This window comes from Chlorocebus sabaeus, chromosome 17 (genome assembly GCF_047675955.1).
Source record: "Chlorocebus sabaeus isolate Y175 chromosome 17, mChlSab1.0.hap1, whole genome shotgun sequence".
Taxonomy (NCBI): Eukaryota; Metazoa; Chordata; class Mammalia; order Primates; family Cercopithecidae; genus Chlorocebus; species Chlorocebus sabaeus.
The window spans coordinates 34,596,197-34,737,380 of NC_132920.1; the positions used below are offsets into that span (position 1 = coordinate 34,596,197).

The 141,184-nt window shown below is 51.8% G+C and overlaps 3 protein-coding genes and 1 pseudogene across 6 annotated transcripts in view; 1 reads left to right on the forward strand and 3 right to left on the reverse strand.

Annotated features, from left to right (window-relative positions):
* The first annotated feature begins 438 nt into the window (after positions 1-438).
* Positions 439-68,321, forward strand: PACSIN1 (protein kinase C and casein kinase substrate in neurons 1). Of its 3 annotated transcripts, XM_073005927.1 has the most exons (11): positions 439-633; positions 21,534-21,605; positions 59,312-59,437; positions 60,393-60,549; positions 61,680-61,915; positions 62,432-62,587; positions 62,740-62,915; positions 63,318-63,438; positions 63,517-63,644; positions 64,624-64,811; positions 65,401-68,321. In XM_073005927.1, exons 3-11 carry the CDS (start codon positions 59,375-59,377, stop codon positions 65,508-65,510), a joined length of 1,335 nt encoding a protein of 444 aa, XP_072862028.1. In that variant the 5' UTR covers positions 439-633; positions 21,534-21,605; positions 59,312-59,374; the 3' UTR covers positions 65,511-68,321. The 3 variants fall into 3 exon arrangements, with proteins under 3 accessions (XP_072862028.1, XP_007971080.1, XP_007971079.1); XM_007972889.3 differs by lacking the exon at positions 21,534-21,605; XM_007972888.3 differs by lacking the exons at positions 439-633; positions 21,534-21,605 and adding an exon at positions 47,874-48,084.
* A 137-nt stretch (positions 68,322-68,458) lies between these two features.
* Positions 68,459-79,962, reverse strand: SPDEF (SAM pointed domain containing ETS transcription factor). The gene is made up of 5 exons (XM_007972881.3): positions 77,169-79,962; positions 74,117-74,314; positions 72,634-72,681; positions 72,369-72,515; positions 68,459-71,565 (listed from the first exon to the last, which is right to left on the reverse strand). Exons 1-5 carry the CDS (start codon positions 77,602-77,604, stop codon positions 71,387-71,389), a joined length of 1,008 nt encoding a protein of 335 aa, XP_007971072.1. The 5' UTR covers positions 77,605-79,962; the 3' UTR covers positions 68,459-71,386.
* A 23,480-nt stretch (positions 79,963-103,442) lies between these two features.
* Positions 103,443-107,647, reverse strand: LOC103222327 (interferon-induced transmembrane protein 3 pseudogene; annotated as a pseudogene).
* An 11,834-nt stretch (positions 107,648-119,481) lies between these two features.
* ILRUN (inflammation and lipid regulator with UBA-like and NBR1-like domains) overlaps positions 119,482-141,184 on the reverse strand; it is a 114,348-nt gene continuing 92,645 nt past the window's right edge. For both annotated transcript variants that reach the window (XM_007972885.3, XM_007972883.3), the window contains 2 exons: positions 139,402-139,751; positions 119,482-121,179 (listed from right to left, as the gene is read on the reverse strand). In XM_007972885.3, the coding sequence (XP_007971076.1) occupies positions 121,144-121,179; positions 139,402-139,751 (386 nt within the window). In that variant the 3' untranslated portion in view covers positions 119,482-121,143. The remainder of the gene's footprint in view (positions 121,180-139,401; positions 139,752-141,184) is intronic.

The following is a 141,184-nucleotide window of genomic DNA, read 5'->3' on the forward strand; positions in this document are numbered from 1 at the left end:
GTGGGGCAGTGGCGCAGCCACCAGCAGGCACCCGCACGCACCAAGGGACGCCGAGGCTCGGGAGAGGAGGAAAGGCCAGGGCGGTGGGGAGATGGGGAAAGAGGCGGGGAGCAACACCCCGCGCTCCGAGCGCCCCAGCTGGGAGGGCTAGGGAGGAGGGCGCGCGGGAGGAATCGCAGCACGCGCAGGGCCGCGGGCAGCCCCCGGAGGAGGGAACCAAGCAAGACCGCTGGGGCAGGGGTCCGCTGAAGCGGCGGGGAGCCGGACCCCACTCGCCAACCGCCACCCGCCACCCCCGGCGCCTGCCAAACTGGTTGCTGCCTCCCAGGCAGCAGCCGCGCGTCCACCTGCGCAGCCACCGCGCCGCCCTGCCGCGCTGCCATTGGCTCGCTAAAAATGCCTCTCTAATCTGCGCTGCTCTGTGCACGCCTCCTCCTCATCCTTCCCCCCTCTCCGCCTCGGCTCTGACCTTCCTCCTTCCCGCAGCCCCGGCGATATCCCAGAGAGACGCGGTGGCGGCGGCAGCGCCAGCCCCCTCCTCCCCCGGGAAGTCGACCGGGCTTGAGGCCGAGCCCCAGACGTCCCGCGTAGCCCCGAGGTGCCGCCGATGGTGCCCGGCTCTCCTGCCCCCAGGTAGGGGGTCTGGCCCTTGAATAGAGGGCGGGGGGGTTGTGTGTGTGGGTGTCCAGTTAGGGAGTGCGTGTTGGAAGTGGGCGCCGGGACTGACATCTGCCTGGGCCAGAGCCCGGGAAGGGTTGGGCAGTTGCCTGGAGAGAAGTGGGTGCGCGTCCGGGGATGCTTTCAGGAGACAGAGTTCTCGGGCATCACCCAGGCAGTGTCACGATGCCCCTGCGCTGGGTCCCTTGGGGGAGCGAGCTGGCAACGGAGGCCCTTACCCCAGGAAAAGCGCCGGAAATAGGTTCCTTGGGAAGCTGGGGCCTGGGCCCGGGCGGTCCGGGTCTCTGGACTGCTACCAGAAGGGGTGGGTGGGCTGGTGTCAGCTTGGTGCGTAGGCTATTTATGGATCAGAGTGGGCTGGGGAGAAACACAGCAGATGATGCCTGTCTGGCTTATGGTTAAAGGTATTTCCTTCTGTCCCCTACCCCTTCCCCCACAGCTGGGATGGGAGCGGGGAGGGAGGAGGAGGCAAGAAGGAGGTGATGATGCTAAAAGGCCCGCAGATACAGAAGCCATGGGCTGCTGGGCACTGCCCTCCCCTGCAAGCCCCAGGTCACTTGCTGCCTGTTGGAGCTGTCTCTGCCCCTTATTTTCACCTTACAAGAGGCCGTGAAAAGGTTAAAGGGTCATCAGGGTGTAGGGGACATGGTGGCAAACCCAGGAGCTTGGCCAGACCCAGCTTCAAGCCCCAGCTGCCCCTACCCACAACAGCCCAGCTCTGCACCACATAGGCAGTGACACATATGGCCGCTTATTTCTAGGCACAACCATAAATAACCCACATTGCCCCAGCCCCTGGCACAGCTGGGGTGCAAACACGACTGTCTGTCAGCGATTTAGCTTCCATCCTCCATCCTGGCCTTTCTATCACATGTCCAAATCACCACTCTCAAGCCACCGCCTCCAGCAGCTTCCCTGATACCGCAGGTGAGATCCTTGCCCCCTGCCCTATGTTCTTGGACTGCCTTGTGTCTGCGTTATTCGTTTTGTTCACCTCCTTCTAGACTGGAAGTACCTTCAGACTGGGAATCTGTCTGATTCATCTCTGTCATTGCCCCTGCACCAAAGCAGGGTTTGGCACCAAGTAAATAATTTGTGGAATGAATGACTTATTGAATGAGTGAGTGTGAACTCTGGGAAATAGCTGGCAACTTGAGGGAGGGGGTCGAGCCCCTTCTTGGGCTTTCTCTCTATTCCCCAGGACCAAAGAGCCACTCAAACCAGGTGGTTCTCTTTAGGCCCTTCCTTTTTTTTTGCAAGAGAGAGTTTCGCTCTTGTTGCTCAGGCTGGAGTGCAATGGCGCGATCTCAGCTCACCGCAACCTCTGCCTCCCAGGTTCAAGCGATTATCCTGCCTCAGCCTCCCAAGTAGCTGGAATTGCAGGCATGCACCACCACACCTGGCTAATTTTGTATTTTTGGTAGAGACAGGGTTTATTCGTGTTGGTCAGGCTGGTCTTGAACTCCTGAACTCAGGTGATCTGCCCGCCTCGGCCTCCCAAAGTGCTAGGATTACAGGCCTGAGCCACCACACCTGGCTAGGCCCTTCCTAAGCCTGGAGTTGATGGGCAGCTATGGCTTTTGGAGATAGTCTTGCAACCTGCTGGCTCCAGAGAGTCTTATGGGCCCCTGGTTTGAGTGTCCAGGCCTGCTCCTGGCTTGGGGGAAGGCCTGATGTGAAGGTCTGGCTCTCCTCAGGCTGCTGGGTTGGCACTTTCTTCCTGGGGTGCCAACCTTAGACCAGGGTCTCTGCCTCTGTCCCAGTCCTTGGGAAAATCCAGGTCAACATCAGGGAAGCTGGGAAGGCCCAAGCCAGGCCGTCCTCAGCCTCTGGGGTCTTCATAGCAAGCTCTCAGGGGTCTCATGACCCTAGTGTGTGGAGGAGCAAACCCACTTCAGAGGAAGAGGCTGCCACCAAGGGTTCTGGCCTAGCCACAGGCCTGTGTCTGTGAAGGACATCAACATTTCTAGGCTTAGGAAGGGCCTAAAGAGAACTGTCTGGTTTGGGTGGCTCTTTGGTCCTGGGGAATAGAGGGAAAGCCCAAGAGGGGACTCAATCCTCTCCTTTAGGTTGCCAGCTATTTCCCAGAGTTCACATTCAGTCACTCAATCATTCATTCATTCCACAATGGCCCGCGTTACTATTTGACAGCCATGCAGTCTCCCTAGCGTGGCTCTGCCACCGTTCCCACAGCCAGGCCGTTTCTCCCTTCTCGCCCTCCCTCTCTCCCCTGGCTGCCCTGAGCTGCTTTCAGTTCCTCAGGCAAGCGGGGCTTCTGTCACCTGCAGGCCTTTGCACAGGCTGTTCCTGTCTCCTCCTCTCCCTTTTCCTTCCCACCCAAATCTCTCACCCTCGGGAGCCCACTGAGGCTCCTTTTCCCTCCAGAGGCTTCCCCAGTGGGCTGGGAGCCCCACCCATGAATCCCCTCCCCACAGCCTGGCTGCCTCCCCTGGGAACCCTCCCATCACACAGTGTCCTCTCGGGCTTCTGATGGCCTCTCCCTGCTGGGCTGTGGGGTCTGTGGAGGCAGAGTCTGTGTGCTGTTTCCGGTGGCCCCGTGGCCTGGCACAGAGTAAACCCAGCTCTGGCTTGTGGACTGAGTGAGTGACTGTTGGTCCTATCATCTACTTTCTCTCCTCACCAATATCAGGACATATTTTGCACTCTTCTCCCATTAGGAGATGAGGAACCCATTCGGAAGTTTGCAGGTATCCCCACAGCAAGAACGAGTTGGTGGTAGAAAGCCGTCCCTGGAGAAGTGAAACTGGCTACAGGTCTGGAAGGACAGAAGGGACAGGAGAGGACATTAGGGGTGTGGGCATTCACTGATTTGGGGGGCCCTCCCTGGGGAACCAGGTGGAGGAGTTGGGGGAGGAGTGGGTATACCAGATAAGAAGGACGCTGCTTGGTTTGGTTTTACATTTTTCTCAAAGAAAAGTAGCTTTTATTATTTTTTCTTATTACCAAAATAATATGGATTTGCTGTGGGCAATTTAGAATATACTGGAAAGCTGAATGAAGGAAACCCATTAGCCACATCAGACCCACCCACCATGGGCACTTCGTAGCTGGTTTCCAGCCAGGGGCAGGGTGGACTGGAGGGGAGGGCTGGGCTGTGGACCTGGGGGCAGGTTAGGGTCCCAGGAAGTAGCCGTGAGGATTGGCAGGCAGGTAGGGGAGGAGTCCTAGAGCTTCACTGTGGAAAGCAGGGAAGGAAGTGGGACTGGATGAAGCGGAAGTGGACTCTGATGCAGTCCCAACAGGCAACAGGGTGCCCTGGGGCTAGAGTAGCCTTTCAGGTCATGCCCATTTGCTTGGGAGAGTCAGGCCCTAGACCCCAGCATCCTGTGCCCATCAGGCATTGGGTTTGGGCATGCCTTCTGGCAGGTGACTCTGTAGCAGCAGCAGTCTCTGAAGCATCTGACCACTGAGGTCGCCTGCTGACAGCACCCACCCCATGGGGCAACAGATAGTGTTCACCACCAGGAAAGATGGGTTGGGAGGAACCCAGAGGTGGGCTGAAGGGACAAGATCAACTGGAGCCTGGCCTCAACTGGCTCTGGGGAGACAGGATGTCTAATGCCAGGGAAGTTGCTGGTGCCATTTCCAGAAAGGGAGCATGTCTGTGGGGAGCAATTTAGAAAGCCAAATGAAGAAAACCCATTAGCCACTTCAGACCCACCTGCTGTGGACACTTTGTGGCTGGTTTCCAGCCAGGGGCAGGGTGGCCTGGAGGGGAGGGCTGGGCTGGGGACTGGAGTGGGGGCTCCCCTCCACCCTCCCCTGGGTGCTGCCTCTGAAGACCTCAACCTTGAGTGTGAGGGGCTGCAGGATACCTGAAAACTGGGAGGGCAGAGGAGGCCTTGGCTATTATTATTATTATTATTATTATTATTAATTTTGAGACGGAGTCTCACTGTGTTGCCCAGGTTGGAGTGCAGTGGCGCCATCTTGGCTCACTGCAACCTCCGTCTCCTGGGTTCAAGCAATTCTCTGCCTCAGCCTCCTGAGTAGCTGGAATTACAAGTGCCCACCAGCACACCCGGCTAATTTTTGTATTTTTAGTAGAGACAGGGTTTCACCATCTTGGCCAGGCTGGTCTCGAACTCCTGACATTGTGATCTACCTGCCTCAACCTCCCAAAGTGCTGGGATTACAGGCGTGAGCCACTGCGCCCGGCCTACCTTGGCTATTATTTTAAAATCACTCCATATTGTTGTTATTATTTTATTTTTAGAGGCAGAGTCTTGCTCTGTCACCCAGGCTGGAGTGAGTGACACCATCATAGCTCACTGTAGCCTCGACCTCCTGGGCCCAAGGGATCCTCTCACCTTAGCCTCCTGAGTAGCTGGGACTACAGGTGGTGTACTACCATGCCCGGCTAATTTTTCAATTTTATTGTAGAGCTGGGGTCTTACTACATTGTCCAGGCTAAAAATCACTTGATATTAAAATGCTGGGTAGGGGCCAGGGTAGTCTTTCTGTATAAAATGCAGGATACTCAGGGAATTTTAAATTTCAGAAAAACGACAGATGTGTTTTTGTTATTTTTTAGTCTAAGTATGTCCCAAACATTCCACAGGACATATTTTTAATAAAAAAAAAAAAAAACTATATTCGTCATTTATCTGAAATTCAGATTTAACTAGGTGTCCTGAATTTTTATTTTATTTTTATTTATTTATTTATTTATTTTTGAGACGCAGTTTTGCTCTTGTTGCCCAGGCTGGAGTGCAATGCCACGATCTCAACTCACTGCAACTTCCACCTCCCCGGTTCAAGCTATTCTCCTGCCTCAGCCTCCTAAGTAACTAGGATTACAGGTGGCTGCCACCACGCCCACACCCAGCTAATTTTTGTATTTTCAGTAGAGATGGGGTTTCGCCATGTTGGCCAGGCTGGTCTTAAACTCCTGACCTCAAGTGATCTGCCCGCCTCAGCCTCCAAAAGTGCTGGGATTATAGGCATGAGCCACCGTCCCTGGCCCTGAATTTTTATTGACTAAATGTGGCCAGTGTAGGCTGGGATAAGGAGGAGTGGAGAGAGAGGGTGAGAATTTTCTCTTCTTGAGTGTGGGGGAAGAATCAATAGATACTTGTTTGAAGTTGACAGTTTTAAAACATTAACACATCCATTTTTAGAAACAGGTGAAATGTTCCAAATTTCCCATCTGTTAACTTTCTATACTGGCTAGAGAGTAGCCCCTTATTTGTGGATTTTGGCTCCTTACTGATGCTGAGAAATAATAAAACAGTAGTTTTTTCATTTATGCAGGTGGGACAAAGGGAGATGTGGTGATCAAGGGTGGAATCGCTAAATAGGGTTAATCCATTTAAGAAATAAAAGTCCTCATCCTAAGAAAGCTCTTATCTGGCAGAGGGCGTGGGAAACTGGAACTCTCACGTCAGTCGGGGAGCATACGTTAGCACTGTGTTTTTGGCAACAGTGGTCACAGTTTTGACTTGGCAATTCCACTTTTTGGGACTTATCCCACAGGTACACTCTGAGCGGGGTGCAAAGATTAGCTGAGCAGAGACAGTCAGTGTAGCGAAACTAGATGTCTGTCAGGGGGACCAGTGACAAAGTCAAGACCTCTTTGTATGCTGTGATTTCAGGCAGTTGTTCGTCCTGGGATTTAGTCAACGGATCTCTCTGGATGTCTGCTCCCTGCCAGACACCACTTTAGGTGCTTGGGGACACTGAGATAAGACAGGGCGGAGCTTATTACCAGTGTGGAAAGATGGTCACAACGTACTGATAAGTTAAAGCAAGTGGCTTTGTAGAACAATGTGTGTAGTATGATCCAATGTTTAAAGTACATGTACATGTGTTCCTCTCTGTTCATATTTACATAACAATGCATAGAAGGCTGCATACCTGATTGTGATTAGAGCTTACCTGCGGGGGAGGCCTGTCGCGGGGATGGAGGGAGAATGCATCCACTTTCTTTCAGCCATTCTGTGCTGTCTACATTTTATAAACAAATATCATTACTCATGAGGAAACAAATTAAAACTGCACTTGATGATACTGGGAATTTTTTTCTTAGAAAGCGAAAAAAATGAGCATGTAAACTGCATTCCCCTTAATCTGATGGCATTTGAGTCACATACTGCCACGTATGTCTGGAGAGTTTTTATTTGTGACTGGTTCTTAGCTGGTCCCCTCATGGGCTTGTTTCCCCTCTCCCTCCTCCCAGACCTGTGGTGCCTGAAACCTGGCGGGATGGGAACGGGGGTAAGGTGAGGTAACATCTGGGTATCAGGAGGGTTGCAGAAGGAGTATGGTGGAAGTGGGGTATCTGGCAAAGTGGTGGTTGCGTACCACTGGGGAGTCCTGTAGGGACACAAAGGAGGGGCCAGGGATCCCTGACATGTGCCAGGCACTCTTTTGTTTATCCGTATTTATTAACTCATTTAGTACTCTTAGTAACCTCATGCGGTTATCCCCATTTTACAGATGGGGCAACTAAGGTTAAGTGACTTGCCTGAGGTCACACAGTGAGTTGGTGGCTGAGCCAGATTCACAGCCATGCAGTCTGACTCCAGAAGCTGTGCTTGTGAGACTCTGTGTCTCAGCACCTGTCGTCAAGGAGTGGGGATAATCTCTTGTCTCAGACTGGAGGCAGGTGTGTTCTGGAAGACTGAAGGAGGGTTGTCTTCTGCAGAAGGCAGACCTGGAAGGAAAGGATGGTCAGATCCAGAGATGGGGGGAGTGCGGGGTACATTCCAGGCAGAGCGACAGCAGGGAAAAAGATGCAAAGGTGGAATGTGAGTGGTGGGCTGAGGGGCTGGGGAGGAAATCAGCACAGGAACACGAGAGCAGACATGGGCGGTGAGGCTGGTGGGACAGCCAGCCTGGATTGCTGCTGCAGGGCATTTTAAATGATCCACCTCATGGGACCTTTTGGGACAGGTGGCCCAGGGCCTGCTTCTCCTTGCAGGGCCTGGCAAAGACCCTGCATCCCTCAGCCCCACTCTGCCCAATCTGGGCCTTCCCTGAGGTCACATGTTTCATCCCTGGGTTCCCGGGGCCTAGCCTTGAAAAGCCACTGAGGACAAGAGGGGCAGCCGAGGCAGGGCTGGAGGGCTGGGAGTTGGGGGTCTAGGCTGAGGTCCTGGCCCTGACAGTGACTCACTGAGGGGCCTAGGGCCACTCAACCCCCTCCCTTGGATTCTGTTTCCTCTTCTTTTATTTGCAAACTTTTTATTGTGAAACATTATAAGCATTTACGGAAGTAGAGAAAATGTTATGTAACAGTCATATACTCATGGCTTAGCATCAACAGATACCAACACATGTCCAGTCTCATCTCAATCAAGATATTTCTCTAAAAGTTAAGGACTTTTTCTAATGTAATTACAATACCATTATTATACCCAATAAGTATTAATTCCTTTTTATAGTCAAATATTCACTTAGTATTCACATTCCCTGTTGTCTGAGATATGTCTTCTTGTTTTTTAAATAGTTTGTTTAAATCAAGTTCCAGGTAAGGTTCACACATTGTGATCGATTGATATGTCTTAGTCTCTTTCAATCCACAGTTCTCCTCTCCATCTTTTCTTATTCTTTTGCAGTTTATCTATGGGAGAAAGCAAGTGGTTTGTCCTGCTGTGTTTCCTGCAGACTGGATTTTGTTGATTGCATCCCTTTGGTGTTGTTTAGCATGTTCTTCTGTCCTCTCTGGAAATTGGGAGTTGCATTTGTCTGTCTCTGACACCTTATCTTGTCATCAGTAAGTCCTTCAATTCTACATTCAAAACACCCAGAATCCACCCACTTCTTGTCACCTCCCTTGCTGCCTTCCCTTCTCAGCCTCCACTATCCTCTCCTAGATGTTTGCAGCAGTCTTTACCTGGTCTTCCTGCCCTGTCCTTGCCTCACCAGCCAAAGGTCCTTTAAAACTTAAATCAGATCACATCCTTCCTCTGCTAAAGCTCTTCAATGACTCCTCTGCCATTCAGAATAAAGCCCAAAGTCCTATAACAGGCCAGACGCGGTGGCTCATGCCTGTAATCCCAGCACTTTGGGAGGCCGAAGTGGGTGGATCACCTGAGGTCAGGAGTTCGAGACCAGCCTGGCCAACATGGTGAACCCTCATCTGTACTAAAATTACAAAAATTAGCCGGGCATGGTGGCACACAGCTGTAGTCCCAGCTACTCGGGAGCCTGAGGCAGGAGAATCCCTCAAACCTGGGAGGTGGAGGTTGCAGTGAGCTGAGATCGTACCAGTGCACTCTGGCCTGGGTGACAGAGCAAGACTCTGTCTCAGGAAAAAAAAAAAAAAAAAAGTCCTATAATTACCTACAAGGCCCTATGTGATCCGTCTGCCCAGTACCTCAGACCTCCTCTTGTACATCCTAGCCTCACTGATCCCCAGGTCATTTCTTGGGCCCCTCAAACACCCTACCCCAGGGCCTTTGCACTCCTATTCCCTATGCCTGGAATTCTCTTCCCCAAAGGCCTGCATGGCTCATGATGTTCACATCTTCACCCACATCACCCCGTCAGGGAGGCCTCCCAGACCGTCTCATCAAAAATAGCCCTCGTTGTCCACCATCCCCTGATCCTACTTTATCATCTTCATAGCTCTTATCCCTGACATTATGCTCTTGTTGGTTTCTTATCTGTCTCCCTTACCTGCCCAAGCGTTCCATGAAGGCAGGGTTTGGGTGGGGGCAGAGCAGCATGACTGGCCTTCCCCTGCCCCTCACCCCTGCCCACAGAGCTGACCGCCTCCTCCTCTCACATTGCTAACTCCTCTACTTTCAATGTTTCCTAAAATTAAAAAAAAAAAATTTAAAAACACATATTTGTGCCTAGTATGTCATTGTTTACAAAATACTTCCTGTCTCAGGTCTGGTCTTCTGGAAGCAGAGCTGAGACAGGAATTCCCGGGCAAATGACTTATTGCAGGCATGCTCATATTAGAGCAGGAAAAGATGTGCTTACAGCTAGGATCCCACGGAGAGCTCTAGATTATGAACAGCCAGTCTCACAGGGTTACCTTCCTCCAGACAAGGGGCCAGACCTTTGTAGCCCCTTAACAGGTGGTCGTTGTCTGCAAGCTGCTCCCAGGGAAGGGCCTAGCCTCCCCCTGCATCTCCAGATGAGGCAGCTTCTGTAAGCTGAGGGCAGCTCTCAGGGGAAGGGGGCAGCTGTGAGCTGTTGGCAGCCAGCACCCACAGCTGCTGAGAGATGGGTACCCCACCTGATAGAATGACACTGGCAGTACCTCCTCTATTTCCATATCCATTTCTGCTTTGAGCCTTGCCACAAGCCTGTGGGGATGGTATGTCTTAATGATCATTATTCCCATTTCCTAGAGGAGGAAGCCGAGGTTCTCAGGGCTGAAATGACTTGCTTGAGGTTGCACAGCCAGGAAGCGGTTAGATTTAAGCTCAGATTCTTACTCTGGATCCTCTGATTAGCTGACAAACCGTCTTAGTGGCTGCTGGTTTGTAGTTTTACTCTCACGTGTTCATCCTTTCGAATGTTAAATGAATATGTATTGTGTGTGGTGTGCTGTGTGCTGAACTAGGCATCGGGCCATTCAGCAGTGAATGACATACACCGTGTCCTTGTCCCTGTAGTTGCCAGTCAGTGGATCTGTCCAGTATTTAGCTGCCACCACCGTGGTTACCCCTACTGAGCCCTCAGCAGTCCCAGCTTCCATAATGACAACACGATGTCTATTGAGCATGAACTATGTGCTAGCACTGTGCCAGGCTCCCCTTCGCCTTCATAGCACTCCATCTTCAGATGTGTAAGCTGAGGCTACAGAGGGACTTGCAGCTCCCAGCCGATGTCTCCCGGTGAGCGTGTGATAGAGCTGGGATTCGAAAGCACGGGGATGAATTTGGCTCTCCCGCTTCCTGCAGCCCCTTCCCCAGCCCTCCTCACGCTCCCCCGCCACCACCAACAGGATATCTGGTGTCACCTCTATCATCAGCTTCATCCGACACTGGGCTGCCACTGCTGCCTGCTCCCCAGGTGTTGGATGACTGGCCGCCATCTCACCTGCCCCACTTGGCCCTGCCCCAGATGGGGCACCTCTGATAGGAGGCCTCCCCTACCCTACAGAGCCCAGGATCCCTGCCTCTGTCCCCTTGCCAGCCCCTTGTCATTGGCCCTGACAGCTGGGTGGACCTTTCTGCCAGCCCCAGCATGGCCTGGGTGTTGATGGCCCCTCCCCCTTGCACCAGCTGTCCTGGTAAGCTGCAAAGCTGGCTTGGCTCAGCTTGGGGGCCCCTGGACAGGGCCGGGGGCGGGTGGCAAATCACAGGGGACTTCCTTCTTTCCTGCCAAACAGGGCAAAGACAATTTGGACAGGGAGCAACCAAATCACAAAATTGCCACCTGAGGAATGTAAGGGTGGAGAGGGCACCCCCCAGGACTACCTTGGTAATGGGCGTCTATGAGGCAGTAGCTCGAGGATGGGCACTCCAGGCCTGTGTCAGCTCGGGATTTCCCTTCTCTCCCGAGGACCCCTTTGTCCCCTGGCCCTCGGGCCTCTCTGACCGTTGCTCATTTGGGCTGTGGCAGAGGAGGCCAGCACTCTGTTCCAAACGTCAGCCCTGTGGGCTTCCTCCAGGGGCTGCCCCGAGGGACTGTGCCTCTCTTGGCAGAACTTCAGGAATATTTGTGTGAATTTTGGACATGAAATAGTATGTGAAACATAGGCAAATGAGCATGTCCAGGCCGGGCGTGGTGGCTCATGCCTGTAATTCCAGCACTTTGGGAGGCCAAAGCAGGAGGATTGCTTGAGCCCAGGAGTTCAAGACCAACCTGGGCAACATAGGGAGATGCTGTCTCTATTAAGAAAAGAGAAGAGAAGAGAAGGGAAGAAAGAGAAGAGAAGAGAAGAGAAGAGAAAAGAGAAAAGAAAAGAAAGAAGAGAAAGAAAGAAAGGAAAGAAAGAAAGAAAGAAAGAAAGAAAGAAAGAAAAGAAAGAAAGAAAGAAAGAGAGAGAGAAAGAAAGAGAAGAAAGAGAATTATGTGCATCTCACTGTGGGTGTGGCCTGCTGGGGTATTGTGGTCTGCAGGGAACAGGCACTCCCTGCAACAGCTGGGGGACCAGGGGCACAGAAAGATGAGGACCCCTGAGGGCTCAAATCCTCAGGGGTCCTTTACTGCAAGCTCAAATCCGATTTCCATCACACTTTCTCCTCTCCAGATGGTTACTTTTTTTCTAATTTGATCATTTTGTTTGTATTTATGAGCTAGACTTCTACAAAGAACTATTCCTCTTCACCTATTTTGTTATTCTGAAACATGGTGCATACTGGAGGATAAAGGCTCCATTCCTTCCCTTCATCCTTTTTTTTGTTTGCTTTTTGAGACAGGGTCTCACTCTGTTGCCCAGGCTGGAGAGCAGTGGCATGATCTTGGCTTACCATAGCCTCAACCTCCTGGGCTTCAGTGATCCTCACAACTCAGCCTTCCCAGTAGCTGGGACTACAGCTCTGTGCCACCAAGCCTGGCTATTTTTTTTTTTTTTTTTTTTTTTTTTGTAGAGACAGGGTCTCCCCATGTTGCCTAGGCTGGTCTTGAACTCCTGGGCCCAAGTAATCCTCCCACCTCAGCCTCCCAAAGTGCTAGGATTGCAGGCATGAGCCACCAAGCCCGGCCCCTTTATCTTTTTTTTTTTGAGACAAAGTCTCGCTCTGTCACCCAGGTTGGAGTGCAGTGGTGTGATCTTGGCTCATTGCAACCTCTGGTTCCCGGGTTCCAGTGATTCTCCTACCTCAGCCTCCCGAGTAGCTGGGACTACAGGTGCGTGCCACTGTGCCTGGATAATTTTTTGTGTTTTTTTTTTTTTTTTTTTTTTTTTTTTTGAGACGGAGTCTTGCTCTGTGCCCCAGGCTGGAGTGCAGTGGCGCTATCTCGGCTCACTGCAAGCTCCGCCCCCCGGGTTCACGCTATTCTCCTGCCTCAGCCTCCCGAGTAGCCGGGACTACAGGCGCCGCCACCTCGCCCGGCTGGTTTTTCGTATTTTTTAGTAGAGACGGGGTTTCACGGTGTTAGCCAGGATGGTCTCGATCTCCTGACCTTGTGATCCGCCCGCCTCGGCCTCCCAAAGTGCTGGGATTACAGGCTTGAGCCACCGCGCCCGGCCAATTTTTTGTGTTTTTAGTAGAGACGGGGTTTCACTATGTTGGCCACAATGGTCTTGAACTCTTGACCTTGTGATCCACCTACCTCAGCCTCCCAAAGTGCTGGGATTACAGGCGTGAGCCACCACACTGAGCCTATTTATCTTTTTTTTTTTTTTTTTTGAGATGGAGTCTCGCTCTGTCACCCAGGCTGGAGTGCAGTGGCACCATCTCAGCTCACTGCAACATCCACCTCCCGGGTTCAAGTGATTCTCCTGCCTCAGGCTCCTGAGTAGCTGATTGCAGGCACGCGCCACCACTCCTGGCTAATTTTTGTGTGTTTAGTAAAGATGGAGTTTCACTATGTTGGTCAGGCTGGTCTCGAACTCCTGACCTTGTGATTGGCCTTCCCCTTGGCCTCCCAAAGTGCTGGAATTACAGGTGTCAGTCACTGCACTCAGCCTATTTATCCATTTTTAAAGAAATGAGTTGGTGCTATAGCAACCTCCAATGGTGACCAATGAATATTTTTTCCTTTTTTAAAATATAAACATATATAAAATAGGTTGTACATTTGTCTTAGTCTTTTTTGTGTTGCTATAAAGAATACCTGAGCCTGGGTAATTTAAAAGGACAAGGAGCTTATTTGGCTCACAATTCTGGAGGCTGAGAAGTCCAAGCAGCATGGCGTCGGGTCTGCATGGCTTCTGGTGAGGACCACCTGGCTGCATTCTAATATGACAGGAGCAGGTGCCAGAGCGACAGTGGGCGAATGCAAAAGAGACACAGACGAGAGGCTAGGCTCACTTTATAACAGCGTGCTCTCATGGGAACTAATCCGTTCCCACAGCGCTCCCGCAAGGTTGGCATTAATCTAGTCCTGAGGGCAGTGCCCTGTAATCCAAACACCTCTCACTAGGCCCTGCCTCCCAACACAGCCACACTGGGAATCAAATTTCAACATGTGTTTTGGAGGGGACACACTCAAACCACAGCAACATTTTAACAAATTTAATATAAAGCCAGTGTCTCCATCATGTAGGTAAAACAAATCCGAACATTGCCACAGCACCAAAGGACCCCCTCAGACCCTTTCCCATCACAAGCCCCTGCCTCCCCAATTGGAACCCGCCATTCTAGATCGTTAGGGTTATTCACTGCTTTGTTTTTGGTTTTATCACCTAAGTATGCATCCAAAACCAAAGAGTTCTGTTTCTTTTTGAATTTTCTGATTTTTCTTTCTTTCTTTCTTTTTTGGAACAGAGTCTTGCTCAGGCTGGAGCACAGTAGCGTGATCTTGGCCCATTTAGGCTCAAGCTCCTGGGCTCAAGCAATCCTCCCACCTCAGCCTTCTGAGAAGCTGGTGCCACAGGAGTGCACTGCCATGCCCAGCTGTCTTTTTAATTTATTTTCATTTATTTTTTTTTTAGAGAAATGGGGATTCCCTCTGTTGCCCAGGCTGGCCTTGAACTCCTGGGCTCAAGTGATCGTCCTGCTTCAGCCTCTCAAAGTGCTAGGATTACAGGCATGAGCCACCACACTTGGTCTTTTTAAATTTTAAGTAATGAATTATGTATTTCGTTAAAGTCTGTTCTTTTTTATTTTATTTTTAATTTTATTATTATTATTATTACTTTTTGAGACAGAGTCTTGCTCTGTCACCTAGGCTGGAGTGCAGTGGCACAATCTCAGCTCACTGAAACATTCGCCTCCTGGGCCCAAGTGATTCTCTTGCCTCAGCCTCTATAGTAGCTGGGACCACAGGCACATGCCACCACGCCCAGCTAATTTTTATATTTTTAATGGAGATGCGGTTTCACCATGTTGGCCAGGCTGGTCTCGAACTCCTGACTTCAGGTGATCCACCCACCTCGGCCTCCCAAAGTGCTGGGATTACAGGCATGAGCCTCCACTCCTGGAATCTAAAGTTTGTTCTTTTTTTAAACTAACATTTTCTTTTTATCAGGCATCTGGGTTGTTATTTGTAGCATCAGTCCTTTCATTTTCTTTTCTTTTCTTTTCTTTTTTTTTTTTTTTTTTTTTTGAGAAAGGATCTCACTCTGTCACCCAGGCTGGAGTGTAGTGGTGCCATCACGGCTCAGTGTAACCTCTGCCTCCCGGGCTCAAAACCTCTGCCACCTCAGCCTCTCAAGTGGCTGGGACCACAAGTGTGCACCACCACACCCATGTAATTTTAAACTTTTTTTGTAGAGATGGGACTCTCCCTATGTTGCCCAGGCTAGTCTTCAACTCCTGGGCTCAAGCAATCTGCCCACCTCGGCCTCCCAAAGTGCTGGGATTACAGGCATGAGCCACTGTACCTGGCATCTCATTTTTCCTTATATATAATAGTTTCTAATATGTGAATAAACCATGACATACTTGTCTAGTCTGTTTACAGACATCAGGGTTTTTTTCTGATTTCTGTCTACTAGGAAAAGTTCTGCTGACTTCCATGAAGGGATAAAATAAAAAGTACTTAAAAAAAATTTTCTGCTCTATGCATATCCCCAGGTAAACATATGCATGCAGTTCTCCAGGGTTTATGCAAAGGAATGGAATCACTAGGTCATGGGGTATGCGATCTTCAACCTTATAGATAATGTGAAACTGTTGGGGCCGGGCGCGGTGGCTCACGCCTGTAATCCCAGCACTTTGGGAGGCCGAGGCGGGCGGATCACAAGGTCAGGAGATCGAGACCACGGTGAAACCCCGTCTCTACTAAAAAATAGAAAAAAAAATTAGCCGGGCGCAGTGGCGGGCGCCTGTAGTCCCAGCTACTCGGGAGGCTGAGGTAGGAGAATGGCGTGAACCCAGGAGGCGGAGTTTGCAGTGAGCCGAGATTGCGCCACTGCACTCCAGCCTGGGTGACAGAGCGAGACTCCGTCTCAAAAAAAAAAAAAAAAAAAAAAAAAAAAGAAACTGTTTTCCAGAGTGCTTATACCAAATCGCACCTACACAGAGCAGTGTGTGCAGAATCCAGTGGCCCACATTCTTGCAGATATGTGGTTACTAGCAGACTTTTTTTCTTTTTTTTAGCATTTGGTTTTCATTATCATTATGGATTTTTATAAATTTGATGTATTTTAGCACTTGCAGTCATTATTCTCAGTAATGCTCAAATTGTCTCATCTTTGGCCAGTGGGAACTTCTTCAAGTGGACTCTGACATCATTTTCTTTCTTTCTTTTGTTTTTAGACAAGTTCTCACTCTGTTGCCCAGGCTGGAGTGCAGTGGTGTAATCTCGGCTCACTGCAACCTCCACCTCCCTGGGTTCAAGTGATTCTTCTGCCTCAGCCCCCCGAGTAGCTGGGGCTGCAGGTGTGCGTCACCATGCCTGGCTAATTTTTGTATCTTCAGTATCTTTAGATGGGATTTCACCATGTTGGCCAGGGTGGTCTCAAACTCCTGATCTCAAATGATCCAGCCACCTTGGCTTCCCAAAGTGCTGGGATTACATGCGCAAGCCACCGCGCCTGGCTTCTGACATCCTTTTCATACGTTAACACCAGTCTTTGAAAATGCCCGTGCTTTCTGGTGTGAAGATGTTCCATGTTCCTCAGAGATGGACTCAGCCAACTCTCCAAGGAGCTGTGGATCTTTTATATAAACATATTTTATTGAAATATGATTCATATACCATAATATTTACCCTTTTCAAATGTACACTTCAGTGGCTTTTAGTATATTTACAAAGTTGGGTAACCACTATCTAATTCCAGAATGTACCATAACTCCAAAAAGAAACTCCATATCCATTAACAGCTACTTCCTAATTCCCCCTCCCTCAGCTCTGGAAACCACCAAACAACTTTCTGTGTCTATAAATTTGCTTATTCTGGAAGATTCACATAAATTGAATCATACGAGCCTTTTGTCACTGGCTTCTTTTTTTGTTTGTTTGTTTGTTTTGAGACGGAATTTCGCTCTTGTTGCCTAGGCTCGAGTGCAATGGTGTGATCTCGGCTCACCGCAAACTCTGCTTCCTGGATTCAAGCGATTCTCCTGCCTCAGCCTCCTGAGTAACTGGGATTACAGGCATGCACCACCACACCTGGCCAATTTTGTATTTTTAGTAGAGATGGGGTTTCTCCAGGTCGGTCAGGATGGTCTTGAACTCCTGACCTCAGGTGATCTGCCCACCTTGGCCTCCCAAAATGCTGGGGTTACAGGCGTGAGCCACCATGCCTGGCCTATGTTTTTGTGTTTTTGAGAAGGAGTCTTGCTCTGTTGCCCAGGCTGGAGTGCAGTGGCATAATCTCAGCTCACTGCCATCTCTCCACCTCCCGGGTTCAAGAGATTCTCCTGCCTCAGCCTCCCAAGTAGCTGGGATTACAGGCACGTGCCACCCTGCCTGGCTAATTTTTGTATTTTTAGTAGACATGGGTTTCACCATGTTGGGCAGGCTAGTCTTAAACTCCTGACCTCAGCTGATCTGCCTGCCTCGGCCTCCCAAAGTGCTGGGATTGCAGGCGTGAGCCACCGTGCCCGGCCTTGGTTTCTTTCACTTAGTATAATGTTTCTAAGGGTCATCCCTCTTTGTAGCGTGCAACTACTGTGTTCCTTTTCATGGTTGATTCATATTGCCTTGTGTGAATATACTATGTTTTGTTTATCCGTTCATCCATTGATGGACATTTGAGTTGTTTCCACTTTTTGGTTTTTATGAATAATGCATCTAAGAGCATTTATATGCGTGTTTTTCTGTGAACATGTGTTTTCATTTCTCTTGGATATATACCTAGGAGTAGAATTGCTGGGTCGTATGGTAACTTTTTTGGTTTTTTTGTTTGAGATGGAGTCTCACTCTGTTGCCCAGGCTGGAGTGCAATGTCATGATATCGGCTCACTGCAACCTTCTCTTGCTTCCCGGGTTCAATTAATTCTCCTTACCTCAGCCTCCTGAGTAGCTGGGATTACATGTGCCTGCCACCACGCCCGGCTAATTTTTGTATTTTTTAGTAGATACACGGTTTCACCATGTTGGCCAGGCTGGTCTTGAACTCCTGACCTCAGGTGGTCTGCCCACTTTGGCCTCCCACTCCCACAGTGCTGGGATTACAGTTGTGAGCCACAGTGCCCGGCCAACTCCATGTTTAACCTTTTTTTTTTTTTTTTTTGAGACAGGGTCTCACTCTTGTTGCCCAGGCTGGAGTGCAGTGGCACGATCATGGCTCACTGCAGCCTCGACTTCCTGGGTTCAAGTGATCCTCCCACCTCAGCCTCCCAAGTAGCTGGGACTACAGGTGTAAGCAACCACGCCTGGCTAATGTTTTGCATTTTCAGTAGATACGGAGTTTTGCCATATTATCCAGGCTGATCTCGAACTCCTGGGCTCAAGTGATCTGCCCACCTTGGCCTCCCAAAGTGCTGGGATTACAGGTGTGAGCAACCACGCCCGACCCAGCTTTTGAATTCTAGAAGTCAACCTAAGGTCCCATCCAAGAGCCTCTGAAGCTCTGCACAAAGGGCCCTGGCTGTAGGACCAACCTTGCCCAGCCCCTTCATCTTACAGTAACGCTGCAGGACAGAGGAGGGAAGTGGCTTGCGCAGGGCCACGTAGCCTGTGGCCACCAGAGTTGGGTGGCAGTTTAGTTCCTACTGCTCCTCTAGGGGTCCTCACCCCAGCTGGGCACATGTGCTCCAAACCTCCAAATTCCATCGCTCCCTTTACATGGGTTCTGGCGCCCTGCTCTGTGGCTCTTAGTCACAGTCTTTCTCCTTCAAGGACTTTTTTTCTTTTTTTTTTTTGAGACAGAGCTTTACTCCTGTTGCCCAGTCTGGAGTGCAATGGTGCGATCTCGGCTCACTGCAACCTCCGCCTCCCGGGTTCAAGCGATTCTCCTGCCTCAGCCTCCCGAGTAGCTGAGATTACAGGCATGTGCCACCATGCCAGGCTAATTTTGTATTTTTAGTAGAGACGGGGTTTCTCCATTTTGGTCAAGCTGGTCTCGAACTCTCAACCTCAGGTGATCCACCTGCCTCGGCCTCCCAAAGTGTTGGGATTACAGGTGTGAGCCATCACGCTCAGCCCCTTCAAGGATTTTATGGGCTGCCCCAGCTGAGAGAGGGGACTTGTCATCCTAGTGTGAGCTCCTGTGGTACCCAGGAGGTGGGAGGTAGCACCTGGACAGATTGTCCGTGGTCAAATTTAGGAAATTTACTTTTAGGTTCAACCCAAGTAAAGGGTGCTTTTCAGTGTAGGCCTCATCAGGGCCTTTTTTTTTTTTTTTTTTTTTTTTTTTGAGATGAAGTCTTGCTCTGTCGCCCAGGTTAGAGTGCAGTGGCACATTCTCGCCTCACTGCAAGCTCTGCCTCCCTGGTTCAAGCGATTCTCCTGCTTCAGCCTCCTGAGTAGCTGGGATAATAGGCACCTGCCACCGTGCCTGGCTAATTTTTGTATTTTTAGTAGAGATAGGGTTTCACCATCTTGGTCTGGCTGGCCTCGAACTCCTGACCTCGTGATCCACCCGCCTCAGCCTCTCAAAGTGTTGGGATTACAGGCGTGAGCCACCGTGCCCGGCCTATCAGGGCCTTTATCATGCTGCTGTGTCCTGTGAATGTCAAGACATTTCATTGCCAACATTTAGAAGCAATCAAGATGTCCTTCAGTAGGCGAATGGTTATATAAACTGTGGCACATCCTGGCAATGGAATATTATTCAGTGTTCAAAATAAATGAGCTATCAAGCCATGAAAAGACAAGGAGGAACCTTAAATGCATTTTACTAAGTGAAAGAAGCCAACCTGAAAAGGCCACATACTGTGTGATTCCAACTAGGTGACATTCTGGAAAAGGAAAAACTATGGAGAGAGTAAAAAGATCAGTGGTTATCAGAGATTGGGGTGGGGCAGGGAGAGATAAATAGGTAGAAAGCACAGAAGATTTTTAGGGCAGGGCAACTTTTCTGTATGATACTACAATGGTAGTTACCTGTCATCAACCTATAGTCAAACCTATAGAATACACACCACCAAGAGTGAACCCTAATGTAAACTATGGACTCTGGGTGATAATGACGTGTCAATGTAGGTTCATCAGTCCTAACAAATGTACCACATAGATGCATGGTATGGACAGTAAGGGTGGCTACTGTGTGGGTGGGAGGGGGTGTATGGGAACTCTCTGTACTTTCTAGTCAATTTTTCTGTGAGCCTAGAACTGCTCTAAAAAATAAAATCTATTAATTAAAAAAATATATATATCCACCTACACACACAAATATATTAGGAAATGACAAGTGTTACAAAGGAAAAATAAAGCAGGGTGAGGGTTTAAGTAAGGGGTGTGGGGCATGGGCTGGCTGTTCTGGATGGGGCAAAAGTGGGGGTCAGGATCATGAATCAGAGACTTAACGCAAGGAAATGTGCCCTGCAGATATCAAGGGAGGAGGATCTCGGGACAGGAAGCCGCAGGTGCTAGCTCCGAGGCAGGGAAGAGGAAGCACAGGGGGTCTGGGGTGGAGTGAGGCATGGAGAGTGGTCGGGGAGTGGGGGAGGATGAGTCAACAGGTTGGGGCCTGGAGGCACAGCCAACCTGTTCTCAGATTGGTGAGTCATTCACTGGAGGGTTTCGGCAGGGGTGTGATGTGTCAAAATTATATTTGTGTTTTTATTTTTCAATTTTAAAAAAAGCCAGTCAAATTTAGCAGTGGGGGGTTGTGTATCAACTTTAGTGACATTATTTATGTTTTAAAAAGATGACTGCAGCTGCCGTCTGGCAGATAGACAGTAGGGGGCGAGGGTGGAAGCAGGGGGGCTCATTAGAAGGCCACACAGCCTCCGCATGGGAGGGGGGCTGGGGCAGACCCTGGCATCTGTGGCCGACAGGTGAGAGGTGGCTGGATTCTGCGTATATTTTGAAGGGAGAGTCAGCGGGGTGTAGGGTGAGGGAGATTCCTAAGTTCTTGGGTGAACAGTGGTGTTGTGTCCTGAGATGGCAAAGGCCAGCGTTGGAGCAGGCTGGGGGCTGTCAGATGGGGACATGGTAAGTTGGCCTGTGCCTACATCCAAGTGGGGCCGTTGAGGAGGTGGGTGGATGTGTGAGGCTGGAGTTCAGGGAGATCTAAGGCCACTGCTCTGATGAGATCCCAGAGGGAGTAGACATGAGTGGAGAAGAGAAGAGGCCCCAGGCCTGAGTCCTGGCCCTGTGAGGGCCCACCCAGGGAGACGGAGGTGTGACACAGAGTGGGAGTGTGGTGTCTGAGGAGCCCGGAGGCACGGGTGCCAGGGCGGACAGCGTGCTGCCAAGGAGGACTGGAGACTGGCCATGGGGGTCAGCAGTGGCTGGTGAGGGCCAGAGGCCGACTGGAAAGGCTTCGGAGGGAGTGGAGATGGAGAGGATGGGCGGGCCTTTCCAGGACTCTCCTCTGCCACCGGAGGGAGGAGACACATGGGCCCACAACATGGGGGCACTGGGCGGTCTAGGGGGCCCTTTTGACTTTCTCTTAAATGAGAGAAACAACAGCATGATTCTCTCTGGATGGGATTCTATGTGAGGGAAAACCAATCATTCGGGAGAAGGGAGAGCACATCCCAGCCCGGCAGCAGGAGTGCCCAGCCTAAGGCGTAAGGAGTGGAGGGACAGGGGGCCTGGGAACCCAGGGGGAGGGCGGCAGGGCCTAGGGGTGGGGTGAGGTGGGTGTGGGGCCGCAGTGTCTCTAGGTGCCTCCCTTTTTCTCAGAGAAATAAGCAGCACAGCTGTCAGCTGAGAGGGAGGGAGGAGGAGGTGTTGTAAAATATTTGTCTCCAATGCAGTTCTCACAGCCACTGGGTGAAGTAGGCGCCATCACCCCCGCTCTGCAGATGAGAAAACAGGAAGGGGGCCAGGTAAGTTGCCAGCTAGGGCAGGACTGAGGTCTGAACGGGGCCTGGAGGGCATGGGGTATGGAACTGGGATTCGACTACACCCTGTCCCTCCCGCCTCCCATTCCAGTCCAGTGCTGCACCAGCAGGGAGGACACTGGGGTCCAGACAGGGAAAGCGATGTCTCAAGGCCAGACAGCGAGAAGGTGACGTTGTCATTGCTGGTCCTCTTCCTCCCTCCCTTAAGCTCTATGGACACAACACACCTGGGCCACTCTGTTCCCACCGCTACCCTGTCAGCCGTGTAAGGCTGCCTTCCGGGGCCCTGCTCCGTGGGCCCCTCTCTCCTCCTGCCTTGGAGCCTTGGTACAGCCGCTCTGCTTGTCGGGACAGCGCCTCTCTCCGCTGCAGCAGACCCCAGCCTAGGGTCTTCTGGACCCTGGTCGCACATTAGAATTTTCTGATTTAACTGGGCGGGGGCCTGGGCATTGGCGTTTTTTTAAATTGAGATATAGCTGGGTGTGGTGGCTCACGCCTATAATCCCAGCACCTTGGGAGACTGAGGCAGGCAAATTACTTGAACTCAGGAGTTTGAGACCAGTGTGGGCAACATGGCACTGGTCTCTACCCCCCCAAAAAAAAAAAAATTAGCTGGGTGCGTGCGCCTGTAATCCCAGCTGCTTAGGAGGCTGAGGTGGGAGGATCAGCTAAGTCCAGGGAGGTTGAGGCTGCAGTGAGCTATGATTGCACCACTGTACTCCAGCCTGGGCAATGGAGTGAGACCCTGTCTCGATCAATCAATCAGTTAATCAATTAATTAAAGTACAAAGTGCATGTCAGTGAACATGAGCCACTACACAGAACAGGATCCCGCATCCCGGAAGGTTCCCTCCTGCCCCTTCCCAGTTCACGTCTGCCCCTGGTAACCACTCTCCTGTCAGGACCAGGTTTGCCTGTTCTGGAACTTCATAGACATGGAATCACGTGGAATGTGCTGTTTGGCGCTCAGTGCTCCATCTGTGAGAGTCCACCATGCTCCAGTGGACTGAGTGGTTTGCCCTTCTCCACCACTGTGTAGTTGGCGTAGGTCTAGTCTCTGGAAAAAATAGTCTGAGCTGACGGTTTGGATGCAGGAGGTTTGAATTCAGGAGGTTGCTGCTGGAATCAACAGGATTGAAGGATGGAGGACTGGGCTGAAGGAGAAGTCACAGTAGAGGCCTCAGCTGACCCCACATGGAGCCCTGAAGCTGGGGTGACTCTTGAACATCATACCATATTAAGGCAAGGGGCCAGGGCTTTGCACCCCCGCATTGACCAGTCACTGGTCAGTGTGGCTGGTCAGCGCAGTCACTGGTCATTGCAGTCACTGGTCAGTGCAGGCTGTCTCTGGGGAGGAGGCATAACCTTGGACGAGGGGGCTCCCTTCAGCCAAGGGCAATGCCCAGAGAGGGACTCAGCTGTGGGCCATCAGCAGGCAACACCCCCAACAGCTGGGGTCAAAAGTGACCTCACCCTGAGGAGGCAGCAAACCTACAGCACCCACCGCAGTCTGCCCCTTGCGCTACTTGGAAATCTGAGCCCTTATAATAATTAATCCCACCTGGGAACAGCTTCTTCAGGGTCCTGGTTGGTCTCTTTTCCTGGGGAAGCTAATAAGGGGAAGGTCAGTGAGACGAGCGACAGTCCTGCTGCTGCAGCAGGACTCTGGGCCACAACAGACACTTGCAATCTCCCTCTTCAGTGACCCTGACCTTGGCTAGCACCTCTGTTGGTCTAGGTGGCTTACCTTGTGAGGGGACCCAGCCCCTCATGTCTGAGGGAGTCTGAGTCTCTGACCATCCTGCTCTTCTCAAACCGTGACCATTGCCCTTGCCTATTTCCCATCAATACCAGGCAAGGGAGCACCAAGAGATGTCCCAGGGAATTGCCTGGCTGCCAATGCTATTCTTCTTCCCTGGCCCTTGCTGTACAAACAGTGTGAGGCTTTTACAGAAGGCCCTTGTGGATGATCAGGGCCAATTATTCCTGCTAGGATGGTGACTCTGTGTTGTTGTTTTTTTTTCCCTGCTGGTTTCTTGCCACAAGGGACCTGAAGGGAAGTGGTGGTAGTTATAGCTGGAAGTTTAATCTGACTCTTGCTGTCTCTTGGTGGAACTATTTTCCCTTTGGGAACCAGGATTTCTAACCTTGCAGTGCCCAGAGTTGTCCCTGGGTGTGATGGTGAGTGGGGCTCCTCCTACTTCTACCCTGTAGTTCTTAGATGCATCTATTCTGGTCCCATTAGGGACTCAGCACCATACAGTAGTCATTACAGTGTGCGCCGTGTTCCAGAAGACAGCTCACCATCCTTGCAGGGGATCAGCTCCAAGCTGACACCTCATCTGTATCTTTTTATTATTATTTATTTGATTGACTGGTTGGTTGATTTGTTGCCCAGGCTGGTCTTGAGTTCCTGGGCTCAAGCAATCCTCCCGCCTTGGCCTCCCAGAATGCTGGGATTACAGGCATGAGCTACCTCACCTGGCCTATTATTTTTTAAAGTGACAAATAAAAATTGTCTGTATTGGCTGTGCACAGTGGCTCACACCCATAAACCTAATACTTTGGGAGGCTGAGGCAGGAGGATCACTTGAGCTCAGAAGTTCAAGACCAGCCTGGGCAACATGGTGAAACCCTGTCTCTACTAAAAATACAAAAATTAGCCAGGTGTGGTGGCGTGTGCCTGTAGTTCCGGCTACTTGGGGGGCTGAGGCAGGAGAATCGCTGGAGCCAGGGAGGTGGAGGTTGTAGTGAGCTGAGATGGTGCCACTGCACTCCAGCCTGGGTGATAGAGTGAGAGTTTGTCTCAAAAAAAAAAAGTATATTTTTATGGTGTGAAATATGATGTTTTGAAATTGTGGAATGGCTAAATCAAGCTAATTAACATATGCATGACCTCACATACTTTTATGGTGAGAACACTTAAAATCTATTCTTGTAGCAATGCTCAACAATACAGCACATTGTCAGGAATTACAGCCACCATCCTGTACAGTAGAGCTCTTGGTCAGCTGCATCCAAAAGGCTGTTACATCACCCCATCCGGCGGCAGTGCTGGGTGGTGTGGTGTGTGGTGAGACCGGCAGGTTCGACGTCGAAAACCCACAGCCACACTTCCTTTGATGGCAGGTAGTTTCAGAGGCAGTTTCAGAGGCTTCCAAGAGCTGTCATAGTAGCTCTTGCCCCACGGGCCAAAGCACCAGGGTTCTGCAATGTGTGTCTATTCCAATTATACACTCAGGGACCAGCGAGACCGCCACTGGATGTCCTGTGGATCCACTGGACTCCCTGTGAGCCAAAGCCAGGCCAGGACTCCACTCATCACCTGCCCCCATATGCTTCCACCCTAACAGGGGGCCATGATGCCTCTTTGGGTCCCCAGACCAATGTCCATGTGGACCCTGTGTCTGACAGTCTTTGAAATGCCTGAGTACTCATCTTTCTCCCACATATGGTTACTCAAGTAAAAGGCATGTACGCCCTTCTCAGGAAGGATGATGGAATCATCATCACATGTGCTGATTCGGGGGTTGCAGGGTCCTTCCTTCTGGGGACCTGGTCTCTCCTTCAGTCAGTTGGATGTGAAACCTTACTCAGGTCTGGAAACTTCTCAAAGGATCAGGACTTTTCATTGGGTTGCTGCCCTCAACCCCCATCATCAAGCCTTGGATGTTCTCTCTTTTTGGTTTTTTTTTTTTTTTTGGAGACAGGGTCTCACTCTGTCACCCAGGCTGGAGTGCAGTAGTCTGATCAGGGCTCACTGATCGCAGCCTCGACCTCTGGGTTCGAGTGAGCCTCCCGCCCCAGCCTCTTGAGTAGCTGGGACCATAGGCATGCACCACCACACCTGGCTAATTTAAAAACTTTTTTTTTTTTTTTTTTTTTGAGACAAGGTCTCCCTGTGTTGCCCAGGCTGATCTTGAACTCCTAGGCTCAAGGGATCCTCCCACTTAGGCTTCCCAAAGTGCCGGGATTACAGGTGTCAGCCACCATGCCCAGTCCTTGGACTCTTTTGATTGCATCGGGTGGGCAGTGTCTTTGTTGGCTGCTCATCTGGCTTTCCCTGGGACATGGAGTCGATGACCCATTTCCATGGCTTGGCGGGTCCAGCAGCTCTGACCTGGCTGCTAGCGGTGGTAACTGCCTCCACCTGAAGACTCCTGAGCCTGCGCTTCTGATGACCAGGTGCCACCACCTGGCCTCTTTCTTCGGGATCCTGTCATCTCCGCTATTGTCAGGGTGCCCAGTTCTGTAACTGCAGCTCCAACTAGCAGGTCTTCAAAGGACATTCACCGGGGCTTCTTAGGGCTTTCCCGTTGGCCTTGGTAAATGAGGTGGCTGCCCGGCCTTCCTGCAGAAGATGGATAGTGAGTGGGTTTCTGGCCAGACACGGCAGACACCCAAGCATGCCCTCTTCTCCAGGCCTTTGGATGCTTTCTTCCGCGGCCTGACACCGCATCCCTGGTGACTTCTACTGTGGGCTTTCATTTTCTCCAAGCAGCATGTTAAGGCCCTCTTGCCAGGGTGTTAATCCTCGTATTATGGGATTGACTGTCCTTTATCCCACTTGATGTCCCACCACGGCCTTGGGCCAGCCCCTGAGCTTATCTGCATAGTCTTCAAGCAGGGGGAGTGCTCGCTGGGGGTCACTTCCGCACCTCACTCTTTCCCAAGCAGGTTTTGCACTTGACGCAGCCAACTCATCGTGGGCTGAGCACTGAACTTCTTCTGTTTTACACTCCACTGGTAACTACGCCCTGGCCTGCTCCTCAGCTTTTTCCTCCCCTCCAGCTGCAGGAGAGGAGGATTTATTTGCTGCTAAGGAGGCCCTTGGCTTTCTCACTTGGCCTTAAATTAGTGCTGAGTCACACTCAGCCTTGCGTTGTCTTTCTTTAGTGCACGCGGGCCCCAGCACAGCCATCCCCTTCCACAGACTTTATAATTAATTACCACTCCCCCGGCCTCTCCAATTCAGGAGCTCTTGTCCCTGCAATGCGGTCTTTTCCCTGCTACCTGCTGGGTGCCAGCTCTCCTAGCACCAGCGACAGTGGGCAACCCGGCTTCTGGGTCCCAGGGTTCAGAGGCTGCTTCCTAGAATCAGTCCTGATACCAACTGGGGTAGGTTAGGTTCTGACTTGGAGACTTGTGTGCAGGAGGGTCGCTGGGAAGTGCTCGTTGAAACACCACGTATAAAAGGAGAGGGCTGTGTGCTCCATGGTGTAAATGCACCACATTTTCTTTAATCCACCACGTTGATTCCCTTTTTTGCTATTGTGACTAGTGTAGAGATGAACATATAAATACATGTTCTTTTCGGTAGAATGATGTGTTTTTCTCTGGGTATATGCCCCAGTGGTGGCATTGCAGGTCAGATGGTAATTCTGTTTTCAGTTCTTTGAGAAATCTCTAAACTGCTCTCCATAGTGGCTGAACTCATTTACATTCCCACCAACAGTGTGTATGTGTTCCCTTTTGTCCTCAGCCTTGCTTGCATCTGTTCTTTTTTGACCTTTATAATAACCATTCTGACTGGTGTGAGATGGTATGTCACTGTGGAATATTATGCAACCATGAAAAAGAATAAAATCATGTCCTTTGCAGCAACATGGATGGAGCTGGAGGCCATAATTCTTTTTTTTTTTTTTTTTTTTTTTGAGACAGAGTAAGTGCAGTGGTGCAGTGGTGCTATAGTAAGTGGCTGTAGTGCAGTGGTGCAATTTCTGCTCATTGCAACCTCCTCCTCCTCCTGGGTTCAAGCAATTCTCCTGCCTCAGCCTCCCCAGCAGCTGTAGCTACAGGCACGCATCACTATGCCCAGCTAATTTTTATTCACTTTTATTTATTTTGAGACAGAGTTTTGCTCTTGTTGCCCAGGCTGGAGTGCAATGGCTCGATCTCAGCTCACCGCAACCTCCGCCTCCTGGGTCCAAGCGATTCTCCTGCCTCAGCCTCCTGAGTAGCTGGGATTACAGGCACGCACCACCATGCCCGGCTAATTTTGTATTTTTGTAGAGATGGGGTTTCGCCATGTTGGTCAGGCTGGTCTTGAACTCCTGACCTCAAGTGATCTACCTGCCTCAGCCTCCCAAAGTGCTGGGATTACAGGCACGAGCCACTGTGCCTGGCCTGGAGGCCATAATTCTAAGTGAATTAATGCATAAACGGAAAACCAAACAGTGCATGCTCACTTATAAGTGGGAGCTAAACATTGAGCATCCAAGAATATAAACATGGGAATAGTAGATACCATGGACTTCTAGAGGAGGGAAGGAGGGAACTGTGGGTCATGAAACTACCTATTGGATACTGTGCTCACTACCTGGGTGCAATATATACCCATGTAACAAACCTGCACATGTACCTGTATCTAAAATAAAAGTTACAAATAAATAAAAACCACACACATGAGAAAAGAGGATAGGGAAGTGGGACAAGGCAGAGAGTGGGAGAGGGTGAGCTAAGATGCCCTTTTAACACAGGCCTCAGTTGATCCCACATGGAGTGCTGGGGCTGGGAGGGCACTTCAGAGTTGTCCTGAATAAAGCAAGGGATCCAGGTCTGGGTGAAGCACTTGTGGGATATGAGTTGCCCCTGGGAGGGGGCCAGCAAGAGGAGGGGAATTCTTGGAAAAGAACTCTCAGAATTGTCAGCAGTAAATACCCCCTGCAGCTGGGGGATGGAGGGTCTTCACCCTGATGCTGGGCTTTGGGGTGGCACAGGGCATAGCACTGGACACAGTTTGTCTGCTAAGTCTTTCAGCTATTGGGGGACACGTGGATTTTTGGGGGCTATTATGAATATGGCTGCTGCAGGCATTCATGTGCATGTCTTTTGGTGGCTTGGGCACTCACTTCTGCTGCATGTAAGCCCAAGGGTGGAAGTGCTGGTCTAAGGCGTATGTGTGCTGAACTTCAATAGAGATTGCTGCATAGTTTTCAGCATGGCTGATCCCATTTTACAATCCCACCAGCAGTGTTTGAGAGTTCTGATTACTCTGCATCCTCACCAATGCTTGATATTATCTGTCTTTTCATTTTAGTCCCCCTGATGGTCCAGACATCACTGATTCTGTTGTGCAGCCTGGTGGGGAACCAATGCTCCCCAGTGGGTAGGAGGATGTGAGATATGGGGAGCCCTTGGACCACCCTCACTTGGCTACCTGATTCTAATACCAAGGGTCTTCCAAACCAAATCCTGGCAGACACATTAAAGTATTGTGAGATCATAACATCCTCAAGTGCCCAGGCTTGTCCAGCTCCTTTCAGCATGGGATTCCAGCTGTCAGGTGTGGGAAGGGAGCAAGGGTAAGCTTTGCTGGCTGGGAGGTCAGGCTTCTGTGGACACTAGGAAGCAGCTGCTTTGACTTGCCCTGTCCGGCGTTTCATGGCCTCCAATGCACTTTTTCTCATCTTAGCTCCTTTGGTTCTCATAATATCTCTAAAGACAACAAGAGAATAGAATATCAGCTCTATTTGACAGAAGACAAAACTGAGGTCAGTTACTTGGGCAAAGACACAGAAATCAGTAAAAGTGACCCTGAAACCAAGCTGTAGATTCCAAGTCCAGGACACAAAATTTAGCTACTTGTTAGTTTTATTGGTATATCTTACCCTCCCCTTCCTTTAGAAAGCAACTCAGGCTAGCTCCTTGGCAGAGTTAACCTGCTCTGCCCAGTTCCCCAGTGCCCACCCCCATTCTTTGTTTCATGGTCTGCCCTTGCCTCTTGCTCATCAATGTCCTCTTCGAAGCAGGTCATTCCCAGAGCTCGCTGTGCTTAAATGTTAGACCAGAGCTTCTCCAACCTTAATGCACACAGGTGTCTCCTGGGGGCCTTTTTAAAAGATTCTGATTCAGTAGGTCTGGTGGTCCTAAGAGCCTGCATTTATTTTCTTTGTTCTTTTTTTTTTTTTTTTGAGACGGAGTCTCGCTCTGTCACCCAGGCTGGAGTACAGTGGCGCTATCGCGGCTCACTGCAACCTCCGCCTCCCGGGTTCATGCCATTCTCCTGCTTCAGCCTCCCAAGTAGCTGGGACTACAGGCGCCTGCCACCATGCCCAGCTAGTTTTTTTTGTATTTTTGGTAGAGACGGGGTTTCACCATGTTAGCCAGGATGGTCTTGATCTTCTGTCCTTGTGATCCGCCCGCCTCGGCCTCCCAAAGTGCTGGGATTACAGGCGTGAGTCACCGCACCCGACCTCTTTTCTTTGTTCTTTTTTGAGACAGAGTCTTGCTGTGTTGCCCAGGCTTGAGTGCAGTGGTGCATTCACAGCTCACTGCAGCCTAAACCTCTTGGGCTCCAGCAATCCTCCCACCTCAGCTTCCCAAGTAGCTGGAACCACAGGTGTGTACCACCATGCCTGGCTAATTTTTAAATTTTTTGTAGAGACGGTGTTTGGCTGTGTTGCCCGGGCTGCTCTTGAACTCCTGGGTTCAAGCAATCCTCCTGCCTTGGCCTCCCAAAGTGCTAGGGTGCGAGCCACCGAGCCTAGCCACAGCCCGCATTTCTAACAAACTCCCAGGTGATGCCAGTGCTGCTGGTCCTTGGACCATACTTTGAGTATTGAGGCGTTAGATCACTCCCCCAGCTATCGGCTGTATAGGCAGGTTTTTATGCTGTGCTCATCCTCTCCCTCAGAGCTCCAGCAAACACTGGTTAGTTGTTGTCTGAACTCTGGCACTAGTGCTAGTTACTGTAAGTCCAAGCCTCTCTCTGGTTTTCCCATTATGGTATTTACCATTCAAGTCATTTGGCTCAGTTCGAGACGCCTCACTCTTAACACCTCTCTCAGAAGCACCTCTATTCCCTCCCTCTTCCGGCTGTCTTCTCTTTCCTCCTCCATCAACACTCCTAATTCTTATCCTCTCCTCCCCCAAAATGGGCAGGATCTCAGCTAGGCATTAGGCAAAAAGCTAGCTGAGTGAGCTTATTTATACTAAAGTGTGAATGACTCACATCTCTTCCCTTAACTCTCTCAGTGGTTATTTAGATGTGCAAAAGAAGGAGCTTTTGGTTGTTGGAAATGGTGACAGTGAGGGAAAGAACAAGAAATATTCAGGAATTCTTTCCTTTATCACCTAACATTTCCCATATATGGGCTAATGATTGAAATCACATGAAGGAACTTTATAAGTGAAAACCAAAACAGGGACACTTGGATTTTACCCTAGATTAGCAGAATCAGAATCTCCAACGTGGGGATCAGGAATATGTTTGGTTTTCTTTGTTTTTTCCAGACGGAGTCTCGCTCTGTCACCTAGGCTGGAGTGCAATGGCACAAATCTTGCCTCTCTGTGGCCTCCACCTCCTGGGTTAAAGTAATTCCCCTGCCTCAGCCTCTCAAGTATCTGGGATTACAGGTATGCACTTGGCTAATTTTTGTATTTTTGGTGGAAATGGGGTTTCACCCTGTTGGCCAGGCTGGTCTTGAATTCCTGACCTCAGGTGATCCACCCACCTCGGCCTCCCAAAGTGCTGGGATTACAGGCGTGAGCCACCGCGCCTGGCCAGGAATGTGCATTTTTTAAAGGAGATTTTGTTGCACATACAGGTTTAGAAACTACTTTCCTAAATCGTACTAGTTGTGCTTCCATCTCCCCAGTGTTTCTGAAGGAGAGATTACTCAGAGGGTCCCTCTGTCTCGCCCAGGCCCAGGAGAATGTAGAGTGGGAAGAAATGGGGTGTAGGTGAGGTGTTAAGGTCTAACTCCTATCAGAACTCAACTGCTTACAGACCCCTTATCCTTGGTGAGGCCGAGCCTCAGTTTCCCCATCCCTACAACAGGGATGAAGTCAGCTCCCTGTGTGCTGTGTGGTTGTAGCTGGAGAGCAGAGGGGCAGCAGTTGTGCAGGTGATTGTGCCACGGGACTAAAGGCAGCCTATGATGGGGAGGGTGAGGGGCCAAAACCTGGCTGGAGAGGCTCAGCACCTGGGCTGAGTGAAGCCTTGGTCACAGTGGCTCATTGGGGATAATTGCTGTGGTAATTATGAAGATTGCACAGGAAAATGGATTCTAGTTTACATTCTGCTCTCCTGCAAAGGTCATCTGTAATTGCCTGACTTCCTCCCCACAGTGGGGAGGAGGCTGCGGTGGGGGCCTGTCAGAGGGTCTCTGGGCTGCAGGCCCAGGCTGAGAGGGATAGGGGCTGGGGGCTTCTGGGGTGATCTCTGCCAGCCTGAGGCGGGAGGCAGATGGTGAGCTCTTGGCGCAGAGGCTGCTTGTCCTCCTCCTCCTGGATGGTACCCCAGCTCCTTAGTATGCCTTCAGCTGTGTTGGCTGGAGATGGGAGAAGCAGAGCTTGCTGACTCGTGGGGAGACTGATGCTGAGGCCAAGGCCGTGGCTTGTCCTGCCTGTCAATCTGTTTAGAAGCCTGAGCTCTGCACCCTCCTCAATCTGACATGCTCCCTTCTCTGATCATCTTTCTCTACAAATGAAATGGTTAGACCAGACAAAATGGCTTTGAGTGACCCCTTCCAACTCTGGATTCCTGGATTCCAGGACTCCAGCCTCTGGTCCCCAAGTTTTGTGGAAGATTTGTGCATGGGCTTTGGAGCTGGATACAATAGAGTCTGAATCCTGGCTCATTCCTGCTGTGTGACATTGGACAATTGACTTCACCTTTCTGAGCTCCAGTTTCAACTTAAAAAAAAAATAGAGATAATGATATGCATCTCTCTCTCTCTCTTTTTTTTTTTTTTTTTTTGAGACAGAGTCTGATCTTGCTCTGTTGCCCAGGCTGGAGTGGAATCTTGACTCACTGCATCCTCCACTTCCCGGGTTCAAGCAATTCTCATGGTTCAGCCTCCCAAGTAGCTGGGAATACAGGCGCCCACCACAATGCCTGGCTAATTTTTTTTTATCTTTAGTAGAGACAGGGTTTCACCACGTTGGCCAGGCTGGTTTCGAACTCCTGAGCTCAGGTGATCCTCCTGTCTCAGCCTCCCAAAGTGCTGGGATTACAGGCTGAGCCCCATGCCCAGCCAATGGTATGTATCTCTTAGGGTTGTTGAGATTAAAGGAGATAATGATGGAATATATAACTGACAATATTGAGTGCTTCCTGTGTGTCAGGCACCGTTCCAGGTGCTTTTCATGCCTTAGCTCAGGTATCCTCCCAGTCGACCAGTGAGGTAGGTGCTGCTCTCATCCCTGGTTAAAGATGAGGAGGCACCGTGGAAAGCATGGGCAGACAGGCTTTCGCAGAAGTTAGCTGCTGCAACAATTGGGAAGCTTCTCCAACGAGGCTCCTCGCAGGCTCACCTCGAGCTCTTCGTCCTTCTTGGAATCCCATCCAAGGGTGTGTGTGCCCCAGCCCTGCCCCCAGGCAGCCACACCTCTCTGATTCTGTGAACAGACACCCTGCCCCACATTGTCCCATCACTCTGTTGCTATCCGACTCTATAGTCTCTCTCGATCCCTCCCGCACTCTGCTGGGACTGAACCCATGGTCAGTTCTTGTTCATCTTCTTGAATGCACCTGGCAAAGCAGTGGGCATGGCATGGTGCTGGGGGGCCCATTTATTTGATAATTTCTAGGACTAGAATCTCCCAAAGTCCCCACGGGGCCCAGTGTATACCCTATTCTGTGTGTCCATGGGCCACGCCTCATGCTAGAAACTGAGAATACAGAGACCAATACAATTGGGACTAAAATTTCAGTGTCATAGACAATGGTTTTATTCCGGGCTGCCCATGGGAATCACCTGGGAAACCTTGAGTTCTGATGCCTGTGCCCCACCACAGAGATTCTGGGGTGCAGAAAAGTCCTTTGCCTGTTTTTTGTTTGTTTGTTTTGGGTTTTTTTTTTTTGTTTTTTTTTTTTGGAGACTTAGTCTCCCTATGTCGCCAGGCTGGAGTGCAGTGGCATGATCTTGGCTCACTGCAACCTCTGCCTCCTGGGTTCAAGCGATTTTTCTGTCTCAGTCTCCCAAGTAGCTGGGACTACAGGTGTGTGCCACCACGCCTGGCTAATTTTTTTATTTTTAGTAGAGACAGGGTTTCATAATATTGGTCAGGCTGGTCGATCTCCTGACCTTGTGATCAACCTGCCTCGGCCTCCCAAAGTGCTGGGATTACAGGCACGAGCCACCACACCCAGCCCTTTTGCCTGTTTTTTAACTGGGTTGTTTGGTATTTTGTTATTAAGTTGTAGAAGTTCTGTATATATTCTGAGTATTAATCCCTCATCATATGATATATCATCAGATATATGATTTGCAAGTACTTTTTCCCATGCAACAGCCTGGTCTTGAAGAGTTTTAAAAGTGTCCCGGCTGGGCACACCTGTAAACCCAACACTTTGGGAGGCCGAGGCGGGTGGATTGCCAGTCTGGGCAACGTGGCAAAACCTTGTCTTAACTAAATATACAAAAAATTAGTCAGGCATAGTGGCACACACCTGTAGTCCCAGCTACTCTGGAGGCTGAGGTGGGAGGATCACCTGACCCCAGGAAGGTCATGGCTGCAGTGAGCTGTGATTGTACCACTGCACTTCAGCCTAGGCCACAAAGCAAGACTTTGTCTAAAAAAGAAAAAATAAGTGTCCCAGGTAAGAAAACTGGATATCCACATGCAAAAGAATGAAATTGGATACATACCTTGTACCACAGTGGTCCCCAACCTTTTTGGCACCAGGGACTGATTTCGTGGAAAACAGTTTTTCCACAGACTGGGGCTGGGGGATGGTTTTCCACAGACCAGGGTTGGGGGAGGTTTGGGGGATGATTCAAGCACATTACAATTATTGGATACCTTATTTCCATTATTATTACATTATAATATATAATGAAATAATTATACAACTGGCCATAACATAGAATCAGTGGGAGCCCTGAGCTTTTCCTGCAACTTGACAGTCCCATCTGGGGGTGATGGGAGATAGCGACAGATCCTGAGGCATTAGATTCTCATAAGGAGCATGCAACCTAGATCCCTCACATTCACAATTCACAGTAGGGTTTGCGCTCCCATCAGAATCTAACGCTGCCAGACAGGAGGCGGAGCTTAGGCGGTAATGTGAGTGAGGGGGAGTGGCTAAATACAATGTTCCTTGCTCACCACTTACCTCCTGGTGTGCAGCCTGGCTTCCAACAGGGGGTTGGGGACTCTTGTTATATACTACATACAAAAATTAACTCAAAATGAATCAAAGACATAAATATAAGAACCAAATTTTTTAAATTCTTGGAAGAAAATATAGGGACGAGCTGGACACAGTGGCTCACGCCTGTGATCCCAGCACTTTGGGAGGCTGAGGTGGGAGGATCACTTGAGGTCAGGAGTTTGAGACCCGCCTGGCCAATGTGGTGAAACCCCGTCCCTACTAAAAGTACAAAAAAATTACGCAGACATAGGCGCCTGTAATCCCAGGTATTCAGGAGGCTAATTGCTTAACCAGGGAGGTGGAGGCTGCAGTGAGCTGAGACGGTACCACTGCACTCCAGCCTGAGCTACATAGTGAAACTTTGTCTCAAAAAAAAAAAAAAAAAAAAAAAGAAGAAGAAAAAAAGAAAATATAGGGAAGAATCTTTATGACATTGGATTTGGCAATAGTTTCTTGGATATAACACCGAAAGCACAGGCAACAAAAGGAAAAAAATAAATTGAACTTCATTAAAATTTAAGACTTTTGTACATCAGGGGACACTATCAAAAGGGTGAAAAGCAGCCCAAAAAATGGGAGAAAATATTTGCAAATCATGTATCTAATGAGGGGTTAATATCCAGACTATGTATAGAACTTCTGCAACTCAATAGCAAAAAACACAAACAACCCAGTTAAAAAACAGGTAAAGGACTTTTCTCCAAAGAAGATGTATAGTTGGTCAATAAGCACATGAAAAGATGTTCAACATCACTGATCATTAGTGAAATGCAAATAAAAAACACAGTGAGATACCACTTCACACCCGTTATGATGGCCACTATAAAAACAGAAAATAACAAGTGTTAGGCGTCTCTGAGCCTACTCTGGTTTGAGAGGTTGCCTGATTCACAAATAAAAATAAAAATAAAAATAAAATAAAATAAAAAACCGAGTGTTGCAGGGAAGTGTAGAAATTGAAACACTTGTATATTGCTGATGGGAATGTAAACTGGTACAGCCACTGTGGAAAACAGTTTGGTGATTCATTAAAAAGTTAATTATAGACCGGGCATCATGGCTCACACCGGTAATCCCAGCACTTTGGGAGGCCAGATAATTTTTGTATTTTTAGTAGAGACAGGGTTTCGCCATGTTGGCTTGGCTGATCTTGAACTCCTGACCTCAAGTGATCCACCTGCCTCGGGCTCCCCAAGTGCTGGGATTACAGGCGTGAGCCACCACGCCCGGCCACAATGTTATAATTTTTGCTTCAACCCTCAAACATAATTTAGAAAGCTCAAGAGAAGGAAAGTTGATCATATTTACCTCTATTTTTACTCTTTCCATTTTTCTTTCCTCCTCCCCAATGTTCCAGGAAGATTCCTTCTTTTATCTTTCCTTTCAGTTTCAAGAACTTCCTTTAACTATTATTTTAGGGTAGGTCTGCTAACAAAAAATTCTCTTAGTTTTTCTTTATCTGAGAATACCTTGATTTTCCTTTATTCCTGAAGGATACTTTCTCTGGATATATGGCTCTGGGCTGGCAGTTCTTTTCTTTCAGCACTTGAAAACTGTTTTGCCACTTCTTTCTGGCTTCTATGGTTTCTGAGTTAAAAAAAATCTGCTGTAATTTGTTTTTTCCTTTTATTATTATTTTTATTTTTAGATTTTTTTTTAGGAATGAGGTCTCACTCTGTTGGAGTGTCGTGGCATAATCATAGTTCACTGAAGCCTTGAACTCCTGGGCTCAAGTAATCCTTAGGCCCAGGAGGCCTCAGCCTCCCAAATAGTCAGGACTACAAGTGCACGCCACCACACCCAGCTGATTTTTTTTTTTTTTTTTTTTTTTTTTTTTTTTTTTTTTTTTTTTTAGACGGAGTCTTGCTCTGTAGCCCGGGCTGGACTGCAGTGGCCGGATCTCAGCTCACTGCAAGCTCCACCTCCCGGGTTTACGCCATTCTCCTGCCTCAGCCTCTGGAGTAGCTGGGACTACAGGCGCCCGCCACCTCGCCCGGCTAGTTTTTTGTATTTTTTTAGTAGAGACGGGGTTTCACCGTGTTAGCCAGGATGGTCTCGATCTCCTGACCTCGTGATCCGCCCGTCTCGGCCTCCCAAAGTGCTGGGATTACAGGCTTGAGCCACCGCGCCCAGCGCACACCCAGCTGATTTTAAAAAATTTTTTTGTAGAGATAATGTCTTGCTATGTTGCTCGGCCCGTTTTTCCCTTTTAAATAAAGTGTCATTTCTCTCTCTCTCTCTGCTTTCAAGATTTTTTCATTGTCTTTAGTTTTCAAGAGTTTGACCATGACATGCCTTGGAGTGGATTTCTTGGGGTTTTACCTCTTCGGAGTTCACTTAACTTCTTAAATCCATTGTTTGTCTTTTGCCAAGTTCAGGATTGTTTTCAGCTACTATTTCTTTGAATATTTTTTCAGCCCCCACTTTTTCTCTGCTTTCTCTTGGACTCTAAAAACATGAATGTCAGAGCTTCTATTTTAGTTCCACAGGTTCCTGAGGTTCTGTCCTTTTCTTTTTTTTTTTTTTTTTTTGTCTGTTTTCTCTCTGTTGTTCAGATTGGGTAATTTCTATTGTTCTATCTTCAAATTCAATGACTTTTTTTTATCTCTTACCTCCGTACTTTTTTTTTTTTTTTTTTTTTTTTTGAGATGAAGTCTCACTCTGTCACCCTCCAGGCTGGAGTACAGTGGCACAATCTCAGCTCACTGCAACCTCTGCCTCCCTGGTTCAAGGGATTTTCATACCTCAGCCTCCCCGGTAGCTGGGATTACAGGTGTGCACCAACGTGCCTGGCTGATTTTTGTAATTTTAGTAAAGATGGGGTTTCACCATGTTGCCCAGGCTGGTCTCGAACTCCTGCCCTCAAACAATCTGCCTGCCTTGGACTTCCAAAGTGCTGGGATTACAGGCGTGAGGCAACACACCCAGCCTCCATTCTATTTACAAAACTCACTGGATGTTGAGCCCATCCAGTCAGCTTTCTAAAATTCTATCAATTTGGTTCTTCTTTGTAGTGTCTATTTATTTGCTTAGGCTTTCTATTTTTCATTTGTTTCAAACATGTTCGTAACTGCTTGCCAAAGCATTTTTAAGATGGCAGCTTTAAAATCCTTCTCAGATAATTCCAGTATTTGTGTCTTGGTGTTGTTGGCATCTGTTGGTTGCCTTTTCTCATTAAATTTGAGATTTTCTTGGTTCTTGGTGTGACAGAAGTTTTTCCTTTTTTATTTTTTTGAGACAGTCTTGCTCTGTTGCCCAGGCTGGAGTGCAATGGCACAATCACAATTTATTGCTGCCTCAACCTACTGGGCGCAAGCAATCCTCCCACCTAAGCTTTTAAGTATCTGGGACTGCAGGCATGCACCACTATGCCAGGCTAATTTTTTCATTTTGTAGAGACAGGGTCTCACTATGTTGCCCAGGCTGGTCTCAAACTCCTGGCCTCAAGCGATCCTCCTGCTGTGGTTTCCTAAAGTGCTAGAATTGCAGGTGTGAGCCATTGCTCATGGCCACAAATTATTTTTGTATTATACCCTGGACATTTGGGGTATTATGTTCTGAGATGCTGGATCCTCTTGTAATCTATTTCAGCAGGCCTCCTTTAACCCTGGGCCTTATTAATGCCAGGTGGGGGTAGAAATCCAGGTCCCCTACTTGACCTTGATTGACACCCTGGTGGGGGTCAGGGGTACCTCCTTACTTCTGGGCAGTGGTGGGAGGTCTGGCTTCAATGATCCTTCCCTGTATGGGAAGGGAGGGTGCCTTGTTACTGCTCCTATGTGGTCTCCACTGACCTGATTACTCTTGGGTGGGGGTGAAAGTCAACCCAGCATGGAGAGGGAGGGGCACCTTGTTATTGCTGGGTAGAGTGGAAGTCCTGGCTCTCCCTCATTCTTCACTGTTATTGCCCTGGCGCTGGGGGATGGGGCTCCTAGTTATGGCCAGGCAAGGCTCCCCACCCGGCCTTTCCTCACAGGGCAGCATGGGCCTGGGGCTGTAGTTTCTCCCATGGTGTTTGGCTAGAGTAGGGAGGTCATTGTTTTAAAGGTTTTCGTCTTGCTAGGCTGGGTCTCTGCTGATCCTTTGGCTAAAGAGAGCAGGTTTCCCTCTTTTTTATTTTTGTTTTGTTCTTTTTTATTATGTTTTAGACCCGTCAGCAGGAAGCAAAGAGCAGGTTTTTCTTGGGGCTGTTTTTGTCTATGTTTATTGGTATTTCTGGGTTGCTGATTTCTTCCACCTCCAAATCTGGCATATATTGGGCAAAAAGAAAACCCAGGGAACTCACTGCTCTGTCACTGTTTGGTCCTGAGGTCTCTAGTCAGTCTGCCTTCTCTCTACCTTTTAGAGTCTTCTTCTGTTCGTTTTATATATAGGGGTGGCTTTAGCAGGAGGAATGGGGAGAAGTGTGTCTACTCCATCTTGTTCAGAATCAGAAGTCCAGATTCATCTATTCTTGAACTTCACATAAATAGAATCTACTGTGTGTGCTCTTTTAAGTTTGGCTTCTCTTGCTTGGCATGATGTCTTTTCAAAAAAACTTTTATTGTGGTAAAAAAAAAAAAAAAAAAACCCACATAACATGAGACCTACCCTTCTAACAAAATCTTAAATGTACAGTATTAACTATAGGCCCGATGTCGTGCAACAGATCTCTAGAACTTTTTCATTTTGCAAAGATGAAGCTTTATAGCCATTGAATAGCAACTCCCCATTTCTTCCTCCCCTTGGCCCCTGGCAACCACCATTCTCCTTCCTGTTTCTATGGATTTGACTACTTTAGATACCTCAAATAAGTGGAATAATGCAGTATTTGTCCTTCTATGACTGGCTTATTGAAGTTATCATAATATCCTCAAGGTTCACCCATTTTGTGGCATGAGATAGGATTTCCTTTTTTAAGGCTAAATACTATTCCACTGTGTGTATATACCACATTTTCTTTATCCATTCATCCATTGATGGACATTTAGATTGTTTCCATATCTTGGCTATTGTGAGTAATGCTGTGATGAACGTAGCAGTACAAATTTGTCTTTGAGACTCTGATTTCAATTCTTTTGGATAAATACCCAGAAGTGGTATTGATGGATCATATGGTAGTTCTTTTTTTTTTTTTTTTTTTTTTTTAATGGAGTTTCGCTCTTGTTGCCCAAGCTGGAGTGCAATGACACAATCTCAGCTCACTGCAACCTCTACCTCCCTGGTTCAAGCAATTCACCTGCCTCAGCCTCCCAATTAGCTGGGATTACAGACATGTGCCACCATACCCGGCCATTTTTTTCTATTTTTAGTAGAGATGGGGTTTCACCATGTTGGCCAGGCTGGTCTTGAACTCCTGACCTCAGATGATCCACCACCTCGGCCTTCCAAAGTGCTGGGATTACACGTGTGAGCAACCATGCCTGGCAGTAGTTATTTTTTAAGTTTTCTTTATTTTTATTTTTATTTTTATTTTTATTTTTATTTTTAGTAGAGATGAGGTCTCATTATGTTGTCCAGGCTGATCTTGAACTCCTGAGCTCAAGCAATCCTCTTGCCTCTGCCATTCAAAATGCTGGGATTAGAGGCGTGAGTCACCATGCCCAGCCTATTTTTAATTTTTTGAAAAACCTTCATACTGTTTTTTATAGCAGCTGCACCATTACACATTCCTACCAACAATGCACAAGTATTCAAATTTATCCACATCCTTGCCAATACTTGTTATTTTATTATAATAACACTTTTAAAATAATGGCCATCCTGACAGGTATGAGGTGATATCTCATTGTGGTTTTGATTTGCCTTTCCACAACCATTAGTGATATTGAGCTTTTTTTTTTTTTGAATTTTTTTTTTTGAATTTTTTTTTTTGAGACAGAGTGTCGCTCTGTCGCCCAGGCTGGAGTGCAGTGGCGCGATCTCAGCTCACTGCAAGCTCCGCCTCCCGGGTTCACGCCATTCTCCTGCCTCAGCCTCCCGAGTAGCTGGGACCTGCCACCACGCCCGGCTAATTTTTGTACTTTAGTAGAGACGGGGTTTCACCGTGTTAGCCGGATGTTCTCCATCTCCTGACCTCGTGATCTGCCATACCTTGGCCTCCCAAAGTGCTGGGATTACAAGCGTGAGCTACCACGCCCGGCTGAGCTTTTTTTAATTTTTATTTATTTATTTTTTTTGAGACGGAGTCTCGCTCTGTCGCCCAGGCTGGAGTCCAGTGGCGCGATCTCGGCTCACTGCAAGCTCCGCCTCCCGGGTTCACGCCATTCTCCTGCCTCTGCCTCCCGAGTAGCTGGGACTACAGGCGCCCACCACCACGCCCGTTTGATTTTTTGTATTTTTAGTAGAGACGGGGTTTCACCATGTTAGCCAGGATGGTCTGGAACTCCTGACCTCGTGATCCGCCTCCCAAAGTGCTGGGATTACAGGCGTGAACCACTGCGCCCAGCCCCGGCTGAGCATTTTTAAATATACCAGTTGGTCATTTGTCTGCCTTCTTTGGAGAAATGTGTGTTAAAGCTCTTTGCTCATTTTTAAACTTTTTTAAGCTATCCAGTTATAGGAGTTTCTTATATATTTTGGATCCTAGTCCCTTGTTAGATATGTGGTTTGCAATTTTTTTTTCCCCATTCAGCAGGTTACATTTTCACTCTGCTTTTTCCTTTGCAGTGCTTAGGCTTTTTAGTTCGATGGGTAGTCCTATTTGTCTATTTTTGTTTTTGTTGCTTGTGCTTTTGGTGTCAGATCTAAGAAATCATTGCCAAGGTCAATGTCCTGAAATTTTTTCTTATGTTTTCTTCTAGGAATTTTATGGTTTCTGGTTTTATGTTTAAGTTTTTAATCTACTTCAAGCTGATTTTTGTCTATGGTGTAAGATAATGATTCAGTTTCATCCTTTTGCATGTAGAAAGCAGTTTTCCCATCACCATTTGTTGAAGAAGAACTGTCTTTCCTATCATTTCCCCACTGTGTATGCTTGGCACCCTCACTGAAGATCTGTTGACCATATATGTGTGGGTTTATTTCTGGGCTCTTCATTCTGTTCCATTGGTCTGTATGTCTATTTATTTATTTATTTATTTATTTATTTATTTATTTATTTATTGCTGGTGACCATAATATGCATATATGGCTGTCTTTATGACAGTACCATACTGTTTTAATTACTGTAGCTTAGTAATATGTGTTGAAATCAGGAAGTATGGGGCCTCCAGCTTTGTTCTGTTTTTTTGGCTATTTTGGGGGTCTTTGTGGTTCCTATGATTTTAGGATTTTTTTTTCTATTGCTATACAAATGCCATTAAGATTTTAAGAGGGATTACATTGAATCTGTAGATTGCTTGGGGTAGTATGGATATTTTAAGAATATTAAGGGCGGGCCGTGGTGGCTCACACCTGTAATCCCAGCACTTTGGGAGGCTGAGGCAGGTGGATCACGAGGTCAGGAGATTGAGACCATCCTGGCTAACATGGTGAAACCAGTGGTGGGTGCCTGTAGTCCCAGCTATTCAGGAGGCTGAGGCAGGAGAATGGCGGGAACCCAGGAGGCAGAGCTTGCAATGAGCCGAGATTGTGCCACTGCACTCCAACTGGGGTGACAGAGCAAGACTCCATCTCTAAAAAAAAAAAATAATAATAAGTAAAGAATATTAAGTCTTCCAATCCATGAACATGAGATGTTTTTGTTTATTTGTGTCTTCTTTAATTTCTTTCATCAATATTTTATAGTTTTCAGTTTACAAGTATTTCATCTCCTAGGTTAACTTTATTCCTAAGTATTTGATTCTTTTTGATGTTATTATAAATAGAATTGGTTTCTTAAATTTTTTTCAGAAATTCAGAAATTTTACAAAACTTTCAGAATTTGTCAGAAATTCTTTGTTATTAGTGTACAGAATCAGCATGATGTCTTGAGATTTATCCATGTGATTATGTGTAGTGGGATTTTTTTCATTGCTGTGTAGTATTTCACTATGTGAACAAACCACACAGTAGAATTTATACAGTGAAATCCCACACAGCAAACTACCTCAACTACATGCCGTAAACTGCACAATTTGTTTGTCAACCCCTCTGTGGGTGGGCATTTGGGCTGCTTCCAATTTGGAGATATTAAGAATGAAGCTTCTATGAACATTCTTGGACATGTGTTTTTATGGCTATTAGCACTAAATATTGCAAAAGCTTCTTAACTGGTCTCCTTGCCTCCGCTCTGGTCTCTTCTAATCACTTCTCCATGTAAAAACCACTGTGATCTTCTGAAAACATAATTTAGATCCCTTTCTACCCTTGCTCCAAAGTACCAATGGCTTCCCTTCATACTTAGAATAAAATTCAGAGTCCTCATCATGGCCTACAAGGCCCTCTGGGAGCCAGCCCCTGCCTGCCTCTTCTTTATCACTACCTCGTTTGCCACCTCTCTGTCTGGTTTGCTCTACCTACCATCCATTCATCCATCCTCCCACCCACCCATCCAACCATTCACCTGTGGGCTGCTTTCAATGTGCTCAGCTTACTCCCACCTCTAGGACATTTGCCCTTGCTGTTCCCTCTGCCAGAAATACTCTTCCTTCAAATCATCACATACCTCCCTTTCTCCCTTTATTTAGATCTCTGTTCAAATGTCATCTCTTCAAAGGGGGATTCTAAAATGTTCCTGCCTCATACTCTCTGTCTCTCTAACCCACGTTATTAATATTATTATTATTGTTATTATTATTTTGAGACAGAGTCTCGCTCTCACCCGAGTTGGAGTGCAGTGGTGTGATCTCGGCCCACTGCAACCTCTGCCTCCTGGGTTCAGGCAATTCTCCTGCCTCAGTCTCCCGAGTAGCTAGGACTACAGGTGCATGCCGCCACGCCTGGCTAATTTTTTGTATTTTAGTAGAGACATGGTTTCTCCGTGTTGCCCAGGCTGGTCGAGAACTCCTGAACTCAGGCAATCTGCCCGCCTCGGCCTCCCAAAATGTTGGGATTCCTGGCGTGAGCCATTGCACACAGCCCACATTATTTTTCTTGGTAGCACTGCTCACCATTTGAACATATTTATTTATGATGTGTCTCCCTTTGGCATGAAATCTCCCTGAGGTCATGGACGTCATCTGTTTATCTACCGTGCTCCACCCTAGAGCAGTGTTGCACATAGCTGCAGTCGGGAAATACTTGTTAAATGCACGAAGAAACTAGCATGGGATTTAGTCAGACACCTCAGTATTGACACCAGCCTCATCTTGCATCTGTGTGTTACAGTATGGGGCCAGCCCCTTAACCTAGGAGTCTCACACTCTAATCACCTGGGATCTTGTGAAAATGCAGATTCTGATGCGGGAAGTCTGGGGTGGGACCTGAAATGCCGCATTTCTGACCAGCTTCCAGGTGGTGCACAGGCCGCTGGGCCTTGGATAGCCAGGCCTTAACTGCCCGGAGCCTCAGTTTCCACACGTGTAAAATGGCTCATTGTGAAAAAACAGTGGATACGGTATAAAGCACCATGCACAGTGCCTAGATGTAGCAGGGACTCAGTGATTGTAATATTTGTTGCTCCTCCTCCGGGTGCCTGCCAGGGCCACTGGACATTTTCTCCCCTGATCTTCCCCCTCCCAAGTACCCACTCCACGTGCTCAGCCGCCCACACAGAATCCCACTAAAGCCTTTCCATTTTCTTTCTCTAGAGCTGGCCAGCCCTGCCTATTGTGGGCTGGGGTTGGGGAGGATTCTGGCATTTTGACAGTCATGGGAATATTATGCAGATGAGATGCAAAGCAGCAGCTAATGAGCACTGATTGCATTTTCCCTGGCTCTGGGGAACACGTGGGATAACTGTGCGGAGCTGGGGAGAGGGGGCCATGAATGCTTTTGGGGAGCTGGATAAGGAGGCAAGGAGGGGGTTGACAGAAGGAGTAGGCATCTCCCACGGGCATGAGGGCCGCTGCCTTGTGGTGTGGGCCAGACACCCTCCTCTGATCTCGCCCGTGGGACAGGAACATGGCTAAGGTTCAGGAACAGGAGCTGAGGTTGGGCATGGAGTGTGTGTGTGCGTGTACGTGTGTGTGTATGCATACGTGTGTGTGTGTGTGTATACATAATGTAGGGGGTGTCCCTGGGCCAGTGTGGGACCTGCAAGTGGGAGAGTAGAGGGCCTTCATTCCCAGCAGCAGATGGGGCCAGATTAGGCTGCCAGTGGGGGTGGGGTGGGGGTGGATCCTCTCTGGGCTGGGGAAGGAGGGGGAGACTGAAGGGGTCAGCTTCTTCCACAGGGCCTGTCTGGAATCCGTGAGTGTGGGAGGACAGGACGTGGGGTCTGCTAGGCAGCAGATGGGGCCGGATCAGGCTGACGGAGGGGTGGGTGGGAGGGCAGCTGTCTTTGGTATCCTTGGATGGAGCCCGGCTCTTTAGGAGAAAGATGATCCAGGGCTGGGGGCCGGCAGGTGGGCAGGGGGCTCTGCTTACAGCACCTGGGAACTCAATCTCCCTATCCCCCAGCTGAAGCCTCCTCACTCTCTAGGAAGCCTCTGCTCTTGGGCACTGGGAGTCCCCACCCTCCTGGCCTAGGCCTTGACCTGAACTCTCTGCCAAGGACCTCCCGGCCTGGGGATGGCTGACATCAGACTTCTGGCCCAAGGAAGGCAAGGCTGGAAGTCACTTCTGAGGTTGATTGTGGAGTCCTTGTGCCCACTACTTGATTGGGACTTCAAGTACTTACGATCTCATCCTACCTTTGATCTAAGGATAGAAGCGAACTTGGCTATGAAACTTTTAGAAACTGAGTGGCTGGTGCCGTGTTTCCCAATCAGATCTTTCTTTTTTTTTTTTTTTTGAGACGGAGTCTCGCTCTGTCACCCAGGCTGGAGTGCAGTGGCTGGATCTCAGCTCACTGCAAGTCCCGCCTCCCGGGTTTAAGCCATTCTCCTGCCTCAGCCTCCCCAGTAGCTGGGACTACAGGCGCCCGCCTCCTCGCCCGGCTAATTTTTTGTATTTTTTAGTAGAGACGGGGTTTCACCGTGTTAGCCAGGATGGTCTCGATCTCCTGACCTCGTGATCCGCCCGTCTCAGCCTCCCAAAGTGCTGGGATTACAGGCTTGAGCCACCGCGCCCGGCCTCAGACCTTTCTTAATGGAATCAACGTGAGGCACTGGAAAAGGCTTGGCAGGCCGAGGGCTCGAATCCCAGCCTAGCCACTGGCTGCCTTTGTCACTGTGGACAAACTGTTCCATCTCTCAGAGCCTATTTCCTAATCAGTCCAGTAGCCTCACCATGCAAGTCCCTGTGACAGTCAAAGACTGCAGGAGAGCCCCTGAGACAGGCCCAGGCTTTCCGGGAACCCACTAGCTCGTCATCTCCTCAAGGGCAGGGACTCTGTTTTGCTCACAGCTGTATCTCAGTGTCTAGAACCATCTCTGACACATGGTAGATGCCTAGTCAGTGTCTGTTGGATGGATGAAATGCCCCATTTCTCTATCCAGAGATGATTTTTCTCTTATCTCTTGACATCTCTAATACTGGGATGCATCATGCAATTATGTCTGAGTTTCACCAGCAGCAGCCTTGTGACTGAGAGGGGTCTTGGACATGATGAATACGGAGGAGCTATCATTATTATTAAAAGAGGGCCTTTCTCTTAATTTGTGGTGGCTTCTGGTTCCTTTCTGTTGTATCTGCCCTCTCTGGGGAGCGTGGGGTCCCTGAAAATTACCCGGTCACAGGGGTAATTACAACGGTCACAGGGGCTGCCGTGACCATTGCCTGAGGCTCTGCGGTGGTGCTGGACTGGGGACAGCACGTCCTGTGGGGCATGCTGTGTGTCCGGGGCCCCAGTCCCCACTCTGGTCTCCTGTCACCCACCACCCACACTGTCCCTCCTGGGGGGTGGCAGAAGTCTAGAAGCCTGTGTGAAGCCTGGAATTCTCTTCTTGGGGAGAGTCATTTTACTGTGCCCTGTCATAACTCCAAGTACCGATGCTAGAGGGGTGAGTAGAGATATGTGTGAGCCCCCTAGGCTGAGGGGGCTCAAGGGGGGATCTAGAGTGGATTTTCAGAATGAGAGTGAGGGAGGGTGGGCCCGGTCTCCACCCCCACTGCATTCCCCTTCAGCTGCAGAGCTGAGACACTGCTGAGATCAGATTAGTGCCTGATCCCCAGGTGGGTCGGAGCAGACAGGCAAATCCTCCCCTGGGAGGCCACTCATTATTCAGCCCCTTGATCCTGACACTTCTACTCCCATCACTGAACCCCGCCCATGAGGCTAGCATCAGGGCTTGTGTGTGCCACGGTGAGTTTGTGTAGGAAGGGTTTGTGTGTTACAGGTTCTGAATCCATGTAGATGTGTGTGCATGTGTCTTCAAGATGTGCATATGCTGATATTAGTGTCACAGTTACGTGTGTGTGCTATAGGTGCGTGTGTAGGAAGATACACAGACTTGTGGAAATGCATTGTGCAAATATATGTAATGGGTGTTTGTATCTGTAAGTGTGTCATTGGGGTGCACATGTCCTGGACACACATGAGTGTGTATGGGCCACCCCTGTGTGCGCTTGACTGGTGTGTGGCAGCCATGGCCTGTGGGAGAAGCGTCGGAACTGGCATCACAAGGTCTCAGTGCCGACAGCTAGCCCAGGAACCTTGGACACTCAAATTCTTTTACTGCTGTGGCCCTCAGCTTCCAATCTGTAAAATGGGTATGAAGTCTCATGGCACGAGGTTGTGCATGAGCGTCTCTCACACTCAGCCTGGCCTAGAAAAAACTCAAAATTTTGAGTTTTCATCAAATGAGAGAATAAATGATTAAACAAATAGAAATGCCTCACAGAGCAGCATGCGCTGAGATTTTAAGGACCCAAGCGAAGTGCATGGAAATGTGCAGCTGTCTGGAAGGACGGTTGGGAGGTGAGATCTTGGGGAGAAAGGGGAGAAAGGGGATGGAGCAGGGCTCCCCAGGCGAGGGCGGCGGCTGAGCCTGTGTACCCACCAGCCTGTCTGTGGCTGTGAAGTGTGTGCGTGTGTGCCCATGTCGATGCGGCGCCGTGCGGGAGGCGGGCGTCCCCTGCTGTACATGGGAGGGAGGCTGTCTGTGCAGAGCATTGCCCAGTTGCCATAGAAACGAGCAGAAGGAGGTGGGTGGCTGGAGAAGGAGGCGGGTCGGGAGGGGGGAGTGGGGAGGAGGCAGCGGTGGAGGGAGCTGGCTCCTGCAGTTCTGGCGCTGCTGCCTTCCTGAGTGAGCAGTGGAGGGAACCCTAGAGGACAGAGCCCCCAGCCCGGCGCCAGGCCCCCTCTCCGCCCGCCACCACGGAGGAGAAGGAGGACAGCCAGCCCCTCCGGCCCTGGCCTGGCCCAGCGGGGGCAGTAAGCTCCTACCTGCCCGCAGCTTGGTGCCCACACGGGCCCAGGTAGGCATTTCGATGGCTGGAAGAGCCTGTGTGGAGAGTGGGGAACGGGACTGCCCTGCCTTCCTACCGGCGGCACCTGGTAGGAGCCAAACAGGCCATCCGGAGGGGCTGGGCCAGGGACCTGCTGGGGAGTGGGCTGTGGGGTGCAGCCAGCATCCTGAGAGGTCTTGTCAGAACCTTGATCCTCCTCATCGGGGGAATGTCCCTGTTGCCTTTCCTCCTCTGTACCTCTTGTCTCCACCACCGCCACAGGTCCTGACTTTGCAGCCATGCCCCCTCCTTGGGGCAGCAGGCTGACGGAGGCTGGAGCCTCCAGGGACCCACAGTCTGAAGCTAGACAGGGTAGGCGGCAGAGGGCAGGGAGGAGTAAGGATGCCCTAGTCCCACTCAAGGCACTGCTAGGCTCTGGCTGTTTGGGATAAGCAGACTCACCTCCCACTATCTCCTGATGACGCCAGAGCCTCCCTGCTGGCCCTGGATGGTCTCAGGCACTGGGCTTAGAGCTCCCTGGTCAGGTCAGAGGCATCTACCTCCTGCCCCATCCTCAGGCCCTTGCCCTTCCTCGTTCTCCCTGGAGACTTAGTGAACTCTCCCCAACCCTTGATCTCCCAAAGAACCCCCGTGCCCATCCCCAGCAAGCCCAGGGCCTCCAAGTTGGGGCACCAGGGAGCAGGCCTCTGATGGGGTGAGAGTGCCTGTGGCCCTCCCTCCTGCGCTCTCCGTCCCTCTGCTGCAGTGATCCTGGGGACAGACTCCTGCTGCTGGGGGAGTTCTCCGGCACTGCCACTGCGGAGGAGCCTCTGCCGGCTGCTCAGGACGGGGCAGGGTGGGGTGCAGGGGAGGAGCTGGGCCCTCTGTCCCAACTCTGGGCAGGGAGGGGACAGGAGGGGGCCCACAGGAGTGCATGGGTGGGGCACACCTGGTCCAGGTTTGCCCTGGTTGGAGCTGAGCCTCCTTGGGTGGCATAGGGAGGAGATGCTAGCCTGAGAGGGGGCAGAAGGTTGATGTGTGCAACTATGGGCGTGCTTAAGGTCCTGCCCTTCTCCACCTGCTTTCTCTGCCGCATCCCCTGAGAGCCCAGCTGGGTCTTTTGCTGGACCACAGTGTGGGGTGACACCTTCCCCTGGCACTCGGGTCAGAGGGCCTGGTGCAGGGGCTGAGGAGGGGGTCGCATGATGGGGAAGGGAATACACGCTGGGAAGCTGGTGTGGCTCTGCTCACTTCTGCAAACGTTAGATGCACATCCACAGAGTGCTGGACTCGGGGGCTCCCACTTTGGGATCCAGGGCCTAGGAGGGAGAAGGGCAGGTCTGGGGTTGGCAGAAATGGGATGCAGATTCGCCCGTGCGCACTGACACTGCCTGCCCCTGCTCCTCCGAACCCTGCACTCTCCTCCTCCCCGACCAGGGTGGGAGCTGGTATCTGCCCTGCCTCACCTCCTGTAGCAGGGCCTGCTGGCCTCAGTTGCCTGTCAGCAGCCGCCCCCACCTCCATGGAGCAGGGGCTGGTGAGGCCTGGAGGGCGGGTTCTTCGGGTGAGAGCTGAAGGAGTGTCTGTCCACTCAGCAGGCCCTCCAGGCCTGGCCCCGACCTCCCGCCCCTGGCCTGCCTCCTCTGGGCCCAGACCCCTCCCTGTCAGGTTGCTGCTTCACAGGTCGGCTTGGGGCTGCCTGTGCTTGCTCTGTCGTTCTGCCACATTCTTGCCACCAGATTCTGGGGCAGTGAGTCCACCAGGATGGGCTTCTGGGACACATTTCCCTGCCCCACTTCATTGCACACAACGCACCCACAGCCCAGGGCACCCACCTGGAAGCCGGATTGAGACTTGACCTCCCCTGGCAGGCCTTCTCATGTGAAAGGGAGCTTGAGGGAGGCCCCAGGAGCACTGAGAGGCCTAGAGCTCAGCAGGGGCTGGGGCCTGAGACACAGGAACAATCTGGCTCCTGGCTGGTCCCTCCTCACTGCCCTTGAGCCCCATGCAGGAGCTGGCAAGGGTGAGGAGGTATCTCCAGCTGGCTGTCCATGGGCATCTCAGGGCTCCAGAACTGAGCTCCCATCCCCTCCAACACCGTTCCTCCCTCAGTATCCCCAGCTCAGCAAACAGCAGCTCTGTCTGCCAGCTGGTCCGGCAGGAGCCATCCTTGACTTCTCATCTCACCGTCACATCCAAAACCATCGGCAGATCCTGTTGGCTGGAATGCCACAGCACTTCCAGACTCCAGCCTCTTCCCACTCCTTCTAACATTACCTCCTTATTCTGAGCCCCCATCTTCCCTCACCTGGGGGACTGCAGCCACCTCCTAGAGCTTCCCTGCCCACGCTGCCCCACCGTGGTTTGCTCTTCCCCCAGCAGCCATAGATCCTTTAAAACAGAAGCCAGATCACATCCCACCTCTTCCCAAACCCTGCAGTGGCTCCCATCTCACTCTGCTAAAGGCCTCCTTCTGACCTACAAGGCCCTCCCCAGTCCCCTCCCTCAACCTCTTCAGCCTCACCCCTTCCCTTCCCTCATCTGCGCAGGCCACATGACCCCCTTGCTCCTCAACCCTGGCAGCCGGCTTCTGCCCCAGGGCCTTTGCACGGGCTGTTCAGGCTGCCTGAGTGCTCTGCCTGGCTCTCTCCCCACCTCCCTCAGGCCTTTGCTTCAAGGCCACCTGCTCAGAATGACCTTCTGTGACCATCCTGCAAACAAAAGCACCACTCCTCTCCCCCATCTTCCCTCCCTGTCCCCTCCCCTGCCTTGCTTTCCTTCACAGCCTGTCACCTTCTAACATCCTTGATTACCACTTATCTATCTCGTTTCTTGCCTGCTCAGCCCCTCTATAATGTCAGCCCCACAAGGGAGGGGGTTTTCTGTCTTACTCACTGCTATAGCCCAGCTCCGCACTCTGAGAATCAGGGCTGCAGTGTAAAGCCAGGAGTGTCTCCCTTGGGGGCTGGCTCAGCATCTGTGCTGTCGTGGGGGCCTATGATTCCGTCCTCACAGGGGAAGATGATGCCTGCCTACCTGGGCCATTGCCTCAGGGACATTGGGTCAGACAGGACGCTGGGCCTGCCCTGGGTCCGCACGTCTTCCTTTTTTCCACTCCAGCTGTGGCCACAGCAGCTCTGCCAGGCCAGGCCCGGGAAGAGAGCGAGCCGCAAGCATCCCAACGCAAGCCACTGAAGCGGGAGGGCCACGGCCGCTTCTTCCTGGTCGGAACTCATCCCTGTGTTCCCTGTGTTGCAAAAACGTGCTGCGCTCCCACCAGGAGTGCTGCCCACAGAGGGGGCGGCATGGCCCCTGCTCTCTAGGCAGCCACAGAGGCAGTGGGCTCAGGACAGACAGACACACCCCTGCAGAGCGGCCAAGTGTGTGCTGACTGGTCTTGAGAAAAGAGATGTCCCAGAGCAGACAGGAGGGGGCCCTGCCTTCCCAACAAGCTCCTGCCCCTGCCTCCCCATCTGTGGGCATCTCACTTTGGGCTTCCCCAGAAGCCAACCCCAAGACAAGGATATGATTCATTTAGGAGGTGGCCCACAGAAACACTGAGGGTGGGGAAATGAGATAGGGAAATAGGCGGCCAAAACAGGGTGCTTTACCAAGCAAGTTACCACTGCAGGTAATTCAGCCCACTCCAGTTGGGGAGCTCTGGGAGACATTTTGAACACACCTTTGACTCAGTCCAGGAGGGCAGGGGAGCTGGGGTATGTATACACCACCTTCCAGCGGCTCTCCACTACCCTTTGCCCTGTCCCTCACGCTGGCTGAGTTTTCTCTGAACTGTTGTCACCACCTAATGTGGTGATATTTATTATACTTGCTTCTTGGCTTTTTGCCTGTGCTGGAGTGTAAGCTCCATGAGGGAAGGGCTGGTCTTATTCCCTGATGAACCTGCCCCACCTGAAACAGGCTTAGAGGCCCTCTAAAGATGTGGGCTGTGCAAAATGGTGTCTTGTCTACTTGACTTGAAAGCAGGGGAGGGATGTGAGCTTTTTGGGGTGATTTTCGGGAGGAGAGAGAGAGGGTCTGGGCTCTTAAGAGGGTGGCCAGAGGAGGAAGGGAGAGCACAGGGATGGTGAAGGGTGAAAGATCAGACCAGGAGTGGGCTAGGGAGGAGGAAGGGCCAGCCACAGAGGCTGGGGTGCCTGAGGCTGTGTCTGAGGCTTACCTGTTCTCACAGGTGGACCACCAAGGGGTACCTTGGGTCCCTTCCTAGCTGGGATGAACCCACCTGGTCCCCTCTGCCCTGGGCCTCTCTGGAGCCCTCCAAACTTGAGTAAGGTTTGAGCTCTGCCTCCCTGAGTCTCCCTATTTGTGTTTCCATCCTCCTCCTTCCTCCTCACCTTGGGATCATCATTTGTAATGAGCAGGCCCTTTGGGGACTGCCTGGAACACCCCAGGTTAGAAGGGATGGCGGTCCAGGGGACTGGTTTTCAGACCCAAAGAGAAAGCAAGAGGAAGCCAGGCCTAAGATCTCCCTTTCATGGGGGACCTGGAGATCTGAAGGTCCCAGGTGAGGCCCAACAGTTCTGGAAGGACTCTGGGGGTGTTAGCTGAGGAGGGGAGAAGGGGAGCCAGGTGATCCAGAGAGATGAGGCTCCTGTCAATGAAGACTCTGTACCTGTTAATACCTATAATACCGCAGGTGAACTCTGGACCTTATGTGCACTCATTTCCTCCTACACCAATCCCACGGGGTAGGTGCTATCATCACCTCCATTTTGCAGATGAGGAAACTGAGGCACAGAGAGTTTAACTAACTTGCCAAGGTCAGTGGCAGAGCTGGGATTTGAACCTCATCTCCAGACAGTCTGTCTGGCCCCTTGGTGCTGTTAGCTATTGTGCTAATCGACTTTTTGGGACAGCAGGTTGCCACTCCTGAACCAGCAAGACTGTTTAGGGCAGAACATGCCTAAGAATGGCACCACAGGGTTGGTGTCAGATGAGGGGAGGGGTAGGCGAGGGCTGGGGTATTTGGGGAAGGCTTCTTGGAGGGACAGGGACTGAGCTGGCCCTTGAAGGGAAGCAGGCTTTTTCTGGGGGAGGGGTGAGTGACAGGAGGGAGGATGGCATACGCCCTAGGCTGGGTTATGGGGAGACATGAGAAAGGGGCAGAGGCTCTAGTGGATGCAGTGCATCTCAGCTGACTTGAATCCTCCCCACTGCATTCGGAGCCCCAGCTCCCAGAGATGGTTCAGAGGCGCTGTGTGGCCCAGGCCGAGTGCTGTGAGCCTGTCGGTCTATCTCTGGGTGAGGCGAGGGGTGGGTTGCGGGGGCGCTGCTGGGAATGTCTGTGGGACCTGAGACCCTGGGGGAGAGGCAGGCAGCTCTGGTTTCTCCATGGCCCTGTCCCTGAGTTGAGCCTGTTCCGGGCAGGGGAGAAGGCCTTAGGCCAGGAGGGCTGGAGTGACACCCACAGAGAGCTGGGAGCAGGGGCAGGGGAAGGACCACCCCTAGGTCTGAGTCTGGCTCTGCCTCCTCCCTGCTGTGTGACCTTGGACAAGTTATCTAACTTCTCTGAGACTCAGGTACTCGTCTGTAGACTAGGGAAGGCAACAGCCATCTCAGTGGGCTGTGAGGTTTGGAGATAAAGCGTGTGAGGAGGTGCTCACAATGGCACACAGTAGGCACTCAAAATTGCTGTGTCATTGATGCTGCCTGCGTGCTGCAGCAAGCCTGAGGACGGAGGGCGCCATGCTGAGGGCAGGATGGTCCTGGGACCACAGGGAAGAGGAGACCCTGGAACTGGACCCTGAGGGCTGGCCAAGAGGAGGGAAGGGATCTCCAGGAGAAGCCCGGCCTGGAGACAGAGGGTGGGTGGGACTTGGGACCTCCTCCTGGCTCCTGGCTCTGGTTGTGTCATCATCATCATTGCCAACATTGGCTGGGTGCCCACTGTGTGCAGGTAGCTGTGTCTGGCTCTGGGATAAAAAATTCATCATTTCTGCGGTTTATTAAGTCAATGTTCAGAAGGTCCTTGGCATTTATTCATTCATTCATTCAACAAAAGTGCACTGCGCACGTACTATGTGGCCAGCACTGCACTGGATGCTGGGAATACGGCAGAGAACCAGACAGATAAACACCGCTGACCGGACTGAGTGACATTCCTGTGGGAAGGAGGACACACAACGTGATGAATGCCGTGCTGTGGATGGCGTGTCTGGTGGTGACGAGGGCTGTGGAGAATAATATAGCAAGGACAGGGAGGAGGTGGAGGCTCAGGACCTGCCGGTGTCTGGGAGCAACTGGGTGACTCCCAGGCCTGTGGTTGGTGACCACTGAGGTAGGAATCCAAACAGCGCCTTGGTCCACACCAGGCCTGGCCTCTCCAGGCTCATGCTCTTAATTCCTCTCTCCCTTCCTCAAGCCAGGAGTAGGTGGAACACAGCTGAGGGCCCTGCCTTCCAGGTTCTCCTAGAGGCAGCTGTCAGGAGATGCCTGGGCCTGAGGAGAGACGCTTTTCACCCCGGGGCTCCTTTGTCACTGAGGCCTCCATTACAGACTTGGCCCACATCTCACTGGTAGTAGTTGGGGTTGCTGGCTCCAGAGCCCTGCACCCCCCCATTCTGCACTTCACAGGCTGCATCATCCTCATGGACAAGAAAGGCAAGACCCTTCCTGGCTCCACAGAAAGAGAGGGCTGCCCCTGAGATGGAGCGTTGCCCCCACTACAGGCAACGGCAGTGGTGGATGCATAGTGAGCACCGACACTTGTGGAAAGCTCACCGTGTGTCAGGTGCGGTCCGGTGGCCCAAGGTCTAGTGCTCCGTTTAATCCTTGCAACAGCCCATTTTACCAATGAGGGCGCCGAGGCCTGGGAAGAGGAAGAGATCCACACACAGTCTCACAGCCCATACATGAGACAGCCAGGGTTCGAATCCAGGTTATTTGGCTCCAGAGTCTGGGTTGTAATCCTACTTTGTGCTGCACAGGCCCCAGAGTCAGTCCTCACTCTGCCACCCTGTAGCCGTGTGATCTTGGTTTACCTCTCTGAGTGTTGGTCTCCGCAAGAAGAAAAAGAGGAAGCCCCTCCCTGTGAGGACTGCTGCGAGAATGAATGAGGTGCTGGTGCGAGGGCCTGTCCTGAGGAAGTGCTCAGTAAGCCTTGCTTCTGCTCTCCCTCAGGGCTCCCGGGGAATGAGGCTCAGCAGGGGCCATGCAGCAGGGGCTTTGGCTGGAGTGAGGATTGAATCCCAGCTCCGCTGTTTACTGTCTCAAAGGCCAAGGCACTATTTTAATCACTCCGTGCCTCAGTTTCCCCATCTGTAAATGAAAGTAAGGCACACATAAAGCATCTAGAGCAGTACCTAGCACACAGTAGGCACTCGGTAAATGCTAGCTAGTGATAGCCAATGTTAATGTCAACACCTCTCTATGTAATGATAGTATGGTGGTCAGGAGTGTGCGCTCTGGATCTGGTCACTGGGCTCAAATCCCAGTTGCACCTTTCCCTAGCTGTGTGTATTAGGCTCCCCAGAGAGACAGAACCAATTGGATAGATGGGTGGATGGATGGATGGATGATAGATTGATAGGTAGGTAGAAAAGGATGGATGAGAAGGGATTTGTTAGGGGAGCTGACTCACATGATTGTGAAGAAGTCCCATGTTACGCCATCTGTGAGCTGCTGAGCCAGGTGAGCCAGTACCATGGCTCCAAGTCCAAAGGCCTGAGAACCAGGGGCCCAGTGGGGTAACTCTCAATCTGCAGCCAAAGGCCTGAGGACCTCAGGGGCTGCTCATGCAAAGTCCCTGAGTCCAAAGGCCACAGAACCTGGAGATCTGATGTCCAGGGGCAGGAGGAGCATGTCAGCTCCAGAAGAGAGTCAGAACTCACCTTTCCTCTGCCTCTTCCTTCTCTCTGGGCCCTCAGCCAATTGGGTGGTGCCCGCCCACACTGCATGAGGGCAGATCTTTCTTCCTCAGTCCACTGATTGCAATGCCAGCCTCTTTCCGAAACACCCTCACAGGCATACCCAGAAATAATGCTTCACCAGCTCTCCAGGTATCCCCTAATCCCATCAAGCTGACCCCTGAAATTAATCATCACACTTAGCAACCTCTGGCAGGTTACTTCGCTGCTCAGTGTAACAGCAGTTCCCATGTCACATGGCCGTTGTCTATTCATTGAGCTCCCACATGCAGTGCTGTGCACCGTGTGTGGGACATTCGGCCCTCACTGCCTGCTGGCCACTGTCATTGCTGTGACAACCTTAAATCATAAGATCACACAGGGATGGATGCTGTGATGCCCTGGGCTCACTTCTCCCCTTGGTACCTGGACAAGCTCTGTCCCTGTTACATCCCTGAGTCCCTGGATTCTCAGCTACAGTGTGGGGTGACAGCAGAATCTGCCTGGTCAGATTGTGGTGAGGATTAGAGGAGGTAGATTCGACATGTGAATGGTACGTGCCCAATCAATGCCACCTGTCATTTATTGAGACACTAAAGGGTCTTCAGGGCTGAGTTAGCCTCATAGCCACTGGTGAGAGAAGGCAGATGGGCTTCGTGCCCCTTTGAAAGGTTGAGGAAGGTTAAGAGCATGTCGAGTTTGCCCACAGGGAGTGCCAGGTGCCAGCCACATCCCTTTCTGACGGTGAGAGATGCAGCCTTTTTAGTGACAGCAGGTACCGACTGCCCTTCAAGAAGGACATGGCATTTGTCCCTAGTTGAGCCTTCTGCCTGCCCCCAGGGTGGGGGTGTGAGGCTAGTTTGGAAGAGGCAGAGGCGGGGTGGGAACGTGTGTCTAGCCACATGATAGGGGGGTTCACACACTGTCTCCTGGCTCTTGTTCCTGAGCCCACCCCTGTGTGGGTCAGAACTGAGGCTGGAGTTGGGAGGGCCTGGAGTCTGCCATGGGCTGGACACTAACCACTTCATCTAATCCTTAAGTCAGTCATATCAACCTCATTTCCCAGCAAGGCCCAGAAAGGTCTGCGAATTGCCCATGGCCACACAGCAGGTTGGTAGCAGAGCAGGGACCCCGAGGTTGGAGCTGTTCCACTACGCATGCTCCCTCAGCTGGAAGCTGGAGAGACGCATTACCTGCCAACACGAAGGGTGGACCCCAGCAAGTTCCAAGAGCCCTGGGCCGGGCCTTTTCTGGACGAGGTGGAGAGTGGTCTCAGCCGTTGGGCATTTTGGCCTGACATACCAGGTCTCAGCTGCACTGTCCCTTCCCTCCATGCTGACAGTACCCTCCATCCTGGTTCCCAGCTCCCTCAGCTCTCCCCCAACACAGGCCGGAGGGTTTCAAAAATATACACATGAGGCACATTAAAAAATTCATGCACATGAGGCAAAATTAAAAGGGCACGAAAGGACCTACAGAGAAAAGTCTCCCTTCCCCTGCGTACCCTGGCCACCCCATTCCCTGATGGTCGCCATCACCAGTTTCTCTTGTGGTCCTCCCAAAACACTCCCTACCTATGTATTTTCCCCAGCCACACGGGTCAACACCTTGCTCTTTTTGCTTTAGTGATGTGGTCTGGGGAAGGTTCCATTCAGGAACAGAGCTTCCAAGACAGCCCTGCACCATAACTTACTGAGCCGGCCTCTGTGGACGGGTATTTGGGCTGTTTCTAGCCTTTTGCGTTTACAAGCAGTACCGTAGTAAATAATCTTGTGCATCATCTGGCTGGCTGACTGGAAGTAAACTCCTAGAAGTGGTGTTGCTGGGTGAAGGGTATGTACCCCATAATTGTATCAATGACAATTGTATGGTATTAAGTTACTTTCCCATTACCGTGGGTGAGAGACAAATGGCTCAGGTTCTACCTTTGCTCCCACAAGGGAATGCCTGTACCCTCCACCCAACTCCTGCCCACCCCCCACCAGCCCCCTGGCAGCTATGCATTACCAGGGGTCGGGGCAGAGTTCTGTGTGACATTAAGGGTTCTAGAAGGGACTGTGGCTCCAGGGATACCTAGCTCACCTGGCTATGCTTCCTTAAACATCCCTGCTTTTTACTTCTCTGTATCTAAATTTAAAATGTTCCTTATGAAGCAAGTACTGCTTTATAAGTGAAAAGTGCCAAGTTAAGAAAAGAAAAATTCAGACTCATTTCTTTGTCCCTTGATGAAATCCAGCCGCCCTCCCTCTCACCCACCCCCACTGTGCGCGAGTTTATGGGAAAGTCTGTCTGTGGTTCTTCTAAAAGGGAGGGAACAAAATATGTTTAGATGCCTGAGGGGTGCAAGAGGCAATACGGGGTTATTACTGGGAAAGAGCCCCAGGCCCTGGACAGATGGGGAACCCTAGGGGAAGGGACATCCTCAGCCAACCATTCTTACATGTTATTGCCCCTGCCCTGAGCCTGAGAGCCAGCTGCTGGTAAGGGCTGGGGGTTCCCTGGACCCCCAGGTTGGGCTGAATCTTGCAGAGGCCAGCCCTCCCTAAGCATCCACACTATCAGGGTTCATAGTCCTGGGACTGCAGTGCAGAAGCAAGAAGGTGTCCCCTGGTGCCTGGATCCAGCTAGAGGCTGGCAGCTCATAGCTGGGCCAGGCCCAGCCTGGACTCTGCTGCCTCTTTGAAAACCAGGCCCCTGGCCCTCTGAGTCCTGGCTCCTGACTACTGAGCCATTCTTGCCTGGGGTAACAGCGAGGGCTGGCTGGGGGAGGGGAGGAGGGGAGTACCCACCTCGGCCCTGGGGCAGCGCACGGCCTAGATTGGATAACCGTGATGCCTGCTGACAGATCCAGGGCAGACACAGCCACCCCAGATGCTCCCATAGATCTCGGTGGTGTGACCTGTGAGATCTCGGTGGTGTGACCTGTGGGCCAGGACGCCACACATTGGGATTCCCAGGAGATTTGTAAGGAGCTAATGGGGGCTGCCGAGGTTGGCAGCAAGGGCAGCCAGAAGGGCATTTACAGGGTCCCGGGGCTCAGATAACTGAGGAGGCGCTGAGCCTGGGCTCCAACAGTTCAGGAGACAGAACCAGCTCTGGGGGCTGGGCTGCGGCTGGCTTCTGAGTGGCAGTGCTCATACTGGAGCTAGAGTATGGATTCGAGGGAGGGGGAAGGAGGAGGGATGGGGAGTTGGGCATGAGGGTGCTACAGGGCGACTCTTGGGGTTACCCTAGGTCTGGTGAGCTAGTTTCTGGACAGGAAGCTGACATCCTAATGCAAGCCTCCTCCCATGGAGCCCCCATCCCATCGGGTTGGGGACCCAGGACTGGAATGGGGTAAAGGGTGGAAGGCCCTTCTCTCATCTCCATGGATCTTTCTCCTGCCCTCCCAGTGCATGAGCAGCTGAGCCTGCTAACCGCAGCTCCGCACTTGTCCATCCCCCTGTGGCTACACCATGTCCGGCTCCTACGATGAGGCCTCACTGGCTCCAGAGGAGACCACCGACAGCTTCTGGGAGGTGAGGCTCTCATGATCTCCAGGTTCTGGGGACCAGACAGCCTGGCTGTTTGGAGGCCAGGCTCCCCTATTACTCACCCCATGACCTCAGGCCCCACTCCCCAGTCCCCCAGGCCCCTCCAAAGCCCTGGGTGTCCAACAGGCAGCGGTAGCCATGAAGTGGCCCAAGAGCACTGCCCACTGAGCCAGGAGCCCCTCTCTCCCCACAGCTGCCCCCAGAGAGAGCCTGTGGCATTTCACAATGTGGGAACAGGCCCTTTGTGACTCTGGCACTTCCATTAGGCAGGTACAGCACAGCCTTTCCCAGCTGTTCCTGTTTCCCTCGCTCGCCCCCCCCACCATGCTGAGGTGGGCAGGGGTGGAGCGCTGGACACAGAGAGAGGGAGTGAGCTCCCAGAGCCCCACGGGGCCCCTTCAGGCGCGGCCAGAAGCCAGCATTTTCAGAGCCTTCGGAAATATTTGAGACCTGGAGGAAAAAAATTGCTATTGGCTCCTGAAACCCAAGACGAAAACTGCCAAACCTAAATTAATAAGCGTTTAATGAGATGTCTGCAAAACATAATATTATGTCAAGAAGCTGCAGCTCAACTCAACGCTTATATGACTCTATATAAATATAATAGATTTAACTCGCAAAAACAAAATGAATAATTCATTCCAGCCCAAGTCCAAATTCTAAAAATCCTTCTGCATTTTGTGGCAGCGAGGAAATCATGTTTAAATTGGGGTGAGGGTGCGTGTAGACGGTGGGGCCTGACGCAGGGTGCTGGAGCCTCCGAAAGTCAGTTTCCCTGCTGCGTTGCGGCTGGGCCGCGGGGCTGGGGGCGGGGGCGGGGCCGGAGGCCGTGGGCGGGACGGCGGGGCGGGAGACAGTGGGCGTGGCCGTGCTGGTTACGGCGGGCGGGGCAGGGGACGCTAGGAACCCGCGGGAGTGGTGCTCGCTGCTTGGCCGCCAGGTGGGGAACTACAAACGGACCGTGAAGCGCATCGATGACGGCCACCGTCTATGCAACGACCTGATGAACTGCGTGCAGGAGCGCGCCAAGATCGAGAAGGCGTACGGGCAGCAGCTCACGGACTGGGCCAAGCGTTGGCGCCAGCTCATCGAGAAAGGTGCTCCTCCAGGCTCACATCGTGCGCGCCCCCAGGCCGTCACCCGCCCCCTCGGTCTGGGTCCTGGGAGCCCTGGCTACTTGCATGCACCATGCCCTGCATCTACCAGCCATAGGACCTTTTCAGGCGCTGTTCCCTCCTAGATCAAACCAGGCCTACCTGTTCATCTGTATTTTGTACAACTTTAGGTTGGATTTAAAAAAAAGCAAAACACTTTTTATCTTGAAATAATTCAAACTTTGTGAAAGCTGCAACAGTAGCACAGAGAATTCCTACACACCCTTCCCCCAGACTCACTGGCCCCACGTTTGTTTTCTCACCGACTGTTTATTGATATGCATGTGTTCCGAACCTTTTGAGAGTAATCTGGAGCCATTATCCGTTTACCCCTAAATTCTTCATTATCTCCTAAGAACAAGAGCATTTGCTTATGTAACCAGAGTTCAACTACCAAATTTGGGACATGAATACAGCTCACACACACATTTACCATAACAATTGTGCTTGCTAGTCCAGGATCTAGCGCAGTGGCACATTGCCTCTACGCATCGTGTCTTCAGGTTCCTTTCATCTAGAACAGTTTCAAGTTGCGGTTTACATATACTTGTTCATGTTATTCTCTTGCAGTATACTCTAAACCCCATGAGAGCAGGGGCTGGGCCTGCACCACCTAGCACAGTGCCCTGCACAGAGCTGGTGCCAGTACACAAACAAGTCAATGTGGAATGACTGGTCCCCAGTGGCCTCCTGGCATTTGTCACAAGCTTCAGCTAACATTCCTAGAGCACCTACTGTGTGCTTGGCTTACAGGGTCCAGGCTGCCCCCCTCTGACCCCACTCTGTGGGGCTCACACGCTGACGGGAGAGATAAAGAGGAGGGAGGTACAGGTGCAGATACTGTGAGAAGAATGCAGCGAGGGCTACAGGCCATGGCAGGAGGGCAGAGCAGTCAGGGAAGGCTTCCTGGAGATAGTGGTTGATGTGGGCCCTAGAGGATGGGGCCATGTAGAGCAGAGGAGGGCATTTCTGTCGCTATGGCAGGAAGGGGAAAGCCTCAGAGAAGGGAGGTGTGAGGGGGGCCTCTGGGCAGGGGGCAATGAGGTTCCTGTGACCTATTGCCACTCCCTCAGGCCCACAGTATGGCAGCCTGGAGCGGGCCTGGGGTGCCATAATGACGGAGGCAGACAAGGTGAGCGAGCTGCACCAGGAGGTGAAGAACAACCTGCTGAATGAGGACCTGGAGAAGGTGAAGAACTGGCAGAAGGACGCCTATCACAAGCAGATCATGGGTGGCTTCAAGGAGACGAAGGAGGCTGAAGATGGCTTCCGCAAGGCCCAGAAGCCTTGGGCCAAGAAGATGAAAGAGGTGCTCAGTGGGTGCTGCCACGGGTGGGGTGGGGTGGGCCCGTCTGATCAGAGGGTGCTGATCCCAAGGAGGGCATCTATGGATGGGTGGGCTGGGCACTGCCCTCCGGGATTGTGCCCACAGGGGAGCAGCACTGCCTTCCAGGAAGAAATATTCACAGATGGGTGGGCAGTGCCCATTGGGTAAGGAGACCCATGGGCAAAAGGGCACTGTCCCCAGGAAAGAAACTAGCAGGGCAGACGGGCACGTTGACCCCTGGCTCCCCAGATGGAGGGGCCACTGCACTGCCTAACAGGGGGGTATCTGCAGGGGAGCAGGCAGTGCCAAGCAGAGACACAGCCACAAATGGAGGAGTGCTGCTCCTGAACACCTGGAGCCAGGGCCTGCATCCCTTCTGGCTCTTAAGAGTGTGGGCTCACAGCTCCCAGGGAATGGGCAGGGGAGGAGTTGATGGATGACCATGTTTGCTGCTGGTCACAGATGAAAACCCTACTCCCTATTCCCCCCTCCCCACAGCTGGAGGCAGCCAAGAAGGCCTACCATTTGGCTTGCAAAGAGGAGAAGCTGGCCATGACACGGGAGATGAACAGCAAGACAGAGCAATCGGTCACACCTGAGCAACAAAAGAAGCTGCAGGACAAAGTGGACAAGTGCAAGCAGGATGTGCAGAAGGTGCTGGCGGGCGGGGATGGCAGCAGGATGTGCAGAAGGTGCTGGCCGGGCAGGGATGGCAACAGGGGGTCTGGGGTCCCCTTGCAAAGGATGGTGGCTGGGAGCTGTAGGCCTGGCTAGGTGTCACCCTCTGTCCATTCTGGTGCCCACAGACACAGGAGAAGTACGAGAAAGTGCTGGAAGATGTGGGCAAGACCACACCCCAGTACATGGAGAACATGGAGCAGGTGTTTGAGCAGTGCCAGCAATTCGAGGAAAAGCGGCTGGTCTTCCTCAAGGAGGTGCTGCTGGACATCAAACGGCACCTCAACCTGGCTGAGAACAGCAGGTACCTGGGCATAGCAAGCACTGAGGGCACAGGCACAGCCAGCAGATGGTGTGACTGGCATGCAGGGCATCCCAGCCCTACATCATAGTGACGGGAAGAGGAGGCAGAGCTGCAGGGGTCAAGAGGGATGAGGCTTCAAACACAGGGGCTGTTGGGTGCAAGATGACGCACACTGGGTACTCTAGAAGTACATGCAGGGTGATGGGTGAATGGCTAAGGTGGAAGGGAGAAGGGAGTTCACCGAGCATGCCCGGAGCTGCTTCTTGCAAAGGCCACATGATTCCTGGCCGGGCAGCATGCCCAGCACCCTGCTTCCCTGAGTGGACTCCAGCCCCTCACCAAGGATGAGAAGGGGCCACAGTGAATCTGTGCCCTCCACTTCCCCCATTTCCCTGAGCACAGCTACATCCATGTGTACCGTGAGCTGGAGCAGGCCATCCGGGGGGCTGACGCCCAGGAAGACCTCAGATGGTTCCGCAGCACCAGTGGCCCCGGCATGCCCATGAACTGGCCCCAGTTTGAGGTGAGGATATGTGGGGATGGGAAAGGGAGCCTGAAGAGGCTGAGTCCCCCAGCCTGACTGCTCCACTGGCCCCACCAGGAGTGGAACCCAGACCTCCCTCACACCACCACCAAGAAGGAGAAACAGTCCAAGAAGGCAGAGGGAGTGGCGCTGACCAATGCCACTGGGGCAGTAGAGTCCACATCTCAGGCTGGGGACCGTGGCAGGTGAGTGCCTCCTGTGGAGCTTCCTGGGGCCAAGAGGGACCCACACTCTGGGGCAGCTGAGTTGTGCTTCAGAAGACAAGAAATAGTCTAGATCATAGCAACTATGTCTTCTCTCTAAAGGAGAGTGGTAGTTCATCACTCTAAAGCAGCGGTCCCCAATCTTTTTGGGACCAAGGACCGGTTTTGTGGAAGACAATTTTTCCACCGATGAGAGGGGGGTGGTTTTGGGATGAAACTGTTCCACCTCAGATCATCAGGCATTAGATTATCATAAGGAACGTGCAACCTGGATCCCTCGAATGCGCAGTTCACGATAGGGGTTTGCGCTCTTATGAGAATCTTAACGGCGCGGCTGATCTAACAGGAGGTGGAACTCGGGCGATAATGCTCCCTCGCCTGTCACTCACCTCCTGCTGCGCTGCCTGGTTCCTAACAGGCCACGGACTGTCTGCAGCCCCAGGATTAGGGATCCCTGGTCTAGATCATAGGAACCAAGCCTCCTCTCTAAAAGATAGTGGTAGTGGATCCTTCTAGAGCACCTGCTGTGTGTGGCGCGGTTCAAGTGCGTAAATATTCCCGTTTTACAGATGGAGAAACTGAAACCCAGAGAGGTTAAGTGACTTGCCCAAGGTCACATTGCTAGTTAATAAACCTCAGAGCCAGATATGATGCCCAGGAGGTCTGACTCCAGGATCCTTGCTCTTAATCATTAGGTGGTACTCCTCCTCCCAGATGAAGACTCAGACGTGCCCTGGGGTCCCCTTAAATGCCCTCTCCCTCTTGGGCTGAATAATAACGCAAATGGTCCTGCATTTAAACATCTGTTTAAAGAGCTCATGAGGGTCACCCCTCCTATGTGGCCAATCCTTGCTCTAGACTTGGTAGAATTCAGGGTCAGAGCTCTGATTAGGAGGAGTGGTTAGCCCTCGGGGTGTGATGCGGGGAGACATTGAAGCTGGGTCCTCCCTCCGCGTCTCAGTGTTAGCAGCTACGACAGAGGCCAACCCTACGCCACCGAGTGGTCAGACGACGAGAGTGGGAACCCCTTTGGGGGCAGTGAGGCCAACGGGGGTGCCAACCCCTTTGAGGACGACTCCAAGGGAGTGCGCGTGCGGGCACTCTACGACTATGACGGCCAGGAGCAGGACGAGCTCAGCTTCAAGGCCGGTAGGTTGGCTGGGCGGGACAGTGCCTGAGCAAGGCTTGGGCCTGGATTGGGTGTGTGGTGGGGCAGGGGCGGTGCCTGAAAGAGAGACCTGGGCCTGGATTGGGTGTGTAGTGGGGCAGGGGCGGTGCCTGAAAGAGAGGCTTGGGCCTGGATTGGGTATGTGGTGGGGCAGAGGCAGGATTTGAAGACGGGTTTCATGGATTTGCAGGGAACTAAATGGGGCGTGGCCTGGGTTGTAGGCGTGACCTGGGCCCAGGGTGGGAGTGGGGGCAAGATTTAGATTGGTTGGTGCCAGGGGCGGAGTCAGAACCTGAGAATAGTGCGGATGCGAGGTCTGATTTTGGGGGCGGACCCGACACCCAGATTAGGTGAGTGGCTGAAGTAGGCCAGGACCCCTATGCCAAGGGTGGCATGTGAATGTTGGCATGGAACTGGGGCTGATCTCCAGGGTCAGGGCCTAAGAATCTAAGACCCAGTGCAGTAACCGGGAGGGGGTTATTGGAGGGCTCCCCTAGCGACTGGTGTGTTGAGGGAGGGGCAGCCTTCTCTCTGAGCTCCACCCCCCCCACCCCGTGTTCTTTTTCCTAGGAGACGAACTCACGAAGCTGGGCGAGGAGGATGAACAGGGCTGGTGCCGTGGGCGGCTGGACAGCGGGCAGCTGGGCCTCTACCCTGCCAACTACGTGGAGGCTATCTAGAGGCCCTCCCTCCATACTCCCCTCACTCCTCCCCACTGCCTCCCCTCCCCTCCCACTCTCGTCTCCTTCCCCTCGCCATAGAGTTCCAGACATATTTTCCGATCAAGCTTTTATTTTTTTAAAAGTCAAGACAGAACAAAACAAAGTATACAGAGACAGAGCATTTGCAGGGCCACCTGGAGGCTGCGGTTCTGGGGCTTGGGATGATGGTCCCAGGGTAGGTAACAGGCTTAGGACTTAGCCCAACATCACAACATCTGCTCTTTAGGTTCCACCAAAGAGACTACTGAGCCCTGAGAGATGTCGCCTGACCCTTCCACCCTGCCTCACTCCCTCCGTCCCACTCCACTCCAGGCTGCCGGCACCTGCGCCATTCCCTGGCCTGGTTTCCTAACCTTTTCTTCCTCCCCTGCCCTGCTTCCCTTCCTCCACCACCTTGCCCTCAAAGGCCTCCTCTCCAGACCTGAGGAAGGGAAGCTTCCCCATCTTTAGTCTTCCACTCTACCCCGGGGAGCATCCTTCTGCTCCTAGCTGTGTCCCTTGGGCCCAGTGGGACTGGAGGAGGAACAGTCACCCTCCTCCCCGCTGGAGGTTCCCAGGGGTCCCCCAGACATGAAAGAGGGGTGAGCTGGAGGAAGTCATGGTGTCACTGGGGTACAGGAGGGTGAATGAAGGGCACGCAGGCTCTCAGCCCGGGTTGTGCCAGCCCTCCCAGCCCCAGGCCCATCTGAGGGACCAAGACCCTGTTACCCAGGCCCTTCTTTCCAGCCATCAGCACTTTGAGCATCGGCTCTTCAGCAGATCCAAACCCCCTCAGCAACTTGCACAGGACCTGTCCCCTCTCATAAGTCCCCTGGCCTAGGGTGGGGACCCCCAAACTGATGGCAAAGCCAGCAACAGTAGCAGCCTCCTCTTATTTGCTGGGGAGGAGGTCATCTTGTCCCCCTGGCCCCCCACGCTCCCTCCATGTCCATCCAAAAACCATAAAATCACTGGGTTCCACATCAGCCTCCATGAGGCCAAGCCTTGTACCTGCAAAGCTCTTGGCCTAACCATCTCTCCTCTTCTCTGACCTGCCTGGGGAGCCTGCGAGGGCCCCATGGGTGCCTCCAGCCTGAGACATCAGGGGAGAACCTGCAGCTGAGTTTGGCAGAAAGGAGGAACCCTGGCCCTCAAGAGGAAGATAGTCACATCATGTCTTTCTTCCTTGTCCCCACGGCCCCCGGAACAACATTTCCCCTGCTGGCAGTCCTTCCGTCTCTTCAAGCCTGGGTCAGAGTGAAAGGACCTTTGGGGGTGGGTGGAAGCAAAGGGCCCAGCTGCTGGTTGGTGAGCAGTAATGCCGGAGTGCTAGGTACCAGCCTCTCCCGCACGAGAGGGTACGGGGGCTTGGGAAGCAGACCAGGGTTGGACAAAACCCCATGAGGGAGGGGAGCTGGAAGAAAAGTCTCTTGGGGACCTCTGGGGCAAGGAGCTGAGAAGTCCTGCAGCACCAGGTGAGACTTGCTTACGGTGGATGCCACTTCTAGGCCTCTGGACCGCAGATGCCCTCCTTCCTCCTGCACACCTGGCCTCCTGGGCCTCCAGGTAAAGAGAGAGAGCCAGCCCAGCCCTGTTCCCCCTCAGTCCTCCTTTGCTCTTGCTGCTTCTCCCAACAGCCCACTGTTAGGAGGTAGTAGACCCCAGCCTCAAGGTTCTGACCTTCTCCGTGTGGGCACGGAGGGTCCTGACACTCTGGCAGGGGCCTGAGCTGGGGCAGGCCTCCCTCAGGGCCAGGGGCGATGGCATCCCAGGAACAGGCAGACCTCCTTCCTGCTGCCAGCACCCCCTTCCTTATCACTGTCTGGTCTCTGGGCCTTGACTGCAGCCTGAGATGAGCCTGAAGCCAAGATGAGCTGCCTCAGAGCCTGAAGCAAGCTTTTGGAAGCCTGAGATGTGTCCTGGGCTCCTCAGAGCCTGAAGCAAGCTTTTGGAAGCCTGAGATGTGTCCTGGGCTCCTCAGAGCCTGAAGCAAGCTTTTGGAAGCCTGAGATGTGTCCTGGGCTCCTCAGAGCCTGAAGAAAGCTTTTGGAAGCCTGCAGTCCTCCAAGCTCCAGCGCAGAAGTCTCTCCAGCCTTTCCCCAGGCAGGAGCTGGGGTAGGGGGCGTCTGTCCCTCATCACTTACCTTGGAAAGGTGGGAAGCTGGCAATCTGCATCTTGGGGCCTGGGCTCCCCCTCTCTGTGCCAGCGGCTTCCCAGCACCTGGGGAGGGGCTGCAGCCCCAGCTGGACTCCAGCCTGTCCCTCTTAGCACTCTAGCTGCCCACTCCAGGACAGGGACTCGAAACCCCCTCCATCCTGAGCAGCCACCTCCAGGGCCCTGTTTGGGACCACTCTCTCAGTCCCCAGGCTCCTCAGGGCTCCAGAGCAGGAGGGTCTCCTACCTGGAAGTCCCCTTGAGCTCCAGGGCCCAGCCCTACCTGCCAGTGCTGGTGTCAGGGCACTCAACACCGAGGGTGGGGGCCGCGCCCCTTGCCATGCCCACGGCCTCCTCCTGTAGCCCCTGCCCGCATCCTCGATGCTGCACGGGCCCGCCCTGGCGGGGCTTGGCGAGTAATGTGTTTTGTCCCGAGTTAACCACCGTTCTGCGGCCTGGTTCTGTAAGGAACCAGGGCTGCCCCACCACCCGCCGTCTGCCACCCTAGGCTTCCTGACCCCATTAGTTCCGACACTTGTGAAACTCCGAGAAGTGCTGTGGTCTCAGCAATGCACCTGTTTTGTACATGATTGTGTAATTTAAAGGTATATAAATACAAATATATATATATATCAGTTGTGATTGTATGACTGTGGATAAAATCCAGAACTGTGTCAACCTGGCTGCGCATTGTCATCTTGAGTCTTGTGCGCCTTCTTCAGTCCTGGGGGTTTCTGAGCCCTCTGAGAGCTATTTGTGGTTGGGATGCAGGAGGGTAGGGGTGGTGCCTGAGCAGGGCTGGGTGCTGTCCTGGCCGACCATCCATAGACTGGGCCACTGAGGCCTGGTCCCTTCGCCCTGCAGGGGCCTGGGTCTTGTCTGGACTGGGGAGGGTGATACTGGAGGCTCCTGGAGCTCTGGCCCATTCAGGTTCCGGGTGCCTGGTGACAGGCCCTGACCAGGAGAGCTGGGGCATTCAGGGTTCCACACTCATGGATTAAGAGTGAATGAAGCTCTCAAATAGGTTTTGCTTTTTAAAGCAGAATTCTAAAAATGATCGCTGAGGCCCGTGGTTCCTGGTTGTCCACAGTGCCAAGCTCCCTGTGTGGTGACGTTGGGCCGTGCCACACCTTCCTGCACCCAGCCTGGCTTTGAAGGCATTTCTGTGTGGGACCCGTGGGAGGGCTCCTTGGGGAGAATTTCTCAGGGGCATAGGCAGGACCAGAGCTCTGGGTTCTCAGCTGTTCTTCCAGCCCCAGGCCCAGCTCTTGCTCCAGCTCCCTGACTCCCCCTGCACCCCAGCCTCTGGGGATCTCTTCTGGGGCAGTGCAGGAGTCCAAGGGCCAGTCCCAGTTCTGCCATCAGCTCACTGTGTTCCCACCCTCACCCGGGTCTCAGCTTCCCCAGTCTGGTGAGATGTCTCTCTGAGGGTCCTCTGGCCCTGGCAGCCTGGCAGGGCCGTCACACAAGCCCATTACTCAGGACAAATATACCCCAGCCCCTCCCTGACACCCCGTGCCCCAGCCTCAGCGTGTGCCAGGCAGGGAAAAAGGTTGAGATGGAGATTGAAGCTATCAGCCACCCCATCTTCCTTACTCCTCCAAACCTACCTCCATGTGAAGCCTGGTTTCAGCCAAACAGAGAAATCTTCAAATAAAGACAAAAGGTTGTTGTATCGTCTTATCTGCACAGGATGTTCCATTTAGTGATGGGGAGCCCTGAGGGTGGGGCCCCCATGGAGAAGGGTCAGCGAATACCCAGCCAGGTGGGGTTCTGCTGGGGAGGTGTTTGGAGGAGGGAGAGGAATCTGCAGGTCGCTGCCAGCTCACAAGGTGTCACTGGATGGGCGCGTGCCTGCCAAGGTTCATGGGCAGGGAGCTGCTTCACCCGGGCCCCCACATCTACCCTGTCCAGAGCTGCTCCAGCTTTGTACTCCCAGCCTCTACTGCCCATACCTATCCTCTTGTCCAAACCCTGACTGAGATCTGAGGCCCAGGCCCAGCCGGGGACAGACAAGCAAGTGGCTCCAGGGACTCAGTCAGGAGCAGGCCAGGCTGGCTGGAGACAAAACCAGTTCAGCAGAGCCTGGTTCTGGCCAGGGTCCCAGGCTCCCCCCGGCACTCCTCCCTCCAAGGCAGTGAGAGACAGCAGGGGCCCAGCGAGGCACAGGCCTGGGGCAGGGCCCCCTCCTCCCTGCAGTGCAAGCCCAGCTGACAGATGCCAAGGTGCTATTTGCTCACTGCTAGGAGCAAACTTTCTTCTGGACAACAAAATTGCTGCGGGCAGAAGGCAGCAGTACAGGGTAGCATTTAACCCTTGGTGGTCTGGGTGGTGCTGGCTCCCCTGCTGTTTCCTGGAAGCCAGGCCTCAGAGGATAAGGGTGAAAGAGGACCAAGGGTGCTGACCAGTCAGGAAGCCGGAGGGCTGGAGGGGCAGAGAGGGCCCTGTTCTTGTGGAAAGACAGGTATGAGTTATTCTGTCAATCAGCTGTGTGACCATCAGCAAGTCACTGAAGCACTCTGAGCCTCGGTTTCATCATCTGCAAAATGGGGGAGGAGCCCCTACTTCATAGTTTTGTTGGGAAGATAAATGACAAAGCACCTGGCACACAGTAGACCATAAGGACACTGAGCCGGGTGATAAATGTGAGGGAAGTGGGAGGAAGCTGGATGAGTTGCTTTGCCCAGGAGAGTGGGTGGCAGGTCCTGGTCACCCCCAGCATGCCCACAGACACCAATGCACACCCTCTTCCATCATGCATGGTGGTCTCACACCCACTCACAGGAGCTCACATTTTCACAGATGGTACTGCTGAGGCCTTCAGGAAACAGAAACGGGAGCTGACCAACCTCTCTTCCACCCTGTTAGCTGCAAAGCCCTGCTCTGCAACAGAGCAAAAGGATGCGAAAGATACCTTCCCCATTCGGGTCCTGCATGAAGAACCTCTTAACACCAGCCTTACCACCCGCCTCTCAGCCCGAACAGGGATAGGGAAGATAAGGTAGCTGTTCTAGTCCCTCCTTGACTTTGAAGCCTCACTATCTCTCTCCCAGAAGCATCTACCAGTCAATTATCCCTTTCCCTTTAGGCTCAGCCCAAAGCCACCTCCTCCAGAAAGCCTCCCTTGACTACTCCAGGCCCTGTGACCACAACCACATTTGACCATTGATGACCTCGGGGCTGTGCCATTCACTGCACAGACACTGGGGACATGTCAGTTCTCTAGTATCTTTATTTTCCATTCCCGGGGGCACTCCCAGCTCCCTAACTCAGGGGTGCAGATGTCTCCCTGCACCACGCCAGGTGTGGTGGGGATTGGGAGGCAGGGGGATGGAGCAGAGAGAGCCCTGGACTGCCTGTGGCCTTCGCTGAGTCACTGCCCTTCTGTAGGCTCTGCTCTGGAAATGCTGGGGTCAGAGGCAGGTGGAGGGGTCCTTTGTTGAGGAGCAGCCCTGGCTCCCTCTGTCCTCCAGGGGAGCAGCTGGGCCTGAGGAGGAAGCACCCCTGCCCTGGGGTCCCAAAGGCCCCAGAGGGCCCAAATCCCCCTGAGAGCAGCGGGCCGCCCCTCCCTGACCTTGGGCTCTGGAAGGTCAGAGCAGCAGAGCAGACTGCCCATTTTCCCCCAGCTCAGGGCCTGGCTGAGGCAGGGCAGGCAGGAGGGAGGCCCCTGAGGGCGGGTTTCAGGCCCTGGGCCAGGCACTCAGATGGGGTGCACGAACTGGTAGACAAGGCGCTGGGAGATGTCTGGTTTCCGGATGATGCCCTTCTTGTAATACTGGCGGATGGAGCGGCTTAGCTTGTCATAGTTCATGGCGGGACGATTCTTGCGGATGCCCCACAGCCGGGCCACCTGGGCTGAGTCCTCAATTTTGAAGATGCCTGGAAGAGTAGGAGGGCCCCGAGAGAGCCAGCGGTATGAGTGAGTCGGCAGGAAGGAGAAAGACGCAGACCACCAGGCCAGCCTCATGGCGAACCAAGAGACCCCGTGCAGAGGCCTCCTTCTGCTCGGGTGGGGCGGGGTGACCAGGGACCCGAATGCTTACTCCCAAGGTGCAGTTGCGGTGAGGGTAAAGAGATGTGTGCAAAGCAGGTGCCACAGGCCCCAGTGAATGGCAGAGAATACTCTGGAGTCACAAACCTCCTGGCACAGGTGAGTCTGTGTACCTTAGTGGGTTCCCTGGGGCCCTGCGGGCCTGGCCCTTGCCAGCCCCTGCTCCTGTGTGGGGTTTGCATGCCCTAATCCAAAGTCCTGTGTGGCTCCCAGCAGTGCCCACGGCTCACTTGGCAAGAGCACTCCTCCCCCATTACAGGTGTCCCTGTAGTTCCCAAGCCTGAAACAACATCTTTGCTATTCCCAGGCAGTTTTGACCTGCGCAGCCCTTTCTGGCGGGATTAATTAATACGAGACGGTGGAGGGAGAGTCGATTCGGAGCTCATTCCAGGAGCTGTGCTGTACTAAGCTCCTAAGTGAGACAGAGTCTAGCAGGAGACAGATATGGACACAAATTGCACACAGACCCCCCAGGGCCATCTCATGAAAGCTGCGTATTTGGCATCCAGGACAAAGGTGGAGATCAGCTTCACCCCCTGCCCGCCCCTGCCCCCATGCACAGTGCCTGGCAGGAGCCCCCACAACCTCCATGCTCACTGGCCCTGCAGTGCCCCTTGGGCACCCTGCTCACCCTTCTCCTTGTTGAGCCACCTAATGAAGCGGCCATAGCTGTGGGGCTTGAGTAGCAGCTCCTTGAGGAACTGCCACAGGTGGATGGGCTGCCCGGAGCATGACGAGTCCACCTCGCTGTCGGTCCAGCTCTCCTCACTGGTCGAGGCTGGGTGGCCAGGGAGGGTGGCAGTGAGTGGGAAGGGGAGGCCAGTCCCTGCTTCAGTGGCAGCCACCCCTCCACCCCACCCGAGCCCCCGCCCCCGCCCGGCCCCTGCCTGGCTCACCGCAGTAGTGAATCGCCCCAGGTGAAGTCCGCTCTTTCATCCAGGCCGCTGCAGGGCAAGGAGAGGGGGTTGGGGACCCAGGAGAGGTGGAGGAGGGGAGGCGTTTGGGTGGGACTGTGGGGCCACAGGAGCCCCTTTGTGGCTGGGGGTTGCCCCTGAGGCTCCCTGCCACAGTCCCTGCCTCCTGCCAACCTGGGGAGGCAAGCTGGTTACAAGAAGCTGCTTCCTGGAAGAAAATTCAGGATTTCAGAGCTGGGAGGGGCCATAGAGGGCTTGCATGCATCCGCTTGTTCAGATGAGGACATCTGACATGGGGGCTTGCCGGGGCTGGGGCAGGGCACTGGTCTCTGACAGGGTCATATGAGTGGGCCCTGCTTCTTACTCCTTGACTCATTGAGCAGGCACCATCTCCTCCAAAGCACCCGGCCCTGTGCAGGCAGCAGTGGGTGCCCAGTGAGATTGAGACAGTTTAGACACTCAGGGGCTGACATGCAGCCATTAGAAACTTAGGGCAGGCCGGGCGCGGAGGCTCACGCCTGTAGTCCCAGCACTTCAGGAGGCCAAGGTGGGTGGACTGCTCGAGCCCAGGAGTTTGAGACCAGCCTGGCCAACATGGTGAAAACCCGTCTCTACCAAAAAATACAAAAGTGAGCAGTGTGGTGGTGCACCTGTAGACTCAGCTACTCAGGAGATTGGGGTGGGAGGATCCAGTGAAACCAGGAAGTCGAGGCTACAGTGAGCTGTGACTGTGCCACTGTACTCCAGCCTGGGCAACAGAGTAAGACCCTGTCTCAAAAAACAAAAACTAAAATTAAAGCAGGGCCGCTGTGTACAGACTGACAGGGGCAATACCCAAGACATACTGTGGTGTGCAGAGCAGTGTAATACTCTGCTACTATTTATGTCAAAAAAAAAAAAAAGAAGAAGAAGAAGAACTGCATATATGTGTATGTGCTTGAATATTCATAGACTTTCCCTGGAGAGATACTCAAGAAACTGGTAAGAGCGGTTGCGTCTAGGGAGGGGGTTGGAAGCTGGGGAGCAGGAGGGAGAAACTGTTTATGGTACACTACTTTTCACTATGGTCTATTTTATAACATGCACATTTATTACTTATTTAATAAAAAAACAAACAAACAAACAAAAAACAAGGAAAAACAAAATTTTAAAAGGAAAAAGGACTTCCTAGTGTCCACGGCTGTCCCCAGCTCTGACACCCTGCATCCTCACAGTCTGACTTCTACCTTTTAACCTCCCAGGTGCTCTGTCCCAAAGCTCTGGGGCCTTGACCAGGACTGGGAGTGGGTTGGGGTGAGGAGTGCACCAGGATCCAGGAGGCAGCTGAAACTGGGGCTGAGATTCAGAGTGGAGTCCAGCTGGGGGCCAAGGGGCTGCTGCCCCAGCAGAGGGCAAACGCCTGGCCAGCATCTTGTCCCTGGCTTGGAGCCTGGGAGGGGCTGCTCCCACCCACGCCACATCCTACCTGACTTCCAGATGTCCAGGTGGGCGTGCAGCACATCCCCACCCAGGGGCGAGCGCTGGCGGAACTGCTCCTCCGACATGGCGCACAGCTCCTTGCCCGCCAGCTCCTGGAACGCCTTGCCCACGGGGGGCAGCCGGTATTGGTGCTCTGTCCACAGGAGCCACTTCTGCACATTGCCGGGACTCCAGTCCACGGGATCTGGGCAAGAGGCATCCCCTCAGCTCAGGGGCGGCCTGAGAGCACCACCCCAAATATGGCCCCCCCTGCTGTGACGGGGCACCCACGGGAACCTGTGGCCTGAAACCTTGTACTCCTGGGGGTGGGGGTAGGTCAGCCCCTGAGGGCCCCTGTGGAAGTGGGTACCCAAGAAGAGAGTGGGGCGAGAGGAAGGAACCAGGGCCCTAAAAAATGAACTTGGTTCAGGGCAGGGTAACCTGGTGCATCTGTACTGCCCGCCTCACTCAGGCCTTGGGTCCTCCCAGATCCCTCCAGCCTCTCCAAAGGACCTTTCGAGGGAGCCCCAGCCCCGGAGGGACAGTGACACTCTACCGGAAACGCCTGGGCTTCTCCATCAGGTACTTCTTGCCTTTCCCAAACCCCTCAAGGAACCAGAGAAACACCTATCTGGGAATTAGTCTTAGAACCCCACCATTCCCTCCAGCCCCTGTATCTTACAGATGAGGAGACTGAGGCACAGGGCACTCTATCCCCTTGTCCTCCAGGGAATAAAGGGCTGGACACACAGGAGCTGCTCCGTGCACGTGTTAAATAAGTAAATGGCAGGGCACAGGGTGGTCATGGGGCAGCCACAGGCCCCAGAGGCCAGGTGGGGAGCCCTCGGCTAGGTCCTAGATATCCCCCTGGGGTGCTCCCCTGGGGTGAGCCTCATAGGCCTACAGGTGGGGGATAGGCTGGTGGGCATGGTCACAATAAGGCCTCCAAGTAAACACCATGGTCCAGCCAGTGTCCTAGCTGAGTGACCTGCAGGCTGGGCTGCCCTCACTTAATAAGCCCGTTTTCCTCCCCGAGGTCAAAGCCATTTGTTCCTGTTCCCATTGTTCAGGGAGCAGGGCCCTCCCTTCCCTAGTCCTGTGGGTGGGGAGGAGGTCTGTGGGAGAACTCCTGGAGTCAGCCTGGCATGGGCATTGGGAAACTGGAGGACTGGGGCATCGGCAGGAGCAGCTTCAAATGAGGACATCAACGGGGCAGCTTTGGGGCCAGGGGCCAGGCCTGAGGAATGCGTGAAGACCCCTGCTTCCCAGGGAAAGGTGCACAGAGTTGAGTGCTGCAATGTCAGGGCCTGAAGACCGAGGGACAAGGGTCAGGCCTGCCTGAAGCTGGAGAGGTGACGGCAGGACAGAGGACTAGAGACTCAGCAGCCCCACCGCCCACAGCATCAGCTCCATAATCACGCCTTCCAGGTCTGGCTGACAGACACATGTATGCCAGGCCCTGGGAGGTCCCCTCCTCATCAGGGCCTTCCATCCCACCAGACCAGTGACACATTTCTCTATTTATTTGTGATCTGTTTCCCTCACTATAATGTCAGCCCTACGAACACAGGGACTTTGTGTTCTGTTCACCACTCAATTCCCCAGTCCTAGAATAAGGCTTGGCATATTAGGAACTGCTTTTTGGCCCAGAGAGGTAGCTCATGCCTGTAATCCCAGCACTTTGGGAGGTCAAGGCAGACAGATCACCTGAGGTCAGAAGTTCGAGACCAGCCTGGCCAACATGGTGATACCCCTGTCTCTACTAAAAATACAAAAATTAGCTGGGTGTGGTGATGGGCACCTGTAATCCCAGCTACTCAGGAGGCTGAGGCAGGAGAATCGCTTGAACCCAGAGGCGGAGGTGGCAGTGAACTGAGGTCATGCCACTGCACTCCAGCCTTGGTGATAGAGCGAGATCCTGTCAAAAAAAAAAAAACAGAGGCCGGGCGCGGTAGCTCAGGCCTGTAATCCCAGCACTCTGGGAGGCCGAGGTGGGCAGATCACGAGGTCAGGGGATGGAGACCATCCTGGCTAACACGGTGAAACCCCGTCTCTACTAAAAATACAAAAATTAACTGGGAGTGGTGGCGGGCGCCTGTAGTCCCAGCTATTCGGGAGGCTGAGGCAGGAGAATTGCATGAACTCCAGAGGCAGAGCTTGCAGTGAGCCGAGATTGTGCCATTGCACTCCAGCCTGGGCAACAGAGCGAGACTCCATCTCAGAAAGAAGGAAGAAGGAAGAAGGAAGAAGGAGGAAGAAATGCTTCTTATTGAACAACTGTTTATTGAGCATCAATTATGTTCAAGGTGCTATCCTAGCATCTGGGGATGGAGTGAACAAAACACATGAAAATCCCTGCCTTTGTGGAGTGTACATTCCAGTAGAGGACACAGAGAGTGAGCGAGGTCAATAGATATGGTGCAGCACGACTGAGGAGAGTAAGTGCTGAGAGGAAGCAGGTGGGAACAGGACGTAGGCGTGTGGGCAGAAATTTTAGAAATTTTTCTTCTTTCTTTTTTCTTTCTTTCTTTTTTTTTTTTTTTTTTCCATTTTTTGTTTGTTTTCTTTACCATGTCCTGTGCTCATGGGCAGCAATTTTAATGGAGGGGTCAGGGAAGGCCTCAGACGGATGGTGCCATCTGAGCCAAGACCTGAAGGAAGTGAGCCACGCAGATATTTGGGGGAAGAGCGTTCTAGGCTGAAGAAGCAGCAGCGTAGTGAGTGTTGTGGGAACAAAGAGGCCAGTGTGGCTGGAGCAGAGTGAATGAGGGGAGAGCGGAGTCCAAGAGGAGGTGGGGGGGGCACAGAGCTTGAATTCATATCATTCAGCACCTACCAGTGGGGACACTAGGCTGGCATGGTTGGGACACTAGAGATGGATAGAAACCTTCCCAGCCCTGGCTCACAGCTGACTGTATAGAAGTGCCAGCATCCCTGAAGTTGCCCGTGGCTGGGCCAGAGGTGGCCAGAGTCCATCCAGCAGTACCCCGACCCACCCCAGCGACCTCAGCCTTGCCTGCAACCCCGCTTACGGAAGCGGGCACAGGGAGAGGGCTCACCTGCGGTGATGTTGAGCAGCTTGCAGGCCGTCTCGATGTCCTTGAGCACTTCGCCCACCACCATGGACTGCACCTGCTCCAGCGAGTGCTCCTCCAAGGTCAGCCCGCCGGGCGCCAAGTCCAGGCTGCCCCCTGGGGCTTGGCTGTCAATGACCGGGCACTGCTCAGGCTCCTCAGGCGGCTCCTCCCTACTGCTGGCCCCAGGCACCTTGGCTGCCCAGCTGCTGTCCTCGGAGTACAGCATGTCAAAGTAGGAGAGGTAGAAGGCGGACAGGCCCTGCTCGGGCGTGGCGGGTGGACTGGGACTCCAGTCCCGTCTCTCGAGACCCACTGCCCCTGCTGCCACCTTCTCCAAGCCTGTCCGCGACACTGTGTCGGGGGGCAGCAGGAGGTGGCTGGGGGACACGCTGCTCAGACCCGGGCTGGCGCTGCCCATGCCGCTGCTGTTCGGGCTGGCGGCTGTGTCTACGGAAATGAAAGAGGACTCAGGTTTGACGGCTTCTCCATCCCTGTGGGGGCCGCTAAGCTGGTTATGGGGATGAGGGGCCCTGTGGACAGTGGGCTGGGCCTGGGACAGAGTTCGGGGCTTCCGGGTCACTGGGCAGCCAGGACATGGTTGGGCAGACAGGCCTTCTGTCTGGGAAAGACAGCGAGGTAGGAGTGGGCGCAGGACTGGAAATGGATCGCTCCCTCGATCCCCAAGGAAGCCAGGCTGGCTGGGAACAGCAAAGCTCCACACATACTGTGCTTAAAACAGCCTTCTGAGGTTCCTGACCTCATTCAGCCCTCACAATGGAAGGCATGATTGCCCCATTTGGCGGATGAACAAACTGAGGTGGGGACAAGGGGCCCTCAATGTCCACATCTTTCCTGCTGTAGCAAAGCTTGTTTTTCTTCTGCCCTTGACAAGGATAGGAGTGGAGGTGGCAGGCAGAGGCCACCATCCTAAAGGTGGCCATCATCTTCACCAGCAGGGGAAAGAAGAGAGGAACAAGGCGGGGGTGTGATGGGGTAGAAACCCTTCCACACGCTGGGCAGTTGGCCAGCCCTTGCCCTCCCACGGGGCTATCTGGGGGATCTAAGTAAACTCAGCACTCTCGAGGTGGCCTCTGAGCAAGAGCTCACGGGTGTGCGTCTCCCCATACCCTGGGTTGGTGCATGGTACCCACCTCCCCTTATCCTCCCTTGGAAGGTGCTGCCCCCAGGGCCCCTTCCAGCTCCCAGAGCCCTCTACTATCCCCGATGCCTGGAGGAGCATGTGGCCACCCGGAGGCAGTGCCACATGCCAGGCTTTCCAGGGGGAGCAGCGGTGGTGGCGAGATGGGGCAGGGCTCCAGGAAACACCTAAAACCCTTAGCAACTCAGCCACCTGCTCCTCACTGCTGCCCCAAGGCCCTCCAGGGGGAACCATCTGGCCTCTCAACACAAGCAGTCAGAGGCCTTGCTCCCCACGGGTTCCCCAAGGGCTGCCCAGGCCCTTTTCCCTGAACCCCCATCAGAGTGCACAGTTTTGGTGAGAAGGGGGACTGGAGAGGTGCGCAAGCACTGATACCCCAGGATATTCTGGGATGGTAATGATGTGGGGACCTGAGACTTAAGAATACATCAAGACAGGCCTGGCGCAGTAGCTCATGCCTGTAAGCCCAGCACTTTGGGAGGCTGAGGCGGGCGGATCACCTGAGGCCAGGAGTTTGAGACCAGCCTGACCAACATGGTGAAACCCCGTCCCTACTAAAAATACAAAAATTAGCTGGGCAGGTGGTGGGTGCCTGATTCTCCTGTCTCAGCTACTCCGGAGGCTTGAACGCAGGAGGTGGCTGCAGTGAGGCGAGATCGTGCCACTGCACTCCAGCCTGGGCGACAGAGCAAAACTCTGTCTCAACAACAACAACAACAACAACAAAACAAAGAATACATCAAGCCAGAGGCAGACGATTACCAACAGATATACACTCCTAATAATACAGAGAACCAGTTAGGGAGGAGGAAAGGAGCAGATCAACCTGTTAAGGGCAAGTTAATTTGTGTCCTTTCTCAAGGGTTATTTATATTTTCAGGTGGTGGTTCTCAAAATGTGCTGTCTGGGCCAGCAGAACCAGTGCCACCTGGGAGCTTGCTAGAAACCTGGATTCTCAGGTACTTCAGAACCACTGAATCAGCAGCTCTGGGGGAGACTCTGCAGTCTAGTTTAACTGGCCTCTGGGTGATTCTCACGCATGTTCAAATTTGAGGATCTCTGCTTTAAAGGCAACTGGCCAGTGTAGGGGAAGGCTTTAATCAAAGCACTGAAATCCTCTCTAAAGGCCCTACTGGGACAGTGGGCGGGGAAGGGGGCTCCCTGATCCATCTCCAGTTACCAGTTACCCTGTGGGACTGACCCGCACAGCCTCCGTATGCAGCTGGCATTTGCTTCTGCAGGTGGGACAAGGGAAAGAAGCCAGTTTGCAAGACACCTCCACTTCGTAGGGCCACAGCTAGCCCATTTAATTTCACACAACTGAGAAAATGACATCCCTTCCCCCTGGATAGCATAGTTTGACGAATGGAGCCCGGGTAGAATTTCAGCTCCCTCTGCCCACCCTCCTTGTACAGTGCAACCTTCCCAGTGTTACATGGCAGCCCTGCAGCTTCCTGTGGGGGAGAAAATGCCAGCAGGAGGGAAGGGTGTTCCCTTTGATTTCAACTCTCCCATTCAAGGGCTCCTTTAAGTGACAAGGAAGGAAAGGTCAGGGTGGGGTGGGGTGGGCAGAGACCAAGGCGGGGCTGGGGATGTGGGGGACAGAGGGCAGACCTGGAATCATGTCAAGTCCTTCTGTGCAAACACTCGTGTGTGCTGTGGGCTCACATTATTTACTCAGGCAGGGCCAACAGCTCGCTCTGCCCCTGGGCCCCACCCTGGCCGGTGCCCATGCCCTACCCGCTAGGTGGCTCCACCCCTGGGGACTCCCCCCTGCAGCCCCCCACCCCTCCTTCATCACCCCCTGCCTGCCTCCCGCCCCGTCCACATCCCCAGAGCCCCCATGCCTGCCACGTTAGGACAGTCTCTGCCAACACCCTGGGCACCATGCCAGGGAGACAGAAGCTTTTCCAAGAAGCAGAACTCGCTTCCCTTGCGGCCCTCCTGTTTGCTTGGCCTCAGTCACAGGTAGGACGGGAGGCAGCTTCTGTGTTTCAGGCATGGTGGTGTGAGGGGTCGGTGGAGATGAATGGGCAGGGCAGGTGGCAGCATTTGCCAGGAAGGGATATAATGACACATCTTTGACACATTTGCTGAGTGCGTGCGAAGCCCTCACATCCGTCCCCTCACCAGTAGAAAGGCAGCACAGGCCTTATTCTCTTTTTTTTTTGAGGCAGGGTCTCGCTCTGCTGCCCAGGCTAGAATGCAGGGGCGCAATCATGGCTCACTGTAGCCTTGACCTCCTGGGCTCAAGTGATCCTCCTGTTTCAGCCTCTCAAGTAGCTGGGACTACAGGCGTGCACCATCATGCCTGGCTAATTTTTTAAATCTGTTGTAGAGACATGGTCTCACTATGTTGCCCAGGCTGGTCTCGAACTCCTGGACTCAAGGGATCCCCCCGCCTCAGCCTCCCAAAGTGCTGGGACTACAAGCACAAGCTACCTCGTCTGGCCCAGCTCTTATTCTCATCCCTATTCTGCTAACGGGGAAGTCAAGGTGCAGAGAGGTAAATCCCCAAATCCAGGTCTTCTGACTCCTGGCTCAGGCTCCTTCCCCCTCTACACCCCACATTCCAGCTTGACCTTGCCCTGTACCTAAATGCCAAGGAATCTACTCCCCACCAAGCCTCAGTCCTAGCTCCAACACTTCCCTGATGAAAAATAAGTTAATGGTTAACTGTGTGGCCGGAGGAAAGGTTCGACTCTCCGCAGATTGGGGGTGGTGGGGAATGCTCTGTCCCCAGGGCAGCCCAGGCCTGGAGTAGGGGGGCTCGGTTTACTGGTCAGGGAGCCAGGGCTGGTGTGCCCAACCTACAACTAGGCATCTCCAGGTTCTGGGCTGGCCTCTGGAGGGAAGAAGAGAGGACGGCGCTGTGAGCCCCTGGCAGTGAGCACCAGTGCCATGTCCAGGGCTTTCACCCACATCACCCACTTTCCTACCCACAGCCCCAGCGTGGCACGGACTCCAGAGCCCTGCTTTATAGATACTGACGGTGAGGCTCAGGGAGTCTGTGCAGCTTGCCCGGGGCTCTTCCTGACCAGGCGTGGGTTCTGCTCACTGGACCACACTCTCTCTGAGGCGCATGCTCTGGCCAGTCCCATCTTCCTAGGGGATCTGCCCACCTCCTGACTGGGTTCCTTGATGCTCTAAAGTCTGTCCCCAGCTCTTGGCTGTTCATTCCACCCCACTGTTCACTTCCCTGCAGCACCCTTTCATCAGACCCCCCCTGTGCTCAAGAACCTCGCATGGCTCCCCACTGCCTCCCCTGCCCCACCCCAGTGGCTGGCGCCCACCTCTGAGTCCACCTCCTACCTAGCCCAGATAATCAGAGCTGGAAGGGGCCGTATATTATGTGATTGTTTCATAGAATGGGAACAAGGAAGCTCAGAGTGGGGAAGCGATTCATGTGCTTCTTAGCAGCAGGGTCCAGACCAGAACCAGGGATTGACATAGTGACCACAAATCCAAGCTCTAATGAGAATGGCATTTCATATCCGCCCTTGTGCTGTGGGCACAACATGGCTATTTTGTAAGACGCCCCTTCCTTCTCATCACAATTCATCCCAAAGCCCTCCTGTCCCAGCAAGCCCTTCCTAACAGCTCCTTCCTGCGACTTTCCAGGCTCACCTCATCTGTGCCATGCAATGCAGCCCAGGATTAAATCCATCAGTGACGGTCTGCCCATGGGGACACATGTGCACTGGAAAAGCTGAGGCTCAAAGAATGGCAGGGAGGTGCCCATAGTCACACAGCACAGCCAAGGCCAGACCAGAGGCCTCCTGACACTCAGGCCACTGCTCCATAGGCCGAGGGTCCTGGGACGTGCCAGGCGTCTGCCATGTCCATGATCCTCAGATGGCAGCCCCAGCGTTCCTACAGCCTTGGCCTGCCAGCCCCATGGGCTGCCGTCTCCTGAGCGATGCCTCCAGCTCCCAAACCTCGAGTTGATCTCTTCTGGATTAAGCCACACGTCTGGATTAAGGCTCAGCGTGTCCTGGCTCCCTCCTGCTCCAGAGGCCCCGGATCCCACTCCAGACAAAGAAAGTTTGGTAACAGCTGGTGGAGGCCAAGGCCCAGAGACAGGAGCAGATTGGAGGGGTGGCGGCCAGGGGGATTAGCCACCTTGGGCCCCTTCTCTCAGCGCCTTCCGTTCCCCCAGGAAGGAAGATTAAGGAAAGAGAGCAGAGGGACCCAAAATGAGAGATTTAGTGCCGCTTTTCCTGCCACTACCCTCTGCCTACTCTCACCCCTCAGGGCTAGGAATGTGCCCCTTGAACCCTTTGCCTCCCAGGTTTTCACTCCCACACCCCAAGTGGCACTAGCAAAAGATGCCCTCCCTGACAGCTCCCGAAACACGGTTTCCGGGAATGGAGTCACCTGGGAGGCCTTTGCTAAGGACCCAGGTTGCTGTGGGGGTTGGAGCCTGTCTTCCACATCCTGCCTGGTCCCAGCTCTCAGGCCCTACCTCTTGGCGGGGTGGTGTGGGGTAAATGTACCCTCGCCTCCACCTCAATCCTGAGACCCAATGCCAGCCCACCCAGAGCCCAGGACCCCGGCTTTAGTCCCCACTGAGAAGAGCGCTGAGGGAATGACAGAGATAGTCACTCTGGCCCTGGTGCTCAGCCCCCAGCCAGCCTCAATCCAGGAGGAAGAGGTCTGATGGGGAACAGACCTCCTCTGGCTTTCCCATGTGGCCTGCTGAGCTGGCTGTCAGCCCCTCCCTCCACCCATCCAAGCCTCTGGGCCCCCTTAAATAGGCTGGAGTCAGGGGCCGTGGAGGTGGGGCCAGGACTTGGCCAGGAGCCATGCAGAGTGGGCAGGGGTCACACGGGCCTGCCCCGGTCAGCACCTTGGAGAAGAGCTGGGCTACCCAGGCCGCAGGAAGTCCCAGCCAAGGCCACGACCAGGCCCAGCCACAGCAGCATGTCTGGCTTCTCTGAACCCCCTGACCCCTGCCCTACCCCATCCCCACAGGGCCCCCGCCTCTCTCTTGCCCTGCCGTTCCTCCCACCCCTTCTCTCCTCCTCCAACCCTCCCATAGGGAGGACCTCACCGCAACCTCGCCCTTCAAACTGCTCTTCAAACTAGCTGGACCCAAGAGAAGCGCCAGACCCCCTCCTCATGGCCCACCATTCACTGCCCAGAGCACCGCCTCTGCCCACCAGACAGACCACTCCTCTGCCCAGGAAGGGGGCCCAGGCTGCCACCTCTGGGCCAGCAGCTCCTGCCCTGTCAAGCACTGCATTGTGGCCATCTCCAAGTGCCTGCTTCCCCAGGGTCTCCCAGGGCGGAAGAAGGGAGCGGGGCAGTGGCTGAGTGAGAGAGACCTTGCTGTCTTGGACTCAGCATGAGAGGAGAGGAGGTGGGTTTCTTCTAGACCTCCTGGCTTTCCCCACCTCCTCTGGGCACAGGCCTGTCCAGGCCACCTGTCCCCCTAACTTTTGCAGGAGCCCTAATCTGTGTGAGTTTCACCTTGGGGAGCTAGCTAGTGGGCCCAGGAGTTGGGTTCTGTGGGGGGAAGTACAGGGGAGTGGGTGAGGCTTTGTGGGGTGGGAAGCTGGGGGCGGGGCCACGTAGCAGGAAGCCAAAGTGGAGGGCCAGGGGACCCCAGTGGTTTTGCTCTTCCCACAGTTCCCACAGGCAGCAGGAACACATCTGCATCGGTGAAGCCGCCTCTGTGCTGTGCTGCGTGGGCAGCCCGGGTGTCCACACACACCCTCACTGACACCACTTCCAGCGCTTTCTGGGACAGGAGGAAGGTCAAACTGAATAAACTGCTTTGCTGGGCCCTCCCAGCTGGGGCAGCCAGCATTATTCCCACTTGACGGACAAGGGCACTGTGACCTGCTATGGGGCACCTGTCCATGCGTGAGCGAGCAGGGACTCGAACTCAAGACTCGGCTCCACCTTCCTTTCTGCTGGTGCTGACAGACCCGGCACCTTCTAGCTCCTAAGGTCGCCCCTGTTGACCATCCCCTTTGCCTCTGCTCAGGCCACCTGCCAATCCAGCCCCACAGCAGTCGCCTTGGTGGGGTGTGGGTGGCACAGGTGCCCGCAACCTGGAGGTACAGAGGCCCAACGCAGCCCCAAGTGGACCATCGTGGCTGAGTTTGCTCCAAAGGGGGATGTGGACTGGAAAGAACTGAAGACCTCCACTTCAGGAGATTCGGTGACACCTAGCCCTATTCCCTCTGTAGGCGAGACCCTGGGTGAGTCCCTGGTCCCTCCAGCCCTCAGTCTCCTGCTCTGTAGGCCAAGTCATCTGTGAGGACTTTTCTAGCCCGGGCACCATCTGGATTCTACGATCCATGAATCTTGCCATCAGCCTGGCTTTGGGGACTTAAAGAAGGATGGTGGGGACACAGAGGTGGACACCTGGGGCTCCCCTTGTAAGCAGAGGCATACTCCATTTACAGCTGACACTTTTGGCAGGATGAGGGGTATGGCTGGGTGTCCCCCACTGTCCCTGGAGTTGGTGTCTGGAGGCTCTGAAAGACTCAGCCCACCCGTCTGAAGAAGCAGAGCCGGCTTCAGGCTGTCCTGCACCTCACGAGCTGCCGTCAGGCCTGGCTCCCACCCCAGCAGCAGCACCTCCCCGCCTCCTCCAGCCAGCAGGGACCCTGGCCCAGACAAACCTGGGGCTTGCAGTGCTGATGGGGCGGGGACAGAACCCAGTTTCCCACCACAGCAAGTACAATTCTGCTCAACTTTCAGGGATTTCCAGAAATTGCCATTCATGTCTTCCTTCAGCCCTGGTTGAGTCCATGTGTATGTAAACACATTTCACTTCTCAGCGCCCCAGTCAGGCCTCTTGGCCCCACCAAGGCTGCCACGCCCCACCACCGGCACATCCCCACTCCTCGAAGGGCCGGCCACAACACCTTCCCTCTTCCCTACCCTCCTCCAGCCCCACATATGCCGTACCTCCCAGCTTGCCACCGGACGGGGGCCGTGAGGTTTCCTGGATCTCTTGCTCCCCACAGCCCTGCCCAGCCAGGCAGCCGGGTCATTGAGGGCATGAGAACACATGGATGTCACCAGAGCTCCGCTGCTCCTGCCTGAGGCACCTTGGCCAATCCTCTCGGCCTCAGCCTCTTCAACAGCGAAATGGGGACTCATAAAGACAGCTGTGTGTCTGGATTTTGAAGTCACCAGGCAGGACAGCGATGTGAGAAGGCTTCACCGTCTCCCAAGAGGTGTCCACAGTGGTGACTGCTGTCTATCTGTGTGTTTCTGCGGCCCCCTCCAGACCCAGCACAGGCCAGGGAAGGCAGAGGCCCTCCACACACCTGGTTGTTGATCTGTAAAATCTTGATGGGCTGAAGGGAAAAAACATTCCTGTGCCCTGATCCTCAGGCCCTGGAGCACACCTCCAGGCTTGGAGAGGGGTGTTAGGACAAGGCGAAGGACTCCAACATCACAGAAGAGAAAAGTCCAGAAAGAACTGTCCTGATAGGCTAAGAACAGAAATTGTTTCAAACAAGGTTGAGATGGGCGGGAGTGGGTTGTTAAGGGGCTATCAGGACTGGTTCCCACCTGTGAAGTGTCAGCAGAGACACATCCCCCTTTTGTCCTGGCACAGAGGGTGGGGTGAGGCAGAAGGAGCCAGGTCCCAGCAGCCCTCAGAGCAACTTGCTACCCCAGGAGCAGAGAGGGCTGGGCCTTGCCCCGCAACCAGTCTCAGGTGCCGGAGCCCCGGGCTGGGCAGTCCCTCCAGCCACGTCTCCCCTGTGCCAGAGCTAGAAGGAGAAGGAGGGGGGTCTTTATCCTGGTGGTGCCCCGTTATAATCCTGGGGAGGTCCTGGTCCCATCCGACCCCCAGCAGAGTCACACTAAGGTCCCTGGCTGGGGAGGAAGGATGAGCCTCTCCCTCCCCAAGTCTGGAGGCCCCCTTCTACCCACCCCCAACCCCAGCCGCTGAGAGGTGGGAGAGCAGAATCTGGCAGGGGGCGCCTCCCAGGCTGAAAACATGCAAACTAGCCAGGAGAAGGAGCTTGGCATTAAATGTCAGGAAGAGCCCAGGGCAACTCGGCTTGTGCAAAGTTTGCTTTGGGAAGAGTTGTTCCACCTGACAGGCCACTCGCTTGGCTGGGGGCACAGGGTGGGGCATGAACGGGGTGGGGGTGGGGACTAGGAGAGGGTCCCAGCCCAGGTTTGATCCCTGACTGCTCTCTAGCTCTGGGGCTGGGGCCAGTGACTCGGCCCCCTCTGAGGCTCAGTTGTCTTGTCTGTTAAATGGGGTGTCAAGAGCATGTCTTAAAGGGGTTGTGGAGATTGAGATGGAGGGTGAATGGAAATCATTTATGATGGGCTGAGCGTATGTGAGGGGGGCCCTGGGGGCAGGTGAGGGGATCAGCTGGAGAAGAGGAAACAGAGAGGGAATGGGGTGAGGAAACCGGGGAGCAAAGGAAGAAGCAGGAGGTGATGGAGAGTAGAGGGGGTGGCCCAGAGGGTAGAGTCTGGGGTGAGCTAAGGATGGTGATGAGGGAGGCTGGGGCCCTGTCCTGCTCTCTAGCCCAGTCCAGGCAGCTGCAGGCTTCACCCACCCTCCCTGCCCTCTAGGAGAAGCCAGAACCAAGAATTCTTGCTCCACCCATTTCCCCCACCACCCAATGCCCAGGAGACAGGCTGGCAAATCCAACTCCTACACAGCCTTCAAGGTCCTGCTCCAGGCTGTCTCCTCCATGAAGCCTGCTTTAATAGACAACAGCCTTGTCTAACCTTCTTGTTTCACAGACAAGGTGTTGCAAGTACAGTGAGGAAAAGTGACCCACCCACGATCCCACATGGCGGGACCTCACCTGTTTCTTCTTGCCCTCCACCTAGAGGGTCTTTGTCCCCCTGTCAGCCTAAATTAACTTCCCCAGGTTACACTCAGGCTGCAACAAGTCATTTAGCACAAAACTGCTCTAATGGTTTCAGGGCTATTCACTGCATACTTGCAACGACCTCAGTGGTAAAAAGTGGGTTCTCCCGGTTTTTGCTCCTGCCAGCATCACACTTTCTGAGCATCGACTGAGCACTACTGAGTGCAGCCCTATTCCCTCAGACTTGGTTGACAGAGAAGTCCGTCTAATTCAGAGGGTCCTTGTGAAAACCGAAGTGTTTTACAGCTGACAGTGTGCAATAAGCAAGCTTGGTAGTTTTCAGCTCTGGATCCCCCGTCATGGGGCCTCGCTCAGAGGAAATGTTTGTACATGCACTGTCAGCCTCTCAAAGGCGTGGGTGGGTCCCCTATGCAGTAAGACCACCTCCTCCACACAGCCCCACCTGCCTGGGAGCTCCAAGGATGCCCCCCACCATTTGTTTGTGAATTTGGGGTGGTGGGAATCCAAGTTGGGGGTCCTTGGCTCTGGCCCTTCTTGCAGGTGGGTGGAGCGAAGCTCAGCCCAGCTGGCCTGGCTGAACCATGGCCTGGGCCTACCTGTCTGGTGGGGCGTCTCCTCCCCATCCCTGCCCACCAGCTTGGGCCTGGGGCAGCCTGGACGCCTGTTTGCTTTGTTACTCAGCTGAGCAGCTGGTGATGGGGAGATGGAGATTTATTGGGGAGGTTGGGGCAGGAAATGAGGCAAGTCCCAGCCCTGGCTGAGGAGGAGGAGAAAGCCCATGGCCATCATAAAGGACACAGGCTACACGGGGCTCATGGCCTGGGTGTGGGTTGCTGGGTGGCCCCAGCTGATAGGTGAGGTGAGGGATCTGGGTCTGCCCATCCCCAACATGCATTCACACACACACACACACACACACGCACATGCGCACACACACCTTGGCCAGCCTCGGGGGCACCCAGTCGCCCCAGCCCTTCAGCTTGCCACCCTGTCATCCCACCACCCACTTCCTCTCTCTACTGCAGGAATCTGGCAAATTTTAGAAATGAGCACCTTCGAGGGACCGCTACTGTTGCTCTCCTTGTGTGCCAAGACCGGGACCCAAGGCTCTCAGCTTCCCCTGGTGTCCAAGGGCTCAGACGGTGTGCTCGGCGGTGACCCCCACCCCGTTTCCTGTGCCCGTCTCTGCCCAGCCTAGCTCCTGGGCTCTGGACCTGTCTCCCCTGCCCCGACCTGGACCCGGCCTTAGCCTCAGCGCTGACCCATCAGGCTCCAGCAGCCCCTGCCCACTGGTGGCCTGGCACCAGGAAGACCCTTCCCTCAGCAGGGCAGCTGGGCTGGCAGCAGCAGGAAAGCCGCTTGTGTTTTGCCGGCCAAGCAGAACTGGCTGGGTCTCAGGGGCTGTGGCTTTGTACTTGCATAGCGGCCTCCCCTCAAGCTGGGCAAACTGGGCTCAGTGTGGGGTACCCCAGGCCTTGCCAGGCAAGGGGGCTCACCCAGCATGTAGAGTTGGCCCAGAGAAGCAGTCTGGGGAGCATGAGGAGGGGGCAGGGAATTCTGAGGGTAAAGGGACCCAGGTCACAGGGTCACTGATGACAGGGAGATGAGCTCTGAGCTGGCAAAGTGCACCCCCTCCAAGTCCTGCCTGCAGTCACCCACCCCTAAGGTGGCAGGGAAAGACCCCATGCCAGGGTACCTGCACCTCCCGTCAGACTCACCTGTTAGCTGCCTGGTGCCCAGGGAGCTGTCTGCTGCAGTGCCAACTTCAGGGACCGGGAAGAGGTGTGGGCAGCTGAGGCCACTGGTGTGTCTCAGCCAGGCATCTGGGGGGCCAGCAGAACCAGGGGCCAGCAGGGCTGGTGGCAGAGGCAGCACTCAGATTGGCCACTGAGGGCCTGGCCACCCTCAAAGGGTGGCACTCTGAGGTCTCAGGGCTGCGTGCCTGTAGAGAGTCCCCTACTTCTAGCCCAGGGCTGCCTGCTGGCACTGTGGCAAGGCCAACCTGAGGGGTTTGCAGGGGGCTGGCAGCAGGCTTGGAGGACTGGGTCTGTGGGGCAGTGTGGACGCGGCACAGTGCAGGAATGTGCTGGGAGGAAGTCAGACAGCCGCGAGATGAAGAGTTGGCCAGGGCCTGATTTCCCATTATAAGTAATCCTTCCTTATTTACCTGAACAAATACACTCCTTGCTTACCTCAGACCACAGGCAGGCTCCCGGTTAACCCTTGCAGGTCTCCCCCTCCTTGCTGGGGGATTCATGCCCTGACAGCCAGCGGACTCATTCATTCACTTGCTCATTCACTCGTTCATTGGTTGCTGCATAGCCACTCAGCTCATATTATGTGCAAGGTGCTGGAGATATGTCAAGTGGGTCCAGGGCTGGAGTTCTAAGATGGATCAGCTGAGGGCCAGGGACAGAGAAGTGAATAGCAGTGGAGATCCAGAGCCACCCTGCCCTGATGGAGGGCTGAGGGGACTCTGAGGGTGGGCACCAACCAGGGAAATCAGTGAGGGCTTCCTGGAGGAGGTACTGTCTGGCTACTCAGGCCAGGGATGGAGAGAGCTTCAGAGAACCCTGGGGAGGGGTCCTGAGGCTTGTGGGCCAACCACGACCTGGTAGGAACTGTGTTCTCCATGCCCCACAGGGTCCTCATGCAGACCTGTCACACAGTGGTGGTGAGGAAGGATTCCTAGCTCGCTTTCCGAGGCCCGCAGTGGGGGGCCAGCCAGCAGCAACTTACTCTCCCACCACCCCAACGGGTGATGGCAGGGACGCCACGCAGGACAGGGGTACCCACCACCAAGTGCTTGCTGCCCTAGCCCCTCCACCTCCCTGAGCCCAGCAGGGGCCACACATTCCAGCTTTTGGCTTCCTCCTTGTCCTGCCAGGTGGGCTGAGGGCTGTCCCTGGAGGCTGGGCCTTCCTTTCTCCAAATCATCTCAGAAGGGCTCCACGTACCTGCTACCTCCATTCTGACAGGGGAGAAAGTTCTAGATAATGCTGATTCTTCTCTTGTTTCAGGAGTAACTGTGTAACTGCCCACAGCATGAGGATTCTGGGGCTGCAGGGGATCCCAAGGCCTTTAGAACTAGCCCCTCACCTTCACCAATATCCACATTCTCCAACGTAAGGTTGCACTTTGCACCCCCAGGGTGCCCTGTACTTGGCTGTTATCATCACTGGCACCTTGGTTGAGGATCAGTTATCAGTCACTCACCAGAGAAGTCTGAGGTAGGACGGAGTGGAGGAAGGGGAGGTAAGACAAGGTCCTGAAATGGTACACTCGACCATTCCTAATCCCCAGTGGTCCAGCCCTCCAGGGTCAATAAAGAAAGACATGCTATGTTTCCAGGCGGACCTCCTTCCCCTAGAGTGCGTTTTTGTGCCTGCTTCTCTGCTGGCCAGGCCTCCCTCCTCCCTCTTCTCACAGAAGCCTGGCTTATATCACAGCATTCTGATGCATTAATAATAATGGCCACTGCTTAACAGGCACCTACTGTATGCCTGGCACTGTTTGGTACTCATGAGATGCTAAACTGTTAATTATACTATAAGCCCTATAATGTGGGTAAGTACGACGAATACCTAATTAAATGTTTATTGAGGCCGGGCGCAGTGGCTCATGCCTGTAATCCTAACTCTTTGGGAGGCCGAGGCGGGCAGATCACTTGAGATCAGGAGTTCAAAACCAGTCTGTCCAACGTGGTGAAACCCCGTCTCTACTAAACATTCAAAAAAATTAGCTGGGCGTGGTGGTGGGTGCCTGTAATCCCAGCTACTTGGGAGGCTGAAGCAGGAGAATCGCTTGAACCCAGCAGGCAGAGGTTGCAGTGAGCCAAGATCGTGCCACTGTACTCCAGTCTGGGCAACAGAGCAAAACTCAAAAAAAAAAAAAAAAAAATTGTTTATTGAGTGGATAAGGTGTCAGACATAGCTGTCCATTCTCCCCCTTTCCTCAGTAAACAAGGCTTGATTTTTATTTTGTATTTTATTTATTTTTGTAGAGACAGGGTCTCCCTATGTTGCCCAGGCTGGTCTCGAACTCCTGGCCTCAAGCAATCCTTGTACCTTGGCCTCCTAAAGTGCTAGAAATACAAGCATGAGCCACTGTACCTGGCCAAGGCCTGGTTTTTAACTGGGCACATGGCTGCCTAGAATTAAGACTATCCCAGCCTCCCTTGCAGCTAGATGTGACTATATGACCAAGCAGAAATGTTACGTGCCAAGATTTCTAGGAATCTTTCTTAAAAGTAAGCTGGCATGTACCATTTACTCCACTCTTATTTATCCTTCCTCCATCTTGCTAGGTGGAATGCAGCTGTGATAGCTGGCATTCTGGCTGCCATCTTAGACCATGAGGACAAGATAGTAGAGCAGCGAGCTAGAAGGAGCCTGGGTCTCTCAGGATTATGTAAAACCTCCATACCAGCTGCAGACTGCCTGCCTCAGGACTTTTATGAGAGAAATGGACTTTTCACTTTTATTAAGTGGGAATTCTTATTGGTGTGGCCTCACTCAAGGCCCAAGGGAGCACTTCACAGGGGTCTCCTGAATGGATGGGCTCAGCTAAGCTGTACCAGCTGTGGACAGGGTCTCTACCCATTTAAGCCTGGAGTAGGGAAACAAATGTTGCCTCTGGAAGCTGGAAAAGGTCCACCAAGAGGGAGCAAGGGAGGGCTCCTCCATCTGCTCAGCTGGACTCACACAGGCCCAGCCTCTCAGAGGCTGCCTGGGGTGGACGTCAGTGGTGTGCCCAAGGTGGGTTGGGTGCCCATCTAAGGCAATGCTGGTGGGCTTCAGGGAAGGAAAGACCAACTTTCCCAATGAGGGAACTCTGGGTGACACACATCCTCTTGATACCCTGATCCACTGGGCTTGGGATTTGATCAAGTACATGTCCTGGTTCTGTCATTTTCCAGCTTTGTGACTTGAGGAAAGTGTCTGAAATCCGCGAACAGTCACCTCCCATATCCAGAGAACCCTGAAGCTGCTGTGAGGAGGGAGACAATGCTAGTCAAAGTGCTCCATGAGCCTGGCTGCCGTGTTCCAGTGCCGTGCTGACCACGAACCCGGCCACGTGTTTGATAAATGCCATCTTACTCTTCACAGCAACATTTACAGGTAGATGTTGCTATGCCCATTTTTCTTTTCTTTTGTTCTTTTTTTTTTTTTTTTTTTAAAGACAGAGTCTCACTCTGTCACCCAGGCTGGAGTGCAGTGGCCCGGTCTGAACTCACTGCCACCTCCACCTCCCGGATTCAAGCGATTCTCTTGCCTCAGCCTCTCGAGTAGCTGGGATTACAGGCACGCACCACCACGCCTGGCTAATTTTTGTACTTTTAGTAGAGACGGGGTTTTGCCATGTTGACCAGGCTGGTCTTGAGCTCCTGACCTCAAGCTATCCGCCTGCCTCAGCCTCCAAAAGCATGAGCCACTGGGCCAGGCATATGCCCATTTTTCAGGTGAAGAAATTCAGGCTTGTACATGCCCAAGGTCATAGCTGGGAAGCAGATTCAAACTCAAATCCCTAATTTCCATGACTGCCCCATGCCCAGTAAAACCCTGTTGCTACTCTCACGTCCTCTCAGGGCCAAGTCCTGGGTCCCTGGAACAGGTCACTGGGTCCACTAGGCTTCCTGCCTCCAGCTCCCTGGGCTGGACTCCTCTCTAATCCTCCTCTGGCCAGCTCTCAGCTGGTTAAATGTGCCCCCTCCTGTTTGCCCTCCATCCAGACCCCACTCATCTGTTGTGGGCGATGCCTGCTCCGTGTCCACCCCTTCCAGATCTGGGGTCCAGTACACAACCCCAGTTGGCCCAGTGTGACTCTGTCCTGGAACTTTTCTCCAATCTACTTAGATAACAAATTCTCTCTTGCCACTAGAGTTTCCAAGCCTTGACGTGTTAAGTCAGGAGCTGTTACCCCCAGGGAGAATATGGACAGCCCAGAAGAGGAGGAGCCAGCGGGAGCCAGACACCCTCCTGAGGTCGCTGTGGGAACACCTGGATGAAGCAGCCATTCCCTTTTTCTGTCGTTCAAATGGACTTGAGTCCCTCCTATTTTGGTGGAGAGACTCCCCATCCTTCAGAGGCCCGTTTCAAGAGCCCTCTCCTCCAGAAAGCCTTTCCCTGTCCCCCGAGTCCTTGCAGACCTCACATGTCCCAAGTCTTTGCTCTCTAATTCTTTCCCCAGTATTTCTTATTTCTTTCTTCCCAAGATTCTAACTCCTTGAAGGCAGGGATTCTAGGGCAGCTGGCGGCAGCAGACCCAACACACCAATTTCTGGAGCGGTTGGCCTGAGCTTCCTCCCCACACTGGTCCTCTCCGGCCACTGGCCCATCAGAGGCCAGTGTGGAGGGCATCAGGTGGAACTCAGGCCCACGTCTCAGTTTCTTTGCAGCGCTGTCATTGACGCGAGCGGCGGGATCACGAGCGAGTCTCAAGCACCCTGGGCCTCCCTCGCCTCCTCTGTGAATGGCGATAACAACACTTGCCCTGCTGACCTTGCGGGTGGAGCACTGTGATGAGCCAATGTCAGCTGGCAGCAGAAGTGGACACGCTTTGGGAAGGGCAGTCTGTCTGAGCCAGTCTGTTGGTCGGATTCCTGCCTTCCTAGCTTTCTTTCTGCCTCCATCTGCCTGCGCTCCCATCCTCGCTGCGTCCTGCTCTCTGATGAGCCAGACTGGGGATGGTGGCAGAGACAAAGCTGGGACGCATGCCAGCCACGGACATGCAGCTGCCAGTGAGTTCCCGACTGACACAAGGCCTCACCCCCAGACCCAGGCTCTAGCTGCGAAAAGGCTGGACAGCTTGGGGGAGAGTGCCCACTGCTGGGGTGTGGAGAACCTGAGGCTGGTCACCTAGACAGGGTCAGAGGGGACAGGATGGACAGGAAACTTGGTTGGTGGGATCCCAGAAACCACCCAGCTGTCTTGTGGTACAAAGACCTTGGGACCAGAGAGGCCAGGCACTAGTCCCAAGGACACACAGCAGGGCTGGGATCTGAATCCAGACCCCAATCTGTGCTCCCACATGGCATGCGTTATCTCATTCAATCCCAGCGAGTCCACTGCCAGAGGGGTTCACTGCCTGTCTCACTCACAGACAGGGAAAAGAGGCTCACTGACATTCCCAGTCAAGCCTGGATAAGGGCAGAGGAAGGATTCAGGCTGGATCTGTTGGAATCCTCTTTCCAGGACACCATGTTGCAGCTGGATGGTGAACAAAGACTGGGAAATAGCCCAGGAGGTGGTGGCTGTGTTCTCAGGGCCATACAATGAGGTACTTTCAGCAACTGCAGCATGCCAGGGCTCCCCTTGGGCACACTTGGGCCACGACACGTAGCTCTGCCCAGACCAGCACCTACTCTGTGCCGCCAGGCCCTATACAGGCACTGGGGCCAGGGTGGCCAGGCACAGTGGCTGGGCACAGCCTGCCTTTGAGGATAGTTCAAGGCCTGGTGGCCACAACTGCTCAGGGTCTTCTTGCCTCGGAGGGCAGTGATGACTCCCAAGGGTAGCCATCTGCGGGCTTACTAGTTTCATGAACACCTACTAGATGCAGTCCCAGTGAGTGACCCTCTCCATTCTAGGGAAAAATGAAAGGTGGAAGGGCTTCAGGCCTCGTTACATCAATGCCGTCTCCTACCCTTCCACAGACTGACTCCTCAGAGAGCGACCCCAAGCTCCTGAGGGGGGCTGAGCGAATGGACCCCAAGCTTCTGATAGGGGCTGAGCAAATGGACCGTTTCTTCCAGTAGCCAAGGGCTAACTGTACCCACCCCCATTGCCATTTCACACCTGGGAGGTCATCTGAAGAGGCCTCATCCCATGCCAGGGCCCCAGCCCTTGGGGTCCTCAGAGTTCCCGTGTGGACACAGCCAGGCAGGGCTCCTGCCAGAGTTAGGCGCCAAGCCTGAGAACCCTGCAGCCCTAGCTTGGGGGACAGACAGGACACACAGATGGCATCGTCTTTGCCACCTCCACCCTATGATGGGGAGCAGGGTGGCCTGCGCCTGCCCGCATGAATCCATTCCCTCCACAGGCATGTGCTGGAGGGCTCCTGGGGGCCAGGCACAGTTCACTGCATACAGCAGAGCCTCACTGGGCTTACATTCTAGAGAAGGACTGTCAACAGGAAAGGTGCAAATGAGTAAATTGCATAGTACACTGGAGGGTGATGCATGCATGACAGGAAAGGCCTAGGATGCCTGGAGCGGTTGGTGGGCTGTGGGAGCAGCGCTGAATACCATGGTCAGGGCAGATCCCTTTGGGGAGGTGGGATTTGAGCGGGGCACAAAGGAGGCGAGCGTGTAAGCTCTGCAGGTCTCTGTGTACATTCCAGGTGGCGGGAGGTGAAGTGAGGAGGCACCGTGGAGTTAGATTGTGGGGGCCTTGAAGCCCTGGCCGCACATTTCCCGGGTCCCCTGGCCAAGCATCTCACCTCTCTGTGCTCACTGGGAGCCAAGTGCCATGCTGGTTGCTTCAGAGCAGTTAGCTTATTTAATTATCTTAACGGCCCTTTGAGGTAGCACCCCTATCGTTAGCATCCCTATTTTAACCTCAGGGAGGAAACTGAGGCACGGGGGGAGGGGCTTAGTACTTTGCACAATGAGGGGAGGAGCCAGGATCTGGTGCAAAGCCCCACTCTTAGCCACCACTGCACAGGGTCTGGTGTGTCTGCTGCCCCTCCCTGACCCACCCCCCTCAACAGAGCACCAGGTGCACCCCCAGCCCAGCAGCCCGTCGTGGGGGGTGGAGGGGCCCCACATCACTGCTCACACCCTAGAGCTGACCGCTGCCTTTCCCCCATTAACGCACAGCCAGCCAGGCCTTACAAAACCGCAGGCCCAGATAAGAGCACAATCGGAACCTGTTTTGCTCACAGGCTGGCTAGGGGGCTGGGCCTGCCGGGTGGTGGGAAGTTTGGGGGGAGGCTGCTGGCAGCACTCTGGCCCCGTTATCAGTAGCCTTCTCCCCCCGCCCATTAGCCCCTTTGAAATTTACCCAACTTATCAGAGGTGCGAGCTTTCCAGCTTTCGGAGGGAGGGCTGTTATGCCTTTGTGTCCAGCCGCTGCCTTCCGCCTCAGCTCAGAGAGGACTACGTCTGGGGGTAGGGAGGGTAGTGGGGTGGAAGTGGTGGGAACTTGTAGGGAAGGAAGGCCTGGCCCTCCAACCCCTAAGGGGGCCCCTGCACTCACACACATGGACCTCGGCGGCCCCATCACTGCCACGTGGGCACTTCCCGGACACTCCTTCCCTCCTTACCCTGAACAATACACACTCACCCTAAGCCTGCAGCACCCCCAACTCTCATCCTTCTCTCAGCCAAGCGGTGAGCACACCTTCCTCCCCCTCCTCATGCCCCTATCCAGCTTGCTCAGAAACTCAGGCCTGATTCTAGCACCCCCTGCCCCCCTCACCCCTGTCACACCTTCAGCAAATGTTTATTGAGCACCTACTACACTCCGGGCACGGGGGACACGGCAGTGAACAGGACAGACCAATCTTGCTCTCCCATGGAGCTGACGTGCTAGTGCTGGAAACGGGGTAAATAAACACAAAGAAGTGGATATTGCTTGTTGGGAGGTGGGAACTGCTGCGGTAGGGCCAGAATGAAGCAGGAAAGGAGTGTGGGAAGTGTTGAGGGCAATTTTAAGTGTGTTGGGTGGAGCGTGGGGGTGACATTTGTTTTGTTTTGTTTTTTTGAGACAGAGTCTTGCTCTGTTGCCCAGGCTAAAGTACAGTGGTGCCATCTCAGTCTCAGTTCACCGCCGCCTCTGCCTCCTGGGTTCAAGCGATTCTCCTGCCTCAGGCTCCTCAGTAGCTGGGATTACAGGTGCCCGCCACCACGCCCAGCTAAGCCACCACGCCCAGCTGATTTTTTTTTGGTATTTTTAGTAGAGACGGGGTTTTACCATGTTGGCCAGGCTGGTCTCGAAGTCCTGACCTCAGGTGGTCCACCCGCCTCCCAGAGTTCTGGGATTACAGGCATAAGTCACCGTACTGGCCTTCAGGTGACATTTGATTCAAGACCCGAAGGAGTCTAGCCCTGTCCCACTGTGGAGTTAGAATCACAAACACAGGAGGGAAGAGCCAAGAGATGGAGATCCACCAGTCTAACATGCTTCGTTTTTTCTTTTTTTTAGTGAGGCTCAGAGAGTGCAGTGAGCTGCCGGAGGCCACACAGCATGATGGCAGCAGAAGCAAGCAGGAGTTAGAGCCCAGGACCTCAGTGGCCCAGACAGGACTCTTCCCCCTATTCCTGCTACCCCCAGGCTGGGGCAGTGTCAGGGCCCTGGGCAAGACAGTTCTGGCTATCTCGCGATGAGGGGTGGGGGAATTGAGCATGGGGGTACAAATGTCCACAGTCATTTGGCCGTCTTTTGCAGCCTAGCGGGGTGGGCAGGACTTGTTTGGAGCTGAGAGTTGGGGCTCAGGTGCTGGTGCAGGGACTGCAGAGTGCACATGGATGGTGTTACGACCTGGGAGGCCTGGCTTCAGCACCCCAGCTCCCTCAGAGTCTCAGCAGCCCCTGCCCGGTGTCAGTCCTCTGTTCCCCTCACTTCTGGTCCACCAGTGGCCTGACCTCGAGGGCTTATTCTTCCAGGAGAAGCTCCTTTCTATGGCCCCTTCCTCCTGTCTCTCACCCTCTCACTCCCAGTATGCACCTGCCCTTCTGTGAAGGGATGAATTGTCTGGAGGGGAGAAGGGAGAAGCCTTGGGCATGGTGGAGGGTGGGGTCATGAGCCAGGATGGATGGGCACTCCCCAGGGGCCTGGCTCCTGCTGGATGAGCTTTCAGGAGACAGATGAGAAGTGGGTGCTAAAGGGAGCTTGCTAATAAGCTCCTGTGCGCGCTGTCACCTCTGGGCCCTGGGGAGGTGGTGGTGTTCAGAGGCCCTCAGGGCAATGTTCCTATGGAGTTGGAGAAGCCTAAGGTAGTTAGGCTGTTGGGGAAAGAGCACTGAGTGTGGAGACTGAGTTCAAGTCCCAGTTCTGCTGTGTTCTTGCTGAGTGTCCTCAGGCAAGTCACTTCCCCTCTCAGCCTTAGTTTCCTTTATTGGTGAAAGAGGATCAAGGATCCCTTCTTCAAAGGGCTACTGTAAGGAGGAAATGAGGAGAAGTGCAGCGCCTGGCACGCAGCCCAGCCGGGACTCTGTCAACAGCGGGCTGTCTCCCCTCAGGGGCCTCTGTCTCACCCTCAGCTGATTGCGGCTGGAGTTTAGGGCCATGCAGACGGGCACTCAGCGGGTGACAAGCACTTCAGAGGCTTTTTTCAGGACCTCGGGTGCACGCTGGATTAACCGTAACCCTTGGTTTATGACACATACTCCGCAGGATCCACGTGTGGCCACCTCTTAATTTTTAATAATATAATGAATACTGGGAACCCACTGGCAGCCCAAGATCACAATTATTACCAGTAATGTCACATGGATCAACTCACTTATTTTTGTCTTCGGCCTTATAGTTTTGTGTCTACACTGTCCCCATTTTACAGAAGAGGAAATTGAGGCATAATTGAGAGTTCGGGGCATCCTCTCTGCTGGACGATGCTGAGATGCACTGGGTACATTCTTCCCACAGACTCCTCCTGCTCTGGGCTCCAGGCAGACAGAACCCTGAGGAATAACATCATCATATAACCTCCACGGCATCCTGCCATGTTCTGTAGCGCCTTCAAATCCCACCCAGCCTCTCTCCCCCTGCAGGGCCCCACCTTCCACAACGCTGACCCCTGGGGTGAGGGGACCTCAGGGAGGAGTCTGCCTGGCCCTGTGCTCCCTGCCTGCCTGGGCCTCCCCTGGCTCCTCTCAGCCCCCCAGTGACCTCACAACCCTGCTCAGTGACACAAGAGCTTGGTGCTCCTAACACTCTCACGTCTTTCTTCTAAGTGGTGCCCAAGAATAAATGAAAGTAATAAATGTGGGGCCAGGGGTGGCAGCTCACACCTGTAATCCCAGCACTTTGGGAGGCTGAGGCAGGGGGATAGCTTGAGGCCAAGAGTTTGATACCCGCTTGGGCACCATTGTGAGACTCTCATCTCTACATAAAATTAAAAAATAAATGAGCTGAATGTGGTGGCCTGGGTCCCAGCTACTCTGGAGGCTGAGGTGGGAGGATCATTTGAGTCCAGGAGGTTGAGGCTGTAGTGAGCTATGATCACTACAGAGCAAGACCCTGTCTCAAAAAAGAAAGCAAGAAAACGAAAGGAAGAAAGGAGGAGGAAAGGAAAGAAGGGAGGGAGGGAGGGAGAGAGGGGAGGGAGAGAAAGAAATAAAAAAAATCAAATGAATGAACAAATGAGCCAGGCACGGTGGCTCATGCCTGTAATCCCAGCACTTTGGGAGGCCGAGGCAGACAGATCACATGAGGCCAGGAGTTCAAGACCAGCCTGACCAACATGGTGAAACCCCGTCTCTACTAAAAATACAAAACTTAGCCAGGCGTGCTGGTGCACGTATGTAATCCCAGCTACTCAGGAGGCTGAGGCATGAAAACTGCTTGAACCCAGGAGGTGGAGGTTGCAGTGAGCCAAGATCATGCCACTGCACTCCAGCCTGGTTGACAGAGTGAGACCCTGTCTTAAATAATAAACAAATAAATAAATAAACAAATAAACAAATGAATGAGGATAGTGGAAGGGGAAAGGGACATTAAAGGAAAAAAATCACTGCGTGGCTCTGAGCACTGGGGTGGGCAAGGAAGGAAGGCGGGACTATGTTGAAAGATGCCCCTCTGCCAGCTGCCACACTCAGGGAGCATCTGTGCCCCTTTGGTTGTGTTGGTCTGACCCACTGATCCTACTGCCCTTGCCCTGTCCCTGGCCTGAGACCTGCCCCTCCGCCACAGTGACTTCCCAGACAGAGTGACAGCCAGAGGTCCCAGGAACCATCCTAAGCCGAAATAGGTGAAGCTGCCCCACAGGGCCTGGGCTGGGCAGGACGCTCCTGCCAGACAGCAGCACCACCGCTACATGGACGTGCTTTGTGCCCTCACCTGCTGCTGGGAATGGGGTGGGGTTGGGGTCCACATACAATGCCAGGGAAAGCAACCTCTTCCCCACACATGTGGGTCTTGACCTGTATGGGTGGGTTCTGGTCACTTCAGAATCTGCTTAAGAGCTATGGAACCTCAGAACACACACACACACACAAACACACGCGTGTGCGTGTGCAATCCCAGGGGTTCACAGACTGTCCCCCACCAGCTGAAGCACCTCCACAAACCCCACATTCCGAGTCCCCGTCCTGGATTGTGGGTAATGTGTGGGCAGGACTGTTGGACTCACCTCCAGCTACAGCACAACAATGGCATGCAGTAGGTGTTTACTATGTGCCTATTTCAACAAATCAACAGATAACGACTTCTTGGATGAAGGAAAGGACAGCTGGGGGGGGGACCATGCGCTGGATCAAGTCAGAGTCAGGGGAAGGGAATGGAGGGTGAGGTGGGGGCTGCCCCTCCGGTAACCATCTCCCATGGCTCCCGCCGCCCCGTGAGAAAGCACGAGGAGCTTTAGGGCAGGAAGGCCCTTGTGATCCTGCCCCAGTTGCCCATTTTGCTTCACTTTACAACCATGTGTGTTGGTTCAGCCCTAGAGGCTGCCAGCAGCTCTCGCCAAACATTTACTTATTCTAACATTTACCGAGATGTTCTAGGCACTGGGGATACAACCGTCAACAAAACAGGCCCTGCCATCGTAGGGCTGACAGCGGTTCTTGCTTCCAGACTTTTTTTTGTCTTTTTGAGACAAAGTCTTGCTCTTGTCGCCCAGGCTGGAGTGCAGTGGTGCGATCTCAGCTCACTGTAACCTCTGCCTCCCTGGTTCGGGCAATTCTCCTGCCTCAGCCTCCCTAGTAGCTGGGATTACAGGCGCACGCCACCAAGCGTGGCTAACTACTGTATTTTTTTTTTTTTTAAATAAGATGGGATTTCACCATGTTGGCCAGGCTGGTCTCAAACTCCTGACCTCAAGTGATCCACCTGCCTCGGCCTCCGAAAGTTCTGGGATTACAGGCGTGAGTCACTGTGCCCGGCCATACCCGGCATTATTCAACAGTCCTCCTTGTCTGCTGGCCTCGTGGTCTGGGAGCCCATGGACACAGGGTTCTTTCTCATGTGCCTGGCATCCTTGGACCCCAGTGCAGTGCCTGGCAGATAGCTGTGCGTGGACTGAAGGAATGAACAGGATGGATGGACTTTGCTGGGGCCGGGGGTACCAATGGAGAGGCAGGAGGTGAGTTGGGGCTGGGGCTGAGGTGGGTCTGAAAACGTCCCTGAGGAGGGCAGAGGGTGTGGGCTAGGTTCCCTCTTCCCGGTTCCCATGTAAGATCTGATTGCCTTGGGCAACAATGGCCACAGGCTTGTGGGGAGGAGGAGGATGGGGAGGGGTGACGGGGAATAGGGTTTGCTTCCTGGTGTGGGGTTTCTACCTGCTTTCACCTCACCCTGGGGTTCCAGTCAGGGGCACCACTCCCCTGAAGTGACTCAAGCCTTGTCGAGTAGGAGGGGCGAAGGGGAGGAGGGTGATGCAGACCACCCAAGTCAGGCCCTGGGGCTGGGGGACACTAAGCTCTTACCTCCCTGGGTGGTGACTCCTATCACCAGTCCCACAGGAGGGGCTGAGACACGGCCTGCCCTGCGCTCGGACCCCAAGACAGGCTCAGAGAGAGTAAGGGGTCTGCCTGAGTCACACAGCAAGCTCAGGGCTTGACTCATAGACTCCGTTTTCATTCCCAGGCAGCACCTGCCCAGCTCTACGGGGCCAAGGAGTGGGAGAGGGCTTCTCTGAGGGTCCCCTCCTAAGGGAGGGGCAAGCCAGGCTTGCCTGTGAGGGCACCACCCCACTTGGAGATGAGCAGGGGCCTGGCCCAGCTGCCCAGCTGTGAGGACAGAGGGTACTAGTGGAAGCAGGAACAGGATGGAAGGCTGGTAGGAGGAAATTCATCACCTCTCCTCTCCCAACCCTACTGTCCCAACCGTATGACTGACACCCACTACCCAGCTCCTTCACTACTAGGGATGCCTCTCCCCTTCGGCTGCCAGCCTTAGGGAGGGGAAAGAAGACAGAGAGAGGGAGGACAGAGACTGCGGGGGACCCTGTCCTCAGGCATGTGGGAACTGTAAAAATAGGAGGGGGTGTTTGCGCCCAGTGTGACTCCCCTCCCCAGAACTACCGACCTCAGAGCCCGGAGGAGCCTCAGGCTGAACCTGTCTAATGATTCATTTTACAGGGATGTGGTGGAGGCCCAGAGAGGAGACAGGCTTGCTCAAGGTCACACAGCACTGTGTCTGTTGAGCCTATGGAGTGTTTTCTTTGTACAAAGCACTCTTCCACGTGCTTCACACATACTAACTCCAGAATCCTCTGCACAACCCTATGAGGCAGGTGCGCTACTATAATCTCTATTCTACAGATAGGGACACTGAGGCACAGAGAGGTTAAGGAGGTTGCCTGAGGTAACACATCCTGTGAGTGAGGCAGAGCTATCTGGGAGCCCAGGCAGCCTGGCTCCAGAGCCTCGTGCACAAACCATGCTTTGCTGCCTCTAGCTGGAGTCACCAAGTAGGAGTCTTGGTCTCGCCTTGGCTTCTGCCTGCTGAGTGCCTTCAATTTGGTCTCTCATGATCTCTGTACCTTTATTAATGTAATAATAATATTACTATTTGAATTTATCGAACCCTTTATGTGGTGCAGACACTGTGGACTCATGCTTTTCTACGTATTACTTCTCATAATAACCCTATAGAGTATCATACTCCCATCTGCAGATGAGGAAACTGGCCGAGAGGTTCATTAACTTGCTCAGGGACACACAGCTGATAAGAAACAGCCAGGCCATGACTCTGTCCTGCCCATACAGGGGCCAATCTGAATGAGGGATCCCAGGGTCAGTCGGTCCCAGGAAGGCTGTTCTGTCCAGCCCTTTTCTCCACTTTTGGTTTTGACCTCTTGTCATCCGTGCCCTTCACTGGACCCAGCAGCCCTGTGTGAACTCAGAAGTTGCCGGACCCCACCCCCGGCTGGCCGGTGACCCTTAAACTCTTCTGCCCTCTTAACACGGCTTTTGCGTCATGTCAGAGAAGCCAGGATCCCCGCACCCAGTCTGGGACACAGTTGGCAGCAGCTGCAGGAAGCAGGAGCCACCCAGCATCTCGGGTGTCACTCACAAACCTCCCAGGTGTCGATACCGGCAGGTGAGGAAACCTCACACAGCACCCCACCCTCCTTCACCCCCTCGCTCCCTCACTCACAGAGTCATTTGTTACTTCCTTTTTTTTTTCAAGCTGGGGTCTCACTCAGCCACCCAGATGGAGTGCAGGGGCGCGATCACAGCTCACTGCAGCCTCCAACTCAAGCGATCAAACAATCCTCCCACCTCAGCCTCCCAAGTAACTAGGACCATGGGTACACACACCCCTGGCTAGTTAGAAAATACTTTTTTTTTTTTTTGGTGGAGATGGGGTCTTGCTATGTTGCCCAGGCTGGTTTTGAACTCCTGCATCAGCCTCCCAAGTAGCTGGGACTGCAGGTGTGAGCCACCGTGACCGTGGGAGCTCATGGTCTGACTAGGGAGGTGAGAACAGTACCTGGCACCTGGCAAGTGTCAGAGAAACAGGGACAGGAAGAACCCCAGGAGTGGGAAAAGGGGCCACGTGGGGTCTGAGAGGCTGGGAGGCAGAGGCAGGCTGGGAGCCGGACTGTAAAGACTGGGCCAAGCCTTGGAGAGGTGTGAGGAAGGGGAAGGAAACAAACATGTGCCGAGCCTTCTGTGCAGGGCTTCTCACCTGTGAGGCACATACATGAATGAGGCGGGTGGACAGACAACTTCTGTGACCTCAGGAGCCCCTTCATCTCCCCGGGCTCGGTTTCCTCAGGCACGGAGACAACACTGCTGACCTCTTAGGTTGAAGATCAACCTTTGCGCGAACACGCGGACAGCAGAGAACACAGGGTGAGTGCTGTGAGAGCTGGGGAGGCCTTGTATCACTCCCGCACCACTAGGGATGCCTCCCAAAGCATCCTTCAGCCCTCACAGCCAGCCAAGGAAGGGGCTGCCGAGCGCTTATCACCATTTCAGAGGGAAAAACTCGAGCTCAGAGAGATTGGCCTGCCCAGGGTCACACAGCTGATTGGAAGAGGGTCAGTTTGCCTCTCCAGAAGGGGAGGACCAGAGAACTGAAAGGAGAGAGGAAGGAGGATGAGGAAGAGAAAGGCGAGGGGGTGGCTGAGGTCTCAGGACCTCCCAGCTCTCACAGCTCCCTGCTCAGACTGGCTTGCCTCCCCCTTCCCAGAAAGGAGGAGCCCGCTCTGAACTGCTGCCCCTCACACCTGTCCCCAGGCATCCTTCAACGGGAACATGCTGCTGTGGTCGCCAGCAGGGTGTGGCCTCCTGGGAGGGGCTGTTTGCTTCCGTGTGGGCCAGGTTCGGGGATGGCTTTATGGTGCCATCTGGAAGATGAGGCCTGGGCGGGCCTAGCTGGCATACGGCCAGGACAGGGAAGGGGGCACCAGGCACAGTGGGGAGCTGCCCCCCCTCCCCCCACGAGCTGTTGCTTAGCCCCCAGAGTAGTGCTGTGAGGGCTGGGGAGACCTTGTATCCCCAGAGGAGGGCAGGGGCCTCAGTGAGCTTAAGTCCAGCATAGTCTGACCCTGTGAAGCAGGAAGTAGCTCCATTTCATGGGTGACAACACTGAGGCCCAGCAGATCAACAAACTGCCCAAGTTCATACCTGGCCAGCAGGTACGAACTCAGGCCAGGTATAAGTGACATTAGAGCCTATGTCCTACCCACCTCTCAGCACTGCCATATATGGGTGATGGGGCAAAGGGCAGGTCTGGGGCAGAGGACCTAGCCCAGACACCCTGAAGCCTGGAGCAGGGTCTCAGCCTCCTTGGCACTCGGTTTCCTGTGCTGTAGAAGGGGGATAACGTACTACAGCTTCTGGACAGACGAGAGAAAAGTGGAGATTGTATTTGTGCACACTCTCAGGATAGACAGTAGTCCCAGGGATGGATGTGAGGGTGTGAGAGAGGGCTGCTGGTTTTTATCATGGGGATATATGTGATACCCCCACAGCGCTCACTGCTGCCACAGGACAAAGTCCTCAGCCGACATCGATGACCCTTGGCTGCAGGATCCAACTCCAACCCCCCACAGCCACTGCCCCTTTCTTGGGGCAGGGGCGGGGGGTTGAGCAATTTACCTCCCGTCTGAGTCTCAGTCTTCTCAAGGGTCAGGTGGGGATGAGCATTCTCTATAGACTGTCCGTGTGAAGCTCCAGGGAGCTCCTGCCTGAGAACACGCATGGCCTGTGGAGGTGAGGCATTAATTCGTGATAACAGCATCAACACCTTCAACAGTGAGTTCATTCCATCTTCCTAAGGGCCTCAGAGGTACTGTGTCCAGAGACAAGGTCGGGAGCTGCAGGACTTGCAGAAGGAGAATTCAGGGAGCCGGCCAGCGTCCTTTCTTCCTCATCACCCTGGGCGTCTTTCTCCACCAAGAAGGATACTCAGGGCATAGCGGCTGTGCCCTGGTGGTGAAAGGGCTGCTCGTCCCACATCATCGGTTTGGGGTTAGGGTTGGTTTCCCTCCAAGCCCAGGCAGCTGCCCGGAGGGCCTGTCCTGGGCACGGAATGTTGGGGGGCCCTACCTGCCTTCCCCAGTAGATCTTGGAGTTTACCACTCATCTGCACACCCAGGGCCCTCACCCAGACCACTAGGGAAAACTGTGAAGGAGACCACAGTCCTGGACTCTTGGCATTTGCTGGGTCTCTGGACCCAGCAGCTCCTCTGAGCAATCCCAGTACTAGGGCAAGACTAGGGCAGGACTCCCCCACAGCCTGGGATCTCTCCTCCCTTCTCCAGGCTTGGGTGAGGCCCCAGGCTGAGGGCCTCGGTCCCTGACATCTGGAGTGTTCCATCTGAGCTGTGATCTGAGGGCTCCTCCCCTGAGCCTTGAGGGTCTACAGCCCTGGGTTCCCGGCCCCTTTCCTGAGGGCTGCCTTCAGTACACATCTCCAGAGTGCTGACGGCGCGTCTGGTGCTCCCTAGACACCTGCTTTCTCTCTCCCATGCTAAGCTGTTCATCTTCTTGGCACCAAGAGCCTGAAACGATCTTTAGGTTTGGTCTGTGTGCTGCCTGTCTCTCCCCCATCAGAATGTCAGCACCCTGGGGGCAGGGACTAGGTCTGGCTTGTTCGCCGTTGTCTCCAGCTGTGGGCAGTGCTGCCCCTCAAGTCAGCTTCCCAAAGAATCCACACCTGCTTCCGGTCCCTGCTGAGTGGGGGGGTGGGGGCGGTAGCAAGGCCCCACCCCTCCACCCCCCTCTGACGGATACAATGCGTTGGTGTTCTGAGTTCTCCACCCTCCTCCTTTTACCTGAGCAACCCTGGCAAGTTTCTGTTACTGGCAACCCCAGCAGGTTAGATAATGAGCTGCCGGCTCCTTACCTAGCTGGGGTGGGTTGAGGGTGGAAGGGCCCAGAGGTGGAGAAAACAGAATGAGTTTTATTTTTGTTTGTTTGTTTGAGACAGAGTCTCGAGTCTCACTCTGTTGCCCAGGCTGGAGTGCAATGGCGCGATCTCAGCTCATTGCAACCTCCGTCTCCCGGGTTGAAGCTATTCTACCTCATCCTCCCGAGTAGCTGGGATTACAGGCATGCACCACCAAAGCCGGCTAATTTTGTATTTTTAGTAGAGATGGGGTTTCTCCATATTGGTCAGGCTGGTCATGAACTCCCGACCTCAGGCGATCCACCTGCCTCGGCCTCCCAAAGTGCTGGGATTACAGGCGTGAGCCACGGTGCCCGGCCAGCATGCAGGGTTTTTTTTTCACCAGAAACACGTGCACTTTATTGAATGCCATTGTAGAAAAGTGTGTGAGCATAAAGGGCTGACACAGGACTGGGCTCTGGGGCAGGGTGAGGAATGGAAGGTGGAGTATGTGGGATTCAGGTCATGGGCAAAGCTCCTGGCCTGGACGATGCCTCCTGATCCATCAATAGGCTTGGAAGATCAACACTGGGATGACGATGAGCAGAATGCTCATGAGGAGGTAGACAATGAGGGCCCCGTTGTTCACGCACTTGGCGGTGGAGGCATAGGCCTGGGCCCCAGTCAGGCCGCCAACCATCTTCCTGTCCCTAGACTTCACGGAGTAAGCGAATGCTATGAAGCCCAGGCAGCAGGGGTTCATGAAGAGGGGGTTGAACAGGGACCAGGTGACACGGTCTGGCACGGAGGTCTCGCTGCGGATGTGGATCACGGTGGGCAGCGGGGGAGCAGGTTGTGGGGCGCCCTCAGCACAGCCACCTCGTGCTCCTCCTTGAGCATCTCAGAGTTGGGGGGCTGGCCGTTGCTGACAGGGGAGAAGGAGGTTTGGACAGTGTGGTTTGTGGTGTCCAGCGAAGACCAGCGGTGGTCAGTTACTCCGATGGTTCTCAGTGGGCCCTCCCTTCCCCAGTAGTTTCATTTTCTCAACAGTTTCCTCTTCGTGGCATTCGTCCAGCATGCAGCTTTTAAGATCAGAGATGGAAGAGTACAGCGCATGTGTAGGGAAGAGAGTGCTAGTTGCCTCCCCAGTAACTGTTTTCTTCTTCTATTTTTAAAAATTATTTATTTTTTTAGAAATGGGGTCTTGCTCCATTACTCAGGCTGAAGTGCAGTGGCACCATCATGGCTCACTGCAGCCTCTTAATTCCTGGGCTCCAGTGAGCCTCCCGCCTCAGCCTCCTGAGTAGCTGGTACACAGGCGTGTGTCATCCCGTCCCGCTAATTTTTAAATTTTTATTAGGGATGAGGTCTTGCCATGTTGCCCACGCTGGTCTCAAACTCCTGGATTCCAGTGATCCTTCCTCCTCAGCCTCCCAAATGCTAGGATTACAGGTGTCAGCCACCACACCCGGCCTCCTTTTATGGACATAATGATGACAGCATTTCTTGCAGATAGAAGGAACAAGTAGCCAAGTTCTGGCCCATGGGATATACATGAAAGTCATCAGGTGGGGATTCTAAGGCAGTTCCTTACAAAGGGGGCTGATTCAGTCTTTCTTCTGTGTCTGGAATGGGGATGTGATGTCTGGAGCTGCAGTAGCTGTCTTAAGGATGGAAGCCAGCCCTGTACATACCCTCAGACTTTACATCTAATGAGGGAAAAATAAATCCCTATCTTGTCTAAGCCACTATCACTCAGGACCATGCTACTTGCAGCTGGATGCAATTCCCAAGTGACTCAAGAGGGTCTGTCAATATCTCCTTCTTTGCCCTCTCCTTTGCCAAGATGGTCTTAGGTGACCATTTCTCCTTAAGAGAGGCTTCTGAGAAGCAAACTGAACAAAGGGAAGGGAAGTGGCTGAGATATGGAGCCAACACTGAGAGGAGGTCCAGAGTACTTAGGAGACAGGTCCTCCAGAGATGACCCAGGCCTCGCACTTAAGTGTCCAGGAAGGGTAGAGGGACCCCAGACTCAGCTCTCATCCACTATTCCCCTCAAAAATAAATTTGCAGGTGAACATGTAACATACGAGGCACAATTAGATCTCCAGTAATGTTACTTATCCTCCCAAGTACACACAGCCAATATTTGAAAATGCTTGACTGGGCATGGTGGCTCATGCCTGTAATTCCAGCACTTTGGCAGGCTGAGGCAGGTGGATCACCCAAGGTCAGGAGTTTGAGACCGGCCTGGCCAACATGGCAAAACGCGGTCTCTACTAAAAATACAAAAATTAGCTGGGCGTGGTGGCACATGCCTGTAATCCCAGTTACTTGGGAGGCTGAGGCAGAAGAATCACTTGAACCTGGGAGGCAGAGGTTGCAGTGAGCCAAGATCGTGCCATTACACTCCAGCCTGGGCGACAGAGCATGACTCCAGCTCAAAAGAAAAAAGAAAATGCTCAAATGTCCATAAACCATGCCAGAGTTTTCCTTATTGCCACCCTTGGGTTAGAGCCCTGGACTGAGGCTGTGGTGGACCTGGGGTGAGGGTGATCAGGCCAGAGGCATTACTATGGAACTGTCACGCCCTGTGACCAGACTACAGAAGTGGTCTGTGGCTCCCTATCTCTGGGGAGGGATGGCCACAGAGGCTCCCCCACTGGTAAGGACAGGCCTGCGAGGACAGAGAGGGCTCAGGTGGACAGGGCAGCTCTTTACCTAAACCTCACATCATGTGGGTGAAGAGACAGCCCAGAGAGGGCGAATGGCTCCTTCAAAGTCACACAGCACTAAAGGCAGGACAGGTGCCAGAATCTGTACAAAATCCATAGTTGGCATCTGAATACAATGGACACTTATTTTGCTTTGTTCCGGCTGTTGTTCTTGCCTGAAATGCTCTTCTCCCAGATATCCACAATGATCGCTACCCTTGGCTGCTTCACACACCACCTCAAACATCACCTTCTCAGTGAGGACCTCCCTGACCTCTCATTTAAAGTTGTACTCCTGGCCAGATGTGGTGGCTCACTCCTGTAATCCCAGCACTTTGGGAGGCCGAGGTGGGAGGATTGCTTGAGGCTAAGAGTTGAAGAGTAATCTGGCCAACATACTGAGACCCCAACTCTGTTTTTATTTTTAAAATTTTATTATTTTTTGAGACGGAGTCTTACTCTAATGTCCAGGCTGGAGTGCAGTGGCGCAATCTCAGCTCACTGCAACCTCCGCCTCCTGGGTTCAAGCGATTCTCCTGCCTCAGCCTCCTGAGTAGCTAGAATTAAAGGTGCATGTCATCATGCTCAGCTAATTTTGTTATTTTTAGTAGAGATGGGGTTTCACCATGTTGGGCAGGCTAGTCTCAAACTCTTGACCTCAAATGATCTGCCCACTTTGGCCTCCCAAAGGGCTGGGATTACAGGCATGAGCCACCACGACCAGCCCCTGACTCTATTTTTTAAAAAGGTAAAATAAATGATTAAAGTTGCACTCCCAACTCCCCTTTTCTTATCTCCTCTTGTTTCTCCCTATCATCTTTCGTCACCTGATTCACCATGTTTTACTGAACATCAGCTCCATGCTGCAGGGATTTTTTTTTTGGTCTGTTTCACTGCTGTATCCCCAGCACCTAGTGCACTACTGGGCACAAGGCAGGTTAAGTCCTCAATATATATTTATTAACAGAACAAATAAATATCAACCTTCGCCAATAGCGTTACCACAGGTGAAGGGCACAATGAAAATGCTTGAGTGGCTTCTTCTAGAGCAGAAATGTCCCTGAACGCATAACCCATCCCCGTGGACACAATGTGCTCTGTGTGCCCGTCGAGTTCTGTATCTGCTGCCCCAGGACAGGAGCTGCAACCCCTGAGCTCACAGACCTTGCTGATCCTTTATGAACCAATACGCACCCTCAGAAGGGCACGGTTGACAAAACAGGTGCTGCTGTAATTCATTGTCAAATACTCAAAAGTAGCTATGAATTCTAAAAGAAAATCTGCTTAGAGAGGAACTGGCAAGACATCTTTGCTCAGGTGTGAGGCCTATAAGGAAAAATGGAATATCCCGCTCTAAAAACTACAAACAAGCCTTGTGTGAAAATGCTTTGTGATGTGCTGTTTCCTATTACATAACGGAACCTGTGTTTTGATTCCAAGGTTCACAACACTCTACAAAGCTTAAATTTTCTCTGCTGCTTTCTTTGTAGAAAAAACAAAGGTTGCTTTTCCAAGTCTTTGTGATCACGGCCTTCTATTACTGTGAGGTATTTACTGGATATTTATGTTATGTAGTGGTCTGAAGTCAGAGAGCTTCAGTCTGGCCACTTAGTGGGTGACCACCGGGCTGAGCATCAGTTTTTCTAACCTAATAAATGGGAATAACCGTGGCACTTACCTTATCAGAATAACAGCTCCTCTTGTGTGAGCTGTCGACCAGGAGGGCACACTCAGGAGCTGCTGGGGCTCTGGCATGCTCTAGATGCTCTAGATCTTAACCTGGGCAATGGTTATGCAGGGCGTACATAGGAGAGAAGTCATCACGCTGAGCCTGTAAGTTCTGTGTTCTTTACTGTATGTAAATTATACCTCAATCACAAGGAAAAATTAGTTCTTACTTCTGGAGGTTGTGAAGATGGAATAGAAAGAATGTAAACTATGCCTGACTTATGGAAAACCAGTTTAAAAATGACTCTACAGTGTGAATGTGTGAATGTGTGAATGTGTAAGCTTGTGTGTGGTTGGTGTGAGATTATGTGACCCTGTGGGTGTGATGTGTCTGCGTATGAACTAAGGTAACGGTAATGAGTGTGCACCTGGGTGTCAGTATGTGGATGCACATGTATTGCATGTGCCTATGTCCCCATGTGAGCAGTGCACAGAACTGCACAGGTATGCTGGATTACATGCTTGTGAATGGTTGTGTGCATGTACAGGTAATGTGGAGGCTTCTGTGCTCTGAATCCACATGTTCTACACAAGACAGAGTCTGAATCTCAAGACAGTGGCTCTAGGACCCAGCTGTGCTCCTTACATGAAGTAAAGTAGGGACTGGCTAGCAGCAGGGTGTGCTCCTCGCCTCCCCCTCACCCAGAAGGAAGCAGGAGACTGAAGGCCTGGATAAAGGTTCCCAGCGCCCCCTCCCCTCCCACAGCTGCAAACTCCTCAAAGATGCAAATCACCCTCTCCTCCATGCAAACCAGTCCTGAGAGCCAAGGGTGCTTCCCCTCAGGCCCAACCACCACCACTATGATTGGACCCCACTGGACCCTAGCTGCCCAGCCTGGGGATGGGAGCCAGCTGGAGTCCGTTCCTGTTTCCCAACCAGTCACTGATGTTTTTCCCCCTGGGGTGCCTTGGCTCTCCCTGCTGGCTCAGGTGTTGTGGAGAAAGGCTGGGCTAGGAGTGGTCCACACAGACTGTGGGACTCTGGGGAAGGTAGTGCTGTCTCATCTTCGGGGATGCTCTGAATGGCGACTGTACCATCCCAAAGCACTGGGGCAAGGCCTGGCTCTCCCAGACCCTCCTGTCTGGCATATTTGCTGTGGGCCTCACTCACAGGACCCTTAGCCTGGATTCCCTATTGGTGCTCACTTTTCCCATCTCCTAGGTCCTATCTCCCCATCAGAAACATATTTCTTCATCAGCCCTGGATGACCTACAGGACCCAGCAGGGGTTCAACACACAGAGATTCCCTCCCAACCCACCCTGACAACTCCTGCAAACCCACCACCTGTCTGCAGGCATCCCCGACCCCAAGCTTTCATCTCCATGGCCATGGGCCCCTGGTTAGAGTGTGCTCAACTGTCAGGAAGCTGAAATGTGTGGGGGAGAGGTGGGAGGAAGCAGGAGAAGTGAAGAAGGCTGGGCATATTGGCACACTGTAATCCCAGTGCTTTAGGAGGCCGAGGTGGGAGGATCACTTCAAGCAAGGAATTCAACACTGGCCTGGTCAACAGAGTGAGATCCCATCTCTACAAAAAATGTTTAAAAACTAGCTGGGTGTAGTGGAGTGTGCCTGTGGTCCCAGTTACTTGGGAGACTGATGTGGGAGGATTGCTTGAGCCAGGTGAGGCTGCAGTGAGCCGTTTGAGCTGTTTCATGCTGAGTTGTTTCCTGCCACTGCACTCCAGCCTGGGGTGACAGAGAAAGACTGTGTCTCACCAACAAAAGTGGGAAAGAAACAGCATGAAATCAAGAGGTGGCGGTGTCTGAAAGGTCTGGGTGCTATCTGACACCAGTAAATATCAGGTGCCCACCTGTGGCCCTGGCCTCCATTCCTGGCCCTGGCACTTACACAGGTCCTTGTGGATACCTGGATGCAGATGTGTTGACCCCCGTACTCCTCTCAGAAGTGGTAAACCGCAGTGGTCAAAGCAGTTCTCAGGCATACGGTTTTTGGGCTATCATTTTTACCCACAGGTACATCTGTGACCCCCACCCCTCTCGAGGAGCCCCAGACACTGTCTGGGGTCTGAGCTGAGCCATTTGAGCTGGGGTGGGCAGTGTCCACCTCCAGAAATCAGGCCAGTCCTGCAGAAGGCAGGCCCCCAGTCTCTTCTTCATTCAACAAGCGTGTATTGACAGCCCACCGTATGCCGTTGCTGAGTGCAGCCTCCTCTCCTTAAGAGTAAATCAGGGCTGGGCGCGGCGGCTCACGCCTGTAATCCCAACACTTTGGGAGGCCGAGGCGGGTGGATCACGAGGTCAGGAGATCGAGACCATCCTGGCTAACACGATGAAACCCCGTTTCTACTAAAAATACAAAAAAATTAGCCGGGTGTCGCAGCGTGCGCCTGTAGTCCCAGCTACTCGGGAGGCTGAGGCAGGAGAATGGCGTGAACCCGGGAGGCGGAGCTTGCAGTGAGCCGAGATCACGCCACTGCACCCCAGCCTGGGCGACAGAGCGAGACTCCATCTCAAAAAGAATAAATCAGATCTCCTCAACCCTTTTCCAGGATGCTCCTTTCCTGCATCCCTGTATTCCAACTCCCACCCCAAACCAAGAAATATTTATAAAGCAAGGGTCTGCCTCAGATAAGAGCTGTGGTCCGGAGAGAGACACCTGAACAGGCTACAGATTTTGTTGATTCTGCCTCCCACATGCCCAGTGTTCCAGTCCCCTCTCTTTGGGGGCCCAGGCCTTGACATCTCTGGCAGGTCATAATATAACAATGGTCACCCCATACTGGATACTTACCATGTACCAGGGATATGATGCTAAACATTTATAGGATAGTTTTAATTCTTATGACACTTCTGGGGTAGAAACTATCCTCATTTTACAGATTAGGACATTGAAGTTCTGAAGCCTACATAAATTGACCACAGTCACATGGCTGATAAACAGCAGAGCCTAGATTCAGACTGAAGCTCACCCACCTGGGTGGAGGGCAGAGGCAACACTTGCCCTTGAGGGGTGGGAATTTGGGAAATCCTTGCAGGGGAGGCCAGGCCAGGGCAGTGTTCATCCTTTCCAGGTGAGGTCTGGGCCCCATGGCACCCTCTGCTGGCCATAAACACACCCCCACACCAGCTGAGGCGGCCACGTTCCTAGCACCCCAAGGACCACTCATGCTCCCACAACGTGGATCAGCAGCCACAGCCTGAGACAAGGATTTCCTCATAGCTTGGCTGAAATTCCTCCCTGGCCCTTGCTGTGTCCCACTGCCCCATGACTGAGGTGCAGAGGGGGATGCCTTGGCTGCTTAGAGGCACTGAGCCGTGGCACCCCAGCCCATCAGGGATCCGGGGTGTCTCGATTGTCGACCAGGGTGGGGGCTTAGTGCAGGTGAACATGGCCCCTGCAGGGCTTCTTTTCTTAGGCCCCAAGGCAGACACAGTCCCCCTCTTTTCTCAGGCTTCTCCCTCACAGCCCAGCAGGAGGAATTTCGGGGATTTGGCTCCAGGGCCCCAGACTGGAGCTTGGGAGGAAGGACCACAGGAATTAAACTAGGCCCTACTGGGGCTGTGGTTCCACTCCTCCATGCCCTTGCAGCCTGGTTCCTGGGTGGAGTCACCCCTGGCCTGGACACCATCCATTCCCTCATCCACTCCATAACCATCTGCTGTGACCAGCAGGGAGTGGGTGGGGGCACAAGAGTCTAAGGAAAAGGACAGAAGAGACGTCAACTGCAGTCAACAGAGCTCTGAGTCTGAGGAGAGGTCTTCTTGGTCAGAGAAGATCCTTGCAGAAGGAATTGGGGCAAAAAGTAGGCTTTGAGGGAGCAACAGATAAGGTCCAACATTTCACTCCTTTGATAACCTCAACCAGTGCTGAGGCTTTAAATTCCATCTCGCTCTGAGGACTCCCCCACCCTGCCTCTAAGCTGCAGCCTTGTATATCCACACTGCCAGCCTGGCCCCTTCCTTGAATGCCTGCTGAGCATCTCACACTGAACAAGCCCAAAAAGAATTCTTGATTTCTCCCCTCAAGTCTGCTCCCCATGTGGTCCTGCCTCTTAGCTAACAGTAACTTGTCAATCTAGTAAGTAGATCTTAGTTGCTTGGGCCCAAATCTCAGGGGTTGTTTCTCTCTCTCTGCTCCTCTACATCTAACCCATCAGCAAATACTGTTGGCTCCACTTTCAGAACGTAATGAGGATCCAACCACTTCTCACCTCCTTCGCTGTCACTCCCCAGGAACCACCTTACTAGTTTATTTGCACCTACCCTTTCCTCCAGTTTATCCTCAACACAGCAGCTGGGGGGTTCCAGATGTGCTCCTCCCTCTGCTCACAAACCTGCAATGGCTCCCATCTCACCCAGGATGAAAGCCACGGCCACTTCAGTCACCTCAAGGCCCCACACAGTCTGACCTCTTCAGCGCTCTGACCTCATCTCCTGGCCCTACCCAGGACCTCTGCACCTGCGGTGCTCTGCCTGGAAGTTCGTTCCTACTCCAGGTATTCATAAGGCTTAGTCTCTGCGTGTTAGGTAAGACTTCCCCGAATGTCCTGTATGAAATAGTTATCCTCTCTCCCTCATCAGAACTCCTATCCTTTTTCTCCATAGTACCTGTCACCTCCTGACATACTACATTTGTGTTCCTTGTCTGTCTACTCCAACTAGAACACAGCTCCATGATGGCAGGGTTTTTTCTTTTTTGGTTCCTGCTATATCCCAAGCACCTGGAATAGTGCCTAGCACATAAATGATATTCAGTAAGTGAATGAATTAACAAAGTGCCAAGGAGCAAGGGTGGCAGAGCTCTCCCAGGCTGGGCTGGGGCAATAACTGGGAAGCCCCTATTCTCCGAGGCACTGATCTCCTCTCGGCCTCTCCAGTACACTGCCCTCTCCCATCTTCCTGTAGGCTGTTTCCTCCAGCTCTGTCCCATCCTCCCATTCTTCAGGTCTCAGCTTCAGTGTCATTTCTTCAGAGAAGTCTCCTAGACACCCTTGGACTAAGTTAAGGTCTACTCCATGCTCCCCAAGGCAGCTTTACTGCCACTTGTACAGGACTCCAGACACTTAGAGATGTTAGTTGCTCACAAACTGAGCACCAGGCTTATCTGCTCTTGATTGCCTCATCTGGACGGCTGTGGATTAAATTAGGTGATTCATATTCATAAACTGTTTAACAGGAATCGGCCAATAATGGTCAGGCAATATTGCCACAATTACAGTGGATACTCAGACATTTGTTGTTTGTGACAGAAGGGCAGCACACCAGAAATCATGATTAAGTCAAAAATCACAGCCTGAATCAACCCTGGGAAATGCTGGGGAACCACTGCTCACATTTTAAACATTACTGTTCCCGATGACTTTGGCTCCTTCAAGTCCTAGTGGGCCTGGCCAACATATCCCTGGCTAGTATCCCACAGGCTGGGTGGATTTTGGGGTGTGGGGTGGGGGCTGGACCTCCTGTGTGGTTGGACCAGCAGCATCCATGAGAGCTTGCTAGAAATGCGGCATCTTGCTCCCTTCCCTAAGACCTGTTAAATCAGAATCTGCATTTTCACACATTCAAGATTGGAAAGCATTTCCCCAGATCACGGTGTCTCAGGACTAAGGGCTAAAAAGTATATATATAGGTATTTTTTAAGTTTCAGGTTCTGGTTTCTATACTAATACATCTTCAGTCAGTCACGCTGACTGGCCAGAATCCATTCTCTGAACACCCTTGACCACCGAACTCACATATATTCTCTCCTATCTCTAAGCAGTCTTGCCTGCTCCTTCCCCATTTCCAAAATCTGGGGCTGCCATGAGTGCCCTCAGTACCTATCCTCTTGGCAACCAGACAGGGCTGAGCACCAGGTGATGTCAGGGAAATGGCTGGGTCACAGCAAGCAGGTGGCCTTCTCAGGAACCTGCGTGAGCAGAGCCTGAGGGAGGGACCTTCTCAGGAACAGGGTGGGAAGCGCCCTGACACAACCTGGGCTGAGGCACAGAGGCGGCTTGAGAGTGCCTGTTTGCTCTGCCAGAAGGGCTGGGCCCAGACCACTGCAACTGCTTCCCTGCCATCTCCCAGACTCAGCTAAGAGCCCCCTCCCTGTCACCCAGCCCCCGTGGGAATGGCTCAGGCCAGGAGCTGCCATCAAACTAGCTCCTTTCTCCCAGGGCCTAGTGACTCCTTGACAGGTTACAGCCCCAAAGACAAACAGATTCTGCCAAGCAAATAACTGTTCAGTAGTGGGGGTGTTGGGGAAGGCCTGGGAGTGGGTCTGAAGTTGCCAGAAGACCCAGGTGAAGCGGGGGGTGGGCTCCCCTGCAGAAAACAAACAGCTGTGGGCACCTGGAAGGAAGCAGGATGCAGGTGTACTGTCACAGGTGAGGGCACTCACCCCAGGGGTCTCTGGGCCCATCTCCCAGGCTCTTTCACTCTGGGCTCTGTATCAGGGTGCTCCCTGGGAAAGAAGAGTCTTGCATTCAGGCCCTTGGGGCAGGGAACCAAACAATGCTTGCTGGCTGATCAGTGCTAACTCTGCTGATATTTATTTGTGCTGGAGATACAGTAGTGATCAACAGAGGCATGGCACCCTGGTGACCTACAGGTCATTTGGAGGCAGGTGCCTTACCTTCCTGGTCACTGGGCACCAGAAAGCACAGGAGATCCCATTATAAACCCAGGACTAATTTCCCAAACATATGATGAACCTCAGGGTCTCAGTTTTCCCATCTGCAAAAGGGAAAGGCCCAGAGACCAAACAGTACACATCACGGAGCCATTATGGGGCCACACAAGTTTACAGGAGGCTTGAGGGTTCAATAAAACTCACCAGCACACATGAAAACAGCTTTTTTTTGGTGTGTGTGTTAATTTAATCATACAAATATTCATTTATACAATAAGGAAAAACCTCCTCATCTTTATCTCCTCCTAGGCACCATGAGGCCCCACCACAGACATCCAGCTGGCTTTCTACACACACCACTGTCCAGGTGGGAAGGGCAGCCACTGCTGCTCCTGCATTCACCCAAGGAAACAAAGGAAAAGTACGGTGAGGCGGGGTGGGGTGGGGAATCAGCTTGCACTTCTGAGCCCTGGCAACCCTACCATCCTCTCCTGCTGGGCTCAGATTGAATTTGGGGAGGTATTTATTCTCATGCCCATTTCCCACCATGACCACCCTCAGGCCACACCAGCTGTTTGGTGAGGTTCTCTCCAGGCTGGAAGTAACTTTGATGGGCTTAAGGTTACAGCCAGTCCTTATGGGGGAGAGAAGGCTGACTGTTTCTTGTAGAAAAACGCCCCAAATTCAACTGTCCTCATGGCAAAAAGAAAAAAGGCATGCACACGTGCACATCCATCCACACACACACACCTCACTCCATGCACACTGACAGATTCTTCCCAAGTCTGAACCCCTCTGTCTCCCCAACTGGGTTCAGACACCTAACCATGGTGTCTGCCTCACCTCCTGGGTGCCACACGCAGGTGGTCCCGCCCAGAGGTGGCCTGCCACTTGGTGAAGATTCTAAGAGGAGCAGGGACTATTGGGGCTGAGAGGTAGCCACTACCACCGCACTAGGCAGGGGAGCAGAGAGGGGCTCTAGGCATTGCTCTGAACCCATACCAGTGAGAAGAGAGAGAATGAAAGATACTGATACCCTCCCTGGGCTGGGGAAGCCATGGACCCCTCTGCCTGCACTCCATGACTTGCACTTACTCTGGCCCTCTGCAAGGAGCTCAGCTCACCTCACCTCCAAGGATGTGCACATAAATGGTTTGTTCTTGGGAAGGGAGACAAGGTGCTTGGGACGTTTAACTTGCTAAGTGTGGTTGCCTAGAAGCAAGAGGAAGAGCAAGACGACTCTGGCAGACCCAGACCCATTGATGGTGGCCCATGAAGCCCCTGCTGGGAAACTGGGAAGGGGCACCCAGTGTTGGGCAGATGAGGAAGTCAGGAAAGCAGGGGTTGTGAAGCCTCCCACAATCCTGCCAGGGACAGTGGAGATGTGCTGCTTCAAGGCTTCTAAGCAGTAAGAACAGCTGGGCATGCATGGGGTCCAGGGAGGCAGTGTCTCAGGAGACTGGTACCAGCAGCAGCAGTCTAGGCCTAATGAGGCCCTCAGACAAAAAGCCATCCTGAGGCCTGTGGCGCGGGCACCTGGCAGAGACTTCCCTCTGCTCTGCTAGGGAATGGAACACTCCCATGCACACAGGAAGTAGGTGCTCCAGAGTAAGCTCTAGTCAAGTCCCAGACCCAGCTGCACCACGCTTCTCAGCAGGCTGGCTCCACCCACGCCCTGGGCTTCTCCAGTGGAATAAAGTTTATGCCCCCTTTTATTTGGGAGGGGGGTGGGGGTGGGGAAGTGAAGAGGGAATTTCACACAAGCTTTTCTCCCACAATCAAGCTTTAAAAAAACAACAGTCTCAGAAGAGGATGAGGAGGAACAAACAACACACATTTTTTTGGAACTCAGACACCCAGACAGAAACAGGCAGGCAGACCCTCACCCACACCCAGGCTATATGACTCCTTGCAGCCACTCATCACCTGGTCTCCCTGCCTGTCTCATACCCTCACCTACCACCCAGCTGGATGGGGGTGTGGTAACAGGCAGGTGACCCTGCAACAGCACCCTGGATCCATATCCCTGGCTCTCAAACCAACTAAGACTTGAGGGAAGGAGGGGGGTGAGAAGAGAAGAGGGACTTTGCATATTCTTGTATCTTTGGCAGACAGCTGTTCTAGCCTGGTTCAAGCTTCCCATGGAGATATCCACATCTCAACCTGCTCAGAATCCACAGGATGCCAGGGGGCCACCTGCCTGAGTGAGCAGCCAGCCAATCAGCCTCTTGCTTCAGCTGGGCTGCCACTTGCCCACCTCCCAGCCAAGAACCTAGCATCCTGGCAGGGAGGCAGGGCTGTGGAGGTCCTCTCATTTCCATCTAAATGTGGTCTCCAAGATCAAGTAGTCAGTGGCTGGCCCTTCCCCACGACAAATTCCCCTTTCGGGGCTGTATTTTCCAAACTCTACAGCTCAGCCTCCACTAACAGGTTGTGAAAATATCACAGAGGACAACTGAAGGGAAACAGGGAAAGGAGTTGTGTGACAACAGAGAAGCATGGGCCACCTTCAAGCTTGCCTGCTGCACACCTGCTGGCGAGTTGCACCAACACCCGTGCGTGCACACGTGGTGCATACGTATAACCAGCACAGAGGCACTGTTCCCAGAGCAAATGGGAAGCTACTGCATGAAGAATCCAAAAGAGCAGTAAGCATGATGGCATTTCTCTCTGCCAAGAGAAACATGGAAGAAAAGCAATCTGAATTGTTACAAGGGTGTGCAGAAGGACACCTCTCGGGCTTAGAAAATCCCACGTCACCCGAGATCTATCCTCAAGGCTTCCTCTCCTGGCCACACAGGGAAGTTTGGTCTTCAGAGAGGTTCTGATGCTAACAAGCCACAGGGTTGATGAATACAAATGTCAAAGGTGTAAATCAACAGAAGATTAAGAGGAAAGAGGAGGAAAAGGGTGATAACTCATTGGCTGATGCCATTAAAAACAAATAGGGTCAGAGACTTCTGGAGTCATGTGGCACGGCAGATGTACTCCTGTAGCACTGATCCGCAGAGTCCTCAAACATGCCACGCCAACTTTTCACCTGAATCTCTTCCAGAGCAAGCACTATTCTATAAAGAATATGTTATCCCTTATTTAAAAAAAGAAAAGTGGGGAAAGAGGGAAAAAAATTAACATGTGCTCAAAACTACAACCTCTCTGTAGGCAAAATAATTTTTGTTTAAAAAGATGGCTTTTTTCCCCCATTTTAAACTTTTTCCCCCTTCCCGAGTGACCTAATGACTTGTTAGACTGATGCCTATAACAAAACCCAAAGTGGCTGCATGGATTTCTTCTTAGTAGCCTCAACACCATTCCTGTGATTCAGCATTCACACATGCATACTGAGTTTACTCAAAACTAGTCTGTTCTGCTTCTTCCTCTTCTTCCGGGATGAGAGGGGGTCAGAGCCAGGGGTCTGTGCGATGTGGTCTGCAATCCAGAGGAACCCCTTGCCCTAACCCCCCAAAGTCAGGCCTTCTGTCTTTTGTTAATTTTTCTTCTTGCTGACACCCGTTTAAGACTGGCCGAAGGGGTAAGGCCCATGGAGCCCCTGGAAGAGAGTGAAGATAGTCAGTGATGGTAGACATAGCAGTGCAACTTGACAACCAAACCAAGGGCAAGAATCTCTGGTTCCCAGTGAGTCACAAGGAAGCCCCAATCCACAGACAAGGCCTGAGGGCCTTTGCCATACAAAACCTCAGCAGGTCAAAGATCAGTACATTTCAAGTTGCTAAGTTTCTCACTGAATCACACCATCCAAAGAGAGGGGACGGTAGAGAGATAACTCCCCAGTCTTTCAGATGGTAGATCAGTCAATGCCAACCTTCCTTCACCCAGGCCACAAAACTTTCCTATTTTCTTCTTGACAAAAGTGTCTCAACCACTCTGCTAAAGACCCTTATATGCCATTCTATGCACCTTAACTTCAGATGTAAGGCTACTGCTAGCTAACAACACATATATCAGCAAAAACACAGAAACAGCAACTATTTATTTAACACCTAGGTCCCAGGCACAGTACCAGGGGCTAATCCTACATTGCCTTTAATCCTCACCTCTGCCCTAAAAGCCAGGTGAGTATTATAACACCTGTTTCACTGATACCCATTTCACTGCAGAGACTAAGACTTGTTCAAGGTCACGTGGTTAGGCCAAGTGCAGTGGCTCACGCCTATAATCCCAGGACCTCGTAAGGCCAAGGCAGGAGGATCACTTGACCCCAGGAGCTTGAGACTAGCCTGGACAACGTAGTCAGAACCCATGCCTATAAAATTTTTTTAAAAAATTAGCCAGGCATGGTGGCATATGTCTATGGTCCCAGCTACTTAGGAGGCTGAGGTGGGAAGATCACTTGAACCTGGAAGGTCGAAGCTGCAATAAGCCATGATTACGTGACTGCACCACTCCAGGCTGGGCAACAGAGCGAGATCTTGTCTCAGTTTTTTTTTTTTGTTTTTTGAGACGGAATCTTGCTCTGTCGCCCTGGCTAGAGTGCAGTGGTGCGAACTTGGCTCACTGCAAGCTCCGCCTCCCAGGTTCACACCATTCTCCTGCCTCAGCCTCCCGTGTAGCTGGGACTACAGGCACCCACCAACACGCCCAGCTAATCTTTTGTATTTTTAGTACAGAGGGGGTTTCACCGTATTAGCCAGGATGGTCTTGATCTCCCGACCTCGTGATCCACCTGTCGGCCTCCCAAAGTGCTGGGATTACAGGTGTGAGACACTGTGTCCGGCCAATCCTGTCTCATTTTTTTTAAAAAAAAATCACGTGGTAAGAGGCAGAGCCAAGATTCAAAACCAAATCTGATGGACTGCAGTATTACTTCTCCCCAAACTAGCTCTCCCTTGCCACATGATAAGGTTTATTCCAACTTGCCAAAGGCACTTTCTGTGCTGCTTGGCTGAGCGGAAGAGGCTTCACAGTCTTGCTTCCCCTCATAAGAATGAGACACCAAGATATACCAACATCAAAAGCAGCTGCACGAACCATGAACATGCTGGACCATGACGTGTGCTTCCTCCCCAGTCCCTGCTTTCTGTTTTTCTATACAAAGCCTCCCAAAACCAGAAGTACGTCTCTAGTTGCTTGGTGGTATCACTAAACTAAACAAAAAATCCCGAGGAGATGATCTGGGGAACGGACAGGCCAACACCAATGGGGCATCCACTACGTGCCAGGTGCTACAGTAGCACCTAACACGTTCTCTTTAACCCTCACAAAGATCCAAGGAGACAAGTATGGTCTCAAAGCTCAGAGAGGTGAGGCAACCTGATAAAGGGAGCAGCACTGGTGAGGGAAGCAGCTGGCATTTGCCAAAATGCCACATGGCTGTCAGCCCGAGCCAACCATGCCTCTAGCAGACGAGCTATGGCTCCAACCATCTCAGCAGCCACAGCATCCACTCACTCAAGCAAGTGTGGGCTGGGGCAGCAAAGGGCTCTCAGATTCCATTTTGCAAGGCCTAGTGGGGGGTAACATACATCAGAGGTATCAAGTTGGTGCAAAAGTAATTGCAGTTTTTGCCATTATTTTTATTTTTATTTTTTTCGAGACAGAGTCAAGTGCTGGGATTACAGGCATGAGCCACCATGTTTGGCTTCTGCCATTACTTTTAATGGCAAAAAACGCACTAACTTTTTCACCAACCTAATAGAAAGTAAAGCAGCTTAAAACAAGCTGCCCTGACTCAGCAGCTCCCAACAACAATCATTCATCTGGAACTACCCAAGAAAAGCAACAAAAGCTTCAATACCCTGAAGGGTTAGAACCAATACAATGCTCAAAGGTCTCTGTGCAGGAAAAAAAATGCACCGCAAAAAGAAAACCTGGCTAGGGTTGCTTATGTCTACAATGCCAGCACTTTGGGAGGCTGAGGCCGGAGAACTGCTTGAGGTGAGGAGTTGGGAGAACAGTGTGGGTAACACAGTGTGACTCCATCTCCACATGCAATTTTTTTTTTCAGTTAGCGGGACATGGCGACGCATGGCTGGAGTCCCAGATACTCAGGAGGCTGAGGCCGGAGGACCACTTGAGCCCAGGAGGTCGAGGCTGCAGTGAGCTATGATCATGCCACTGTACTTCAGCCTGGGAGACAGAGTAAGACCTTCTCTTTTAAAAATAAAACAAAGTCACAGGTTCTGAGGGTTAGGAAAAAAATAATACATTTAATAAAGAAAAGAGAAAACTCAAAAAACAAACAGCATGTTTCCTATGAAATATTTACTCCTTTACCCTAAATGTAACTGCTTTCCAGTTCAAAGCTCTACACACTTCATGTAGGCCTTTATAAAGCAAGTACTGGCCTTATGATTTGTCTAGAATACTTGAAGAAGGGAGTTCATGACTTTGCCAAAAAGCTGTTGTACATTCCCACTTAACAGATAAATAAAGCAGGTTCTATGCAACTGGCAGCAAGAGGAATAAAGACACGTGCATTTTCAGATTTCCGTTTGAGTGCCCTGGCCCTCAGACCATTCAGTGTGGTATTTAACTAGTTTAGATTATGGTTATTGTTGATCCTCTATTTACTGATGTTCCATGCCTTTTATGAAGAAAAATGCTACCTAATTCTCCTTTACCCAGTGAACTACGTATTAGAGATGTTGTTAACTGGAACAGAAAAATGGTTTGACGAACAAGCTCTATTTTCCTTACCCCCAAATTAATTACCATCACTTCAAGGAAGAGAGAGGGTGCCGACTCTATTTGGAACCTATTTTACAATCTAGACTCCCCACACGCAGGATCATAGGTGTCTCATGTGGATCACAGAACACAGGCAACATAACACCAGCTGTAGAGGAAAAACCTGGCAAAGATTCCAAGAACAGCTTGTCTAGGGAGTCCTATGGCAGTAGGCCAAGTGGGAAGACCATGGCGGTACCTTCTGGATGGAGGTACTTTCAATATGGGAGGTCCATCCACGTTTCAGATTCCACTGGAGTTTTTTTTTTTTTTTTTTTGAGACGGAGTCTCGCTCTGTCGCCCAGGCTGGAGTGCTGTGGCGCAATCTCAGCTCACTGCAAGCTCCGCCTCCCGGGTTTACGCCATTCTCCTGCCTCAGCCTCCTGAGTAGCTGGGACTACAGGCGCCCGCCACCTCGCCCGGCTAGTTTTTTGTATTTTTAGTAGAGACGGGGTTTCACCGTGTTAGCCAGGATGGTCTCGATCTCCTGACCTCATGATCCGCCCGTCTCAGCCTCCCAAAATGCTGGGATTACAGGCTTGAGCCACCATGCCTGGCCTCCACTGGAGTTCTAAGACCTGGTGTAACGGGTTCTGGTAGCCAACGACAATCCCAGCCTAAAAGTAGGATTTGGCAATACAGGTAACATTCACTCTCTTCTGGGGCTTAGCAACTCTTCAACTTTTATCTGCAGTAAAAGCAGATGCCGAATATTTTAGCTCACCTGGAATCAATGAAATACCTCCTGTTACACTTGTACCACTACTACTAAGGAAAACAGATCAAAGGGCAGATACATTAGATGGTACCACAGGACCCTGAATTCAACTTTGACTCAAGCAAAAATCAAAGCCATCATCCTGATTATAAAACCCAGTAAGGCCAGGCATGGTGGCTCACGCCTGTAATCCCAGCACTTTGGGAGGCCGAGGAGGGTGGATCATGAGGTCAGGAGATCGAGACCATCCTGGCTAACACGGTGAAACCCCGTCTCTACTAAAAAATACAAAAAATTAGCCGGGCGTGGTGGTGGGCACCTGTAGTCCCAGCTACTTGGGAGGCTGAGGCAGGAGAATGGCATGAACCCAGGAGGTGGAACTTGCAGTGAGCCAAGATTGCGCCACAGCACTCCAGCCTGGGCAATAGAGCAAGACTCTGTCTCAAAAAACAAACAAACAAATAAAAAACAAACAGAAAAACTCCCAGTGAGCTTGATGCAGAAAGTCACTCCCCTCTAGGAAGAATCACGTCCTATCACATAGGGACTAGCAGCAAGACTGATTTATCCACGCTAATGGAGGCTATAAATACTCAAACCCAGAAAAAAACTCTGGTATCTGACTCCAGGTCTAAAGGCCAGTTGCTCAGGGCATACACTACTTACACAGAAATGGGTTTCCAAAGGCTACACTGAACAGCCCCATATGTGCTAGGGGATATGAAACTGTTCAGGTCCATAGGGGCTGAGGTATTGCTTGTTTTGCCTCAGCTTTCCCTAAGCTTTCACTGACCAGCTATCATAGGAACGAGCATGGGGACCTAAGTTCAACTTGGCTAGAGAACAGGCAAGCCTTCTTAAAGCACAGAGGCGCCACAGTTCCACAGTCATTAGCTAAGGCAGCAACGCCTCCTGCTCGCCAGTGTTAGGAAACAGACTTTTGCCTTAGGCCAGCTGAATGATTACAATAGTTGGGCCAAGTCCTGAACTGCATCTCCACAATGCAATAATAACTACTGCAAGCCATTATCTGGCTAATTTCCTAAAATTAAAAATTTTTTTTTGGTTGGGGGGGTGGGGAAGAGCGGTCCTCGCTATGTTGCCCAGGCTGATCTTGAACTCCTGGCCTCAAATCATCTTCCCACTTTGGCTAAGTGCTGTAATTACAGGCATGAGCCACTGTGCTCAGCTCTAAAATATTGTTAGAGAACATTCAGAGACACAAAGATGAGCTCAGTCTCATCCTTAACAATCTCCTAAAAGGAAAATTTAAGATCTGGTACTTATAATCCTGTCCTCAAAGCAAACCTAAAAATAACTGTCTCTCCTGATTTGTTTTACACAATCATTTATAGTTGTGTCTGTCGAATAGCAAGAATCACTCCTAGCCAGTGACTTGGTTATCACTTATGTGAGAGTAAACCTGCAATATCTTAGAGTCCTTCCTAAAATTATACAGAAGTCAAAATAACCTTTCCAAAAAGGAGTACTAAAAAAGGATCACTGATAGAAAACATTAACTGTATGCCAAAGTACTAAAAAACAGGCAATCGTTCTATTTCAGTTAGATTTTTTTTTAACCTGCATTCACCTATTTTCATCGGTAGGCAGGGCAGGGCTATCAGAAGAGTAGGCTGCCCTTCTATGAGGACAGAAGCTGTTCCTGATACTTATTTCTGCCTTGCACACAGTAGACTCAAGTAAAATGAATGAATGAATGATGAAATACACTGACTGGTGAGTCAGCCCGTGTTTCAACATTCCAGGAAAAAAAAGAAGGCTGAAATTCCTAATGAAAAAAAGGATGTCTTGTTGAGAGATTTTTGCGTTACTCTTTCTCTATATGAAAGCTTGTTGTTTAGATAAATCACCACAACACAGGACTTTCACATACCTGTCTTTATTTTGCTTTTATTTGTGATTTGATTTAAATAAATAAGAAGGTTCACACAGGTTAATAAAAAGACAAGCACGTTTGCTGTATGGCTGAGAAATAATATGCTCTCTCGGTGTATACTGATGGTATTATCAGATAACACCATGAGGACCCTCCTCCTCCTCATTTCCTGGGTCAGTCCTGGTCAGTGCTTCTCCCGCCTAGTGCTCCTTTTGTATCAGTTATGTACACTGAATGCAAACACAGAAGAATACAGGGTTTAGTACTAAGTCCTGTCCTGACTGTGTACTGCAAACATTGTGTGGTGAGGCCCTGCTCACAGGCCTGGCTTGGCTGGCAAGGGCCAGAAACTGACTAGGCCCTGATCAAACCCATTAGTCTCTCATTAACTAGAAATAAAATTAAGTCTGTACTGGAGTAATGAGCAGGGCAATGAGCACTCTCTCAGGAATGTACAAACCAGGGCCCTTTCCTTAGTGCCTTCTGACTACCTCCGGGAGGCTTGCTGGTGGCAGAGCAGGGCCACATCAGCGTGAGAGAAGGACTTCTGTAGATGATTTAACATTGGTCTTGCTCTGTTGCCCAGGCTGGAGTGCACAGGCACGATATCGACTCACTGCAACCTCCACCTCCTGGGTTCAAGTAAGTGATTCTCCTGCCCAGGCTGGAGTGCACAGGCGTGATCTTGACTCACTGCAACCTCCACCTCCTGGGTTCAAGCAATTCTCCTGCCTCAGCCTCCCAAGTAGCCAGGACTACAGGTACCACCATGCCCAGCTAGTTTTTGTAGTTTATTTAATAGAGATGGGATTTCACCACGTTGGCCAGGCTGGTTTAGAACTCCGGACCTCAGGTGATCCACTCACCTCAGCCTCCCAAAAGTGCTGGGATTACAGGTGTGAGCCACCACACTTGGCCTGTTCAAGTCACTTTCATGTGACAGTCTCCCAAAATTCAAAGATGTATTTGATGCACTGGCTGAGAATGAGCATGAGAACCAGTCAAAGAATAGGAAAAAAATCCTCTTTTATGCTCAAGGGCTGATGACAGGGCAAGCTCAGTTCAACCAGGCCTTCTGATTGTGCTGAAACATTTAACTCAGTTATTAGTGTGCTGAATGTACTTTTAAAGCTCTTTAAATACAACCTTTTTTATTTGCCTCTGTAATAGTTTTTCTGTTGCTCTTATCTCTACAGTCCTGTTGGGGAACTTCTCATCTACCCATCTATCCTCCCTTCACCCATTCATCCAACCCTTCATCATCTATCCCTCCATCCTTCCTCTATCATCCATCCTTCCATCCCTCATCCTTCCATACATCCTCCCTGTCATCCATCCTCCTATCCATCCAAAGTCCCCCATGGCAAAAGGCAACTCCCACAGCCTTCACCCACCCCTACTCCCCTTACAAATTTTTTAAAAACCATGAAGAATAAAACTCAAACATAATTGTGAATGAAAACACATTATTCAAAGTTTCTACATGGAGGTAGAGGATCTTAGCTGAATGTGACTTCCCCTTTTAGTAAAGATTTCAGAAAAAAGCTATTTGTGATTCAGAATTCTAGCTCCAAAGATCTGATGTAACAGCAAGTGTGCTAGAATCCAAGTGGGATGCTGTTATACAGAACTCTTTCATGGTCATCTCCTAGGGTAGAGGAAATTCCTAAAAAGGAAGAAAGAATCAGTAAGAGTCTCACTGGGGAGGACACCCACATGAGAGAAGCTTATTCAAGTTCCCAGTCATGTAGCCACCCTGCTAGGACACAGGGTGAGGCTGCTGGTCCAACTTTCTCTCAGAATTTTCATTCAAGTTCCTGTAACTTTCTGTCAACTACCCTTTCCTTACAAGCCATCATCTCCACTGTGTGTCTTACAATTAATTGACAGGCATCAGCTCCCATAATGGCTGGTGGATTAAGGGAAGAGAATAAGCTCTCTCTCTCCTTCTTGGTTCCTTTCAGCTATATTTGGTTTTGTCTTGCCACTCCCCTACTCAAAAGCATTGCTGGCACTCTCTCTTTTCATATTAAATGTTAACTCTCCTTTGCTTGGCTTTTAAAGGTCTTCCTCCAAAATGCACCCCACCCTCTTTAAGCACACCTCACTCACCACGGCCAAGCTGGCCAGTGTCCTGTGAACACACCCTGCCTGTGGTTGCCTCTGAGCCTTCCTGCATGTGGTTCTTCTTCCCTCCAATTCAGTTTGAATCCATCCTCCATCAAGGGATTGCTTTCCTGATTACTCCAAGCCTTACTGCTTTGGCCGTCCCCAAATTCCTATGATCACTTAAAAGTCAACTAGAACTCAACATACTTGATCTTCACTGGCTCTTCTTCTTTCCTATGGATTAGTCACATCTATGTTATCAGATAGTAAATTCTTTGAAGATAGGGATTAGTGGCTGAGCACCCAGGAGACCTCACTTACTGACTGAAAAAATATCAGTCAATATTATTGACTGTGTAAAGCAAACGGGTTTAACTGGCCCTTAGGCAGTGAAATCACAGCAAAAAGTTCAAGACCTTCAAACCTTTGCAGGGGAACACCCACAGCTCTAAGGAAGCTCCCATTTTTCCTGAGATACAACAGTTCTTAACCTTACATTTTGTTCTGGTCCTGCTGGAATACAATTAAATCAGACTTAGCTGAGAACAAGTCATTTGAAACCTGAGCATCTATACCAGGAGCCATTCTTACACTTTTGAATTATACTTTATCTGTTTGAACCAATAATTTCACTAGTCCTACTTTGAGAACTTTCATCAGAAATTAAAATGCTGAATTCAGAGTATGGGGAAGAGAATGAGCCCTTATAGCCAAAATAAAATATGCTGGCAATCTTGGGAACATTAGCTCTGCTTTAGCTACAAGAGTGCATAGCATTAGAACAATCTAAAACAATGCTCAGAGCCCAAAGCAAATAAAATAGAGCTGGACAGCTTGGAAGCTACTGAGGTACAAAAAGGAAAGTTCCTGGAGATACTTTTTATTCTCAGTCAGATAGTAATGTTACAAACAACAAAAGACATTTTCTAAGGCCCATAGTGTTTGCTTAATTTATTTAAAAAATGCACACAACATTCATGCCAATGTAAACACCAGCAAAGCTGGGAGGGCTTTACTGGCTCTTCTGGGTTTTCAAAAGAGAATCATCAAAATATTAAGCCCAGAGTCTTCTGGCAAGTCCCTTCTGGTACAGAGTGTGCTAATCTGCCAGCCAACTGGGACAGGTCCCTTGGTTGCTCTGTGTTGCTTCCTACCAGCCTCACATTCTTCTGCAGTTCCTACAATGAACAAAGAGGTCTCTACGACCTGACACTAAGTGTATAAACTACCTCCAGAGAATAGCCAACAAACTTCACTTGCCAACAAACCTCATTGTAGTGTGGTCTAGAACATTAGACTCAAACTGGATCCCCGGGTTCCAGCCTGCAGCCCACCTTCAATTTGCTGTGTGAATGTGAGCAAGTTACTTATAATACTTCCCTATTATTTTTTCAAATGAGGATTATAACTATGAAAGTCACAAGTGTGTTGTGAATGAAGAATAAGAATAAAAGCAGTAAAAGTACTATGGATAGTATGAAATGGTTTACATGTTAGATAGATAGTGTTAAGCTCAGTCCTTGGACCTCTAATTATGCCAGAGGTTCACCAGTGGGGGAATTTGGCCCCCCAGGGGACATCTGGCAATGTCAAGAAACATTTCTGGTTGTTACACTGTGGGGAGGGAGGGCGGTACTATTGGCATCTAGCGGGTGAAAGGCCAGGAATGCTGCTAACCACTGTACAACGCCTAAGACACATATACCCTTGCCTCGTTAAAAAAAAAAAAAAAAAGAGAGACTTAACTGGCCCAAAATGTCAACAGTCTTAGTCAGCTAAGAAACCCTAACCTCTCATCATTTAGGGAATCACATTCAGTCTTATAACATTAGATACCATCCAAGTGACATAACTCTCAAATTTATATCTCCACCTAGACTTCTCTCCTACACTCTATATTCAACTTGGAAATGCAACAGCCCACTTGACACCTCCATTTAGATGTTTATATAAATATCCAACGTATCCAAAATGGTACCCTAATCTCTTCCCTACTTCTACCGCATCCTTTCCCCTCTCCATTGATGGTACCTCCATCCCTCTAATTGCTCAGGCCAAAACCCCTGCTGTTATCCTTTATTCTCTCTTACATCCCTTCCAACCTATTAGCAAATCCTGTTAGCTCTAACTACACAATATAGATCCAGACATGGACCACTTCTCTTACCTCTACTGCCACCAGCCTGATCTGAACCACTCTTACTCTTTGCCTGGATGACTGCACTAACTTCCCTGTTGGCCTCCTGTTCCTACCCTTGCCCTGTATTTACTATACAAGAGCCAGAGTGCTCCTTTTATAGCATTAAGTCACACATATTATCCCTCTATTGAAAACCTTTTAAGGCTCCCCTTTACCCTCAGACCAAAAGCCCAAAACTTTATAAGGACCCACAAAACGCTCCATGATCTGGTCTCTGTCCCCTGACTTCATCTCCTTCTACTCTCCCTCTTGTGGTTCTGCTCCAGGCACTGGCCTCCCTGCTATCCCTTGAACACACCAGGCAAACTTCCACTTCAGGGCTTGCACTGGTTGTCCTCTGCCTAAAATATTCTTTCTCCATATAGGCTTTACAGAAACAAAACTCGACTTTAAAGGGACTGTAGGACAGCCCTTACGTATGTTCTAATTCTAAAATACTCAGTACATTCAAAGAGAGATTTTTAATTTGTCCCAGAAAAATAAGACTCCACAGACTGTATCTTGTGGTCACTATCAAGGAATACAGACAGGTTTGTTTTTTGTGTGTATGACGTCAAAAATACAGATCTGCTGTAACAAGAGTGAGTTAATGAAAACTTCAATGCCAACAAAAACCTAAACCCAAGTGACTATGAAGGTTTCTAGATAATCTTTTCCCTTCTTGGAGGCTAGAGAGAAAGCAATAGTTTGTGGGGAGAAGAGGTTTAATAGAAAAGTCACATAATATTTGGTCAACAATTGCCTTGATCCTCATTTAAAATGTAGCTGTACGTTACAGAAAGCCCACAACTGTCGGCCCAGCTAATAAAAATGTGCACTCGAACACTGATATTGGGAAGCAACACAGTGCAATGTTAAGAGAATAGAGCACGCTTAGGAGTCAAAATAACTGCTTTTGTTGGTATCCTGGTCTTATCACCCTGGTACACGACATTGGGCAAATTACTGAACCAGTCTCCGTAACTGTAATAACAACACTTTTATCATGGTACTGTTTGTAGACTACATGAAGTAATGCATGCCAAGCACTAAGCCTATTGTCTCTGGGGAATAAAAACTGGAGTCTGGGAAGCAGGGAGGTGACTGGTGTTTTTTTGCCATAAGCTTTGTAGAACTACTTGGTTCCTTAAACTACGTACACTGATAAATTTTAATAATAAAAATTAAATTTAAAAAAGTCCTCAGCACAGCGCCTGGTGCGTAAGTGCTCAATCAATGATAGTTTTACAGCTCTGATTAATGTACTTTCATTGGCATGAGAATAGTGTGTTCTTACTACCTGTTCCTTGCCAGAGGGCCAAGTGACACCAATTTTCCATCTAGCTTCTCTTTGAACCATCTTTGAACCTTTCATGGAGAGGATCTGCATGTGAGAATGAAGACAATTCTAGGGTTTCATGGCAGTGGGAAGGTTACACTGGTGCCCTCTTAATGCCTCACATAAGCACTAGCCCAGTTGAGGACACCAACTACCTGCCTTCTGATCAAACTACCTGGGCAAATGTTGGTTCCAATTCCACGAAATCACCCCAAACCCTTCCCTTATTATTACGTTAAACTTTTGGCCATTTCAAAGTAGATAATAGATCCACAAGCCATTAAATTGCCAGGCCCATAGAACAAAAGATCTGCCTTTTCCAAACCTCCTCCAGCAACCCCCACTACTGTTTCTAAACCCTCACCTGGATGGAGAGAAAAAAACTCTTCTATGCCTTAGTCAACACAGATAGCAGCAGGTGAGAAAAAGAGCTGATTTCTGATGTAACAGAAGCAGACTGAGTCCTGCTAGCTCCAGATACAAAATGCTTTACAGGATGACTGTTAAGAGAGGAAAGGGGTGGGGGTGGGGGAAGAGAATAAGCACAAAAGCAAGCCGGCAAGCATGAGCGCGCGAGCAGATGGCACTTGGCAGGGCTGGCTCTGGAGGAGCGGGATGAACCTCCCCACAAAGATAATAATAAGTTTCTCCTTCTGAACCAGCATTTGATGGAAGTAATAACAGTGGCTCAGACTGTAATCCAGTTTAAAGGGGGAATATATGACATATACCAGCCTCAAACACTTTTTTTTTTGGAAGAAAGGACAAACAATATAAGAGCCATATTTCAAGAAACAAAATAAGTGAATTTGGGGTCCTCTTCAGCTCCTAGTGTAAATCATTACTCCTGTAGTGAAAGAAAGCAAAGCATGTAGCTGTCCTAAAGAACAGCCCCTCGATTCTGCCAGCCATACTCTTATTCCCAGCTGTCCTGAATCAGGTCATTTGGGGTCTTATTGCCCTGTAAAGGCCTTCTTAGAAAACAGTGAAATCTTAAAAATTACTGGCATATAAGAAAAAGGTGTATGTAACTTTAACAGGGCTTTTTTTTCCTCTTTCCACACCTCTGTGAATTGTTCTTCATCAGTTTCGCACTGTCCAAACAGAAGCTACTCTGGCCCCCCAGAGATGAGTCACAGTGCTAGAATTCACAGCAAGGTTAGCCTTGAGTCAACAGAGTGAGCACCCATCCAACTCTGACTTATCGTCAGAAGCTCTTCAGCTAATCACATAACAAGGGATAATTAAAACACTTTCTAGCCTTCACCAGTACTTGATCTCACTGTTCACCTGGGACAGATAGTTCAGTCACAACTGAGCTGACAATAAGGCCAGCCAATTTCTAACAAAAGCAGGGAGCCAGATTTATGAATCTTTGAAGTGAGTTAGCATATACTTACTTTTCTGACTCCTTCTGACAGCTCCCCACAGGGAGAAACCCCTTTGGGTTGTGGGATGCAGCTAGGGCAGGCGTTCCCCCCAGGGACGGAGCACTGAGTTCAGGGAGCTTAGGATGACTCAAGAACAGCTGGGAAGGACTCCAGAGTGTCCAGTTCCTGGCACTGACAGATGTGCCATTCTGTTGACATATCCACCCAGCCCTCATAGTGCAGGTGCCTAAAGCAATCTTTTACCTTCATCCTACCAACCTTAGCAAGTTAAATTGTAACTATGGAGGCAGTAGGAAACTACCTGCCTGCTAAAACTGTGGTCATAGGCTTCCAGAGTATCACGTTCTTTCCCAGACTTGATGGCAAGCAGGGACTTCTCTGGAGTTAATCAGATCTATTGCCAACTCAGCGATCCCTGACACTAGCACCTCAGGCACCCCTCCTACCTAGCCGATAAAGATGGCACCTGAGCCAGGCGCGGTGGCTCATGCCTGTAATCCTAGCACTTTGGGAGGCCGAGGAGGGCAGATCATTTGAGGTCAGGAGTTCGAAACCAGCCTGGCCAACATGGTGAAACTCTCTCTCTACTAAAAATACAAAAAATTAGCTGGGCGTGGGGGTGCGTGCCTGTAATCCCAGCTACTCAAGAGACTGAGGCAGGAGAATCGCTTGAACTCAGGAGGCGAAGGTTGCAGTGAGCTGAGATTGTGCCACTGCACTCCAGCCTGGGCAACAGAGAGTAACTCCTGTCTCAAAAGACAAACAAACAACAACAAAATGGCACCTAGGCTGAACGGAAAACACTTCCCAATTCCAGAGCCCCAAAGGTCTCTTTCTTCCTCTCCACTCATTCACAAATAAAAGGGTGCTAATTTACTATAAACACCACATGGCTTGGGTACCCTGAGTGTAAAAATACTTTTATCTTTTTTTATCAACCAGAAAAAGAAGTCACTACTTTAAAGACCCAGCAAACACTGGAGCTCTTCAAAAGATGCCATAGTCAATGATCAGATTATATAAGGGTTGTGTATCTTATTTAAACTCCTCCTCATTCACACCTTGATACTACCAGTCATCAACTCAATGCAAGCTTTCCCCCACACAACCTCCAGCCCAACAGGAGGATCTAGGGAAAGCTCAGGTTCACCTACCATCAAACACCTTTTAGTAATGTGGCACCTGAACTTGAATTCCAGCCCTACCTCTCACTGGCTGTGTGATACTAGGCAAGTTACTTAGCCAGCTAAGCTTTAGTTTCCTCATCCAAAAATGAGACGATACATGTAAAGTACTTAGCAGCATGCCTAGCCCATACAAATAGTTAAAAAATAACTCTGGGCCGGGCGCGGTGGCTCAAGCCTGTAATCCCAGCACTTTGGGAGGCCGAGATGGGCGGATCACGAGGTCAGGAGATCGAGACCATCCTGGCTAACACGGTGAAACCCCGTCTCTACTGAAAAAATACAAAAAAAAAAAACAAAAAAAAAACAAAAAAAAAACTAGCCGGGCGAGGTGGCGGGTGCCTGTAGTCCCAGCTACTCGGGAGGCTGAGGCAGGAGAATGGCGTGAACCCGGGAGGCGGAGCTTGCAGTGAGCCGGGATCGCGCCACTGCACTCCAGCCTGGGCGACAGAGCGAGACTCCGTCTCAAAAAAAAAAAAAAAAAAAAAAAAACTCTGATATATACCTGATCTCATCACTTCCTCAGGTATATACTTCAGAACCTCAAGCATGCCTGCCTTTATAAATAAATAAATTACATATTCTCAAGCCAAATATAAATGTTTAGGATTATCTCTGCATTTAAGGCTCACATTTAGCAAAGATTTATGATAGATGTCCACTCATATTTATGACAGATGTCCTCCATTTAACCAATTCTTTTCAACGTCATTTGTATAATTATTTAATCCCTACTCATCAAAAAAACACACTGCAACCAACTGAACCTATCTCCCATTGTCCATCACCCATACCTCGCAACTGCAGGCCCCTTACTCACTCTGCCCTTGGCACCTCAACTGTTCTCCGTGTCCTTGCTGTCTGTCCATCTTCCCAAGTGTCACCCATCCTCTGAAAAGCCCTTTCCTTCAACTCCATCTCCACTTCATCTCTTTACTCACTCTGCCCTCGGCACTTCAACTGTTCTCCATGTCCTTGCTGTCTGTCCATCTTTCCAAATCTCACCCATCCTCTGAGAAGCCCTTTCCTTCAACTCCATCTCCACTTCATCTCTGCTTCTCTAACTCTTATTGCACCCTTTCAGCCATTACATACAACATAGGCTGGGAGCAGTGGCTTGCATCTATAATCTCAGCACTTTGGGAGGTCAAGGTAAGAGGATCGCTTGAGCCCAAGAGTTCAAGACCAGCCTGGGCAACATAGGGAGATCCCATCTCTACAAAAAAAATTAAAAATTAGCCAACTGTAGTGCCATAAGCCTGTAGTCCCAGCTACCTGGGAGGCTGAGATGGGAGGATCGCTTGAGCCCAGGAAGTCAAGGCTGCAGTGAGCTGTGATTGTGCCACTGCACTCCAGTCTGGGTGGCAGAGTGAGACTCTATCTCAAAAAAACCACACACACACACACACACACACACACACACACACACAAACCCCAAAACACAGATTATACATTTGGACTACGTTGTTCTCTACTGACCAAACTCATACTTCATTTTGACTGAATTGCTCTCTAATTGCTTTATGCATGTTTCATATCCCCTACTGTACTGCGGGCTCCTAGTGGGTAGGGATCCTTTTATTCCTCAAGTCTCCTAATGTACGATGTACACTGCTCTGAACAGTGCCCAGATGTATGAATATTTACTGATGACTACCTCCTACACCCTATTCTATTCCTAAGGAGCCCTAAGAGCTAGAGTGGAGCTGACTCAACTTTAGCCAGAAATGCCTTCAGAGAACCTGCTCGATGCTTCATATAAATGCTTTCTAGGATTCTGCTTAGATTAAGAAAAAAAGGAGACTCCAATTTCTCTTTGGCATCTAAGTTTCACATTTTCAATGCATTATAGTCAATAGTCTTTTTGGATATTATCTCTAATGGGAAGTTCTTCTCTACAGTTCTTGCAAATGATACTTCTAAATGATCCTACAAAGTCCAGGAAAAATCTAGATAACATATTAATACCAGGAGTTCATCAACTTCAAGAAATAAGTCAATAACCTCACCTTAGTCCAGTCCTTCCAAAAGAAGCAACCCCTGGTAGGACCTCAATTAACGCTGGCAGAAAACACCAGCCCAACATTCCCAACCTTCTGTGATGACTGTGTGCAACCATCACAGAGGTGGTTAAAAAGCATCAGTCCCTAAAGAGGAAAACAATTAATGGTCTCTCAATTCAGGAAGACAAGTGCAGTGCCCTGGCCAGGAACAGCACAGCTCTCTCCTAAAACTGCAGTGATGGCCAAGCCAGAAAGCTCGTAGTTGGGTGGGGCAGCTTCCATTAGAGAAAGCACAGGAGCAACTGGTTTGTTTTGCCTCAATCAACATTAGTCTTCCCATTAAACCCAACAGACTCAAGTTCTCATTCTAACAAAGCATGCTTAGCCCAGGGCTGGTCCATTTACCACTCAAAACAGTCACAGACTCTGGAGGGTTAAATTCAAGAAAAAATACTAGAGAAATAGGAGCTTAGAAGAAAATATTTTATTTATTAGAGCGTTAAGACGTGAAACGTCTTTCCTCAAATACAGGCAATTTACTCTCTTGCCAATTTACTTCTCTTATACCCTATACAATTAACACTAATCCACAAAATCCTTTGTAATGACCACCCAATCAACCGATAAATCAATCCTTCATTATGTTATTACTACTGAAAGAAGTCTTTCCTATGAGAGCATGTGAAAGAGGACTCACATCACCTAGTTTTCTTAATTTGTCTCTTGATCTAGACCACATTTAAACTACTGGTCAGGCCAGGCATGGTGGCTCACACCTGTAATCCCAGCATTTTGGGAGGCCAAGGTGGGTGGATCACCTGAGGTCAGGAGTTACAGACCAGCATGACCAACGTGGTGAAACCCCATCTCTACTAACAATACAAAATTAGCTGGGCGTGGTGGCACATGTCTGTAATCCCAGCTACTTGGGAGGCTGAGGCAGGAGAATCGCTTGAACCCGGGAGGCAGAGGTTGCAGTGAGCTGAGATCACGCCATTGCACTCCAGCCTGGGCAATAAGAGCAAAACTCCGTCTCAAAAAAAAAAAAAGGGCCAGGCGCTGTGGCTCATGCCTGTAGTCCCAGCACTTTGGAAGGCTGAGGCGGGAGGATCACTTGAGGTCAGGAGCTCGAGACCAGCCTAACCAACATAGTGAAACCCTGTCTCTACTAAAAATACAAAAATTAGCCAGCCATGGTGGTGGGTGCCTGTAATCCCAGCTACTTGGGAGGCTGAGGTAGGAGAATCTCTTGAACCCGGGAGGCGGAGGTTGCAGTGAGCCAAGATTACGTCACTGCACTCCAGCCTCGGTGACAGAGCAAGACCCCATCTTGGAAAAAATAAAAAATAAAAATAAAAATAAAATAAAACTACCGGTCAGAAAAATATCATTCTTAAAACATAGTCACTTGCCCCTCAAATAAACATAAACTTTATTTTTAAAATTTAAGGTGAATGCCAACATGAATTGAAGCCAGGACAGACATAACAGTTTATGAGGTAATATGGGTAGGATGCTAGGCTTAATATGCAGCATTATTATTCAGAGAAGAATACACAGGAATGCTCACAGGACTCCACCACATGAACCACCTACAACAATGAACTCCCAGCATCAGGGCTTTATTCAACCAACCAAAATCAACAACCAGGAACCATCATCACCTTAGCAAACTATGGAAGACACTAATCAACTGGCATAGAAGAAAACAGATCAAGAAATCAAACACCTAGAAGAGTGCCTCACAACAATCAGAATATTTAAAATCACAGTTAACTCTACAAACAATTCTCTCACTTATTCACCATATTTGAAAAGTCAAAATATCACTGGGGCCTCTCTGGATTGTGGATAAGAAGTCGATGGGCCATAAAAGACTGAAAAGACATCAACAAGAAGACATGCAAACAGGGTAAATAAAGCAAAGCCCAACAACAATATTTAGAATAAATAATTGAGCAACATTCTTTCTTTTTTTTAAATACTAAAGGTAAAGAACTTCACTCTTTCAACACCCAAACTATAGCAGAGAGACAGGAGTAAATTATAAATGTGGATGAAGCAACATCCACAGGACGTGAAGATGGGGGTGGGGAAAGGGGAGAAGGGATGAGCTTTTGCGTTGTTGCTGTTGGCAGGAGAGCTGAGCAGTCTTAAAGAACCTCCTCTGGGGAGCGGCAGTCTAGGATTCTAGGTTTGCCATGAAGGGGTATCACAAGTTCCAAGGCCCACCACCTACCCCTTCTCTTCTCCAAGGGCACCTACCTTACTGTAAGTCACTACTGATAAGTTGTTTGCGTGACTGCTGGGAGACAGATTTACAGAGTTCTGTGACAGTCTATTCTGGTCTTGCTCAGTTTGGTCAGGAGCAGGAGCCCATGTGTCAGGAGCAGGAGCCCAAGTGTTTTTGCTGATCGAGTCGAACTCGGAGCCCCCAGGGTCTTTTAAGTTGTTTTCATCTGATTGTCGGTTCTTTTGGGGAGAGGCAAAAGGGTTGAAGTTTCCTTCTACCTTACGATGCGGCTGTGTGTTGAACTCCGTTTCAAAAGATGACAGCTGCTGCGTTACTCCTAAAAGTCCACCCACCTCCACACTGAGAATCACCCAGATGACATCTGAAACAAAAAGGTAACTCATGTCAATGCTAGGCTTACCCTTATGGCCCAAGATAGCCACCACCAAAAACCCCAAACATTATCCAAACCATAGAATGAAACATTCTTCTATATGCTAGTTTTAAAAGCTTGCTAACAAAGCTGCCTGGTACATTTGCATTGCACGCATAGCTACATTTTTGGTAATGTCAAATTCAAATTCTAGTATAAATTCAGCAGAGGTCTGTGGTAAGACCCATGAAACTCTATTTATAAAAAGCTTACCAGTTGATGCCAATGCACCGTCATCTTTGGAAATCATTATTCCAGAGAACGATCAATAGATAGAAATCAAAAGTTACTCTTCCTAGAATTAATACCTCTTTGTGGTTTTTCACTTTATTTTACATGTATTTAACTCAGAAAATTCAGGACTGGCATAGTTCTGGAGTTTTAAAATGCTTACAATTACGAGAATTACGACTTTACCAACGCTCTTCCCTTTGGGAGCAATTTAGAATGACCACAGGTTGTCCGAACGAGGACAAATGAGAGTGAAAGAGGGACCTATTAATAATTACGCCAGGACCAGCACTTCTCTAGACAAAATGGAAGATACTATCACCCTGGCAATTTGACCAAAAACCACCAAGAATTTGGTGTATTTCTAAAATACCCAACTTAACACCTGCTTTGCTTTTCTATCATACAGTCATGCATTGCTTAATGAAGAAGGTATGTTCTGAGAAATGTATCATCAAGTAATTTCATCACTGTGTGAACATCATAGAGTGTACAAACCTAGATGGTAGAGCCTACTACACACCTAGGCTAGATGGTATAGCCTATTGCTCCTAGGCTACAAATCTCTACAGTATGTTACTATACCGTTACTGTACTGAATACTGTAGTCAGCTGTAGCACAATAGTAAGTATGTGTGTATCTAAACATATCTAAGGCTAGGTGCAATTTTTCATGCCTATAATCGCGGGCACTCTGGGAGGTCTAGGCAGAAGGATCACTTCAGACCAGAAGTTTGAGACTGGCCTGGGTGACCCTGGTAGAGACAGACCCTGTCTCTACCAAAATTTAAATATTAGCTGACTGTGGTGGTGCTCGCCTATAGTCCCAGCTACTTGGGGGACAGAGGTGGGAGGATTGCTTGAGCCCAGGAGGTACAGGCTGCAGTGATCTGTGATTGCACCAATGCACTCCAGCCCAGGCAACACAGCAAGACTCTGTCTTTAAAAAAAAAAAAAAAAAAAAAATTACGGACGGGTGTGGCAGCTCACGCCTGTAATCTCAACACTTTGGGAGGTGGAAGCAGGCAGATCACTTGAGGTCAGGAGTTCGAGACCAGCCTGGCCAACACAGTGAAACTCTGTCTCTACTAAAAATTTAAAAATTAGCTGGGCGTGGTGGCAGGTGCCTATAATCCCAGCTACTCAGGAGG

Coding starts and splice junctions, on each gene's coding strand:
- PACSIN1 (XM_073005927.1), top strand. CDS start 59,375: ATGTCCGGCTCCTACGATGAGGCCTCACTGGCTCCAGAGGAGACCACC. Junction 61,916..62,431: donor GGGCCAAGAAGATGAAAGAG/GTGCTCAGTGGG, acceptor CCCTCCCCACAG/CTGGAGGCAGCCAAGAAGGC. Junction 62,916..63,317: donor AACCTGGCTGAGAACAGCAG/GTACCTGGGCAT, acceptor CCCTGAGCACAG/CTACATCCATGTGTACCGTG.
- SPDEF (XM_007972881.3), bottom strand. CDS start 77,604: ATGGGCAGCGCCAGCCCGGGTCTGAGCAGCGTGTCCCCCAGCCACCTC. Junction 72,516..72,633: donor TGGGGCGATTCACTACTGCG/GTGAGCCAGGCA, acceptor CTGGCCACCCAG/CCTCGACCAGTGAGGAGAGC. Junction 71,566..72,368: donor GTGGCTCAACAAGGAGAAGG/GTGAGCAGGGTG, acceptor CTACTCTTCCAG/GCATCTTCAAAATTGAGGAC.